Source organism: Cricetulus griseus, chromosome 3 (genome assembly GCF_003668045.3).
Source record: "Cricetulus griseus strain 17A/GY chromosome 3, alternate assembly CriGri-PICRH-1.0, whole genome shotgun sequence".
NCBI lineage: Eukaryota > Metazoa > Chordata > Mammalia > Rodentia > Cricetidae > Cricetulus > Cricetulus griseus.
In genome coordinates, this window is record NC_048596.1 from 73,470,245 (window position 1) to 73,608,930 (window position 138,686).

At 45.5% G+C, this 138,686-nt stretch overlaps 6 protein-coding genes, 3 long non-coding RNA genes and 1 other non-coding gene across 16 annotated transcripts in view; 6 read left to right on the top strand and 4 right to left on the bottom strand.

Annotated features, from left to right (window-relative positions):
- The window catches only part of Znf48 (zinc finger protein 48), a 5,014-nt gene extending 646 nt beyond the window's left edge, over positions 1-4,368 (bottom strand). Inside the window, exons 1-2 of one of the 2 annotated variants that reach the window (XM_027404571.2) lie at positions 3,927-4,368; positions 1-1,994 (exon numbers count right to left, since the gene is read on the bottom strand). The exon at positions 1-1,994 is cut by the window's left edge and continues 646 nt beyond it. In XM_027404571.2, the coding sequence (XP_027260372.1) occupies positions 193-1,977 (1,785 nt within the window). In that variant the 5' untranslated portion in view covers positions 1,978-1,994; positions 3,927-4,368 and the 3' untranslated portion in view covers positions 1-192. Of the gene's footprint in view, positions 1,995-3,895 lie in introns of both variants that reach the window. The other variant, XM_027404570.2, reaches the window with a different exon arrangement.
- A 43,770-nt stretch (positions 4,369-48,138) lies between these two features.
- LOC118238547 lies at positions 48,139-52,313 on the bottom strand. 2 transcript variants are annotated; one of them, XR_004769079.1, is made up of 3 exons: positions 52,235-52,313; positions 49,968-50,546; positions 48,139-48,414 (listed from the first exon to the last, which is right to left on the bottom strand). It is a non-coding gene; the product is annotated as an uncharacterized LOC118238547 (long non-coding RNA). The 2 variants fall into 2 exon arrangements; XR_004769078.1 differs by lacking the exon at positions 48,139-48,414 and having other exon boundaries at positions 49,712-50,546.
- On the top strand, positions 50,325-57,187 carry LOC100758638. Its single transcript, XR_004769077.1, has 4 exons — positions 50,325-50,374; positions 56,308-56,437; positions 56,627-56,794; positions 56,907-57,187. It is a non-coding gene; the product is annotated as a phosphatidylinositide phosphatase SAC2 (transcript).
- Positions 57,188-60,354: 3,167 nt separating this feature from the next.
- LOC118238548 lies at positions 60,355-61,452 on the top strand. The gene is made up of 2 exons (XR_004769080.1): positions 60,355-60,570; positions 61,201-61,452. It is a non-coding gene; the product is annotated as an uncharacterized LOC118238548 (long non-coding RNA).
- On the bottom strand, positions 60,463-64,870 carry LOC118238549. The gene is made up of 3 exons (XR_004769081.1): positions 64,672-64,870; positions 61,736-61,858; positions 60,463-60,702 (listed from the first exon to the last, which is right to left on the bottom strand). It is a non-coding gene; the product is annotated as an uncharacterized LOC118238549 (long non-coding RNA).
- On the top strand, positions 64,446-85,975 carry LOC107977589 (phosphatidylinositide phosphatase SAC2-like). Its single transcript, XM_027404572.2, has 5 exons — positions 64,446-64,768; positions 67,939-68,056; positions 71,018-71,216; positions 80,052-80,123; positions 85,830-85,975. The coding sequence occupies exons 1-5, from the start codon at positions 64,634-64,636 to the stop codon at positions 85,924-85,926; spliced, it is 621 nt and encodes a 206-aa protein (XP_027260373.2). The 5' UTR covers positions 64,446-64,633; the 3' UTR covers positions 85,927-85,975.
- A 403-nt stretch (positions 85,976-86,378) lies between these two features.
- On the top strand, positions 86,379-90,475 carry Septin1 (septin 1). 2 transcript variants are annotated; one of them, XM_027404576.2, is made up of 11 exons: positions 86,392-86,747; positions 86,921-87,011; positions 87,112-87,198; positions 87,462-87,585; positions 88,152-88,286; positions 88,382-88,499; positions 89,034-89,135; positions 89,244-89,343; positions 89,548-89,713; positions 89,945-90,035; positions 90,128-90,475. In XM_027404576.2, the coding sequence occupies exons 1-11, from the start codon at positions 86,745-86,747 to the stop codon at positions 90,212-90,214; spliced, it is 1,104 nt and encodes a 367-aa protein (XP_027260377.1). In that variant the 5' UTR covers positions 86,392-86,744; the 3' UTR covers positions 90,215-90,475. The 2 variants fall into 2 exon arrangements, with proteins under 2 accessions (XP_035298092.1, XP_027260377.1); XM_035442201.1 differs by lacking the exon at positions 89,945-90,035 and having other exon boundaries at positions 86,379-86,747; positions 90,068-90,475.
- Positions 90,476-90,633: 158 nt separating this feature from the next.
- Positions 90,634-96,252, bottom strand: Mylpf (myosin light chain, phosphorylatable, fast skeletal muscle). Of its 2 annotated transcripts, none has more exons than XM_027404581.2 (7): positions 95,835-96,252; positions 91,989-92,081; positions 91,711-91,786; positions 91,432-91,536; positions 91,263-91,341; positions 90,925-90,973; positions 90,634-90,830 (listed from the first exon to the last, which is right to left on the bottom strand). In XM_027404581.2, the coding sequence occupies exons 2-7, from the start codon at positions 92,022-92,024 to the stop codon at positions 90,726-90,728; spliced, it is 450 nt and encodes a 149-aa protein (XP_027260382.1). In that variant the 5' UTR covers positions 92,025-92,081; positions 95,835-96,252; the 3' UTR covers positions 90,634-90,725. The 2 variants fall into 2 exon arrangements, with proteins under 2 accessions (XP_027260382.1, XP_027260381.1); XM_027404580.2 differs by lacking the exon at positions 95,835-96,252 and adding an exon at positions 93,360-94,235.
- Positions 96,253-96,399: 147 nt separating this feature from the next.
- Tbc1d10b (TBC1 domain family member 10B) lies at positions 96,400-107,670 on the top strand. Its single transcript, XM_027404574.1, has 9 exons — positions 96,400-97,265; positions 100,364-100,463; positions 100,745-100,852; positions 100,944-101,050; positions 104,968-105,082; positions 105,209-105,274; positions 105,464-105,653; positions 105,960-106,114; positions 106,201-107,670. The coding sequence occupies exons 1-9, from the start codon at positions 96,400-96,402 to the stop codon at positions 106,822-106,824; spliced, it is 2,331 nt and encodes a 776-aa protein (XP_027260375.1). The 3' UTR covers positions 106,825-107,670.
- A 1,721-nt stretch (positions 107,671-109,391) lies between these two features.
- Positions 109,392-113,391, top strand: Cd2bp2 (CD2 cytoplasmic tail binding protein 2). 3 transcript variants are annotated; one of them, XM_027404577.2, is made up of 7 exons: positions 109,392-109,546; positions 110,006-110,106; positions 110,302-110,437; positions 110,554-110,711; positions 110,814-111,249; positions 111,328-111,434; positions 111,513-113,391. In XM_027404577.2, exons 2-7 carry the CDS (start codon positions 110,029-110,031, stop codon positions 111,621-111,623), a joined length of 1,026 nt encoding a protein of 341 aa, XP_027260378.1. In that variant the 5' UTR covers positions 109,392-109,546; positions 110,006-110,028; the 3' UTR covers positions 111,624-113,391. The 3 variants fall into 3 exon arrangements, with proteins under 3 accessions (XP_027260378.1, XP_027260380.1, XP_027260379.1); XM_027404579.2 differs by having other exon boundaries at positions 111,331-111,434; XM_027404578.2 differs by having other exon boundaries at positions 109,400-109,546; positions 110,000-110,106.
- Positions 113,392-138,686: the final 25,295 nt, after the last annotated feature.

The following is a 138,686-nucleotide window of genomic DNA, read 5'->3' on the forward strand; positions in this document are numbered from 1 at the left end:
GGTACAACTCATACTGGCAAGGTTCCCAACACCTAGCTGGGTTTCCTGAGTATGAACATTATGGTCTTCAGTCTGTTTCTATCTGTTCTCATCCTCCTCATCCCTCCCACCATTTCCCAGGCCTTTCTCTGCCTTCAGCAGCAAATACCCCCCCTCAGGTACTCTGGGCCTCTACCCTCCCTGGACTGTCCATCACTCCATTCCAGCTGGTGACCCCTCCTGGAGGAGGGGCCTTGACCGACCATCCCCTATTCCAAAGGGCCTTAAGACCAGGTGCCCACGCTGGTGCTTGATTCGAGCAGAGCTATCGCTGAAGCCCTTGCCGCACTCTGCACATTTGTATGGCTTCTCCCCAGTATGTGTACGCCTGTGTTTCACTAGATCTGAGCTCCGGGGGGACTCTTTTCCACAGAAACCACACACATGAAGCTGGCTGGGTGTAGAGGCCTGGCCCCGCCCTCGAGACTGAGGGACTATGGGTACTGGACCGGGTGGGTTATGTGGCCGCAGGAGAGTAGATGGTGGTGGTCTGGTGCGCTCACCCTGATGGGTGCGGAGGTGCTTGACTCGGGCAGAACTGTCAGCAAAACCCTTGCCACATTCAGGACAAAGGTAGGGTTTCTCCCCTGTATGCACACGATGGTGTTTGACCAGATCAGAGCTTCGGCGGAAGCCTTTGCCACACTCAGGACACTTGTGAGGCTTGTCACCTGCCAGTGGTGGGGGTGGTTCCCCAGCCTGTGGGCCCACAGGCTCTGGTTCTAAGCCAGGCAGGCCAAAGGGCCCATCACTGGAATGTGAAGGGCTTCGAGGGGTCAGTGAGGGGCTAGTGCCAAGAGGAGGTGGTGGGCTGGGGATGAGGGGAGCTACAGGGTAGGCTGAGAAACTAAAGCCCTGGGGCTCCACATGGGTAAGGCGGTGACGAAGAAGGGTAGAGCTGAGGCTAAAGGTACGGTTACATTCTGGGCAGGCATGAGGTCTCTGGCCACTGTGGGTGCGGAGGTGCTTCACCCGGGCAGAGCTGTCGGCAAAGCCCTTGCCACACTCAGGGCACAGGTAGGGCTTCTCGCCTGTGTGCACCCGCAGGTGCTTCACCAGGTCAGAGCCCCGGGCAAACTCCTTTCTACACACATCACAAGCGAAGGGTTTGGGTCCCAGGTGACTGCGTTGGTGGCTCAGTAGGCTGCAGCTTAGTACAAACCTTTTGCCACAGTCAGTGCAGATATATGGCTTGTCCTGGGCCTTGGGTCTTTGTGTAGCTGCTGGAGCTGCCTGAGATGGCTGCCGCTGGGGAACCACAGGCCGGGGGAGCTGCTCTCCTCTGTGTGTCCGCTGGTGCTTTATTCGGGCAGAACTGTCACCAAAGCCCTTGCCACAGACACCACACTTGTAGGGCTTCTCTCCTGTGTGTGTCCGCTGGTGCTTCACCAGGTCAGAGCTCTGGCGGAAGCTCTTACCACACTCACCACAGATAGTGGGGCGCTCACCAGCAGGAATCCGAGACCGAGGCATCTTGGGAGGACCCGAGGCTGGTGGCCGGACTCGATAGGGCTTCTCACCAGTGTGAGTTCGTTGGTGTTTGATTCGGGCTGAGCTATCCCCAAAGCCCTTGCCACAGACCCCACACTTGTAGGGCTTCTCTCCTGTATGAGTCCTCTGGTGTTTCACCAAATCTGACATCTGCCGGAAGCTCTTACCACACTCGCCACACACTGCAGCTCGGTCATTACTAGCTTGTCCCCATCGGGGTTCTCCCAGGAACCGGGGGGCTGGGTCTCGAGGGGGGGCTGGGTCTCGAGGTTGACGCTTTCCAATTCCCTCTCGGTGAACCCATAAGTCATCCCAGCTCTGAATGTTCTCAAGTTTGATAGGAGCATGGCCTACTTCATGGACTGGGACTAACTGTTCCTCTTCCTTGAACTTTAAGCCATCCTCCTGTGGACTATGCTCAAACTCATCCACCGGAGAGGCCTCCATGTTCTCACTCCCTAGAACTGGGCAAAGAAAACAGAATTAGAAATCTCACCCTTTGGCTCAACCTCGTTTATTCTTTTAGTGTTTCTGAAGTGGTACCCAAAGCCTCTGCCACTAGTGTTAACTTCCCCTGTAAGACTGAACAATGCATGATCTGAATTTTTTCCCTCTCTACAGAGCTTAGGGAACACAAATTATCTGTCTCTCAATAATTATAAGTTCCACCGTGCTGCATCCCTAGCTCTTTTTGTTTTGAGACAGAGGTTTCGATAACTTGCCCAGGCTGGCCTTAAACTTTCAATCCTGCCGGGCATGGTGGCACATGCTTTTAACCACAGCACTGGGGAGGCAGAGGCACGTGGATCTGACTTAAAGGCCAGCCAAGAAGGCTACATGGTAAGAACTTGTTTCAAACCAAACACCATTCTCAGCCTACCAAGTTCTGGGATTACAGGTATGAACCACCATCCTGGGTTACTATGCTTTTAATCAACAATCACTAAACTAAACAATATGGGACCCTCAAAATCCTATTAATAATATTATCTTTCTTTTACACTCATGGAAACAAAGAGAATTAAAGTAATTTTTCCTTTTCCTTTCTAGCAGGCCTTCTCTTTAGTTTCCAAACAGCTCCCAAATCATGACATGGAAGCTTGTCACACTACCTCTTATAACTTAAATTAACCTATTTCTCTTCATCTATATCTTGCCTCAGGGCTTTTTACCTTTCTTTCTGCACGCCCTAATCCATGTCTTGGCTGGCAACTGCCTGGCTGGCCGGTCTTGGGAGTCTCACTCTTTCTCTTTACTCTCTCCTCCTTATTCTTCACCCCACCTATCCCTCTATGGCCTAACTGTTGGCATTTCATCTTTTTATTAGACCAGTCAGGTGACTTAGGCAAGCAAAGCAACACAACTTTACATAATTAAACAAACGAATAAATAAACAAATACTCCACGACATTTTTTTCCTTTTTTTTTTTTTTTTTGATTTTTGTTTTACAAGACTTTACAAGGCTGTCCTGGAACTATGCAGACCAGGCTGGTCTTGAACTCACAGAGATCGCCTGCTTCTGTCTCTGCTCCCCAAGTACTGGAACTAATGGCGTGTGCCACCACTCCCAGCTAAAGTAATTTTCTTAAGGTTCCAAAGTTACAGAACAGCCAAGTTTCTAATTCTCGTCTACCCAAGTCTGTGTTAAATTACAGCATCTCTATTTAGAAAACCTTGTATGTGGTCTTGCTATTGAATCTCTCTTTTTTTTTTTTTTCCTTCAGTTTTTGAAACATTCTTTGAATTCTCTATCATCCTGGGATTGCAGGTATGTGTCACTACCACTGTTCTGTTCCTTGCAACTTCAGTGATCCTGTATACACTCACTTCCCAACAGATACTCTGGGGTGGCAGAAGAGAAACGACAAAGTAGTAATAACTGTAACTGTGGGTTCCTAACAACTCTGTCGAAACAAGAGAGACAGGCGATACATAAGAAGTAAAAAGAGAACTATGGGAAGGAATGGCGTTATTTTGGAAAAGAATACGGAGACCAGTCTGAGTAAGCAAGGTTTGTAGTTAACACTGGGTTCACTAAGGTTCACTTAATAGAAATAAGGAAGGTGAGGAAGGTTTTGAGAAGGGAGCCAGGATTAGTGCTGGATTTATACCAGAATGGCTGCAGAAGGCATGCAGCAGAGCAAAGAGCAGGGGAGGTTATCACAATTGAGCCCGGAGGCCTGCAGTAGAGCCAAGACACTAAGATGAGTAAGGCCCACGGGGGAGGGGAGAGCGTTGTGGAGGATGCCCGCTGCTCGGCCTGGCACACAGTAGGTGCTCAGAAACGCTGGCTCCTTGCCCTCGGATTTTGCTCCCGCGCCTCTTCACCCACGTCCGACTTTCCCGGGTCCCCAAGAAGATTACCTGTCCGTGCGGGGCGGCCCGGCGCCCTCACCTGTGCCGACGGCTCTCAGCCACTCCCAGTCCGCGGAGCTCGGTGCCCCACGGCTCGACCGAGTCCTGCACCGTCGGCCCACGAGCGGGGCGCGGCTCCGGTGACTCCGCGGGCACCCGGTGCCCCCCTCCCCGCGACGCAGCAGGGAGCCTTGCAGCCAGCGGCTCCCGTGCGAGCTCCGCGCCACACAGGGAGGGGGCTCGGCCCACGTCCCGGGCGCCGCGGGGCGGGACGGGAAGCGGAAGCACGGGCCACGGCGAAACGCTCTAGGACCCGGAGGAGCCGTGGGCTCGGCGGCGGCGGCGGCGGCGGCGGCGAGGACGACTGTGGCGGTGCCCTGCGGCGGTAGCGGCGTGCCTCCCCGGCTCGTCTGACTGGCGCGACGGGGCCCGCTGCCCGCTCGGGACAACGAGGAAAGAGGGATGGGTGGAGAGACTGTCAGACAAAGGGCTACGGAGACCCGGCGGGCGGGCAGGGCGGGCGGGGCGGGGCGCTGGGGCGGGGGAAACAAAGCCCAGCTCGGGGTGGGGGCTGGGCTGGGGCTCGACACCCAAGCCGCGCTGCAGACTGCCAGGTCCCAGCCTAAAAGCCAGTCAGGGCTCTGTCGGAGAGAGATGATGCAGTGGCCCGAGCTAGAGACCGGGTACCAGAGACAAAGAGATGTAGAAACAGATAAGAGGCGTCGGGGTCACCCAAGCGGAGGAGTCAGGCCCTAAGATGCGTAGAGCTTGCAGAGAAACAGGCGGGAGGCAGAACAAAGGACCAAAGGCAGAGACAAAGGTTGAGAAACAAAGGCTGCCAGGTTTGCAAAGGCCAAGCCCAGGGAGAGACTGAAGACTCAAACCCTGCCTCCATCTTGGTGGGGCCGAGTTCCCTGGGACCCAGGCCCTAGAAGCCATCCCAGGATTTTGTGTTGTAGGCAGCCTTTCTTTTGTAGCGGTGAGTGCTTAGAGTCTTCGATCCTGCCACAAAAAGAGAGTGATAGCGGGTTTTTTTTTTTTAATGTGTATTAGCATCTTACATTAAAGCAGACGTTTGAGATAAAGTTTCTATAAGCATTATCTGTCCCTTGAGTGCTACCAGTTTTAAAGAAAAGCATACAAATCATTAGACATGGAGAATGGATTGGTGCCAATGGGATGGCTCAGTGGGTAAAGGTGATTGTCACCAAGCTTGATAGTCTTGAGTTCTATCCAGGAAACCCTCTTAGTGGAAGGAGAGCGTAAGTTGTCTTCTGACCTCCACATGCTCTTGCGCAAGGCGCCCCCCCCCCCATTATTCTAAATTTAAGAAATTCTAACTTAAAAAAAAGTAAGCTAAAATTTTCTGGGTGTTGGTAATCCCAAAGAGGAGAGAGAGAAAGACCACCAACACTAATTATCATGGCCAAATTAATTAAAGCAAGCTTTTTTATTCATGTAGATGGGCTGCCATCCCCTCAGGCAGGTTTCATAAGTCAGCATTGACCTGGGAAGGTGAGGTTTTAATAGCTCCAGGGTAGGGGGTTTCCAAACGGAGATTTGGCAGGCAAATAGATGGGTTCCAGAAGCAGAACTAAACAGCAGGTGGTTATAATAACCTTTTAAAACAAGTAGGGTTGCAAGATGGTCATAACTTTGAAACAAAAACATAGCTGCTATGGAACAGGCAATACAGAACCATTTGTAGTTAAAATGGCTCAATCCTTGAGAAACAGCTTTAATAACAAACAGGAAGAATCCTAGTTTGTTTTTACTATAAGACAGCCTTCAAGCCTAACATGGAGGCAGGCTGGTTGGTTCATCAGTGTCTTTAATATCAGCATTCAATGTAAAGGCAGGCAGATTTCTGTGAGTGCAAAGCCAGCCTGACCTACGTAGTGTGTTAAATTTCTTCAGAAACTATCAGCATCCAGGCCAGCCAGGCTATAGTCTTGAAAAAGAAAAACAAGGAAGACAATCTAACAAAAAACACATTTAGAAAATAATAGAGCCAAGCCATGGTGGCATACACCTTTAATCCCAGTGTTTGAGAGGCAGAGGCAGGTGGACCTCTGTGAGTTCAAGGCCAATCTGGACTACAGAGTTCCAGGACAGCCAGGGGTTCACAGAGAAACCATCTCGAAAAACCAAATAAATAAATAAGAGAATCAGGGCTGGGGAGGAGTTACACAAGCATGATGACCAGGGTTCAAATCCTTGGCAATCATAAATGCCCAGATAGTGTTGGGCCCAAAAGGGAGTCCAACTTCGGGAGACACAATAGCCTCCAACTAGGGGACGGCTCTGGATGGGATGGAGCAGGTTTCCAGTGTGATGCATGGATCCAGGCAGCGATCCCATAGAATTCCAGGCTAGTAGGCTTCAGTCACCCGAGACCAAAGGGTCCTTTTGCACCAGCTGCAATCCTTGTAACCTGGCATGTAAGTCAGAGTCAGTACTGGGAATCATATCAAGAGGAAGTCCCAGCTTAGCTAGCAGAGGTGGGACCCCATAGAGTATTTTGAATGGGGTTAGCCCCAACTTAGTAGCAGTGTTCCGGGCCCTAAAAAGAGCCGAGGGAAGGAGCACTATCCAGTCTGTTCCGACAGTCTCAAAATGGACAATTTGGTAAAGGTCTCTTTTAGAGTTTTATTTATTCTTTCTACCTGTCCTGAACTTTGGAGTCTGTATATACAATGCAACTTTCAATCAATCCCCAAGTAGTTGGCCACCCCCTGACTTACCTGGTGTCTCGAGCCCTTACCAGGTTTTGACCTGGGAGGAATGACAAACTCAGTGAGTTGGTTTTGAGTATATAAGTTTTACTTCACACTTACTTCAAGGCAACACACAAGCAAAAGCAAACAATCCTAAGAACTATAGACAATAGGCTCACAGCAGGGGGTACCTCTCCTGCAGTGGCCCGCAGGTTCTGGCTGGGGACTTCCACGCCTCTGGATTCAGGCCTGCCAGTCTCCTGAGGTGTCGTGGAGTCGGGCTCAGAACAGGCGGTACTCAGCTTGATGGACTGGTTGTCAGGTTAGCCCAGGAGAGCTCCAGGACATAGAGTCGTGGGACACTCTAAAATTCCTAGTTCTGAGCTGATCATTAAATAATTTGCTAAATCGTGCTAATCACACTTTGCCATACTTCACACATTTTCACTCTTATCTACAAGGGCTGGGCTGAGTAGTGGGTCTATGCACCTTTTCCTTTAATCTTTCTTCAGCCAGGCCTTTGCCTGCCTGGTTACAAGGCTCCTTACACCTGGGCAACAAATGCTGGTCCGTTGTTGGAAACTGTTATCTTGGGGACACGCCATACCTGGGGAAGATTTCTTCCAGGATCTTCGACACAATCTGGGCTGTTTCATTCCTGGTAGGAAAAGCCTCTACCCATCCAGAAAAAGTGTCAACAAAAACCAAGAGGTATCTGTTTCCATATCTGGCTGGCTTAATTTTCCCAGTGTGCTCCTAGCCTATTTTCCCTTAGTCTTTTTCCTAGTTGGTTTGAGGTGTGGGCTGCATTGACTTGTTGGCAGGCCTGGCATCCCGAAACCATGGATTCTGCTAAGGAGGCCAGTTTGAGGACGTGATAATCAGTCTTTAATATTGTGGCTATTAATTTCTTGGCTCCCATATGAGTCCAGTGGTGCATCTGTTACATCGTTTTCTTGGCCTCATTTTGGGGCAATATGAGTGGGATACCCAGCCCACATCAAGGTCCACTGTCCTTCGGGTAGTCCATGAATATTATTTCCAGTGGCCCCTTGCACACAGGACCTCTTGTGTAGTGGCCCAGCATGTCTCAGCCCCAAACCACGGAAGCCACAAGGTTCAGCCTGAGTAGGGGAGCGTGGACTTGGAAACTCCTAGCAACCCAACAGCGATAAAAACCAGACACAGGCATCTTGTCATCTTTAGAGAGCTCTCAGTTCCATGATGCAAAACTGGAGTCTCTCCTTTATTCAGCATCTTCCTGGCTGTTTTCTAAGCGTTCCTCCCTGACCCTTAGACCGTTTTTTCTTCTTAGACCCTATCAGCAGATCTCACTACCTTCTCTCCTAACTCTCTGTCCTCACTTGTCACACACACCTAGCCCTCCACCCTGGTGCAGGCCTATTCAAATGCTTAGTTCTGTAGAGATGCAAACTAGGGGACATTCTCCACTGAGGCTATGCCCATTCAACAGCAAATCAGCTAGCATCTGCAATACAATTATAGACTGGAGCTCCCGGTTACTGGAACCTGAGGTCTTTTGGACCCCAAGACACTTTCTAATAGAATCGTTCTTGGCTCCCGACACTCTTGCCAGACCTGGATCCTCCATCTGATAATAAAACAGAATGTTGTGTGCCTGTGTCAACTAAGAACTGGACAGTTTTCCCCTCCACAGTAGCAGTTACCCTGGGCTCGGGGAGGGGCTCCAAACGCCATCTCCCCTATTCACTGTCTTTGTCCAGGGTTAGAACCTTAGTTCTGAAGGGACTAGCTTCCCATTTCTGCAGCCATAACAGCCTAACACGTGCTTGCCTGACCTTGCCTTGGTCACTAGGAGGTCAGATGCCTGCCTCGTGGCAAGGAACCAATCAGAAGTTAGCTGGTAGTGCTATGCTTTATGGCTCTGGGTGTGCTTTACCGACAAGTGCACAGCAATGATGGGCAGAGCATAGCAACCGCCTTGGGGGGGACCTATGGATCATAACAACCAGTTGACCAATCAACACAGGGCAAGCCCTCTAAGCCTGGAGGCACACCAATCCTGAGCCTGTGCGTACCCCTAGACACTCCCCTTACACTGACCTATAAGATCTCTATCCTCTGGCTACTCGGCGCCTTTTCCAGTCATCTGCAGTGGTGGATGGATGAAAGGCCCAAGCTAACATGGGGTTAGCTCATTAAATAACTGCGATAAAACCTCTTGCTGTTTGCATCAAGTTTTTGCCTCTGACTGGTGATTGGGGTCATTGCGGTCCTGGGCCCCCGAACTTGTTCACTGGTGGAGTCTGAGGGATGTGTCGATTCCCAGTCAGGAAACCATATGTTGGGCCCAAAACGGGGGTTCAACTTCGGGAGACACTCTCCACAGCATCACTCACAGGACACAAGTTCGATGCAAAAACAAAAGGATTTTATTCCAACTCCTTGGAGTCTTTCCCTGAGAAGAGATGGACCCCGAGTTTCCAAAGCAAGCAGTTTTTATATCTTTTTGGTCACTTGCCAGGAAGGTGACAATGTATTGATTCACTATAACATACATGGGTCTTTTACTGATTGGTTGGGAACTGAATTTATAATTTTGCCCACTAGGGGTTTGGGATGATATTTTGGTTTTTACACCTTCAAGGCCATGGGACAGCTAGTGGTTTTTCTGGGAACAAAGTGACTTATACTTATTTTCAAAACTTGGGTGCTCTGGAGCAGGGTAACCCATAACAATTTTTAGAAACCAGACAGTTGTTGAGGATAATAACATTCCTTGGAAACTAGTAATAATAACAATTTCCAGAGACTGGTCATCATGACCGACCGTTTCATGTGTTCTTGTTCCCAGAGCTGTGTGTGTGTGGCTAGAGTGATTTTCAAATACATGCTGGTGGGTATCAGGCTGGGTTTGAGTTGGGGGTCTTTCAATAGTGACTTACCTGTAATCTCAGCATTCAACAGCAGGAGAAAAAGATCCCCCAGAAAGAGCTGGCTATCTAAACTTAACGGAATTGGGAAACTAGCAAGTGCAAGCACGTCCACGAATACACACATCACACAAATAGAGGCTTAGGGGTATATCGTTCAGGGATAGCGTGCACGCTGAGTGTGCTGGAGGTCCTGGGATGGATTCTGTCAAGTGAGAGTGTGAGGAGGCATAGAAAACTGTAAGAGAGACACTCAAAAGTTCCTCTGCAAGGCAACCTTAAGGGTGGTAGTGGTGGTGTGTGTAGCTATAACTGTTATTGGACAGATTTCTATAGTTATATTTTGATATATACATGTGTAAAATTTCCAAGTTACTTTTTTTTTTTTTTTTTAGGAATTGGATGGGGACACAGATTAGAGGTAGAGAGACAGAGACAGTTTTATTAGAGGTCCTCTGAAGAACACACTTTATGGTGCAGGCTCTGTGCTTGGCTTTGTCAGATTTGCTGCTTTGAGTATTTTGGGTATTTTCAGTTTTCCTTTCTGCCAGCTGGTTTCTTTCATATGCTAATTTTGACCTCTCTCTACCTCACCATCCTGCAGTACTCCTGGGGCTTAGGGCAGGAAGATCCCAAATTTGAGGCTATCCTGGGCTACGTCTATATCTCATTAAACGAATTAATTTTTGTTTGTTTGGTTTTTTTTTTTTTTTTTTTTTTTTTTTTTTTTTTTTTTTTTTTTTTTTTTGAGACAAGGTTTCTCTGTAGCTTTGGAGCCTGTCCTGGAACTTGATCGGTAGTTTTTTTAATGACAGGGTTTCTCTGGGTAACAGAACCCTGACTGTCCTGGAACTCACTTTCTAGACCAGTCTGGCCTGAACTCACAGAGACCTGCCTAACCTCTGCCTCCTGAGTGATGGGGTTAAAGGCGTGAGCCACCACACCCAGCACAAATTAATAATTTTAAAGTTTAAAACTTAATGTAAGAGACCACAGGAATTTTAACGCATGGGAATGAATCTGCTTAGCTCTGGTACCTGATATTTGTGGATTTTCCACTCTGGTCCGAAAGATGTAAGCATAATCCCATCATCTTAGTTGTTGAAATCCCACAAGCTAGGGTGAGGATGTATGTCTTGAAGGTGGTGGCATGGGTGTTGGGTTCACTTGGGTTCATCCTGTTAGACGCCCCCCCCCAAAAAAAAAACTCAGGTCTTCGGGGTCTCAGCCCAGGACCTCGGTCACACCAATCACCAGGCAGATTCGAAAGCTTGCTGCAAACTGCATGAGGCTTTATTGTTGTTTAAATTAGCTTGGGTCTTTCACTGCCCCCCCCCCCACATGGCGGATGGCTAGCAAAGACAGCTCGAAGGGGCTGCATAGAGATCTTGTAGGGCAGCGTAAGGGGAGTGTCTAGGGGCATGCACAGGCCCAGGATTGGTGTGCCTCCAGGCTTGGAGGGCTTGCCCTGTGTTGATTGGCCAACTGGTTGTTATGGCCCATAGGCCCTTCCAGGGTGGTTGCTATGCTCTGCCAGTCATTGCTGTGCACTTGTCGGTAAAGCACACCCAGAGCCATAAAGCATACCACTACCAGCTAATTTCTGATTGGTTCCTTGCCACCAGGCAGGCACCTAACCTCTAGTGACCAAGGCAAGGTCAGAAAAGCACATGTTAGGCTGTTATAGCTGCCGAAAGGGGCAGGCATCTGACATTAGTGACTAAGACAAGGTCAGACAAGCATGTGTTCAGCTGTTATGGCTTCGGAAATGGGGAGCTGGTCCCTTCAGTCCAAAGAAAACACAGAGACACTTTAAAAATGAACTTAGCCTTTTGAGGCTGCAGGGGTCTTCAGCCTCAATAGACTGAAGCACTTTCCACCTCCCTGGGATGTTTTTATTTTTCTCAGTATTTACACTTTAGCCAGCTGATTACCATATGCTCAGAACAACTTGAATGGGCCTTCTAAAAAGACAATGCCAAGTGCAAAGTCTCCATTCATGATGTACCACAGTTTTCCTGGTTTCCAGAACCAAATTTATATAGGCTTTTGTATCCTTGGGAAAGTCCCAAACAAGGTTCACATAGGGGGACAAAAGGATGGATTGAGGCTAGGTGCTATCTCTCCGGAGCTAGGCCAGGTGTAGTCCTGTGGGGATTAAGGCTACTTGCTAACACTTTGGCGCCAGGCAGGAATTCTGCCACAGATGAAGGTTAGTGACAGAATGTTTGCCTAGTGTGCATTGCAAGAACAACAGGAAATCCTGAAAGATAAAATCTTCAGTACTGAAATCATGTCCCAGTATTGATCGGAGTGAAGCAGAGGGGATTGAGAGTTCAAGACCAACTTCATTAATACTCCACAAACAAAAACAAAAAGCAAGGTGTGCCTTTAATCCCAGGATTTGGGAGGCAGAAGCAAGGGGATCTCTATGAGTCTGAGGCCATCCTAGTCTACATATGGAATTCCAGGCCAGATAAGGTTATAGAGTAAGACCCTGTCTCAAAGTAGAAACAAAACAAACAACCCCACCGACCCAAAACCTTAGTACTGAGTGTGTGGCTCACTCTGTAATCTGAGTACTCAGGAGGCTGAGGCAAGAGATTACCTCCTCTAAGGCCAGTTTGGGCTACAAAGTGAGTTCAAGGCCAGCCTCAACATTAAAGTGAGACCTTGTCAAACACATGGGCCTGGGGTGGAGAAAGAGTGATCTCTTAATTGCTGTGTCAGGCTGGCCTTGAAGAGAGCCCTGTAGATCTGATCCTCCTATTTCTTCGTACTTAGGAGCTGGGACTACAGGTGTGCACTGCTGCATCTATTAGGACTTTTTGTTTGTTTGGTTTTTGGTTTTTGGTTTTTGGAGACAGGGTTTCTCTGTGTAGCTTTGGAGCCTATTCTGGCACTCACTCTGGAGACCAGGCTGGCCTCAAACTCGCAGAGATCTGCTTGCAGGACTTTTTGTTTAGTTGTTTGTTTGAGACAGGGTTTCTCTGTGTAACAGCTCTGGGTGTTCTGGAACTGGCTCTGTAGACCAGGCTGGCCTTGAACTCACAGAGATCTGCCTGCCTCTGACTCCCGAATGCTGGGACTAACGGTGTGCACCATCACAAAACCTGTGCCAATCCGGTTGAATCCCCAAACTATAAAGACAGATTTGGAATTGGGTGTGGTCAAAGCTTTGAAAAATAAGTTTCAAAATGTTATCCTAGGATTGAGGAGATAGTTCCGTGGGTAAAGTGCCTGCTGCTCAAACATTAAGACCTGAGTTAAGAGCCCCACAGCCACATAAAAGCCAGGAGTGGAAGCAGGTCTGTAACCTAAGTGCTGGTAGGAGAGTCACTGACCATGCTTTGATGTTGGGGGCTTACTGACCAGCCAGCGTAATCAAAACAGCCTAATCCAGCTTCAGTGAGAGACCATGTCTCAAAGACTAGGGTGAGAATGATCAGGGAAGAGGCTGGAGGAGGCTTAGCTCTGCTCTCTTCCAAAGGATCCAGGTTCAATACCCAGCACTCACATGGCAGCTCACAACTGTCTATAACTCCAGTTCCAGGGGATCCAATACCCTCACACAGACATACACAAAATCAGAACACCAATGCACATAAAATAAAATAAAGACTTTCCATCATCGTTATCTCTGGCTTCCTCGGGTGAGTGCAATCATGTGTACACAAACACATGCACATGTAAGAGGTCACCACTGAGCTTTGTCTTTCTTTGGGCCCAAAGCATTTGGTAGGAAGTACAAATAATACAGCAATTGTTGTGCCCAGACTCTGAACCCCCAAAACTACCAAGAGCCCAGATATGATGCAAAAGCAAAGAGTCTTTTTATTTACCAGTTAACTGCTGTCCATCTGACACAGCAGGTGGAGTAGGAGGTACCCAGAGAAGCAGTGGGGTAGGGAATATATTTCGGGTAGAGCAAGTGGGTATCTAGGGGTCTGCTAGTTGCATAGTGACAGTCTCAGGATTGGTGCAACTCTGGGATGGGGGAACCTGTCCTGAGTTGATTAGGCAGCTGTAGCTGCAGAAAAGTTGCTGTGCTTGGAGGCCATCTGAGGGCCATGGCTACCTACTGCATCCTACTATTACCAGTAAAGCATATCCAAAGCCCACCAGCTAACTTCTGATTGATTCCTTACCACATGGAGGGTATCTGACAGTTTATTCCCAGTAATTTGGGCAAGGTTGGGGGTCAGGAGGCTCAGCACACCCTGCTGAGTCAGGGACCTACATCTTGCTGAGTCTTTTCTGCAGCCTGTCATGGCTGCCAAAGCAGGGGACTGGGTGGGCCCTTCAGCAATAAAGAAAACTTCACCTTAAAAAGCATCGTTGGGGGCAGCAAGATGAGTCGGAGGGTACTTGTTACCAAATATGACAATCTGAATTTGATCCCTGGGACTCCCACAGGGTGGCAGCAGAGAGCTGGTTGTGGCACCTTGTTTCTTAACCTCCATACTTGCGGTATGACATGCACACACCACCACAATAATTTTTTTAAAAAAAGAAATAAGACAGTCCTGGTAGTCCTTTCCTTTAATGTCAGAGAAGCAGCAGCAGAGAGAGCTCTGTGAGTTCTAGACCATCCTGATCTATTCAGAGCAAGCTCCAGGCCCCTCAGGGATATATGGTGAGACCCTGTCTCACCCTCAGGATTGGTGCAACTCTGGGATGGGGGAACCTGTCCTGAGTTGATTAGGCAGCTGTAGCTGCAGAAAAGTTGCAGAAAAGTTGGATGAGTGTGGGACACACCTTTAGTCCCAGCAGGCAGATCACTGTGAGTTCGAGGTCAGTCTGATCTACAGATCGAGTTCTATGACAGGCTCCAAAACAGTACAGAGAAACCCTGGAAAAAGAAAAAAAAAAGAAAAAAAAAAACAACAAAAAATTAAAAATGTACATAAATACCTATGTATAGGCAAAGAAGAAAATCTAGAGGAATATATATTAAACTGGTGCTATATTAATGCAGAGATATTAGATTGAAAGTTTCTAATTGACATAAAAATTTTAATTAGCATATAAAATAACAGGTTTCCTAATGGTATTTTTGTTTGTTTTTGTTTTTTGAGACAGGGTTTCTCTGTGAAGCTCTGGCTGTCCTAGAACTTGCTCTGTATACCAGGTCAGTCTCGTCATGAGTGCTGGGATTAAAGCCATACACCACCTCTCCAGACCCCAGCTCCTTTCTTTCTTTTGTTAGACCCCAGGAAAACTCAGGCCTCCAGGGTCTAAGCCCAGGATTCGAAAGCTTGCTGCAAACTGCATGAGGCTTTATTGTTGTTTAACGAGCTAACCCCATGTTAGCTCGGGTCTTTCACCCACTTGACATGGCAGATGGCCAGCAAAGACAGCTCGAAGGGGCTGCTTAGAGATCTTGTAGGGTAGTGTAAGGGGAGTGTCTAGGGGCATGCACAGGCTCAGGATTGGTGTGCCTCCAGGCTTGGAGGACTTGCCTTGTGTTGATTGGCCAACTGGTTGTTACGGCCCATAGGCCCTTCCAGGGTGGTTGCTATGCTCTGCCCGTCATTGCTGTGCACTTGTCCATAAAGCACACCCAGAGCCATAAAGCATACCACCACCAGCTAATTTCTGATTGGTTCCTTGCCACGAGGCAGGCACCTAACCTCTAGTGACCAAGGCAAGGTCAGAAAAGCACGTGTTTGACTGTTATGGCTGCCGAAAGGGGCAGGCATCTGACATTATTGACTAAGACAAGATCATGGCAAGCACGTGTTACTGTCATGGCTGCCGAAATGGAGAGCTGGTCCCTTCACTTTCTTTCTTTCTTTTTTTTTTTTTTTTTTTTTTTGAGATAGGGTTTCTCTGTGGCTTTGGAGGGTGTCCTGGAACTAGCTCTTCTAATTAACAATTAGAAAATGGGATCTGCCTAGGCAAGAACATAGGGTGTTTGTCTTTCTAAGCCTGGTTTGCCTCATGTAATGTAACGTTTTCCAGTTCTATCCCACTTTCCTGAAATTTTCATAATTACATTTTCTTTAGAGCAGAATGAAACCCCATGGTGTATAAGTACCGTGCTTCATTATGCATTCACTGTGTGATTTTATTTCCCGGCTGTTGTGAAAGATATGCCCTGTGGTTAGATTACATCTTCTGAGTATACAGCCAGAATGGTACAGCTGGGTCATGTGGTAGTGAAGGGACCAGCTCCCCTTTCGGCAGCCATAACGGCCGAACACGTGCTTGTCTGACCTTGTCCTCGACACTAGAAAGTCAGATGCGTGCCTCCTGACAAGGAACCAATCAGAAGTTAGCTGGTGGTGCTATGCTTTACGACCCTGGCTGTACTTTACGGACATTGCACACAGCAATGACAAACAGAGCATAGCAACCACCCCAGGAGGGCCTATGGGCCTTAACCAGCTGGCCAATCAATACAGGGCAAGCCCTCCAAGCCTGGAGGCACACCAATCCTGAGCCTGTGCGTAACCCTAGACACTCCCCTTACGCTGCCCTACAAGATCTCTCCGGAGCCCCTTGGAGTTGTCTTTTGTGAGCCATCCGCCATCTCGGATGGGTGAAAGACCCGAGCTAACATGGGGTTAGCTCATTAAAAAAAACAATAAAGCCTCATGCAGTTTGCAGCAAGCTCTCAAATCTGCCTGGTGATTGGGGTGACCGAGGTCATGGCCTGGGACCCTGGATACCTGAGTTTTCCGGGGGGTCTAACATTTTGGGAGCTCGTCTGTTATTTGTGACCACCCCTCACCTAAGTGGATTTGATCTTGGAGGTAAGATGATTCGAGCTCGAAACTTATATGTTTAATGTTATATGTTTGCTTGTTATGGCTCTTGCTGTTTTGTTGGTTTGGTGCCACTTGAATTTGCTGTTTTGTTGGTTTGGTGACTTGAATTTGATCTGAGCCTGCACAGGACTCGTGACTCGTATTTGTAATTTGTACTGGTATTTGGAATTTGTAATTTGGACCATAGGGAAAGCAGACGTGCCCAGAAAACAGAGGTGTTTCTGGTACCCTTGGTTCCGCCCTGGACGAAAGTCCAAGGGTTGTTTGTAATTTTGATTTGGGGCACCATTTCTTTGCTGCGCGGTTTGTCCTGTCTGATGTCTGTCCTGTTTTTGCTGTTTGTGACTGTCTCCATACTAACCACCCTCATCCCCGGATTCCACCTCAACAGTGATCCGAAGATGTGTTCGAAGGATCTCAGACTGCTGCCCTGAGGACACCCAGGACCCAGGAGGTACGGACGGGGGCCAAGGACACTTGGACCTGCCTCAGTTAGCAGCGATTGTAGCCGCCTGGTTCTGACGCCAGTCTTCCCGGCACCATTGCCTTATAAGCGGCACTGGTGGATTGGGTTGGCGTCTGTTTCCTGTTTCCTGTTTTCAATTCAGGATCCATCACACCACCCCCTTTCTATCCCCACCTGCGGGTCTGTGAGGCATGTCAAGTGGGGCTGTTTCTGCCCCAGCTGTCATCCTGCCATGGGTCCTGGCTTGAGGCAGGGGTTTCCCTGCTCTGAGGGAACATGGCTGCAGGGCCGCCATCTGCCTAGCTGCCCGGCCTTCTCTGTGCTCCACACACATGGTATGCAGGGAAACCTCGGGGGTTTTTTCTTTTTTTCTTCCCCACACCTGCATTGGCCGAGGGTCTGGGGTTACCAGCAGCATCCTCCCCCACCCCAGGTCTCTTCCCTGAGCACGTGGAGCTCGAGCAGGTGAACTATCTAGTTTGATTTAGATGTTCTAAAAAAAAAAATAAAAAAAAAGGCCTTAAAGTTATTAAAATCTATGAAAGGGACTTGGATAAAAATTTTTATGTTGACCGAGAAATGAGGGAAAATGTAGGAGACTTAAGTAATGAAGAGAGAAAGGGAAAGAGAAATTTGTCTAAGAATGTCTAAGAAAATCAGAGGGATGAACTAAAGGTATAAAAAAGTTATAGAGAGTTAAAGCAAGTCGTAGAAGGTCAGAGAAAAGGTTGTTAAAAGAGAAAAATGTAAACTGTTTGCCATAGTTTCTCATGTCTACAAATAGTAAATTTTAAAAATGGTAATATAAGTTAAAATTTTAACCATATTAAGCTAACTCTGTTTAAAAAGTCCTGTTTATTTCTCAAGTAATTTATATATACTTGTTTTAAAATGTTCTGTTTCCTGGTATAACCTAAGTTCTGTTATAAGCATGTAGCTAAACAAATGGTGTAAGCTGCCGCCATTTTGTTGCCAGCCACATGGCAAACTGGTCACATGGCTAACTGGTAGCCATTTTGCTGAAGTTGAAAAAAAAAATACTTAAACCGCCATCTTGACTAAAGGTGACCACATGGAAATTAGAGGTACCTTAGAAACAAGTTTTTCAGTTAAGATTTAAAATATTAATGCTTCTATATATTACAGAAAGACAATAAGGGAATTCAAAATTTCTTTTTAAAACCAGTTTTTTTAATGTTTGTTTTTATTAATGTTTGTACTTAAAGAGCTTCAATTTAGAATCATTTTTAAGCAAGACTGACAATGTAAAGTTCTTGTTTTATAAAAGCTGCTAATCTATTATAAGATGTTACAGTTTATGTTTTCAGAAGTTTAGTTTAGGACGTTGTTGGCACACACCTTTAAGTTTAGGGCATTGGTGGCATACGCCTTTAATCCCAGCACTCGGGAGGCAGAGGCAGATGGATCTTTGTGAGTTCAAGGCCTGCCTAATCTGGCAGATCGAATTCCAGGACAGGGTCCAAAGCCACAGAAAAACCCTGTCTCATTTGAGCAAGCAGCTAAAATATGTACATGTAGCTACAGTTTAAGGACTATAAGGTAACTCTATGCAGTCTTAAATTCAGCTGTGCTAAGTTTCAAATATTTTACTAAGTTAAAACCAGTTACAGTCAGGCTGAAAATCAATTACAGAAGTAAGACCTTACCTAGCCACCTGAATGTTTCTTGTGTGCTTAAGGCAAGAAACCAAACAGACCTCTAATGCTTCAGAGATCTTCAGAATATGGCATTTAAATTGTTATCTTCAAAATTTATAATATCAGACAGCCTGCCAGATCCTGACAGTGACCCAAGGTCTCCACAGAAGATTATGAGGCACCTCAGTTCCTGCACCTGGACCAGTGGGCGAGATGCTCAGATGTGATACCTGCCACATGCCAGGACCTGGCCAAGACTGTGGACAAAGCTGCTGGACACTGGAAAATTGATTGCACCCTTTTGCCTAGACAAAACAAGGTCAGTCTTTTCCATGTCACTCTTCCACAGAGAGAGAAAAAAAAAAAAACCTCTCACCTTATAGGCCTGGCAAAGACTGCTGGTCTTTGAGACACCTGCCTCCAGCGGTAATGGAGAAACTTGGGTATGGCTAACTGTATATGGACTGGCTTCTGTCACTTTTTAGTAGATTCGGATAAAATATACCCTTCTCAGATCTCTGAAATACTAATGGTTTTCAACTTGGCAGCATCAGACAGTCAGATCCACTATAGACTATAGTCAGCATGCTAGTTGGTAAAATAATGACTATCTACTGTTCAGGCACAAGCTCAAGGTTTTTAGGTTTATTTTGGTTGTCATCTAAGTACAAACTTAAAGGGCTTTTCATCAGGTCAAAGGCACCTCTGTTCAATCCATACCTGGCTCTCTGGACAGAAGAAAAATGTACATGCTTATAGCCCAAATCTGTAGTTTTTGCTAGGACTCAAAGTTATAAATATGTTCCTGCTGTTTGAATAGATATCCAGATATCTGCGTTTTCTGCACTGTGGGCTTCAATAAATAAGTTTTAACCTCTGTTCCTAGTTTAAACATATCTTAAACAGGTTTCTGCTTCTGGCAGACATCTGAGTATCAGTTGCTGACCACAGGCTGTTCTAAGTAGACTGCGAGCCCTTGACTTGCTGTGGATGTGAACCAGTCCAGCTGATGTGGACACCCCGTGTCTCTGCAACAAAGTCTGCCAACAGCCCCTGATGGATTTCCCATTGCCTAAATTCCTTTTTTTGCTTTTGACTAGCATTTCAACCTTCTAGGGTCCCTAACTTCGTCCCAAAGTCAGAAGAAAGTAGCTTGGGAAAGAATTCGCTGCCCATTTTCCCTGGTTAAAATGCTAAGTCAGGAAGGACTCCCTTGCATGGGGATGCCAATATCTCACTCCCTGATGGGGTCGCTAGAGAGACAGCAATTCCATGATTGGAATTTCCAAAAAAGAAAATGGGGGAATGAAGGGACCAGCTCCCCATTTCGGCATCCATGACAGAAACACGTGCGCGCTATGACCTTGTCTTAGTCACTAGAGGTTAGGTGCCTGCCTCGTGACACGGAACCAATCAGAAGTTAGCTAGCGGTGCTATGCTTTACGACCCTGGTTGTACTTTACGGACATTGCACACAGCAATGACAAACAGAGCATAACAACTACCCCAGGAGGGCCTATGGGCCATAACAACCAGTTGACCAATCAACACAGGGCAAGCCCTCCAAGCCTGGAGGTACACCAATCCTGAGCCTGTGCGTACCCCTAGACACTCCCCTTACGCTGCCCTACAAGATCTCTCGGGAGCCCCTAGGAGTTGTCTTTTGTGAGCCATCTGCCATGTCAAGTGGGTGAAAGACCCGAGCTAACATGGGGTTTGCTCGTTAAAAAAACAATAAAGCCTCATGCAGTTTGCAGCAAGCTCTCGAATCTGCCTGGTGATTGGGGTGACGGTGGTCGTGGCCTGGGACCCCGGATACCTGAGTTTTCCGGGGGTCTAATAGTACCTTAGACCAGCTTTTATGTCAACTCACTATATTAGGTAATATCTGTGAGGTTTGATCTTTACAATTTTCATGTATTACATGCACCACGTATCATTCGTGAGTCAAATGTATAGAGTAATACTAAGCTATTTAAATGGATTCTTCCCAGGGATCTATAAACGCTTAGGCAAGATGATTCTAAACCTGCCTATATGTCAGAATCGCCTAGGGGAATTCAAAGTTGTATCTATGCTGGGCCCCCACCTTGTCCAGTTACATCTGTAAGAGGTGAGCCCAGACATCAGTAGTTTATAAGGCAACTAGATGATATTAATGAGCTGCCTGGGTTGATATCCATTGAGCTTGGTTTTACACTGGGAAATCACCAGCTGCTGGAACTTCTGAAGTGGATGGGTTCTTCAGCTTGCTGCCTGGTAGAGAAATAGTTACCATTGTGGAGGTGGTGGAAATGTGGATCAAACTCTGAACTTAAAGACGGTATCTGAATGAAGTTATTACTTAACCTGTTTTCCTGCCTCATTAAGTTCTGAGAATTAAAGCATGACATGCTAACAATTGGAGCTTTCAGTTCCTCACCCGAAAGCTCTTTTCTTTGTCGGTTTGACTTTGGTTTGGTGATTGTCAGAGGAATAATAGCCTTTGTCTTTGGCAGGAAGTGAAACTGGGGTCTGATTAGATATGCATAAACTATCTGCCCCCTTTTAAAGACACAGATGAAACTTGCCTTTAAGCTGTGTAAAACCTATGGGCTCTTGGTTTGAGGGCGTGCCTTCACTCTGGGATTTTGGAATGAATGACTCATGCTCTCCACAGGCACACAGTGTTTAACCACTTGTTTTTTGTGTACCAGGAAGAGAAGGGCATATGAAAATAGAAGCTGTGTGCTACTGCCAGATGGACCTGGAATACATGAAAATTGTAAAGATCAAACCTCACAGATATTACCTAATATAGTGAGTTGACATAAAAGCTGGTCTAAGGTACTATTTGGCATTATTTCTAAAATGCTATACATGTGTAGTTTGTAAACAGCTCGTCTTATGTAACTTTGCAGTATTAAATTTTAAAACTTATTTGTGAATTTCAAATGCTTCTCTTTGTATTTGTTTGCCACTAGCTGAAGGACAGGTTAAAAAATGGAGCGCCAGGTGTTGGTGGCGCACGCCTTTAATCCCAGCACTCGGGAGGCAGAGGCAAGTGGATCTCTGTGCGTTGGAGGCCAGCCTGGTCTACAGAGTGAGTTCCAGGACAACCTCCAAAGCAATACAGAGAAACCCTGCCTCGAAACTCCCCGCCCCCAAAAATGGTTGGAGCAGTTCAGCTACATGGGTGTTCTTTGTGGTGGGATGGCATAAGGCACAGCCCCTTTCTCTGCCATTCTAATCCTTTCTGTTGCCAGAATAGCCATTAAAAATGTTGACAGTGTCAACTCCTTAGTTGTTGCATGTGCCCAGACTAATACATCTGCACACATTATACACTAGGCTCTGCTAATGCCAGCTTGTTTTATTTCTTGAGTGAAGAATAAGATTACAATATATTTCATGTTTACATGATATGTACACATGTGTGCATACATTCACACACTTACATTTTGTCCATTGTGTACTGTACTAAACATTAAATGCCAGCATGACTTATTGGTGGATTGACACCATTTTTTCTTTGAAACACTGCATCAAAAAAACATATGTAGTTGTGGGGAGATGGTGCTGCAGTTGAGGGTGTTTTGCTTTTGTAGAGGAACTGGGTTCAGTTTCCAGCACTCACATTGGGTGGCTTACAACCTCCTGTAACTCCATATTCAGAGGATCCAGTGCTCTCTTCTGGTCCCAGTAGGCACCCTTATGCATATATATATATATATATAATATATATATATTATATATATTAAGCAATTACATCTTTCCATAACTGCTTGTTCTGTAGGATTGTGTGGTATACCTGTAATATGCTTTGTGTTCAACATGCAAAAAGGGTTTCATTTTACTAGAGAGATATGCTGGAGCATTATCAGTCTTAGTTTGTGTGGGTATTCCCATAATGGCTATAACTTCTATATGTATAATTATAATTATAAATGTATAATTAAAGAATCAGCCTTTTCAGAATGTCAAAGCAGTTGCCCATTGAAATCCTGAATATGTATCCATGGTATGGTGCACATACTTTAATTTTCCAAACTCCACAAAATGAAACATATCCATTTGCCAAATTTCATTTTTCTTTTTTTTTTTCTTTTTCTTTTTTTTTTTTTTTTTGGTTTTTCAAGACAGGGTTTCTCTGTGTAGCTTTGGAGCCTATCCTGGCACTCGCTCTGGAGACCAGGCTGGCCTCGAACTCACAGAGATCCACCTGCCTCTGCCTCCCGAGTGCTGGGATTACAGGCGTGTGCCACCAACACCCAGCCAAATTTCATTTCTTTAAGTACCCTTTGGGTTACTTCCTACAGGTAGTAGAATTTGGTTATACAAAGAACAAGTAGGACATTTCCTTATAATTTCCTTGGCTTGTTGCCAAGTGACAGAAAAATCTTTCTTCAAATCTTTTGCTATTAATATGGTGTTTTTTATGAAATTCTAAGGCTTCTAGCACATTTTCTGGCAACAGCTGATCAATTTCATCATTACCTTGTGCTAGAGGGCCTGGTAGATTTGTATGGGATCTGATATATGTTATATACAAGGCATAATTTCTATTTCCGATTATTTCTTGTAATTGAATAAATAACAAAGTTAATTCTGAATCATCTGAAATAAGTTCAGCAGTTTCAATATGTAAAACAACTCTTTCTGATTATTGAGAGTCAGTAACTATATTTAGAGGTTCTGGAAAATCTAGTAATACCATTGGAATAGCATGTAATTCTGACTTTTGAGCAGAATCATAAGGGCTTTGAGCCACTGAACTTAAATTTCCTGACTTTTAACTGTCTTTCCTGATTATTTGCATCAGTATAGAATGTAGGAGTTCTAGAAGTTCATGTTCCCTGTACAGTGTGAGGAAGAATCCAATTAGTTCTCTTTTTAAACTGAAGTCTCTTGTTTTGGGATACTTGTTGCTAATCTCTCCCAAGAAGTTACTGCAGGTTCTTTGCCAGCATTCATTTTCTGACCATAATGAGACAATTTCAGAATTAGTGAAAGGTATCATACACCAATTTCTGTTGGGTTTATTCCCGTTAACTGATGAAGTCTCAATTTTCCTTTCAGAATCAATTCAGAAACCTTTTCTATATAGGCCTTTAATTTTTTACTCTTTTTGTGTGGTAAAAATATCCATTCTTAGATAATTCTAAGATGTTATCTTCTCTCTGCATAAGAATTCCTGTAGGGCAATGTATAGATTGTGGTATGACCAGGATACAATCAAGCTCTAGATCCAAGTGATCCCCATGTGCATACTGTAATTTCTCTTCTACCAAAGCCAATTCTCTTTCAGCCTCAACTGATAATTTTTGGGGACTATTTAAGTTCTTATCACCTTGTAAGGTTTGAAATAAATTACTTAGTTTTTGAGTAATTAATCTGATTGTGAGTCATAGCCAATTAATGTCTCCCAGAAACTTTTGAAAATCACTAAGAGTTCATAATTGATCTCTCCTGACTTATACTTTTTGTGGCTGAATTTTCTGTAAACCTATCTTATATCCAGATAATTAATGGAATCTCCTCTTTGTATTTTTTTTTCAGGAACAATTTGTTTTTTGTTTTTGCTTTTGTTTTTTTTGTTTTTTTATTTATTATGTACACAACATTCTGCTTCCATGTATATCTGCACATCAGAAGAGGGCACCATATCTCATAACGGATGGTTGTGAGCCACCATGTGGTTGCTGGGAATTGAACTCAGGACCTCTGGAAGAGTAGTCGGTGCTCTTAACCTCTGAGCCATCTCTCCAGCCCCAGGAGCAATTTGTAATCCCCAACAAGGCAAACTTCTGCATAACCTTGGGGATTCCTATCTTCTGCTGGTCATTCTTTAATAGTAATTGGATAATCTAGGGTTGGTGCTCTAATAACCTTGGGCCACTCCTTTTCAATTTCTTCATGTGACAGTACAGTGGTACAGTAGGTCTTTCTAAAGGTTGTAACATCAATGTTTATATTTGGCACAAATAGCAAACCAAGTTTTTAAGGATAAAATATGAATTACCAAACTAGTAATAATTATAATTGGCCTGTCAATCCCAGCTAAGTTGGATATCCCTTTATTTAATTTGTCCATTTTCAAACCATCCGCTGTAGAGCGATATCTATCTATCTATCTATCTATCTATCTATCTATCTATCTATCTATGGCTAATTCCCCCTTTAAGGATTCCCAGGTCTGTTGACTTTTCAGTTTTTTCCGAGCAGCACTGTGGTGCTGGGGTGGGGAGATGGGTAGCCAGCTACAGTGGCAGAGCTCGGCTATGGGGGTGGGGGCAGCCAGACTAACTCTGCTCATCCCAAGTGCCAGGACTGAAAGGGGCAGGCCAGTGAGATGAGCTGGGCCAGCAGCTGTGCTGCTCACAGCCAGGCCTAGGGCACCTGCAGTTGTTCATGCACAGCTCGGGGCTGAGGATCCAGTGAGGGAGGGCATGGGTCCACCAGGATGACTCTGCTGGCTGTAAAGCAGGCAGTAAATGGCTGTGACTGAGGCCCAGAGAGTGTCAGCCTAGGGAGTACAGGAGACAGCAGTGGGAAAAGTCAGCGACCTGCATGGGGTGGACAAGTGGTGGCTTTACTACCACATTTTCACCACACATTGGATGCCAGATGCTTCATTTATCTAAGTGATTCTAATATCAGTAAAACTCAATAGTCAGATATTGGGGTAAAAACCTGGCAGATCCTAAGAGCTGTGGAGGAACAGTCAGCCAAACCTTACACTCAGTGCTTCCCAGATCAAAAAGAAAGTGAATCTCTCCAAGTCCCTCCCTGTATCTTTCTGTGCACCCCCTATCTGGGTCCTCCAAAACCCCTGTGGCTAATTCCAGTCATCCAGTCACTGACTCTGTCTTTTTATTTATTTATTATGTATACAGTCTTGTGCCTGCAGGCCAGCAGAGGGCACAAGATCTTGTTCAAGGTGGTTGTGAGCCACCATGTGATTGCTGGGAATTGAACTCAGGACATCTGGAAGAACAGTCAGTGCTCTTAACCACTGAGCCATCTCTCCAACCTGTGATTCTGCCTTCTAATTCAAGGTAATTGCTAGTCTTGGAATATCAGTGTGAACAAATATCCCACAACATATATATATATATATATATACATATATATATATATATATATATGTTTGTGTATACACGCACACACGCGCGCGTGCGCACACACACACACACACACACACACACACATATATATATACACACACATATATGTGTGTATATGGGGTAAGATTTAAAATAAGCTCTTAAATATGTTTTTGGTAGAAATCTAATGTGATGTAACATTAATAGAAGTAATTTGATAATGCTTGAGAGCCTTAATGTTTTAAATGTTGTGACTACTAGTTTCTTTCCTAGGAATCTATCCTAAAGTTAAGAATGGAGACAAATGAAATATTTATATTAAACTCATCATTTATATCACAGTATTTTTATGATAGAAAAAAAAACTTGATGTTTAAATAAGGAAGTACTTCCTTAAGTGGAAAATTATGCCACCATGAAGTCATGATTTTAAGGATATTTTCTTTAAAAAAGATTTTTTATAAGATTCATTTTTAGTTTTTGTATCTAAATGTTTTGCTTGCATGCATGTAAGTAAGTTCACCACATCGTGCAGTGTCCATGAAGGTCAGATGAGGCGTCAGATGCCCTGGAACTGGAGTTACAGATGGCTGTCAGCCATCTTGAGGGTTCTGGGAACTGAACCCTGGTCCTCTGTAAGAGCAGCAAGTACTCTTAGCGGTTGCGTCGTTGGCCTGGACCAACAGCTGGGTACTAATCAAACAATGTGGCACAAAGGGAACACAGGACAACTCAAGTTTGTCACAGACCAAGCATACAGTGTCTATAACCTTTTAGGTCAGTGGTTCTCAACATTGTGACCCCTTTGGGGGGTGTAATGACACTTTCATAGGGGTCACCTAAGACAGTAGAAAGCACAAATTTTATATTACAATTCATAACAGTTGCAAAATTACAGTTATGAAGTAGCAAGGAAACTAATCTTATGGTTGGGGGTTATCACAACATGAGGAACTTTATTAAAGGGTCACAGCTTTCAGAAGTTTGAGAATCACTGCTTTTGGGGGAAGAATTGGGTTCTTAAGCTAACCCAGGGTCCTGGCCCCAGGCCATTACTGGCCTTCCCAGCAGGTTCCTTTTTCATGCATCAGGGCCTCTGTGAAAGCTAGAGATTAATCTGGCTCCCACAACATCTCTCCAGCCTAGAAAAAGAAAAAGACTTTAAACAAAAAATTTTGTCCCCAGGAAATGTTGCTCTTAAGAGTAGGTGGTTCTGTGTGGCACAGGGTAAATGTACAGGCAGAGGCCTGGTGTAAAACAGAGCAACCTTACTCTGTGGCCAGTTTCCCCCTCAGCTTTGTAGTGTTGCTTTGTAATCATATGTGGCATTTAAAACTTCTGTTTCAGTAGCTCCCTGTATAGTTTCTGAGGGAGGTGTTACAGCAGGTTGCTGTGGTGTTCAGATTGGAAGACCTCTTTGGTTATCTTTTGAGATGCAGGCTCACCATTAGCCTAGGCTGGCCTCAAATTAACTGTGTATCCCAGGTTGGCCTGGAACTCAAGACTCTCTTGCCTTAGCCTGAATGCCTAATTACAGGCATGCACCACCATTCCTGGCTCTAGACTTTTATTTACTTTTTTTTTTTTTTAAATTTTGAGACAGGATCTCAAAACTGTTTCTGGGTGGCCTGGAATAGCTCTGTAGACCAGGCTGGCCTTGAACTCACAGAGATCCTCCTGCCTCTGCTTCCCAAGAGATGATTAAAGGTGTGTGCCACTACACCTGGGTTTTTTTTGTTGTTGTTGTTGTTGTTTGTTTTTTGTTTTCCCAGACAGGTTTTCTCTGTAATAGCCCTGGCTGTCCTGGAACTCACTTTGTAGACCAGGCTAGCCTCAAACTCACACCTCTTTTTGATTTAATATAAGTTTTTGAGTGAGAGCTTTACTGGATTTCTCTTGATTGCAGCCATGCCTCCTGTCCTGTGGGTGATTTGACCATGTTACTTTTTAAAATGGGACTCCTGATGTCGGCCTCATAATGTTGTCAAGATTAGAAATGAGGGCTGGCAAGATGGCTCAGTGGGTAAAGGCGCTTTCCTCAAAAGCCTTGCCGCCTGAGTTTAATCCCTGGAGCCCACATGGTGGAGGAGAGAACTGACTCCCACAAGTTATTTTCTGGCCTCCACATGAGCACCTTGGCTTACATGTGCCCCACTTTCACACGCACACAAAAAAGAACAGAAAAGATTAGAAATGATAATGTGTGTAGGAGCCTTTAAAATCGTTTTTCCCATTAATTCTTACAATAAAAACAATGAAGGTGGGTAAATATAGCTGGGAGGCAGCACCTTGCCCAGCACCCATGAATCTGTGGGTTCTAGCCCCAGCACTGCAAAATAGCCACAACCAACCAAAGGAATCTATTGTTTTTGCTTTCTAGTGAAAATGTAACAGTAAAGACGTTCAAGAAATAACAGTCCGGGCCCGGCGTTGGTGGTGCACCCCTTTAATCCGAGCACTCGGGAGGCAGAGGCAGGTGGATCTCTGAGAGTTGGAGGCCAGCCTGGTCTCCAGAGTGAGTGCCAGGATAGGCTCCAAAGCTACACAGAGAAACCCTGTCTCGAAAAACCAAAAAAAAAAAAAAAAAAAAAAGAAAGAAAGAAAGAAAGAAAGAAAGAAAGAAAGAAATAACAGTCCGGCTTCGGGGGGGCTGAAGCTGGACTATCAGCACCATGAGTTCAAGGCTAACCATGGCTACATAGCTCAAAATGCAAATGAATTTGAAAACTAAACTATTAGTGTATAATTACCCTGCATGTAACAGATAATTTTTTCAGTAAAATAAAATTCAAGTGGTAATAAGTAAAATGAAATTTTGTCAGCAGAAACATTTAAAATTTTAACTTATGTATGCCTGAGCACACATGTGAGGTCAGAGAGCAGCTTTTGGGAGTTGGCTCTGTCCTTCTACCATTGGTTCTGGGCATAAACTCTGCTTACACGGTAAGTGCTTCCACCCTCTCAGCCGTCTTGCTGGCCTGAACCAGCAGGAATATTAATTCTTGCTAATCTTTTTCAGCTGTTGAACTATCAGAAACATCACTATGTGTGTAACAATCTTTGTAACCCTGGTTGGAGAAGAGTCAAATTATAACCTCTGTCCTTAGACATGTTTTGTATGTAATTTGCTTCTCTTTTGGATGTCTAGAATGGTATTAGTTTACACGCAAATCACCGTAGCCTGTTGTGTGGTTCAGATGAGGGGCACACAAGCAGTGACACTCAGTAAATGAGCAGTTCCTGTTGGTTTTGTCCTAAAGTCATGTATAAGGAAAGTGGCTTTCTGGATTCCTTTGCCCAGTGTATGACCCTTTGGGGAAAGGTGTTTTTCAGAGTATGATCAGAAAGTGGACAGCTCCATGGCCATTTTCAGGCCTCTTTGGGTCTGGAGCCCCTGGGTGGGTCCTTCCATTTACCCTCTTTGTGGTGGGCAGCTTGTTTTCTCCACTGTAGGAGCTCCCATCAGCCAGCCCTCCCTCCTCTCTTAGCCCGTAACTGCCCTGATAGCCAGGTCTTCCTGAGGCCTCAGAGTTACTGCTCTACCACAAAGTCCTTTAGGGTAATATGTTCTGTGGGGGATGCTTGTAACTGCTTCTTTTTTGGGGGGGGGGTGTTGATCCTTTTAAAATATTCTGCAAAAGATAGTTTAAAATGTTTTCTGGTAAATGCATTCTCATGATTGCTTCTTACTTTATTTTAGCCACTGATCTGCTCCTTGCCTGGAACCCCATTTGTTTGGGACTGGTAGAAGGAGTTATCGGGAAAATTCACCTTCATTCAGGTATGTTTTTATAAACTCCTTATACTTGTAAAATTTAACATGACATTACATTTCTGTGACATTGTCCTTTTCAAGGTTGCATGTAGATTCTATTATGATATTTCCTTTGCCCTAATTTTGGGTCTTCTTAAAGCAAATATATTTCTATTTAAGTTTAATGAAATAAGAATGAAGCTTTTGAGAAAAGAAGACACAATATTACAATTGTTTTACTCTTTTGTTAAAAACAATTCTCACAAAATCCCTACTTGGTACCAGGGATTGTGCTAACTGGCTTAACACAATTGTGAGCCCACACTGACCCCTTCCTACCCTTCCAGAGCTTACAGTTAGAAGAAAAGACAGAATTCATGGCCACTCGGTACAAGTGTAGCCCCTGGGCATGTGTGTTTGTTCTGTTAAGGAATGGTACAGCAAGTTCACAGAGATGAGGGAAGTAGTGAGAACAAAGCCGCAAAGGTGGGCAGCTGACAACATGATTGGCTGGCTTTGGGTCAGTGTCTAGTGCTGAGTCAGTCTCCTCTGCCAGGGAAGGGACTTTTAGTGTGTGGTGTGGTACTTTCTGGGACCTCTGTCCAAGGCAAGAAAATGGATGGAAAGTCTAAGTCATTCACCTGGACCCCACCTGGGAGAGCAGATACCTCTTCTCCCGGGTATGTGAGTATGCATGCTGCATGTATGCCGGTACTCCAGGTGGCCAGAAGAGAGTGTTGATCCCCTGTAACTGGAGTTACAGGCAGCTGTAAGCAGGCCCATGTGGTGCCAGGAACCAGAAGACCAGGAAGTATTCTTAACCACCAGCTATCTTTCTAACTCCTTCATTTGATTTTCAGAGACAGGGTCTCACTCTAATCCAGGCTGGCCTGGAGCTTGCAGTATAACCCAGCTTGGCCTGTGCCTGCTGAATGATGGGTTTACAATTATACCTGCATCCTTTGATGATAACCTGAGTATTAATTATGAACTATAGGAGACTTTGGCCTCTGAAGTCAGTTACATCTCTGTAGTATGCCTGTTGTGACTTTTGTTCCTTTGTTCTCTTTCGTTTCTTTTATGGTTATTGTGTGTGTACATTTGTGTGTGGTGTGTGTGTATGTGTGTGTGACTGTTGGTACGTGTGTGCCACAGTGCACTTGTGGAGGTCAAGAACAACTTTTGGGGGTTGGTTTCCTCTTTTCACTGTGGGTTCAGGGGTTGGAACTCTGCTCTTCAGATTTGTGTTTACCCACTGAGCCATCTCGCTGGCCTTGTTCTTCTTTCTTTGTGTGACAGGGCCTCACTTTGTAGGTTTATTTTGAACTCATGGTGATTCTCTTGCCATAGCCTTCCAAGTGCTGGGAGTATAGGGATGAGCCACTGTTTTTAAGTTTAAAATAAGATTATTGAGCACGATTTTTGTATATTACATAAACACATTGCTAGGGACAATTTTTTAATTTTCTTTTGCTATATTCTTTGATTATATTTTAAATAGTGTTCTTATTATGAAAAAATATATAATACGGCTTATCACATACAAATAGCATAGGGTGTTCTGAAGTGTACATATTCATCTCCTGTTCAGATTAAGAAGTGAAAATGACCAGTGCCTTCAGAGCTATCTTTGCCATTTTCTCCAAGCTTGTCCTTTCTTTGAAGGGAAATTACTGCTTTTCTTGGACATATATTCCTAAACAGTATGTTGCTAAGATTTATATTTTGGAGATTTATATGTAAATTCCATTATTTGTGTTCTCTCTCTCCTGTGTGTGTGTGTGTGTGTGTGTGTGTGTGTGTGTAATGTATGTATGTGTTTATGTGGGTGTGTGTGCACACATGTGCATGGGTGTTTGTGGAGACCAGAGGTCAATGTTGGGTATCTCCCTTGTGTTTTTCACTTTATTTTCTGAGATAAGGTCTCACTGAACCTGGAGATCCTCTTGTTTCTGTCCTCCCAGAACTGGTGTTATAGATACAGCAGCCCTAACTCTTGTGTGAATGCTGGGAATTTGAATTCAGGCACATAACCTCTGAACCGTCTCCCTAGCCCTGTTCTGTGGTGATACATTATTTTGAAAATGTTTCATACATTCTTTTGGCCTTTTTTTTTCTTGTTGTAACTCTTGAATAGTTAATCTCTTTTTTAAGTCTTTTCTTCTTGAGACATGGTCTTAAAATGTATCCTTGGCTGGTCTAGAACTTGCTATGTAGATCAGACTGGTCTAGAACTCAGAGATAGGCCTGGCTCTGCATCCTGAGTACTGGGATTAAAGGCGTGCGACTCTATACTTGACCTTTTTCTTCTTTTTATCTTATCTATTAATTATTCTTATTTGAGACAGGGTCTAACTATGTAATCCTTGCTGGTCTAGAATTCACTGTGTATAACAGGCTAGGCTGGCCTAGAATTTACAGAGACCCACCTACTTTGCCTTTCAAGTGCTGAGATTAAAGACATGCACTACCATGCCTGGCAATTTTATTTATTATTTATTATTTAGTTTTTAAAATGAGGTCTCATGTATCCCAGGTGGGCCTCACACTTACTATGTGTGGATGAGCTGGAACTTCTGTTCTCCCTGCCTCTGCCTCCTGAGTGCCAGGGTTACATGCCTGTCCCCCTTCTTTTTGTTGTTGATGTTTTGAGACTTACCTATGCAGAGAGATGAAACTAGAGTTTTTTTGTTCTTCCTGTATTTGAATATTTCATGATTTGTCTGTCTTTCCCTTACTGGGTTATTTATTTTAGTTGTTTCTCTTTTTTCTGTTGTTGTGTATTCTGCTTTTGCTAGACTTTAACATTTCCTTCAGCATAGAGGAGAAAAAAAAAACATCTAGTCATTGTGTAACCATGCTCAGCATTTTAATAACACTCTCCTACCTGTCCACATTTACATACATATATCTCTAATTCATTTGCATGCCGACAAGATAATTTCACAGCTGGTAGTCCTGAAGTAAAATTCATTTTCTATTATGTAAATGACATGTATGAAACTTCTGAATTATTTTTCTCCAATTTCAGTCACATCTTAGAGCAGTGAATAAATTACTGAAATCAGTCAGGAGACTGAGTCAAGCTCCATTTGTTAATATTTATTATTATTATTTATTAGAGAACTCTAGCGTCTGCTTCACTATCTGTTGTGTAATCAGCCATCCTAAAGACAGGCTGATTGGCATGAGACAGCAACAGTGAGCAATGCTCCCAGGATCCTGTGGGCTAATGATACTCAGCCCTCTGTTGCTCTCATCTGCGTGCTGGGCAGACCAGCAGCGGTATTCATCCGAGTTTGCCTGGGTTGCCACACTGCCTTCATGTAGCCTTTCTACGTCTCCCCATGGCTCTCATCTTACAGGGCCTCTCTTCTGGGATCTTTCTTTCTATTCTGGTGTCTTCTTCTTTCTCCTGAATAGTAGGGACATCTTTTCAGGGAGTGCCTGGAAGCCAAGAAGACAAATCCCCAGGTCAAGGACCTTACTTCTTAAGCTGTAAAGCAAGAGCCAGAGTTATTTGCCTCATTATGTGTTTGGGTATTGTGAGTCCCAAATGAGATAGTGCACCTGAAGGTTCTTACTAAATTACCAGGCTCTTCTACTTATACAAATCTATCAGCTTCAGTTAAAGGGAAAAATCTATCCGCTTGTGCAAAAAACACTTTTTATAAGAACTCATGGTTCTGAAATGGAAAGTGGATGCTGTGTGGGATTTGAGATCTCTCATCAACATTTCTCTTTGCATATCTCTTTCACCTATTTCTCTTTGATTTTTTCCTCTTGAGGTGGAGGTCTCATGTAGCCTAGGCTGGCCTCAAACTTCCTATGTAGCCAAGGATGACCTTAAACTGCCTCCCTCCTGAGAGATGAGATGACAGGTGTGCACCACCATACCAAGTTTGAGTGGTGCTGGGGAGGAGTTCAGGTGGGGCTGGGGAGGAATTTGGATGGGGCTAGGGATTGAACCCAGAGCCTCATGTGTCTTAGCAAGCACTCTACCAGCCACGCTCCCGCCCTAGACCCTGTTTATATTAGAAAAAGAATTCTGCTCAAAAGATGACATTCTCGTCCCTCAAGCCTACTATGTAATTAGTGGGGCCTGACCAGCAACCAAAAAAGATTGGCCAGGGATTCTGCTTCACACGTCTAGAGAAGAGGCTTATTGGTCCTGCTTGGCCAAGGACCTTCCAAGTCACCTAGTTCAATGTGCATCACAGGGCCATTTTCCTAGATGGGGGGGAGGCAGTCAGAGAAGCAGGGAGAGGCCTTGGCAGACAGCACCAAGTTCTTTTTTTAATATTTTTTAAAGATTTTATTTGTTTATTATGTATACAACATTCTGCTTCCATGTATATCTGCACACCAGAAGAGGGAACCAGGTCTCATAACGGATGGTTGTGAGCCACCATGTGGTTGCTGGGAATTGAACTCAGGACCTCTGGAAGAGCAGTTGGTGTTCTAAACCACTGAGTCATCTCTCCAGCCCAGCACCAAGTTCTTTTATCAGCACTGGCCACTGCTGCTCAACTTTTCTCCTCCATGCTGAAGATACACATGTTAGATCCCCGGAAATCTCAGGTATCCGGGGTCCCAGGCCACCACCACGGTCACCCCAATCACCAGGGGGATTTGAGAGCTTGCTGCAAACTGCATGAGGCTTTATTGTAATTTAACGAGCTAACCCCATGTTAGCTCGGGTCTTTCACCAACCTGCCATGGCGGATGGCTGGCAAAGACTCTGAGAAGCCACAGGACCGAGATCTTATAGGACAGCGTAAGGGGAGTGTCTAGGGGTACGCAGATGCTCAGGATTGGTGTGCCTCCAGGCTTGGAGGGCTTGCCCTGTGTTGATTGGCCAACTGGTTGTTATGGCTCACAGGCCCTCCCAGGGTGGTTGCTATGCTCTGCGAGTCATTACTGTGTTCTTGTCCATAAAGTACAGCCAGGGTCGTAAAGCATAGCGCCACCAGCTAACTTCTGATTGGTTCCTTGTCACGAGGCAGGCATCTGACTTTCTAGTGTCCAAGACAAGGTCAGACAAGCACGTGTTCGGCTGCTATGACTGCCGAAAGGGGAGCTGGTCCCTTCACACACTCTGTGGTTGCCTTGCTTATGTGTAGGCAGTGTGGGGAGGACAGTGAACAGGGGAAGAAAACACACAAAAAAAAAAAAAAAAAAAAGAAGGGCAGAGAAAGTCTCTTAATTGTCCTTATCCTTGCCCTTGTCACGGTCACCTAACAGGTTTGGTTTTGTGTGAAGGGAGGCAGGAGCGAAGCCGCTGGGGACCTTCGGGGGCCTCTGTTGCCCCCACAGCCTCCTCTCTTCACTCACAAGATCCATCTTTCACTCCTCTTCCCTTTTACCCGCTGCCCTCCAGGCCTCACCCCTTCTCCCCACCACCCGTGTGTAGCTGCAGCTCTTGCTCAGAGTTAGACTGGCCGGAAGGAGCTGTGTTCCCGTGTGTCAGAATGGAACTGATACTTGGGGGCATTTTCCCATGGGAACATCCTATCATTTGGGGTAGGAGATGAGGGAAGAAAGCGTCTGTACTTAAGCTCGCTCTCCCTCCTGTTCCTCCTACTGGTTTCCTACATATTAACGCATGCGTTTTTGTTCTTGCCTAGTGTGACGGGAGCATGGTTTTATTCAAACAGATGTCATTGTCAGTCTAAAAGCGGCGTGGGTGAGCTATGCTGCTGTTCGTGATTGTCACTGAACTCTGGACTCTGAAGATTAGAGCAGGCTTTCGTGACTTTTAGAACCATACTTGTTTGTTAGGGCAGTCAGAGCAGAACATCACAGGTTGGGGGAAGCAGTAAACACAGAATTTCATTTTCCTGTAATGCTGGAGACCAGAGTGTGGGCAGGACTCGTTTCTTCCAAGCCCTCTTCCCTTGGCTTATAGATGGCTGAGATCTGTTGGAACCCAGCCCCCAAGGGGTCTCTAAGAGTTGTTTTCCAGCATAACCACAGGTACCTCCTATTTTCCTGACCTCACCCCACTGGGATCACTATCCTGTTGTGAACCCTTTGACCTGGGGTTTTTGTAAGTTTGTATATAAGGCTACTCCACAATAAAGGTGGGAGACATTCTCTCAGAAGTGGACCAGGAGTCTTGTGGTTCATCCAAATATCCAGGCTTTCACCCAATACTCGAACTTAGTGGCCAAGAGCAGCCACAGCGATCTCTAGGGGTCTTGGGCTTCCCTTAGTAAATTTTCTTATAATAAAACTAGTTATAGGGCTTAGCAGTTGAGAGCACACACTGCTCTTGCAGAGGGCCTGAGTTAGACCAGCACCCATGTCAGGGGGCTCACAACAACCTGTAACTCCGGCTCCAGGGAAACCAGTGTTTCTGGCCTTTTGTGGCATTGGCATCCATTCATATGTATATACACACAGCTCACATAATTATGCATAGATAAAAATAACAAAGTAAATCTTTAAAGATAATAAGTTAAATCAGTTACACTGGATTAAAACCTACCCTAATGAATTCATTTTAATGTGATTCCTCTTTAGAGATTGTCTCCAAATATGGTCACATTCCAAGGTCAAGACTTCAATGAAAGAGATGGCTCAGCCCACAGCTAGAGCCTAATGTTCCATTGAAACACTTGTTACGATGCATTGCAGAGAATTCTTTCCAGTCCCAACAGTCTCTATTGCATGGTGACATGTTTTCTGAACATGACTGACTAAGCAGTGTGGATGTAGACTAGACATGAAAGATGGAATGACGACCTTGGGTCAGGCCTCTTCATGAATCTCAGCTGCCAGATGGCCATGCCTCCAGAGCAGTTGGGCTGGCTAAGTGAGTTCTTGATCATGGAAAGCACTAAGTATAACTAATATTTCTCATTTCCTTTTGTCCTTCCTTCCTCCCTCCTCTTCCCCTTCGTTTGTGTGTGTGGTGCTTGTGATTCTCCTGCCTCAGCCTCCTGAGTGCTGGGATGGTGTAAACACATGCTGCCCTGTCCACTTTGTTTGTATTTCTTTTTGTTTTCCCTTTAAAGAACCTAGGAGATAGCCTACCACAGAACCACTCAATTTCTACGTACATAGTTTTGAAAAAGAAAAGAAAAGAAAAGAAAAGAAAAAGGTTAACTTGGACTGTTTTTCTTAAGCTAATATTTACTGAAACTATAGTAACATTAATAAATTGCCAGAAACTCCACTGTGAGACTGGAAAAAAATTAATAGTAAAATATGAGAAAATTGAAAGTATGTTCAGTTGTGCTTCCCCCCCCCCTTGGACAAGGTCTCATTATGCATCCCTGGGTGGCCTAGAACTTACCATATAAGTTACCATATAACTTCATATATGAGTTCAGACTGGCTTTGAATTCGTAGAGATCTACCTACTCCTGACTCTTGAGCACCAGGGACTGGAGAGATGGTTTAGTGGTTAAGAACACAGTCTACTCCTCCAGAGGTCCTGGATTCAATTCCCAGGACTCACATGGCAGCTCACACCATATGGCAGCTCACAACTGTCTGTAACTCCAGTTCCAGCGGAACTGGCATCCTTACACACATATGCAGGCAAAACACCAATGCCCATTCCAAAAAAAGGAAGTGTGTCCCACCAAGCTCAGCTGTTCACTCACTTTTATAAGGTCTTCCAAAAATTGCCCTATTAGCCTTGGTGGCAAGAAAATACCAGTGTAGAGTTGTTCATTTTTCATTTGACTGCTCTTCTGATACTCACAGGCAAGTGTACCTTCAGGGTTTAGTGTACTGTATCTCTGACAGTTTGAATGCCTGGCTTTGGGTTGACTGGTTGAGATTTACCAATATGAGGAATAGCAAGTAGAGAGAAGGAACGTGTATGTGCCTGACAAATGGAAGAAAAGTAAAGCACCATGAAAACTGTTTCTATTTGGGGCTGAAGAGATGGCTTAGCTGCTGCTCTTGCAGAGGTCTTGAATTCCCAGCACCCACATCAGGCAGCTCACCACTGCCTACAACTCCAGCTCTAGAGGATTTGATGCCCTCCTCTGGCCTCTCAGGCCACTGTCGCACAAAGGGTATACACTCACACAGATAAACAAACATACACATCAGTAAAAATTTAAAAACAAATCTTAAGAACAAAATACTTTTATTCATGGTAGTGTTCAGGTGAAAATAAAAACTGTAGTGAAATTCTTACTGTAATTATATGTTAACTTGTTTTCTTTTCATTTATTTACATATTTCTTTGTCTGCTACCTTTCTGTATGATAAACTCCAAAAGGATAAGGGCTGGATTGTTGTGATTTTACTGGTATATCTCTGTGTGCTGGCTCATAGTAGGGGCTATTCAAATTATTCAGTGAGTGCTTATTGATTTTACAGATATTTATGGTGTGCCTACTGTGTTCCAAGGACCGGAGTTGACATTGAAGGCTGTAGAATGAACAAAACTTAAAACTTTTAGGATAATAGACTTTAACAAATGGCATATATTAGTTACCTAGTCATACAGTTTTGTCCTTACAGACACAAGCTTCTGAAATATGGATGCTATGTACCTGACTGGATGGTGTTGGGGTCCCAGGATGGAAGGCAGCTTTGAGGAAGTAACGTATGACTTAGCATGAGAAAAATGAATGTATAAGACATAGGCTAATGGAAAAGGCATGGGAGGGTACGAGGAAGGTATGAGAGGAGAGATGGTGTGTTACAGTGTAGACAATTGTGCAAAAATGTATATGATGATGTTTCTATCATTTATTCTCTGTACAATATCTGGGGTACAGTTATATCTTCATGCAAGTGTCTATGAAAAGGTTAATTTAAGTTGGAGATTTAAAATGGGTCACAAAAGCTCTTCAAGCTAAAATACACATTGAAGACCAAGAAGATAAACCCAATTAAGGTAAGAATTATCTAAATATAAAAAGTACAAAGATTCATTAGCAAAGATATATATCCCATGAAATATCAGAAATATTTTGAAAATTGTCTTAATTTGGCAAGTCTGTTTGTTGAGTAACTGACTGAATTACCCCTCATAGTACTGAACAATCATAGACAGAATTCACTTACGGAGATCTCATTCATTAAAATAGTCCTCACCATCTGCTCTTCCCTAGTTTGGAAATGGTGAATATATCTCAATCATTAAGAAGGTAAAATATAATGCAGATGATTTTAAAACTGACTGTCATCTTTATATGGAGGGCTTCCTTGCTATGGGACTAATGACAAGAAATATTTCAAATGCTTTAGCATTTGAATAAATTGAGTGTCATTAGCATTGCTTTAGTACTTACCTATGAAGCCACTGAAAACCCTATCCTCAAGGGCTTTAGAGACCGGCACCTATGCAGAGCTCTCAGCTCCATGGAAGCTGGGCTCCTAGGACAGCACTTTAGATAGTGCTTATCTTATTTTTTTTTTTTAAGATTTTATTTATTCTGTATACAACATTCTGGTCCATGTATACCTGCACACCAGAAGAGGGCACCAGATCTCATTACAGATGGTTGTGAGCCACCATGTGGTTGCTGGGAACTGAACTCAGGACCTCTGGAAGAGCAGTCGGTGCTCTTAACCTCTGAGCCATCTCTCCAGCCCCCGATATTGCTTATCTTAGCCCGTGTTCTATTGCTGTGAAGAGACACCGTGACCACAGCAACTTAAAGAAAGTGTTTAATTGCATCTTGTTTGCAGTTCAGAGGTTTACTCCATTTTCATCGTGGTGAGGGGCATTTCGGTAGGCAGGCAGACACCGTGTGGAGAAGTAACTAAGAGTTCTATATCCGGATGCACAGGCAGCAGGAAGAGAGAGACACTGGGCGTGGCTTGGGCTTTTGAAACCCCTGCCCCCCAGTGACACACTTCTTCCAATATGGCCACACCTTCTCCAATAATCTAATCTCTCTCAAGTATTGCCACTGCCTAATGACCAAATACTATGTAGACCAAACTGTCCTTGAACTCACGGAGATGGGCCTGCCTCTGCCTCCTGTGTACTGGGATTAAAGGTGTGAGCCACCAGCACGATGCTATAGGGACTGTTTTTATTCAAACCACCATAGTTTCTCCAATTTAAATGTGTTTCATGTCTGTGTACGTTGTACCAAATGAGAATAAATTCTTTATTGTCAGTTAACATTATGAAAAGCCTGTAGAAAAACTGGCTGTGGTGGCCCATACCTGTGATCTCAGCGCTGGGGAGAGGAAGGTCAGAAATTCAGTGTCATCTACAAAGTTGAATGTGGCTCAGTCAAGGCTGGTCTGGACTACATAAGACCTAGTCTCAAAGACAAGCAAACCAAATAATAATAATAGCAACAAACAAAAATCTAGATAGAGATTGTGATAAAAACTTCAAAACTATGAATTTGTTAAGATCATTGAGTTGTATATTGACAAGCAGCTGGTTTTGTTTGTTGCTTGAGACTAGGCCTCCCTATGTGTCCCTGGTTAGCCTGAAACTCAATGTGTAGATGAGGCTTGCATCAAACTCAGAGATCCACCAGCTCCTGTCTTTGGAGTGCTGCATTTTTAAAAATTTCTTTTACATTCATTTTCATTTTTTAAATTTAAAAGATTTTGCTTTTATTTTAAAATTTATTTTTACACTTAGTAATTAGTTAATTTAATGCATATGTGAAGAGATCGATCTGCAGTCCGTAAGGCTAAGGTCTCTTTATTCAGATAAACACCAGCCAAGCTCAAGCCAGAGCGTGCCAGGGGCAGCAAAGCAGCCAGGCCAGAGAGAGGAGAAGGGAGAAGGGTCTATCCACATGTCTGCTGTCCCTTAAGAATCCTCCCTGAGTCACCTTTAGACTTCTCACCACGCCCTCACGGGCATGTCCCGGCACACCTGTCTGGGCTACTAGGAGGCGGGGCTACAGTGTCTTCCCTACACATATGTTTTTGCTTGTGTGTGCTTGCATGTGCCTATGTTTGCATGCAAGTGTGCCAGAGCACAAGTATAGATGTCAGAGGACAGATTTCAGGTGTGGGTTCTCTCCTTCCACCATGTAAATGGGGTCTGGGACTCATGTTGTCTGCCTTGGTAGCAGGTGCCTTAATCTGTTGAGCCATCTCACTGTTCCCTAAATGGGGGCATTTTATGGTGTATAATATGTACCTCAACAAAAGGCCTCAGAGTCATTAAAGCTGGGTGTTATGGCATAAATCTGTACTTCCAGCAACTGGGGTACAGTGGCAGGAGGATCATGAATTCAAGGCTAGCCTGTGCTCCGAAATGAGTGAGTTCCAGGCCAGTGAGGGCTACACAGAGAACATGACTCAAAACAAAACAATCCTTCCCCTGTTTTGTGGGCATTTGAACTATGGGGAAGTCAGAGGACCACCTGTGGGAAGCTGGTACTTCCATTCCACCATGAGGGTCCTAGGGTATTGAACTTAGGTTATCAGGTTTGGTGGCAAGTCCTTCCCATCCCCTGGTTTATTTTAACTAAAAATAAAAACAAGGGCCAGTGGGTGGTGATGCACATTTTAATTTTAGCACCCAGGAGGCAGAGGTAGGTAATCTCTGTTAGTTAGAGGCCAGCTTAGTCTATATATTAAGTTCCAAGACAGCAAGGGCCACATAGTGAGACCCTTTCTCAAAAGCAAACAGCAGCAACAACTCAAGGGCCTGGGGATACAGCTCATTGGTTAAGAGTATTTGGTTCTCTTTCAGAGAACCCAGGTTCAGTTCCTATCACCAACATGGCGGTTCACAACCATCCGTAACTCCAATTCCAGGGGATCTGATGCCCTCTCGGGCCTCTTCAGGCACTGCATGCGCGTGGTGCACAGATACACCTGCAGGCAAGACACTCTTACATATTTAAAAGAAAAACTCACCAAAAAAATAAAGGAAGAAAGACCGACAGACAGACAGAAAGAGAAGGGAAGGAAGGAAGGAAGGAAGGAAGGAAGAAAGGAAGGAAGGAAGGAAGCTCATGTCAGTCATTGGTGACACACGCCTTTAATCTCAGCACTCAGGAGGCAGAGACAGGCTGATTTCTGTGAGTTCCAGGCCAGCCTGGTCTACAGAGCGAGTTTGAGGACAGGCTCCAAAGCTACACAGAGAAACCCTGTCTCAAAAAAAACAAGAGAAAGAGAAAGAAAAAAAGAACTGTTTAAAAATAAAAACAATAGTGCTGATGAGATGGCTCAGAGGGTAAAGGAGCCTGCCACCAAGCCTGACAATCTGAATTTGATTCTTGGGGACCAGATGGTAGAAGGCAAGAGCTGACTTTCACAAGTTGTTCTCTGACCTTCACACACATATTGCAACAGGAATGCACGCCCCCCCAACACACAAGAGAGAGAGAGAGAGAGAGAGAGAGAGAGAGAGAGAGAGAGAGAGAGAGAAGATATCTTGGGCCATTGAGATGGTTCAGTGGGTAAAGGTACTTGCCACTATGCCTGACAGCCAGAGTTTGATTCCTGGGCCCTCCATGGTGGAGAGTGAGAACTGACACCTGCTAGTTGTCCTCTGACCTCCACATGTGTGCCATAACATGAGTGTCCACACCACACACACGCCACACACACAATGAAATGTAAAATACGTTTAAAATGACAACTCTAATAATCAAGTTCCACTGAGGTGGAGGCCCTGCCCCAGCTCTCCTCCTCAGGAAGGACTGTGGCCCTGGGTGCTGGGTGTCCCTGTTCACCTGGTTTTCATAAAGGCCACCTGGTCTGGTGCAAGTGAGTCAGTCATGGTCTTTCTTTTTGAAACTGAAGAGACGTCTTACGATGTCAGAACCAGGCTTTGAAGAAGAGTGTACATTCTCACCAAATGTCTGTGTTTGCTCTATGAAATCCCAAAAGTAAGCAGCCATTTTTATCTGCTCCTCCCTCATGCTGGTGGTTTTCCTGCCAGGATAGCCAGGTCTAATCACCTATAGTAATTTCTTTATCAAACAGACACTGGACCTCAGCATTTTCTCCAGAATGCCTTTGCCTTTCTCACAGTTTGCAGCATAGACAGGCTGATAAATGTTCAACTCTTTTAAAGTTTTGCTTTTGCTTTGTTTTCTTTCTCTCTCTCTTTTTTTCTTTTTTTGCTTAACAATTATTCCCTTGAGTCATATTTGTCTTCTTAAATTTTACCATAATCAGTCAGGAGGAGTTTAGCAATGACATTTTACTTAGAAATAGCTTCCACTAAATATCCAGTTTAATTATTCTTCAATTCGCCCACTACAAAACAGTAGAATGTGAATACACTTCAACCAAGGTCTTTTCCCGCTTGGTAACATAGCTGGCCTCCTCTCCATTGTTCAGTAACATGTTCCTTATTTCCATCTAGCTCTCCCTAGGACTGCCCTTGTGTTTTTCCTTCTGTTACACCGTTAGGATCCCCTGAGAAGACTGAGGTTTTCTCTTCAGGGTTTTAGTTTCTCAGTTGTCAGTGGAATCACCTTTAAGGGTTCATTCATGATAGAGTTGGCTTTTACTGGCATGTACCTCAAACTCTAGCAACTGCCATTACCCAATCCTCCAGAGGTTTAGGTGTTTGCTATAGTAGCCTCTACTTACTTGTCTACCATCCATATGAACTAGGACTCTAAAGAAACAAAACAGGGGTGGGAGGTGAAGGGAGAAGAAAGATTGGCTATGATGTGAACTGGAGACCATCCCAAACCCACCATCAGCAAGTTTAAGAACCAGCAAATCCTGTGGGGTGGTTCCAGTCCAGGCCCAAATACCGGGAAACTGGAGAAATCAGTAAGACCTGGTCCAGACCCAAAGGTTCAAGAACCACAATACCAATCTCTCAGGGCAGGAAATCAACCAGGGGGTGCATTAGCCTTTCTTCTTTCTTTTGTTCTCTTCCAGTCCTCGGCAGACCGGGTGGTGCTCACCCAATTAGTGAGGGCACTGGTCTGCCGCTTTAAATACAGATCCCTTCTTGAGACAGCCATGTACACACAGCCAGAAATGTACCAGTGCAGTGCACCTTTCTCTGTCCGGCTAGCCAGGTCCCAAATAATGACACAGAGACATTATTAATTATGAAAGCTTGTTCTGTTAGTTCTTATAACTCTCCTTAACCCATTTGTATTAATCTAGATTTTGCCTTGTGGCTTTTTAACCTTTCTTTCATCTTGTACTCCTGGTTCTTCTCTGGCTGGCTGGAGACTCTGCCTTTCTTCTTTCATGGCTTCTGAAGTAATGTTTGGAAGAGTTGTTTGTAGCAAGAAAAATAAAAGACCCAGAGACTGATATTGGGGTTCAGTCTTCAAGCTGAAGATCTGGAAAGCAAAGTAGCCAGTCACCAGCTTTTACCTTTACCTCAGGCTAAAAGGACTGATCCTGGCTCCACCAAACCTCAGACTGTAACCTCTCCTCAGTGTGGCTGGAGAATGCTGAGACTTCAGTGTTTTCCTCTCCTCAGTGTGGCTGAAGAATGCTGAGACTTCAGTGTCTTCTTATCCTCAGTGTGACTGGAGAATGAATGCCTTGCTCCTGTCGTATATACCTCCCTAATGCTGGGATTGAAGGCATGTGATCCTAGGTGCTGAGATCATCTTTGTGTGAGCTGTTTCTCTTAGGACTAGATCAATCTCGTGTAGATCTGGGTGGCCTTGGACTCACAGAGATCCATCTACCTCTTAATCCTGAGTACTGGGGTTAAAGGTGTGTACCACCACCTCCTAGTTTCTGGCTGCTGGGATTCAAGGTGTGTACCTGACTTCTATGGCTTGTAGCTGACTTTGCTTTCTGAATCCTCAGGCAAGCTTTAATAAATCATATGACCTGCCGTGTCCCGGTCTGTATTAGCCTCACATTGCAGAGGCCATTTATTATGGACTGATGTCTTTGGGGCTGAGATCGGAACCAACCGAAAAGCCCCGGGTCTGACCCTGAGTGGAGGTGTGTGGCCATGGGGAAACTACCCAATGGTGGTAAAGACTAGACAGAGACATCAGTCATAACAGAGGGGCTCCTAGTAAATACTGAAGGCCATGGTTTATTGAAGCATCATCTTAAGTAACCATCCAAAAGTGGGGGTAATGACAGAAGACATCCATTATCACGTATAAGAGGCTGATAGCAAATATTTCCTTTAATCCTAGAGACACTCCTTAGTAGCATGTACTCAGACCTCAGGTACCCTATACCAGCACATCTCACTAACCCTCAGGGTGGGTGTAGACTCACCCAAGTCTGCCCCAAGTCTTTTGTTATTCAGAATAGGAGCTATTCCCCACTGAGGCAAGGCATCTGGTGTTAATCAGCCAACATCTAAAAGACAATAGAAGTTTGAGCTCTTAGAACTCCTGGCCGGTGGAACATATTTCCAAAATATTACATGGCCCCAACAATCACCACAGTTGCTAAGGGTTATTTTCTTTTCAGTCTAATGCACTTTAGATGGGGTCACAGCTGATAAGGTAAATCCTAGGCTACAGGGATGTGGAGAAATTAAGGTGTCTACTGTACAGGTAGGTTCACAAGGTTCAGATTCATTTGTGAAGTTCCCTCAAAATGTCTAGGAAAGGAGAAAGGCCATGCTTGAGATACATCTAGGCTTAGGACTTCAAGCATGGTTCATTACTGTTTTAACACTCTCTTTTTGTATTACTGTTATTACTGTGTGCAAGAGACGCAGACATGTACGTACACATGCACTACAGACACCAAAAAGGAATAAATGAATAAGTAAATAAATAATTAAATAAATAGATGCAGTTTTGTCTCTGTCAGCAGCCTTCACAGCAAATGTTGATAATTGTTCTGGGATTCTTGTTTCTCAGCTGGCCAGAGGCTTTGGCCAGACTTCTTCCCCCTAGTATATCCTGTTGATTTCCCTGCTTTACTGTCCTGCCTTTACCATACCCTCCTATTTTAGAAAAGAAAGACATCGTGGAATAGAAAAAAAAAAAAAGATATGTGTCATTAATATGTCTCTGTACTGAAAGAAATGGTAGAGTTCTTCAGTGTCTGGAAGTATAACTCAGGGCTGGAGAGCTCGCCTAGCATGTCCAAGGCCATGGGTTCACTCCCCAGCAATATAGGAAAACGTTCTCTAGTCAAAAGAAAAATGATTGCTCCTGGAAGTATGGGGACATAGGAAGGAGTGAAGGTCCGTGGGAAGGGAAATAAGTTGGTAAATGTAAATGAATTTGGCTTTATATGGAGTTTAAATTTAATGAAGAATTGAAACAGCAGTAGCAGCAACATTAGAGAATTTAACAAGGAAAAAGAAGAAGAGGAGGAGGAGGAAGACAAAACACAAAAAGGATTTTAAAGGTTACTACTCCAAGATCCTTTTATTCTCTAGGAATTGGCAAAGACTCTAATTTACATTTAGGTTTAATAGGTTAAGGTTCATTTCCTACTATACAAGGACAAAAAGTACTAAAAAGACTGTAAAAACTACAGGAGTAGGAGAATGAAATAACAGTTAGAGACTTAATTCAAAAGTAGTCAGGAAAGTAAAGGATGCTGGGAATGGCTGAGAAAAGTAGCAAACGATAGACTTAGTCTAGACATTAGAAGTGGCATTTCATATAAAAACCAGAGATTTTCACACCGGGAAACCACAATCCATTTACATGCTGCTTTCAAGATAAATACCTTACATAGCATGTATTACATGTACAGAAAGGCAGAAAGTAAAGAGTTGTGAAAAAGAAACCGCCAGGACCATATGGTGGTACACACCTTTCATTCTAGCACCCAGTAAGCAGAGGCAGAGGTGGGCAGATCTTGAGTTCTAGGCTAGCCTGGTCTACATAGGGTTAGAGACAAATGACAGCTTCAGTGTTGCACAGAGGAGCACATGAACAAAACAGTAGTGCGGCAAGGCCATTCTTTTAGGAAAAAGGTGCACCAAGACCCACACTTAGCCAAGATGCATTCTGTCTTGTGTATCTGACGTAGGTAGGTGTTCTTTGTCTCATCTGTTGCTGGGGATGTAACTTCACTATTTGACTTGGTTGTCTGGTCAGCACGAAGGGGAAGAGGAAGGCTCAGGAAATAGGAGTCCTTGCCAGACTAACCACCTTTAATAGAAAAGTTTTTTCTCACAATAGTGAGTTTTAGGCAGGCCAGGACTGCATGGTGAGACCATGACTCAAAGAAGGGCAAAATTGCAAAAATTAACCTAATGAAAACTGATATAGCTGTGTTATATCAAAGTAGGTTTAAGGCAAAAAGTGTAACACGAAAAATAAAAGACCCAGAGACTGATATTGGGGTTCAAGCTGAAGATCAGAGAAACAAAGCAGCCAAGCCAGTAGATCTCACCTCTACCCAGCAGAAATGGCAGTCCTGTCTCCATGAATCATCGGAGGCAATAGGCTCCAAATTTCTGTCTCCTCCTCCTTTTATTCCTTTTTCTACCCAGCTATATCAGTCCTGTCTCCACCTCCCTAGTGCTGGGATTAAAGGCGGGTGATCCCAAGCACTGGGATCACCTTTGTGTGAGCTGTTTCTTTTAGGACTGGATCAATTTCGTGTAGTCAGTGTGGCCTTGAACTAACAGAGATCCGTCCATCCGTCTACCTCTTAATTCTGAGTCCTGGGATTAAAGTGTGTGCCACCACTGCCTAGCTCAATAGCTAACTAGTGTGGCTGCTTTGCTATTTTGATCTCCAGTGGCTTTAATAAATCATGAACAATATATCACCACAAAACAGCATAGAAAACTTTTCAAAATCCATAGGATGTTCCAGTCATCAGAAAGATAATTAGAAGCTGCAGCTGGGTTGGGGGCTGTAGCTCAGTGGCAGACACTTGCTTTGCATGCACAAGGTCATGGGTTTGGTCTTCAGCACTGGGGGAAAATGTGCGTCTGAGTACAGCCTTCAAGTATATTCAGAGCAATTAGTTCACATGTCTTACTTAGATGTCAGTTTGAAATGCCAGAGACACGTGTAAATGTTCTTATTCTTAACTTCATGGAGAACAAAGGAAAGGTGAATAGATCTTAATCTTTTTTTTTTTTCTTTACCAGAGCATTTCATCCTCTGAAATCACTGGTACAATGTAGAGACCTTTCTGAGGTATAAACTGCAGAAGCCTTTCAAGAGTTGGAGACTTTGGGCTGGCTGTGGTGGCTTTTGCCCCTCTCTACCCCATTTCTACTTTCCTTCTTATCATTAACCAATCACATTAACTTCTGGCTTAGTTCTCCTCTTGGTTTTGTATAAATGAATCTACATATGTCTATGATCTTATCACACTTTCCTTCTTTTTTTTTTTTTTTTTTTTTTTGGTTTTGTTTTTTGAGACAGGTTTCTCTGTCTCAAAAGTAGCCATGGCTGTTCTGGAACTCAACCAAGCTGGCCTTGAACTCACAGAGATCCACCTGCCTCAGCCTCCCGAGTGCAGGGATTAAAGGCATAGGCCAGTCACACCTTCTTTCTTATATGGAAGGTAAAGCAACATAGGTTCAATATCTCCTTTTCTTTCTGGAAGGGTATGCTCCCATCCCCAGTGGACGCCTGCAATAGCAGATAGTACCTCATAGGGGCGGAGTCATGTGCTGTCAACAGTAAGAAGCCACAGTGGTCCAATAAGAGCATGATCTATGGGTATCATGGCTGTCTTAGTTTGGAAGTATATCCCATAATGTTCTCACAGTGATGGAATCACTTAACGTCATACTTCTTAGGATGTATCCCTATCATAAACAGCTCATGGCTATACTATAGTTTTCCCAATTGTACATACCTTGATAAGGTTTAATTTGCAAATTAGGCTAGATAAGAGATTAAAAGTAATGAGATCAAGTGGGGTTAATGACACTGTAACAGCATCAGAATGCTATGCAGGGCTGCATGAACAGTGCTGTGATACTACAGCCGTCAGTCTGATAACCTAGCTGAGTAGAAATGGGCGGGTAACATACACAGCATGGATACACTGGACAGAGGGGTGGTTCAGTGGTAAGACAGTGGAATGTCATGTGATTTCAGTACACTATTCGGAATGGCGTGCACTTTATTTACTTTTGAAGTGCTAGAGATTCGACCTGGGATCTTGTACTTGCTGGGCAAGCACTCCTCCACTGAGCTCTATTCCAGTCTCTCCTTACCTTTTATTTTAAAATGTATTTATTATTTTGCGTGTGCGTGTGGAAGTTAGCTGACAACATTCAAGGATCAGTTCCTTCTTCCACCATGGAGTCTAGAAATCAAGCAGGCTCTCCAACTTCGTGACAAGTACTTTAGCCACTGGTCCTTATTTAAATACAAAGAAACAAGATTTATGTTATTTTTATTTTACATGTGTGGTGTGTCTTGCCTGCATGCTTGTCTGTTCACCCTGTGCATGCAGTGACCATGAGGCCAGAAGACGGCTTGGATCACTTGAAAGTGGAGTTAGGGATTGTCTTAGGGGCCATGCAGATGCTGGGAACTGGTTCCTTAACTGCCGAGCAGTCTCTCCAGTCCTCCCGGCCCTACTTTTTATTTTGATACAAGAGTATTTCTGATGCTCAGGCTAGCCTCGAACTCACAATCCCCTTGCCTCAGCCTCCCGAGCAGCTGGAATTACAGACCACCACCATGCCCACCTTGATGACGTAGAAATGAAAACATTCTAATTATTTATTCCTCAAATTTTCCTTTTGGTGCCTTTAGACTAGAGTTGACCACAAGGGACTAAAACTGTAGAAAGTAAACCCTTTTTTGTACTTTGATTTAATAAAATATATCTTATATTATCATAATGCAGTGTGTGTTTCTTCTTTTTTGTGGTTTTTTTGAGACAGGGTTTCTCTGTAACAGCCCTGGCTGCTCTGGAACTCGCTCTGTAGACCAGGCTGGGCCTCAAACTCACAGAGATCCTCCTGCCGCTGCCTCCTGAATTCTGGGATTAAAGGCGTGTACCACCACTGCCTGGCACAGTATGTATTTCTTAGTGACTGGGATATGTTCTGTAAGCAGGTTGTAAAACAACCTAATCATTTTAGGACATCATTAAGTCACAAAGTTGATATAGATCAAATCACTTGACATAGCCTCCTGATTCAGTCCAGAATTGTGATAAAAATTAAATATTACATAAGAGGCTGCTTCCAGCGTTATCTTGATATGATATTTTATAGAAAACTTAAAAACAGTTTTGTTTTGGTTTTGTTGTTGTTTTCAGATTATTTTGTTTTATGCATGTAGGTGTTTTGCCTGCCCATTTGTTTATGTACCAGATACATGTCTGGTGCCTGTGGAGGTCAGAAGGGATATCAGATCCCCTGGAACTAGAGTTAGGTTGTGTAAGCTGCCATGTGGGTTCTGGGAACTAAACTTGGGTCCTCTGCAAGAGAAATAAGTGTGAGTATAAAATTAAAATGATGGTAGGACTGGTGGCACAGCTCAGTAGGAGTGTGCCCGATGTACAGAGCCCTGGACTCAGTCCTCAGTGCTGTGCCCCTAAAGCAAGTACTCGGTAATAAACTGATGGCGAATGTAACACACTGTATATATTCAAGTAAGTCTTGTGTTCTGTCTATAATTGTGTGCTATGCTTTCACACCACTGCCAGCACAGTAAGTTTATTTACATCGGGATTCCTCATCACTACAAACATGATATAGATCCAATCAACATGAATGACACGCTGAACTTTGCCCTTGTATCACCAGGCAGTGGGGGTTTCCTGGCTCCATTATAATTTTATGGAACCATGTCATTGGATGCATTTCATAGTGTGCCACATGACTGCACAGCTACATTACATACATTAGTAACACACCCAAGCTTTTCATTTCATACATGCGAGAGTCATTGCTTACCATGGAATACTTTGATGTTTTACAGGCACCGTGCATTATTTTTTCAGTTAGGCTATGTCCTTTGGTACCCTGCCAGCACTGCTTGTGAGAGTCCTTGTTTCCCCATAGCCTAGCCACAAGAGTTAGCTGTGTAATTCACATTTCTGTTTAAGGGGCTTTTTTGATGTCTTTGTTGTGTATTTTACATTCTGTTACCTTTAGGTCATCCACTCCCAGGCCACCAGCACTCTCCGAATATCATCCGTTCATTATCTTTTTTCTTTCAGATCTTCCCTGGTGGCTTATTTTAATTCGGCAGAAAGCATTGGTGGGCAAACTCCCGGGAGGGAGACCATGAGGTCTGTAAAGTTATCAAAATTGCCGTATCGTCACTTTCTGAACTGGAACCTCAAGAGCTTGAGCTGGAGGTAAAGTGGCACCAAGGGACTGTCACAGAGATGATAAGACGAGATAGCAGATGCAAGGATCTGGTTCAGTAGACTCTGGATGCTTGTATTCAGAACTGCATGTTAGAATAACTGATATAGTCTTCAGACCCTGTGTTAGCAGCGGACTCCTTCAGAATCCGGGAAAAGCAGCCTGTAAGACAGAAGCACAGACCTTTGTTTGAGGTGGTGTTGAGGGAAAGATACCTTCAAATAACATGAAAATGGAGCTTCCATCACATGGCTTTTCCACGTACACGTCTGTGGAAGAGGGGCGTGTATGTCTGTGTGTATATGTGGTGGGGGGTGCTTGTGTGTGCACATATGGAAGACAGGTCAACATCATGTATCTTCCTCTAGCACTTACTTTCTTTTTTTTTTTTCTGGTGGGGTGTAGAGGGTTTGAGACAGGGTCTCAGTATGTAGCCCTGGCTGTCCTGGAATTTCCTGTAAGACCAGGCTGGCCTGGAAATCACAGAGATCCTCCTGCCTCTGCCTCCTGAGTGCTGGCTGAGATTAAAGGTGTGCACCCCATGACCTTTTTAGCTCTTGTTTTTTGAGACAGTCTTTTACTGAACTTGGTGCTCACCGGTTGGCTAGACTGCTGTCTGGCCAGCATATCTACCCTTTCTGTCTCCCTGAGGAGGGGTTACAGGCACGTGCCTCCTTGCCTGGTGTCTTACATGGATGCTAGGGATCCAAATCCAGGTCCTCAGGCTTTCCTCACCAGCCATCTCCCCAGCATAACAAGATACTTTTAGAATGATCAGGTTGTTTGAAATATAGTGCTTATTAGGGTCACTGAAGATTATGGTTCAAGTTAGGAATGGAATATATGTTATTACTTGTGCTAATTAGGGGAAAGGCTAACACTTATCTGTTGCTGTCCTAAAATACCATGACCAAGGCAACCGTGGAACAAAGTTTATTTGAACTTATATTTCCAGAGGGATCAGAGTCCAGAATAGCAGTGAGTGCAAATTTGTCACCTCTGAAGGTGTGAGTGTAAGGATTTCACTAGATTCAAGATAAATGATAAGTGGGTGTTTATTGGAGAACACTCACACAGATAATAATAAAAAAACCTCGGGAGTGCTTCTCTGCCCTTCCTATCGGATTTGCTGACCCGGGGGTTGTGCATGTAAGAGAAGCCACGCCTCACGCTTCCTTCTTTCTGCTTCTGTGCACCTGAAACCATGGCCAAAGGGGGGTGTGGCCACTGTTACAGGTTCACAGGCAAGACACTGCTACACACCTCCTCCTTTCTGTTCATATAAACTCCATTAAAAAGAGCTTTTAAAGCCAGGAGAGGTGGTATATGCTGTAGAGTGGAGGCAGGATGAGAAGTTCAGGATTCTACACAGTGAGTTTGAGACCAAGCTAGGATCCACAAGATCCTGTCCCAAAAATTTAAGTTAAATAAACAAAACAAGCTTTTAGAAGCTTATTTTTTTTGTATGATTGTAAAGGAGGAGGAAAAAAATCACTTAGAAATAATAATGGTTAGGAACTGGAGAGATAGCTATTAAAAGCACATACTGCTCTTTTAGAGGACCTGAGTTCAGTTCCCAGCATGTGTGTCGTAAGGCTCACAATTTCTTATAACTCCAGCTCCAAGGCATCCGATGGTCTCTGTGACGCCAGCACACACATGGCACACACATGTGGAAGGAAGTTTCTGTTCTGCCTGGTCCACAGACATTTAGTCCCAAATGAACACACAGCGGCTTATATTAATTATGAACTGTTTGGCCAACGGCTCAGGCTTCTTATTGGCTAGCTCTCTCTTAATTATTAACCCATTTCTATTAAAGTATGTATTGCCATGAGGCTGCGGTTTACCTGTAATGCTCCAGCATGTTACTCCTTCAGTGGCAACATGGTGTCTCCACCGAGACCCACTCTCTGTGTCCCTCTTCCCATAATTCTCCTAGTCTGGTAGCCCCACCTATACTTCCTGCCAGGCACATTTTGCCTGTCCGTTGGCCAAAACAGCTTTATTTATCAACCAGTAAGAGAAACATATATTCACAGCATACAGAAGGACATCCCCCATAACACACACACACACACACACACACACACACACACACAAATAAAATCTTAAGAAGGATAGAATATTGGATAATGGTAATCACTCTGACTACATTTCCCGGTAGAGACTTTTCAGGAGAAGCCTCCTCATATTTTGCACACTTTCTCCCTCCCCTTCTCTGTCTTTTCTGGGTGACGCTGCTCCTGTCTTCTCCTGCAGCATCCTTTCTGATTTGAAGTCTGTTTACTGCTCTGCGTGACTCACTACTGCCACCCTTCCCGGTAGAGTCCTCCAGCTGCTTAGTGGGTCAGCTTCCGCAGACTTGTTCAGGCCCCGTTTGTCTTCTGTAATTGGAGCAGAAACAGTTTTATTGCAGACTCTAATATTAGAATTTGTAGTTTCTGCCTCAGTTGTGGTTTTAACTGAGGTGGGTGTGTGGCTTATTTGCCTGCCAATTTATATGCCGTAGCATTTATTAATACTTTAATCCTTATTATTATCAAATAATATTTCATTGTGTGAGTCTACTTTTTTGTTTAACTTACCATCAGTTGATGAACATTTGAGCTGTTCCCATTTTAAACTACTAGGAATAATGCTGCTGTGAACAGTTTGTACCATACAAGGTTTTAGTATGCATAGGTTTTCATTTCCCTTGAGTATAGAGTTCCTGGACATTTTAGTAATTCTGCTTAACCTTTTTAGGAATTGCCACACTGTTTTCCAATGTATAGTATCACATACATACATACATACATACATACATACATACATACATACATACATGCATATGTATATGGCTGTGGGTGGAACTTTAGGACTCAAACAAAAGACATGCATTATACATTATGAAAAGATACCCTTGAAGCATCAAAGGCTCGAGTTCCATGCCTGCATGTCTTGTGTGCTGTTATCTCACTGCTGCAATAGAGAACAGCATCATTTTCCATGCTTAGTTTCCCATCAGAAAGCTGTTTAAAATTTTATCTCAGGATGGACATAGGTAACAAATTTGAAAGTAAAACCATTTGTTTTCCTTTTCTTCAGCAATATCAACTTTCAATCTTGGTTGTGAAATATAAGTTGCAAGAATAGAAAAAAAATGAGGGAGTTTATAGCGCAATGGGTATTTTTTAAAATCAAAATTGTAATAAGGGCCTATCATACACTTTAGAGGATTCCCAGACCTTCAGAAAAGGGAAGATGACCCTGCTGTCAGTGCTGTGTGTTACCTAGGGTTGTGTCCAAACAAAATATTTTATAATTGGAAGGGTTCCTAAGAAATAATTTTTCTTATCATTGTTTCCCAAAAGGGCTGACTTTTAACCCTTTTGGAGAAAAAGTGGTCTACACTTATCTTTTCTAAAAGTAATTATGTAGAAGATTCTAGAGTATTCATTGGAATGACTTTTGGTTAAGGTGGTTCAGTGAGTTTATGCTTTGTTACATAGATATGTAATTCTTATCAAAATTCTTTGAAGACACATGTGTCTTACAGTTAAGTTTTTGTTTGGAGCCGGGTGTCGGTGGCACATGCCTTTAATCCCAGCACTTGGGAGGCAGAGGCAGGTGGATCTCTCTGAGTTTGAGACCAGCCTGGTCTACAAGAGCTAGTTCCAGGACAGGCTTCAAAGCTACACAGGCAAACCCTATCTCGAATCCCCCCCCCCAAATAAATAAATAAATAAATAAATAAATAGTTTTTGTTTGGTTTTGTGTGCACAATTGTAAATTATTTCAAATGAGTTTTAGAAAAAAAGTGTATTAGTTAACCAGGCATGGTGGCACACACCTTTAATCCCAGCATTTGAGATCAGAGGCATGTGAATTTCTTTGAGTTCAAGTCTAGCTTAATCTATATAGCAAGTTCCAGGCCATCCAGGCTACATAGTGAGTCTGTCAGCCTGTCTGTCTGTCACCCAACCCCAGAATGCGCACACGTGCACGCGTGCACACACACACACACACACACACACACAGACACACACACACACACACACACACACACACACACACACACACACACACACACACACACACACACACACTGTATTAGTTGTTTATTAGTTGTCTTATGTTTGCTAAGGTTCCAGAGGGCATAGTCCACGGTGTGGGGAGGGTGTGGCAACAGGCAGGCGAAGCATTTCAGGAGGATCAAGGAAGCCGACTGCTCACGTTTTCATCTTCACCCAGGAGAGTGGGGAGGGAGATGAGGAAGGGATGGGCGAGGCTGTAAACCCTCAAAGCCCACGCCCAGTGGCATGCTTCATCCATTAGTCTTCACCTCCCAAAGTTTCATAACCTTCCCCAACAGTGCCACCAGCTGGGGACTAAGTATTCAAATGCATGAGCTTATGGAGGGTGTTTCTCATTCAAAGCACATCAAAAAGTTTATTCTATGTATTACTTATGCCCCCAACTGACTCTGAAGCCATATCCCACAAAACAAGACACTAATATTTCCTAAAGAATCATGAGTATTTGTGCTAAATACTCATAAATAAGCATTTATGCTAAATAGTGAATGATGAATGGCATGTATTTTCAGGGCATAGTTTATAAATGCACTCTTAATTAAACTTTTTATGTATATGGTTGTTTTGCCTGCTTGTATGTCTGCATTCCGTATGCATGTTTGGTGCCCTTGGAGACCAGAAGAGGGTACTGGATCTCCTGGGACTAGAGTTCCCAACAGCCATGTGGGTGCTGGGAATTGAACCTGGGTCCTTTGGAAGTGCTCTTAACTGTTGAACCATTTCTCCAGCCCCTATTAAATGAAGTTTTAATAAAGTTTAAAAATAAATGCTCAGTTCTCAGAGTTCTTGGATTTTCTCATAAGAAGCTAAGGGATAGTAGGCCCAAGTGAATGCTCCTCCAAGCTGAGGTAAAAGCAGATGAAGGAAATAAAAACAAAGATAGTTGTCTTAGTTACTGTTCTATTGACCTGTTGGTCACCATGACCAAGGCAGCTAATAAAGTAAAGCATCTAATTGACTCTCACCAGCCTTCTTCCTTTGTGGGCGCAGTCTGTCCCGTTCCTGTCTCACACATCCATATTCAAGTCCCGTCCTCTTACCTTTGCCAGTTGGATTGCACTTTTTTTTAATAACCCCTAATTACTGCTCTTTAAATTAACTAATCTCTGGACCCAAATCATGTTATTTGCTGATTTCATTATTTTTTTAATGATAAATGGAGAGTTTTGAAAGGTTCAGCTTTTAAGAGTCCCTGTAGAGCCCACTCAGGGCAGTTTTTCAACCAAAGCACTCATGTAATTAGCATAAATGGATATTTAACTCAGAAGTTTGTAATGACCTTGAGGCATAGCAAATCTGTATTTTGCAATATTCTTAGATGCCAGTTTTCAACGTATTAATAACCTCAACCAGATCATTGTATCCTTTGGCCATGTCAGATAAAAGTAAACTGTGCTCTGAACCTGGATTTGTTGCCTTAAAATCCTAAGTACATCCTTACCTGTATTCTTTTTTTAAAGATTTTATTTGTTTATTTATTATGTATACAGTTATCTGCATGCATGCTTGCACACCAGAAGAGGGCACCAGATCTCATTGCAGATGGTTGTGAGCCACCATGTGGTTGCTGAGAATTGAACTCAGGACCTTTGGAAGAGCAGTCAGTGCTCTTAACCTCTGAGCCATCTCTCTAGCTCCCTTTCCTGTATTCGTATATTTTATTTGCAGTGTGGCCTCTAATTACTGAAACCATAGCTGTATTCTATCTGCTTGGTTCTTTCACTAACTCTTGGGGTCTACTTTTAGCCCAAGTGTGTGAGCAGTTGCATTTACTTCCAGACTTATACTTGAACATCTAAAGCAGATAATCATTAATAGTGAGTCATCCTTTTAAAAGTATTCAGCTCTGTAAGAAGCATCATTTTGGAATTAACAAGCCAGAGAAGATTATACCATCCCCTGATGACTCCAAGTTTCTACTGAAGACATTTACACATATCAAATCCAACGTCTCTGTTCCCAACAAAAAAAAAAGTAGGAGTTTGATTGACATGGGCTTTGAATCCATCTTTGATTAGCTGTAAATAGAGAGTAATTAAATTAATCTGGAAGGTTTTTGTTTGTTTGTTTGTTTTGTATCAGAAGACTGCCATGTTTGGGGGTTGTCCTCCCTTGAAGTCTTGCATTATCTATAAACTTTACATCTGACTCCTGTACTTACAGGTTAAGGAAAGTAAAGAGAAGGAGAAGCTGGAGAGACGACTACTTGAGGAGCTGCTGAAGATGTTCATGGACTCAGAGTCCTTTTATTATAGCTTGACCTATGACCTGACCAACTCAGTGCAGAGGCAGAGCACCGGGGAGAGGGATGGCCGTCCCCTCTGGCAGAAGGTACCGCTCACAGCATACAGCAGTGCTGACTCCTGGGACGCTGCCTGTTTGCCTTTTATAGGAAACTGAAGTAATGTATCCTGAGCTGATTCTTCCCCTCCACTTTCTCTAGGTCGATGACCGATTTTTTTGGAATAAGTACATGATCCAGGATCTCACTGAGATTGGTGTGAGTAGATGCTTCTAAGACCCCCGTTAGTGCTGTTGTTAAGCAAATGTCACTCACATTACGGTGAATTTTGAGATCTTATTAGGATGTTTCCCCTCACTGAAGAGAATCATTTAGCTAAGAAAAATGAAGGCATTGCTTCTAGGAATTTCACCAATTCTTCAACAGCCTGTCTCTTCAACAGTTATTTAGTTGAATGTGATGTCACATACCTGTAATCCCAGCACTTGGAGGCTAAGGCAGGAAACTTGTCACAAGTTTGAGGTCCTCTGGCTCTATAGGTATGTTCAACTCCATACTAGGCTATATAACAAATCCTATCTCCAGAAAAAGAGGGGTGGGGGGAATACTAAGCCCAGGGATCTAATGATGTCCACAGAGTTCCTGTAAAAATGAATTCAATTGTTTGTTTGTTTTCACATCCATTGGGAGTGCAGAAGCCTACTTCTCTGTAATGATTCCACTCTGGTTTACCTTCTGGGGTGTGGAGTGGGTGGATCTTTAAGGCCTCACCAGTACTCCCAGTGCTTATTGGAAGAGGCATTTAGGGCAAACTACAGGGTGTAGTGAGATGATTGCATGGAGCTCTCTCTGGTTTAATTTTTTACATGATTTTTATTGTGTGTGTGTGTTGTGTGTGTGTGTGTGTGTGTGTGTGTGTGTGTGCGCGCGCACACACACACATATGTGTAGAGATCAGAGAATAGCTATTTGGAGTTGGGTCTACCTTTTCACAGTGGGATCCTGGGATTGAACTCAGGTCATTGGACTTTTGCTTGACCGTGTTTTACCCTCTGAGCCATCTTGCCAGTTCTCTTTCTGATCTGATGGTTCCATTCTTCCTTTTTCTCCCCTTGTGCAGAAATGCTTGAGCAAAGTTCCTCTTTGTCACTGTGATAAGGATGTGTGACATGGCAGATGGAGGGAGGAAGGGTTGCTTCTGGCTGATGATTTCAGAGAATTAAGCGCATCACCATGTCAGGGAAAGCATCTCGTGGTCATGGTGGGCCAGGAAGTAGAGACAGAGGAATACTGACATCCACGTTCCCCTTCTTCCTGTCTGGGCCTCACCCCGTGGGATGATTGCCTCCCACACACAAGGTACATTTTTCCTTTGCAGTTAGTTCTTTATAGAAACACATCCAAAGATGCAGCCAGAGGTATATGACTCATCTCCCAGATGAGTCAGTCCAGTCAAATTGACGGAAGACTAACCATTAGATCCTATCACATATATTGGAGGATTATGCCTTAGGGCTGCTGTGTGCTGTGTTTTGGATACTAAGCTATAGATAAAAGTAATGGAATATGGTCATCTGTTGTTTTCTTTCTTCCCATTTCCTCTTTACTGGTGATTCATAACAGTTACTGACATTTTATCCAGTGGCATCTTCAGATAGATACCTAGCATGTGTCTACTGAGGTTGAGGCATGGGTTGTTCTGAGCTCTCTGATACTGATCATACTGTGACCCCCAAAATATAGTGATGGGATGAATAGGGTGTTTATGGTGAGCATTTGACTTTATGCTGGCAGTGTGGAACCCAGTGTTTGGGGAGCTTCCATCACATTATTTAAAGCTGAGGGGTTTAGGATAAAGATGACATTTGATAACAAGTGTTTCCATGTTCCTGTCAAGAATCTTGGATTGATTGCTAGACCAAAAGTACAGGTAGTGAGAATAGTGGTAAAAATGAACACAGTTTGATGCCGGCCAAACCTTTACCTCATTGTTTCCAACCCTAACCTTCCAAGGATCCAATAAAGAGGACACAAAACAAAATGAAGCTGTGAAATGAATGGGCTCTGAAGAGCACAGTGACAAAAGGAAGGGTAGATTTGAAACTGATGCTGAAAATGGGGATGATAGGGCATGTCTGTAATGCCAGCACTCTGGAAGTCCAGACAGGAGGATTGTGAGTTCCAGGCCGGCTGGGCTACACAGGGAGACCCTATCTCAAAACAAACAATATTTTGAGTATCCATTTTATTTTATTATGATTTTGGCTTTGTGTATATATGTGTACATGTGGATGTCCTCTCTCAAGCACCTGCTTTATTTAGAGACAAGGCCTCTCACTAGCCTGAGTGCACCAAGTAGTGCACTCCAGTGAGCTCTAGGATTCCAAGCATGTGCCCCATGCCTGACTTTACTTTAACCAGAAACTCCTTGTTGACTGGGTATCTTGGTCTTATTCTGGTTTTCTGAGGCCCGATCTCATGGAGCCCAGACTGGCTTCAAACTTAATCTGTAGCTGAGGATGGCTCTGAGCTTCTGGCCACGTTTCTACCTCCCAGTCCTCGGTTTAAAATCTGAGTGTGTTTAGTTTGAAAGCCACAGGAGAAAGACTCTCTGACTTTGAACAGGACTCTCCTAATTAAGTTAGAGGACATTTTAGATGAGACACTTATGGAAATATTTTTTGGATTTTAGGCTGGTGAAGCAAGGGCTTCTCTAAAGTGGGATGTGAAGTGAAGCTGAGGCTGAGGGAAAGCCCAGGGCAGAGTGTCTGGGCACTCATGAGGCTCTGGTTTCATTCCCACAAGTGACAACGACGAAACAGAGCGTGGCGGTACATGCCTGCCCTTCTGGTACTTGGCCTGATTGAGCTGCAGAGAGAAACTCTACCTCAAAAATAAAAGTTGTAGGGATCTGGAGAGATGACTCAGTGGGTAAAAGCACTGTGCCCTCTTAAGAGGATAAGGCTTTGGTTCCTAGCCCCTCAAGATGGCTCCTTGTCCCCTGTAACTCCAATCTCAGGGGACCTGACACCCTCTTTTGGCCTTTGCAGGCACTGTAAGCACCTGGTGTACACAGAGACAAGCAGGCACATACACTTAGAAATAAACAAGTAGGTTTTTATTTTTTAAAGAGTAAACTGTGTTTTGTAATGAAATGATCAGGACTGATTTCATTTTGTTATAGGCTAATACAATTGAGGATTGAAAATCAGCTTTAAGGCTTTGCTTTCTTATGCCAAGAGGAACTCTTTATAAGAGCTACATTTGTTAACTACCCTTGCCAGGCACTGTGCTTCACTTTACATGTACTGTTCATTACTCAAAACAGGCAGTAGTAGTCCCATTTCACAGAGGAGGACACTGAGGCCTAGTGAGGTGAGTGAGCTTCTGTCAGTGAGTTTGTGGGTGGTGGAGCTTGGATTTGTATGGAACATTCTGGCACCTGTGCTGTGTGCCCTGTCGGTCAGCTCTTAGGAAGATCCCTGTAGAGAAAAAGGCAGGCCCATTTGCTCTCACCCTCCCCTAGTGTTCAGTAAGTAGACAGGGGGTTGGGAAAGGGCTTATGCTGGCAGCAAGCTGACGGCAGTATGTGCTGACTGATACTGGGTTAGGCTTGTAGCAGTGCTGTGCAGTACGTGGACAGCATGCCGTTCATTTCCATTCTAGACCCCGGATGTGGACTTCTGGATCATCCCCATTATCCAGGGTTTTGTGCAGATTGAAGAGCTTGTGGTTAATTACAACGAGTCATCTGACGAGGAGAAGAGCAGCCCAGAGCCCCCCCCTCAGGAGTCCACCTGTGTAGATGACATTCACCCACGGTTTCTAGTGGCTCTCATATCTCGCAGAAGTAGGCACAGAGCTGGTGAGTGCGGGACCATACGAGCATGCAAATTAAATTCAGGCGAGAAGTGTTGAAATGCAAATGGCAATCATGGACTTGAAAGCACAGTGAGCTCCAAACTCCAAAGACTGTGATGCAATTAGAGACCGATTTCTGCAGCAGAGGAGGGGCAAGTTAACAAATCAGACAGAACAGCACGTGCGTGCATACACAAGATAAGAAAGTCACTTGGATGTGTCTGAGTACAGGGCTCCAACCAAAAGCCTGTGTCACAGTGATAAAGCCTTCCAGAGCGAACCCCTTTAGGGAAACCATTGTCTTTCATTCAGAGGATTCAACTTAGCAGTGATGGCCACAGCTGTGATCTCAGATATGTTGTTGTTTACCTGTGGGTTACATATAGGCTTCCAAGACTTTCCTGAAGACATTTAATTAGGAAGCGTTTTTTGAGTCAGACTAAGTGCAGGGTTCTTTCATTTTGAGAGTTTTGCTATATATGCACTGTGCATATATGGGCTGGCCTCGAACTTGCAATTCTTTTGCCTCAGCCTCCAGAGCACTGAAATATCAAGCATGTGCCACAGCTTGGCACCAAGCCAAGCAAAGCATGTTTTTATAACTGTTCCTGCTTTCTGTTTAATTTTCCTTCAGGAATGCGCTATAAACGAAGAGGCATGGATAAAAACGGAAATGTTGCAAATCATGTGGAGACTGAGCAGTTAATTCATGTTCATAATCACACCCTGTCATTTATTCAAACTCGAGGCTCTGTGCCCGTCTTTTGGAGTCAGGTTGGGTATCACTATAATCCAAGACCTCGGCTAGACAAAAGTAAGCACATCAATTATTTGGTTTGCATATGAAGATTTCTATAAGAATTTTTAAAATAAAAATCAGGTGCCAGATAGGTGTGAGTTTGTTTCATTTCAAAACCGTAATTCTCAGGGCTGGGATGTGGCTGAGGTATGGTTTCCTCGATGAGCCTGCTGGAGGCCCTGTTCAGTCCCCTGTGCTAAAAACAACAGGGACAAAAGCCACACCTCTCACGGGTGTTGTGCCCTCACAGGTGACAGAGGTGAAGCAGTGGACACAGGACTAAGTCCTTACTGGATGCTGCCATTTCTCTAGCTATGCAGGAGAGCTTCTCACCTCACAGATTCTGACCTGCTATTGCCTTGACGCTTACCTTTGAGAGCAGTTAACTTTGGGAAAGGATGACTGTAGCCAGTGTTTGCAGAGGGGCGCATGGAGTGTGCTAACTAAATGGAAGTCAGTGAGACATGCCTCCTCAGGTGGCTCTTCTGAACACCTTTAAAAAAAAAAAAAAAGATTGAAACATTTAAGATTTAATTTCTTAGAATATTTTAACTTGAGTACTAAATATCATCTTTATTTATTTATTTTTTTATGTCACATGAAACCCTCACTGGAAGGTAGGGTGTACGTGAGTCCATGTATGGCCCTGTATGTGTGTGTTTATAATTTCACAGATGCTACTTTCTGATATATTTTATCTCAGTCTAACAGGGAAAAAAACAAATTTTAGTTTAAAATGATGATTAGACAGTCTTACATTTAAACTGTCGATAAATTATTAAAACGTAAGAATAAAGATGGGGCAAGCATTCATCTGCCTCAGCACCGGAAGGAGAAATAGCTCTCATATTGCTTCTTTGCAGGCGAGAAGGTAACGGTTGACTGTTTCTGTGCCCATTTTGAAGAACAACTGAAAATTTACAAAAAACAGGTGGGCTTTGATATGTAGTAAGAAAATTTTCTTTATATGTAGAATTACATGAAAAAAGCAATTATGTGCTGTTCATAATTAAACAGTCATGTTTAACATGAAGGTTAAGCACACTAAGCTAAGAATACTCTCAATATTCCTAGGAATAAAGGAGGGGCTGTTACGTTAGGTTGTTTGGAGGATGTAGATTCGATGCTGTCATCTGTTGCAGACTAAGATGGCCATCTCAGTGTTATACGCTGCTGCCAGGAGGAGACAATTTGACATGTGTCTTTCAGTATTCCTTTTCTGGAAATGCGATCAAAGCAGGATGGATTGAAAACTACTAGGTGGAAAACAAGTTCAATTATTTTGATACAAGATTAACATATGAAAACCAGTAATTCTCTTGTCTATTAGGAATGTCCAATCTGACTGGGGAATGACCTGAGAGTCATTTTTAAAGGCCAAACTGGTCTACGTAGAGAGTTCTAGGTTAGCTATCCAGGCAATCTAGTAAGACCTTATCTCAAAGGGGGAAAAAAAGGAAGGCAGAATACCATATGAAAGGAGAGAAAGTACTGAGTTCCTGGTTTGTGGATGGAAAGACTCAGTGGTGAATGACTTCAGTGTTTCCCAAATTAGTATGTAGATTTCATGTGATTTCAACCTTAGTCCCATAGAGAATAGGAAGAAAAAAATGGAAAGAACAAACAATTATTACATAATAATCATATTAAAACTTAGAAATGTTGTTTTTAAAGGTTTTATTCATTTATTATGTATACAGTCTTCTGCCTGCATGCCAGCAGAGGGTACCAGATCTCATTCAAGGTGGTTGTGAGCCACCATGTAGTTGCCAGGAATTGAACTCAGGACCTCTGGAAGAACAGTCAGTGCTCTTAACCGCTGAGCCATCTCTCCAGCCCTAGAAAGTTTATAATAGTTAAAGGCAGGCATTTGTCATTAAAAATGGAAACTCGAATATTATTAGCAGCAGCATAAGTTGGTACAAGCATTTTGAATGTTATTGTCAATTAAAATGAAACATGTTAATATGTAACTGTACTTTTCTTCTTGATACCCACTATCCATTTAGCATATATAAAGATAACTTTGAGAAAGATTCTGGATCAGAATGTGAAAGGTTAAACACTGAAGATTTCAGAGAACAGCATAGTGTGTCATTGACTGTGAATTATAACCGGGGTTTATAAAGGCCATTACCTTAGCTTCCTGTGTTTCAAATGCACGATTGTCTATCGCATTCTATTAGTCATTTAATAAGGGACAATGCCCATCTAGGCAATAGTTATTTGGGGTTGGAGAGATGTCTCAGTGATTAAGAGTGTGTACTGCTCCGCAGAGGACCTGAGCGTGGGTCCCAGCACCCACACCAGGTGGATCATGACTCTGTGACTCCAGTTCCAAGAGTGGTCTGACATCTCTGGCCTCCTTGTGCAGTTGCACTCACACATGATCGAGAGAGAGAGACAGAGAGAGACAGAGACAGAGAGAGACAGAGACAGAGAGAGACAGAGACAGAGAGAGAGAGAGAGAGAGAGGAATGAAGTGAGGTAGATTATGACTTTAATTCCAGCACTCAAGAGCCAGAGGCAGGAGGATCTCAGTGAGTTTGAGGCCAATCTAGTCCACATAGAGTTCCATGACTAAATAGAGAAACCCTGTCTCAATAAACAAAACAAAAAAGAAACAATTATTTAAAAAATGAAAGTGTTGGGCGTTGGTGGCACACGCCTTTAATCGCAGCACTCGGGAGGCAGAGGCAGGCGGATCTCTGTGAGTTCAAGGCCAGCATGGTCTCCAGAGCAAGTGCCAGGATAGGCTCCAAAGCTACACAGAGAAACCCTGTCTTGAAAAACAAACAAACAAAAAAACAAAAAAAGTAATGACTAAGGAGATGGCTCTATGGGTAAATTACAGGATGCCGAGGTATGACATGGCCCTGGGTGTGACCCCCAGAGCTCACGTGCAGCCAGGCACAGTGCCATGTGTCTGCAATCTCTGTAATAGCTGTGAGATATGCATAAATCTTTAATAATTAGAATTTGGTCTTATATCTTACAGTGTGTTTAAGTGTCTTCTAAACCCATTAAAAACAATGTGCAGTCCAAAAGAAAGCTGGACAAAAGAATTGAACAGATTCTTTATGTAAAAGGATAGTTTATAAAGTAAAAAAACATGTGAAAAGGTGCGTCATCCCGCTAGTCATCAGGGAAACTGAAATTAAAGCCATGACTCACACACTGGGGTGGCTGATGGAAAAACGATGAGAGACATCAAATTTGGGAAAGGATGGAGAGCAATTAGCAATTAAATAGGAAAACAAGTCTACAAATGTGTTCAGTCAAGGGTACTTATGCAATAACACTCACCACAGCAGCAGACAAAGCAGCTGTTCAGGCAGGCGTGTGGGATCAGATGTGGTCAGGAATGATTTGGTCTTATTCTGCATTTGAATTCCTTAATAACGTGAGTTGATTCATGCATTAATCTTATTCCTGATTATAAGTAGCATTAAAAAGAATAAGCCATATTTCAATGTATTACAAAATTGTAAAAAGGAGAAATACTGAGGTCTTCCGGCTCTCGTCCCGCTCCCGCTGACTCTCACATCAGTCTCTAGGTGTACGCACTGAGCAGGCACTTCCTGGTTTCCAGCAGTAGCCTGGCGGCGGCGTTCATTTATCTGTGTCCTTCTCCGGGGTGATTGCTTTCTGGGGTGAGGGGCCCGTGGTCAGTGTGACTCAGCCGCGGTGGCAGTGTTGCTCTCGCCTGTAACTGGTTTGGGCTGGGGCTGTTTGACAGCTGATGTATGATATGGGAGAAGCTTCCTGCTCTAACCAGAGCCAACAATGCCCCTGCGGTTGTTGTGTCTGGATTTGATGGAGGACTTTTGCAGCTATCTCAGGACTGTAAATGAAGCAGGGTGCTTATCCAGTATGCCGCTAGGGGAAAAATAATGGAGGGAAAGGCAGATTAGAAGGGTGGAAAGAACCTGTGTCTGGTGGCTTCTGGGGTCACTGAATTCAGCCCTGCTACGTCCAGACTCATTCTGAGATTTGAGTTAGTGATTTGCTTTTGTAGCAAGAATTACAGACATCAGTACATTCACAGTGGAAATGCAAGGCACAAGGAACTGTGTGCATACTGTCCCGCAGTAGCTTTGTTTTATTTAAGACTCTGGCTGCTAGCCTTTTCCCCACTGATGGACCGTTAGGACTTGCCAAGCTGGGAATGGTGGGGCATGTCCATAGTCCCAGAACTTGGGAGGTTGTGGAGGGGATTGCAAGTTTCAGTCCAGCGTAGGCTACTCAGTAAATTCAAGGTCTGGGTTCCATAAACACTCAGTTTAAAAAAATAATAAGTTGGGTGTGGTGCCACACCCCTTTAATTCAGCACTTGGGAGGTAGAGACATGCTCCACGTAGTGAGACCCTCCCTCAAAAAAGTAAAACAATTAAGCCAGAGTGGAAAGCTGGCAAGATGGCCCAGCAAGTCAAGACTTGTTGAGCAAGCCTGTCCATCACATGTAGTTTGATCCCTGGAGCCCACATGGTGGTGGTTGGGGGGCAGCGGAGCAGCCCACAAAGCTATTCTCTTACCCACCCCCTGCACCCTGGCATGTGCATGCCACCCTCTCTCCCAATAGTAAATACAGTTTTAAAAGTCCAAGAAAACATCTTTCATGTATATATAGGGTACTTGTTTATGCACAATAAATTTGTGAAAGCAAACCTGTTTGATTAAGCAGTATATACATTTAAAGTTGATATTTGCCATTCAGTTGCTTTCAGAGACACCACACCAGGGCCAGTGAAACTGCACAAAGTTGCCTTCTGATCTCTACCACGTGCTCCACCCAGCCAGCATAAACAATAGTAATTTAAAAACATTTTATAAGAGATCACACAATTTATACTCCCAGAAACAGTGGGAACCTGTTTTCACCTGTTCCCCAATGCTTTCCATGCTTAGTGTTCCAATTTACCTGTATGTAGTTGAAAACATTATTATCTTAACATTTGCATTTGACCAGTAACAGGACTGTTGTATCAAGTTTCCTGATTTGTTTACTGAGTTTACCCATTTTTCTTATTCTATTTATGGTACTCTATAACTTGTTGATTTTGTGTGGCAGGTATGTTCTCATGAGAGTTCCTTGGTTTTTTGTTTGTTTAACCCTTGCTTATAATGTTACTTGTACACAGATTGAAAATTTTCTGTTTTCACATCTGTCTGTCATTTCCTTTGTCTTCTGAATTTTATATGATGCTTAGAAGGTCATGCTCCCACCTACAGCTGAGAAAAAAATTACTCTCAAGTTTTCTTGGGGCTCTTTTTTTTTTTAACTTGAAGAAAAACATTTAGGTCATTGATGCATCTAGGATTTACTTTGTGTTTCACTAAAGAGGTGCGGGAACTACTGTAAGTCCCTCTTCCTTGTGGACAGACAGTTCTCTCAGTGCCCCTGACATAGTCACAGATGCTTGCCCACAGAGGTGTGCTTAGCATACCCTTCTCCTCCCAGGGGACTCAGGTCTTTGACCCACCAGCCTTGTTCTCTTGAGTCAGTTGCCCCTTTCTTGCCTACTATGTAGAATGTATAGAACTGCTCCAATGGGGAAAATTCCTGCGTTTACTGCTTTCCAAATTTCCCCACACATTTACTCTTCCAGGTGAACTTTAGAATTAACTTGTCTTGCCCACGAAGAGATCCTGGTTGAGTTTTGATTGGGATTGTTGAGTGTATACATTAATTTGGGGAAACTTGACAACTTTATAATGTTGGACCTTGAGATTCAGCAACATGGTACATATTTCCATCTCTTCAGATTTTCTTTTTACATATTTCAGTAGTTTTACAATGTTAGCTTTGTGGTTTGCTTGTTTTTTAAGTTATTCTACCTACTTAAAATACCGTTTGGGCTGGAGAGATGACTCAGCAGTCAAGACCATGGAGGTCTAAAGGATCCAAGGTCAGTCCCCAGCATCCAAATAAGGCAGCTCACAACAGCCCCCACCCCAGTTCCAGGAGCTCTGATGCTTTTGGCCCCTGGGGTACAAGCACACACATATACACATGATTAACAATATAAAAAAGACACTTGCTACTAAAAAGAAGCACGTTTTACTTTGTGTTTTTGTTGGCTATTGCAAATATATGAAACTATCTCCACTGATGTCAAAAGTTCTCATAAAGCTAATTTCACATAACGAATAATTTTATGGGAAAATTGATGCTTGTGTGGATTGGTTTCTAAGCACGGCTGTAGATATTTCTAAAATGTAATTCCGCGTGACGATTCTGAGGTCTACCTGTCTTAGCCTTTTCTTGCTCTTCATTCTCACAGGTTATTATTAACTTGGTAGACCAGGCTGGAAGGGAGAAGGTTATTGGCGATGCTTACCTGAAGCAGGTGCTGCTCGTCAACAGCTCAAAGTATATATATAGTTATTTGGCATGCTTAGGTCAGAGTCAATTACTAATACATATTTTAATTTAACTACGATATTTGGGAGTTTTTAGAATTGTAATTTGGAAGCCTGTGGAGCTCTTGTCTTGAATGGAAAGCCCTAAATGCATTTTGAGAACATTCTTACATGTGAATAAATTTCCACAGATTGCTTTTTCTTTGATAGGGTGACTTTACAAGAACAGGAGAAAGGAAGCTGGCAGGAGTTATGAAAGATGGAGTTAACTCGGCAAATAGGTACTACCTCAGTCGCTTCAAGGATGCTTATAGGCAAGCCGTCATAGGTAAGAGCAGAAAGGTCCTCTTTCCTTAGGACTGCAGCTCCTTTGGGGAGTGGAACTTCACAGAATTCAGGTTCTTGCATTTATCGTGTTTTAATGTGTTTGTTTTGTGTTTCCGTATTGAGCACCTTACCTAATATATCAAATTCAAATTTTCATAGGCTTAGCACCTGACAAATGTTTTTAGCTGGAACAACAAAGGAAACATATAATTCCAGAGGTACTAGTCAGTTCGTTACTCGAGTAATAGAAAAACAGGATTGAAGATCCCAGTGTGTGGGATGCTGCACCGCAAAACCTCAGCACGTAGAATCTTCATAATGCATTTGTTTTCCTGTTGCTCAAGCCACGTAAACAGATGGTTTTCTTTTCCTGTTGGTCTTTTATCATACAAATACATCATCATTTTCCATAAGCATGATTTAATAAATCTGTCTGTTATTCTGCCAATCACAACAAGCACTGCTCCCCTGAATTCTACTGTCCTGAGGAATGAGAAAATGGAGAGTCAAATAAGAGCCAGACTCTTTAGTTGGCATCCACCTTCAAATGTCTCCCATGGTCCTCAGGGCAAAGTTAAAGATTGCACAGAAAAGTATGCTGTGTTTTAAATCTATGAAGGTCCTTGTAAAAAATCTGTGTGATGGATATAGTCACTATAGTTTGTAAAAATTTAGAACCTGGAGCCACACTGAACTCTAGACCAATCTTTAGGGGTTGGAATACTTTGAATTTTCAGCTTCATAGTTTCCTGAGATTCTTGGCCAGCTATCTGCTTGTGGAGAATTTTCTTCAGCTTCAGTTAATAAATCTATACTCACTTTGAATTGAAAAAAATATATATATGAACCTCATTTACAGGTTATCTCAACCAACTTGCTACTTCATGGAAGAGAAAATGGGAAAGTAGATTACCCATAAAATTCCTGAATTAACATGTTAATTTAATTTTCACAAAAATATTATTTTACAGGATTGAAGTGAAAGTAGGGTGTTCTGAATTAGAAACAAATATAACATGGTTGATCCATGGTCTCTAAGAATATTTTTTAAATTTTAAATTTCTTTCATGTGATTATTTTAGCACACATAAAATAACCCAATATAAATACCAGGTAGGAATTGGGGAATCTACTATAAAGACGCTGGATTCAGAACTGGGTTGTAACTCAGTTTTGGAGTACTTACCTACCAAATAGGAGGTTCTGGGTTTAATCTCCATAAACTAAACGAAAAAGTTTGACTTATTTTCCAGAAATGAGAAGTACATGGTGCGATTGGAGACTTGGATCCTTTAAGACAAGGTCTCACCCTGTAATGCTGGCTGTCCTGGAATTCATTCTATAGACCAGGCTGGTCTCAAACTCAGAGATCCACCTGCCTGTCTCTGAGTGCTGGGATTGAAGGCGTGCGCCATATCTAGCTGAGATTTGGATTTTAGTAGTATATTCAAAGGGGGAAAAAGAGGTGTCTTCCTTTCTTTGGTTAATGTACATATTTATTATGTCACTAGAATCTGGGCTCTGTGGCAGCCTCAGTTTAGCTGTCTATCTTAGTCTCCTCACAATTGAGAGAGGCCAGTAGCAATAGAAGCTTATTGGGTTCTTGGGTGAGGCCAGTGGCTGGCAGGTCTTCCTTCCCATAAGCTGCCTTAGATGTATCTTCACAGGGAATGGACTTTTTTTAAAATTTATTTATTAGTTCTAGTTAGGGAACAAGCTTGTTTCAAGTGGGAATGGACTCTTAAGGTTTATTAAAGCTTTAGCTGCATACCCCATCAGGAGGAAGTTAGCTCATCTGTTAAGATTTTTGCTGGTTTTAAAGTTGGATTGGTGTTGTACTGCTGAGTAGTTAGGAGGTCTTTGTGTATTAAGTATGCAAACCCCCCACAAGATGAATGAGTTGTAAATATTCTCATGTGTTTGTGGACTTTTTTACTTTTTTGATGATGCATTTTCAAATGAAATTTGTTCTTGATTTGAAAAAGCTCAAATTTTATTGAAAAAGAAAACCACATTCACAAAATAACTTGTGATTCATTTTAAGATCTCTCCCACTGAGCCTTACCCTACACTCAGTTTCCATTGAGTCCACACTAAAGATGCACCCACTCCAGGCAGAGAGCTAGCCCCTCATCAGCAGGTGGGCAGCAGCTTCCACTCAGGGTTGGGGGATGCCCATGACTTCAACAACCAAACTGGCTTCTCATGAGCCCACAAGGCCAGGCCCATCGTCATCAGGCACACCCTAGGAGCTGCATCAGGACCATGCTGACTGTTGGCCTCACCTACACTTCGTGAACAGCACCCTCCTCCACAGGATGTGTAAGCCGAGGGGCTGCTGGGTCAGAAGACAGACACTTAGTCTTCCTTAGTCCCACATACTCTCCACACATTATCTGTGCCAGCCGGTCTGTGTGCTGTGGGATTATGTTCCCTGTCACCCAGAGTACCATCTTCCAGTTAGGTACTAGCCGATCACCCAAGTCTATAGGATGAGTAATGTTCACATCTGAGATGAGATGCATTAGAGATACTCACAGGGGCTGGGGAGAAGTAAATAAGGCAGAGCCTGTGAGAAAAGTGTCTACAGTACTGCACACAACACAGAGTAGGAAGTGGGTGAGTAGCAGGATACCCAGGAGTTTGCCAGCACCATGGCTAAGGTCACCAGGCACCAGGGAGGACATGTATGAAGCTAGGGAAAGCTCAGTCTTTTCACCCATGAAATGTTTCCAGAAACACAAAAAACTTTGTAATTTCGATGACATCCAATTTTTTTTCTTTTGTTGCTCATACTTTTGGTGTCCAGTCTAAAATAATTGAACCTACTTTAAGGTGGGAAAGATGTATGCTTATGTTTTCTTTTATGGTATCTGTTGTTTTAGGTCATAGATTCTCTTTTGTTTTTTAAAAGATACGTTAATAGAGCTAAGATGATGATATATTAACCCTTCTACCCTAGATTTGATGCAAGGCATTCAAGTGACAGAAGACCTTTATTCCATATTTACCAAGGAGAAAGAGCATGAAGCTTTACATAAAGAAAACCAGAGAAGCCACAAGGAACTCATCAGCCAGCTCTTACAGAGCTACATGAAGTTGCTGCTGCCTGGTGATGAGAAGTTCCATGGGGGCTGGGCCCTAATTAACTGTGACCCCAGGTGAGCTGGAGGCGTGGTCTAAGGATTCAACTTGCTTAATGTTCTTGGGTTGATGGGTTGTTGGGGCTGGAGAGATAGCTCAGTGGTTAAGAGCACTGACTGTTCCTCCAGAGGTCCTGAGTTCCTAGCAACCACATGGTGACTCACAACCATCTACAGTGGAATCTGATACAAATAAAAATACGTACTTCTTTATGGTTTTGTTTCTTATATTTTGATTGTGAGCCTAGCCTCTAAAAGACTGAGCCGTCTCTCCAGCCCAATGTTTTTGTTTCTTGAAATCAGAATTTTTCTGTGTAGCCCTGACTGTCCTGGAATTTTCTCTCTAGATCAGGCTGGCCTCAAACTCACAGAGATCCTTCCTGTGCTGGTATTAAAGGTGTGTGCCACCACACCAGGCCAAATGTATATCTTTTCTTCTTGTCCATTAGGGCATCTTCAAGTGTGGACCTCTGGTGGGGTCTCCTGGCCAGATTCTAGTTCATTATTAGATTCACTTCTCTTCCTGATATATTGTTTGGTCTTCTATTTCTTCCATGGTTGGTCAGTCACTGAAAATGGTTATGGGAGTGTGCTTTTCCTGTTTCACTGGCCAGAGCTCCCAGTTACCCTTTTCTTCCTCTAGGACATTAGTGTAAGCCAGAGTGGTTGTGTTTGTCAGCTGTTTAACACAAGGAATCTTCCTCAGGTCTAAAGTGGAAGTGTATTGGGGAGTTCCATTGCTACCCAGGGCAAAAAGGTTACCTGAAAGAACTGTACTGCTGCTCAAGGGGTGGCCATGGAGCCAGGTGTCAGAGGAGCCAGGTTGGCTCGTCTGTGAAACCCACAGTTGTCAAGGCTTAGCAGTCTTCACTTAGGTCCGGGAAGGTTCCCCTCCAGGTTGACCATGTTAGACTGGCTGCATTTCATAGGTGGCTGAGGTGTGTGACCATTTCCCAGCCTTTTTTCTTGTCCTGCTGTTTCTGCTTTGTTAAAAACTGCTTTCTTTGAAGCTCTGGGATAGAAAGATTGAAGGAAGGCATGGTGGGGCTGATGTTTTAGAGCCAGTAGATTAGGTCACATTTTGACTGTTGGCTTAAGTGGGGGTGGTTGTTTGCTTTTTTCTTTTTTCATATAGGAGGACCCTATGTACCTCAAGTTGGTCTCCAACTCACTTTATAGCAGATGACTGAATTTCTGACCCTCCTGCCTCCCATTTCGCAGGTACTGGGATTATAAGCATGCACAACCTAAATACACTGAACTAAGGGCTTCATGAATGTTAGGCAAGCCTTTGCCACCTGAGCTAGTTACAGCCCCACGCACTCCCTCCTGGATCGCTCTTTCCTAGACAGGGTCTTTCTGTGTAGCCCTGGCAGTCTCAGAGATTCACTTCCGGCTGCCCCTCTCCTTCCTCCCCCACCCCCAGTGCTGGGATTAAAGGTGTCTGCCACCGCAGCACAGCCTGTTTCTGTTTTTATGGGAGGTGTTTAATCACCCTGTTGCTTATCTCAGTAAGGGCTTCTTTGTACCGTTTTCCAAGTGGGTGTGGGTTAGGAAGGAGTCCCAGAATGGTTTCCAGTGCTCTCTTCTGCCTCTTCTTCTGGTGGCACTTTTTCATTTGGGCCGTTAACACCTTCACATCTTATTCTGGTGGGTCACTCTCCATGGAGATGCCAGCTGGAGGGTTCAGTTGCCATTATCTTATTAGACGAGTCTTACTATGTCTCTTCACAGCTGTCTTGTAACTGTCACTCACTGATTTTGGGGTTATTTATGCCAGTGGTATTTTTCTTTCATCTGTAAGTGTGTGTGTGTGTGTGTGTGTGTGTGTGTGTGTGTGTGTGTGTGTGTGGTTTCCCCTTTCTCTCCACGAGAAACATCCTCTGGGCATGTAAGTTCTCTATAGAATCACTGTATGTTTGTTAACTGAATACAGAAAGGGACGCAAAACGGTTGGGCGCCTGGTGGAAGACAAAGTAGCTTTGGGCAAGCTGGCACAATGCTTTAATCACAGCGCTGAGAGACAGAGGCTGGCAGATCTCAGTGATTTTGAGACCAGCCTGGTTCCTAACGAGTTTGTTACACAGTGTGACGCCACCAAAAAAGTATTTGGGGGGGGGGTAAGGAGCGAGAGCGCCCAAACACGACTGTTCTGCGTGAAAGAGTAGGTTTAGATGGAACTCGGGGCTCCGGGCTTGTATAGCAAGTGCCTCTTCCGTGAACTCACCGCCTTGAGCTATATCAGATTTTTCTCAAGACGTAAGATTCTGTCCGGGGAATAAGGTAGGATCAGGACGTTGTTCTGAAGACTGTTTGGGCAGAGCCTCAGATTTTGCCACATTCACTGCAGTATTGGCGTAAACTGTTGTGGAAAGCAGTTTACCAGAGGCTTACGTAGGGGAGGCCAGAAGTGGCCGTGGGAATTGTCCAGCGCGGCGGCATCAGCTGCTGCGCACCGCATCTGGTGTGTGCGCAGTGCGGCGGCAGCGCGGCGCTCAGCGGGCCTCACACTCCGTCCCTGCAGACACCGGATAGGAGCAGCTCTCCTGCCTTCGCCTGGCTGCCCCAGTTGCTGCCAAACAGCCGGACTTCAGAGACTGCAGAGAGGAGACTTAGATTCGGAAGGAACTAGGAGAGGGGCGCTGAACACCTGCGGAACTGCAGAGGCTGCCGGCTCTCCCCTGCGCTCTGCTCCGCTGCCCTTCGGCCGGGTGTTGCTGTTGGACAAGGGCGCGCCGCAACAGTAGGAAAGCTCTGCTATCAGGTCGCACCGAGGTACAAGCCGAAAGCCCTCCTATCCCCACTTCTACGGGCCGGGGTCTGTGCTCTCCACCGAGGGTACAAGATGCGCAAGATGCGCAAGATGCAGTGCGCACGCGCAGTGGTAGTCCGCCGCAGCGGAAATGGGCGTGACTGGCGAAGGCTTCGCAGCAGCGCCATTCTTTGCAAGCGCGAGGTGCGGTGCAGAGAGAGGATGCCACGCTCTCATCGGCCACCGCCCCCAGCGCCTCGTGCACCATCTGCCAACGCTGCAGAGCCCAAGTCCGATGGCGTTCTAGCCATGACTTTTAAGATTTTCCTCCTCTTTGCTGGACTTATGGTTAAAGTACCTGTGGGGCTGTATTTTTCTTGTAAATTGCTTCTTTTCCAAAGCTTGATGTTAATGTCCCCAGAAGACAGCGCCTTTTATGCTACCATTGTCTCCGTGGTCGGGCTGCATGTGGTTTTGGCAATTTTTATTTTTATAATGTGGAAGGAGGGTTTGCCACAGTGGCGGGAAAACAAAAATGATTAGGGTAGCAGTGAGAAGCTGCAATGCTGGGGGTGGGGGGAGTTATAAATAAGGGGTTTTTCTTGTTCGGGTTTTTCTTGTCTTTTTTTTTTCTTTTTTTTTTTTTTTTTTTTAAGGGTAGGGGGTGGGTGTATGGGCAGGGGGATTATATACTGCACCTAAGATTGCAGTAAAAATGGGGCGGGAGGGGAAACCAGGCCGACAACATTCGACCGCTTGTTTCGCGCCAAATGCTTCTAGATAAGGACATACCGTTTTTGACTCATGTAAATACTAACTCTAGAATAGGCAGCCAGGATGGAAGTAACACTGTAATTAGTTTTTTTTCGTATAAAAATTGTGTCGTGATGTAATTTTTGTGACGTGGCGTGGCATGGCTCGGCTCAAGCAGCAGTTTTCACAATGCAGTAAGTATCCATGTGAAAAGCACCATCCCTTTCACTGTATCTGAGTCATTTTGTGTGAAGCTGCGGGATTGCTTAATTTAATGTTCTCTTACTCAGATATTGGCTGCCAGAATCAGTCTGTGTTTTATCAGTTGCTTCTGTGCTAGCTCATTCATTGAGGTCTTACGTGTAGGCGAAAATTGAGGATTTTCATTTAAAATTAAAACTGTTGGATTTAGACTGCAACAAGGTGATACTGCCCAGAAAACCGAAGTGAAGGTTTTCATAAATCCATGTAGTAGTACCTCTAACAATGACCTCATTCTTGGCAAATTAATTAGTGGCTTCAGTTCCATCTACAATAGGTATTTCCTATTTGGCGTTTTGTTTTGTTTTTTTGCTTGTTCTTTGATAATCCTAAAGCAAGATATTCTGGCGGAATCTAAAAATCAGCCATCAGAATGTAGTTTTATCGATCTGGCTGGGAAGACTTCTCAAGCCAGATTAGATTTAGGTTAAAATTTCCGTTTGAATTTGGATTATACCTGCTTGTTGACTTCTTAATCTATTTTAATCCTTGGCTGTTTTCTTATTAGAAAAATTTCAAAGATGTGCATCTTACTGATGTCCTCAATGGTTTAATAGTGGTTCAATGGTTCACTCAACTGAATTATAGTCTAATCTGTTTCCGTTTTGAAGTGGGGAAATGCGACAAAATGGCCTTGGGCAGTGTTTACTGATTCCTTGAAAACCAAGTGAAATCTATATTGAGAAAATGGGAGAGTGGTTTGCCTTACTCCATGTTCACATCTGTTTCATTTATCTAAGGCTCTTTCAAAATAGCTGTTTTCTAGTAGTGCAAAAATACCCTTGGTGTCTAGCATGCTATTTTGAACAATGACGAATGTGAATTAACATGATTTCTCCTTCTGGTGTTGTGCCCAGATTGCGGAACCCCAAAAGAACACGCCAACAAGGAGACGACTCACCGAATGCAAGGACAAAGGTTTCTTTATTGATTCGAAGATACAAGCTACAGCAAGGACCCCATTCGTTCAGGAACAAATGGAGTCCCCACTTTCAACTGAGGGGTGTTTTTATAAGGCAAAATTGCAAGGCTGGAAGCCCCAAGATTACAAAACTTGCGTGGTTACACAGTATGGGACAATGATTGTATACTTCAGGCAAGGTGCAATTACAATTAATCAGGATGCTGCAGAGGAAATGAGTTTGTTAACTATCTCCTGGGCTGGGGACTTCTACAATTGATAACTATGATTCTCTTTGGACCAGAGGAATGTGAACACCATTCTAGGGTGTGATATCTGGTCTAAGGGCTTGAGTCCTGTGGACCTTTGTTTAACCTTGTCTGCTGGGCTGCCTGAGTTTTCTATTTGGGAACTCAGAGTTTTCTATTTGGGCTTTGGAGTCCGGGTTTTAGACTTCTATTAATTTTCCCCTTTCATTTCCCCCTTCGACTTTGCGTCAAAAAGCCAATCCCTTAGTTTCTGGCAGGGAGTTAACAATATTGGGCACAAATGTTAGCAGGCCCTATAAGCTACTAGCTGACAGATTTTTCTGAGGGAGTGACAATGGCATCCCTGATGTAAGGGAGTTTCCTTTTGACTTAGCATCTCAACCAGGAAATATGGGCAATGGATTCTTTCCCATGCTACTTCCTGCTGACTTTGGGATGCAGTTAGGGACCCAAGAAAGCTGAAATGCTAGTCAAAAGCAAAAAGGTAATTCAGGCAAAGAGGTATCCATCAGAAGCAGCTGGTTGGCAGACTCTGTTGAAGAGATAGGGGGTGTCCACGTCAGCTGGACTGGTTCACATCTACAGAACATCCTGGGCTCGCAGTCCTTAGGAGCAAGCTGTAGTCAGCAACTGATACTCAGATTTGTCTGCCAGAAGCAGAAACCTGTTTAAGATGTGTTTAAACTGGGAACAGAAGTTAAAACTTCGAGTCCTAACAAAAACTGTAAATTTGGCCTAGAAGCATGTACATTTTTCTTCTGTCTAGAGAGCCAGGTATGGATTGGACAGAGGTGCTTTAGGCCTGATGAAAAAACTCTTTAAGTTCATACTTAGACGACAACCAAAATAAACTTAAAAACCTTGAGCTTGTGACTGAACAGCAGGTAGTCATTACTCTATTAACTTAGATCCTTATTGAGGAGCCATATTAAGGCTTGATTTAAAACAAGCTACAAAGCTGACTATAGTCTTATGGATCTGACTGCCTGATGCTGCCAAGCTGACAACCAGTAATAGTTCAGAGATCTGAGAAGGAAAAATTTCATACAGTTTCCGAATCTATTAAAAAGTGACAGCTACCAGTCCATATACAGTTAGCCATCATACCCAAGTCTCTCCATTAGTGTTGGAGGCAGAAATATCAAAGAACAGCAATCTTCGCCAGGCCTATAAGGTGAGAGTTTTGTTTCTCTCTGTGGAAGAGGGACATGGAAAAGACTGGCCTTGTTTTGTCTAGGCAAAGGGGGTGCAATCAATTTTCCAGTGTCCAGCAGCTTTGTCCACAATCTGGGCCAGGTCCTGGTAGGCAGCAGGTGTTGCATCTGAGCTTCTTGTTCACAGGTCAGCATCGTCATCATCCAGGTGCAGGAACTGGGGTGCCTCATCATCTTCTTTGGAGACTTTGGGTCACTGTCAGGATCTGGCAGTCTGTCTGATGTTATAAACTTTTAAATGAACATTTTAACTGTCATATTCTGCAGGTCTCTGAAGCATTAGAGGTTTGTATACTTAAAGATACAGAGTGGTGTTAAAACTGTCTGTGACAAGAGAGCAGATCCGGCAGGGTTTTTGTGTGAAACAGGGCCCTGGAAGGGCACACCATTCCACAAACAAGCCATGCACAGCAGAGCCAGTGAAAGAAGACGTTAGAAACAAAGAAATAAAAGGCAAAAGTAAATGTATTATCTGGCAGAAGCTGGCTAGACTGTCTCTCTGGGTAAATTTCTGAAAAGGCAACTTTGTTTTTTGTTACTTGCTAACAAAACTTGGATTATGCCAGAAAACACAGAACTTTTTTTTTTTGACAAAACAAGCATATATAATTTTTTGAGAAATAAACAGAACTTTTTAAAACAGAATTAACTTAATATGGTTAAAATTTTAATTTATATTACCAATTTTTAAAATTTAGTATCTATAGATATGAAAAACCATAGCAAATAGTTCACATTTCCCTTTTGTAGTTTTTAATATCTTTAAGGCCATTCTGTTTTGGCTTACCTGCCCTGTGCTTCGTGCTCAGGGCAGAGGCCTGGGGGTGGGCTGCCCATAAGACCAGACCCTCTGCCCATGCAGGGGCAGGAAAGAGACACCCCCCCCCGTGGCTTCCCTGCCCCAACATTCTGCACACCATGTGGGGGCACAGAAAAGGCTGGGGAAATGGTGGCCTTGCAAGCCATGTGCTCAGGGCAGGGAAACTCCCACCTCCGAGCCAGGACCCGTGGCAGGATGGCAGTCGGGGCAGAGGGAGCCCCACTTTGCATGCCTCACAGACAGGCAGGTGAGGATGGAGAGATAGACTCACCTGCACTGGCCAGGCTCATCTGTGAGGGCCGCAGGAATGGTTGAAGTTCAGAGCAGCCGCCATGTGCTTGGAGACAGGACTCTGCCCATGGCACATGGCAGAGGAACTCCTGTCCTGCACGCCACGTGCTCAGGGCAGCAAGAAAAGACCCCTGACCCACGCATGCCACGTGTGTGGGTGGTAAGGACACACACACACACACACACACACACACACACACACACACACACACAGAGAGAGAGAGAGAGAGAGAGAGAGAGAGACCACTGGAGTCCAGAGCGGCAGTTGTTCTGAAAGATCTCCAGAGTCAGGATAAAGACAGTCTTGACAAACACACAGCACAAACGTGAAACTTGGACATACAGCACAGTCACACAGAATAGACAGACTAGGGCCCCTATAACTTGAAAGAACCTTCAGATGGCTGGCCAAATGTCCCTTTCCTTCAGCCTGGGAGACCTTGGGCCCCTGACCCCCTTTTTACAAATTGCAAAAGCTGCTGCCTGAACCTCCACCCTAAACGAGGGATTGTGGCGTCCCCTCAATCCTCCATCCCCTAAATCCTTGTAGGTCTACTTACAGATTTCGCCCCAGATTTCTCCTTACAGATCTTGTTAGCGTACCAAACAGAACGTTTACATTTACACAGTTAACAAACACAACAGACACAAAAAGACACCAACTGGTTGAAAAATGAAACCTTTGGTAGGGGGGGTCCTGGGGGAGGAGTTGGGGGTTCCTGGACAATTCACCAGATGTTGTGCCCAGATTGCAGAACCCCAAAGGAACCCACCAACAAGGAGACGACTCACCAAATGCAAGGACAAAGGTTTCTTTATTGATTCGAAGATACAAGCTACAGCAAGGACCCCATTCGTTCAGGAACAAATGGAGTCCCCACTTTCAACTGAGGGGTGTTTTTATAAGGCAAAATTGCAAGGCTGGAAGCCCCAAGATTACAAACTTGCGTGGTTACACAGGACAGGACAGTGATTGTACACTTCAGGCAAGGTACAATTAAGCAGGATGCTGCAGAGGAAATGAGTTTGTTAATTGTCTCCTGGGCTGGGAAATTCTACAATTGATAACTATCTGATTCTCTTTGGACCAGAGGAATGTTGACACCACTCTAGGTTATGATATCTGGTCTAAGGGCTTGAGTCCTGTGGACCTTTGTTTAACCTTGTCTTCTGGGCTGCCTTTGGGGATCTCAAGAGTTTTCTATTTGGGCTTTGGAGTCCGGGTTTTAGACTTTTATTAATTTTCCCATTTCATTGGGTGTCACGTTTTCTTTTCTTCTTCCCAGTAACCACCTCTATTACTGTCCAATTCTGCTCTTACATTGTCCTTTTCTTTGAAGACTGCGCCCCCTTCTGGCCATGTCCAGGAACAGGCCTCCCTTTAGCTCGGGCTCTTCTATTCTTCCTTACCCAGATCCACCCCCACCTCCTCAAAGGTGGGGGTGGGGAGAGATTTGTTTTAAGATTTTTTCTTTTCCCCAAATGGATAGATGTTTTAGTATTAAATTTAACTTTAGAAGTATAACTAAGTAGGGATATGCTTGCAAAAAAAAAATGTGGATGAGAATAATTTGGGTATCATGTCTGTTCAGCCTCACCGATGCTGCTCACAGAGATGTGGATGTGCTCCTCCTGCTTTCCAACTCTGCCTACTACGTGGCCTAGTAAGTTGTCACTGATTTAAAGCTTTTAGTTTTGTTTTTTGGCAAATAATTTGCTTTGAGAATTCCTAATGTTTTTGGTTGTTTTCATGTCTATATGAAATTCCATTGAGCCCTTTAAATCATGTTTGAAAATGGAGTTATCACTGTTTCCGCTTAGTATCACTTGGTGTTCATCAAAACCTGGACCCTGCGCACATCTCTTATCATGGGCGGCCGTGCATCGTGGCTGGTCTTACTGTACTTTCCCCGTTGTTAGACAGCGAATTCTTCGCAGCTTTTTGCCATCCAGTGATGCAGCTCTGCAGAGACACGGCTTGTGTGTGCGCACGCGCACGCCAGTATCTCCATGGTTACAAGCATACGATTATGCGACTTTCAGTGTCTCCTTGGTTACAAGCATATGATCAATTATGTGACTTTGGTGGTCTGTTAGCGCCATCTCCAAAAAGACAGTTAACCATGTCACTACCAAAGCTGAAGTGCCTATTTCTGGTGCTGTCCGGGATACAGGTTTAACGTGTATATCCTAATTAAATGGTACCTTTCCTTTCAGCTTGGTTTGAGCGGCCATTTTCCTGTCATTCCACAAGCCTTTTAGCACTGGCCAAGACCCTTTTCTTTCTTAATTCAGGTATCAGACCCATTAGTCATTATTATTCCTTAACTATGAAAGACTCCTGAAGGCTCAAGCCCCCGGGATCTCAGCCCAGGACTTCGGTGACCCCAATCACCAAGTGGAGGCAAAAACTTGCTGCAAACTGCATGAGGCTTTATTGTTGTTTAACGAGCTAACCCCATGTTAGCTCCTGCCTTTCACCCACCCGCCATGGCGGATGGCTAGAAAGACCCTACGAAACGTCTGCATAGAGATCTTGTAGGACAGCGTAAGGGGAGTGTCTAGGGGTATGCACAGGCTTACGCACAGGCTCAGGATTGGTGTGCCTCCAGGCTTGGAGGGTTTGCCCTGTATTGATTGGTCAACTGGTTGTTATGGCCCATAGGCTCTCCCAGGGTGGTTGCTATGCTCTGTGAGTCATTGCTGTGCACTTGTCCGTAAAGCACACCCAGAGCCATAAAGCATAGCACCACCAGCTAACTTCTGATTGGTTCCTTGCCACGAGGCAGGCATCTGACCTCCTAGTGACCAAGACAAGGTCAGGCAAGTTCCAGTTGGGCTGTTATGGCTGCCAAAATTCGGAGCTGGTCCCTTAACTAGGGTGTTCCAAACCAATTTTAACTAAGTTTGTTTTCATTTTGTTAATAAAAACGAAATTATTTATTACCTTGTAATTGGTTTCCTTTTTGTATGTAAAATTCTCCATTAGTTGCTAAACTGCATGTGTTAGCCACATAAGAGAAAAGAAAGGAACCCCAATTGAAAGGTTCAGGCATTATGCTGGCCTGCCCCTGTTACCTGGTGGAATCCACTCAGGCAATACCCTGGTCAGCCCAAGGTTCCATGGGAAAGAAGTCTGCACACAGGTGCAGAGGACCCCTTTAAAAGATAGGCCCCTGCCCTCTCTCTCTCTCTCTCTCCCCTGTTCCTGCTCTCTGTCCCCTCTCTCTGTTTCCCCGCTCTGTCTCTCTATGGCGACCGGCCATGGCGGTCAGCCATTGCCCTGTTCCTCTTCTTAGTCTACCCATTCTGCCTTATAATAAACTTATAGTCAATATGTCCATCTCAATATTTCTCTTTTCTTCTTTTTAAACAAAAGAATAACATTTGGCGCCTGGACGTGGAAAGGCTCTGCCCTTATACCTTCTCGAGACCCGCTGGTGGGCGCGTGTTAGGCAAGGGCAACCTTACAACCCACTTTCATCTCCGCTTTTCCTGGTACTCCCTCCTGCCTGCAGCAGCCTGAGATGCCGGAATTCAACTTGCCGATTTTCCAACTAAGTATTTCTGGAACTCACTGATCTGCCTATTCGCTACAATCCGGTAAGAAACCCAAACCGTTCCCATGGGGCAGACCCAGCGCTGTTCAATCTGGGTCCATTTTTCAGTTTCGGGCCGGGTGCTCTCAGACAGGGCAATCTATGCATTTTTCGGCCTTGCCCACGGGAAATACACTTTTACGGGATCTTTCGGTTACTGGCAGCAAATAGGTAAATGAGCGGAGTTCTGCCTCCCAGTGGGAACTTTCTTTCACCTGGGAATGTCCCTCATTGTTCTGTTTGTTCTTTCTCTGACTGGTTCTTCTTGGTTGGCAATGTCTACTTGAGAAAACTTTTCTGGCAATTGAAAATGTGCTTACGGGGGTCGCCATCGGCCACGTGTGCTAACCTGGGGGCCGCCATCTTGGTCATAACCAGGTGACCTGGCTTAGGCCTACCCACTCAGTTCAATGACTTCCACCGGCAAGCACTGCCACCTGACATCTTACTTTTTATTTCTTTCACTTGTTGGGTGCATTTCCTAAAGGTCAGGCATGGGATCCCGCTCCAGGAGCGGTGCTTTTTTGCTTTTTTCAGTTCGGTTTCGGGACAGCTGTGTCCCCTTCGGGGCCAGGCCCCTGGCAACTCCCACGGGCAGACGTGCATCCGTAGAGGAGCTTTTTGCCGGTTCTCCACCTGCCTCACCCATGGGAAATGCACAGAGGAACCTTTCTGGTTTCATCCAACAAGCAGGTAAACAGACAAAAGCGGCTTACAGTTGCCGCCGTTTTGGTCATGTGACCTACCTGTAGGCACGCACAGCTCCAGCGGCCTATCGAGCAAACCTGTCTGCCAGATTTTTGATTTCTGCCAGATCTTTTTGCTTTTTATTTTATTTTTGTCTTTTTCTTCTTATTTTATTTTTTGTCTTTTTCTTCTTTCACTGGCTCTGTTGTTCATGGCTTGTTTACTAAATACTGTGCCTTTCCAGGGCCCTCTGTTTAAATCTACTCTGTCTCTTTAAATCTCCTGTCTGTTTGCTACAATGTACGGATCAGAGATTGCATCCTAGTTCCCCTTTACTGTTATCCAATGCTGCTTGTCTCTGTACTTGTAATTTAATTTTATACTTATCTAACTCTATATACAACTTAAATTAAACTGTTAAGTCTCATATTTCTATATTGCTATATATCTTTAAATGATGGTAAACATTTAAAGTCATAAAGTTCTAATCTACCTTTACTTAAAATATAAGCCAAGTCTATACAACTTAAATTTAACTTATGTATCTTTAAATGATAGTAAAAATTTAAAATCAAAAAGGTCTATTTCAAATTAACAAAATATTTATACCACTCAGTCTATCCTATAAGCCGTTTACAAAGGTACAGCTTTTATTACAAAAAGGGATTTTTCTCTAACTAAAGACAAACTTAACTGCTAAGATCCTAAACAGACAGCCCTCAAATGCTCAGAGATCTAGAGAATATGGCATTTAAAATGTTTTGTTAAAAAGCTTTTTATAACAAAGAGATAGGCCAGTTGCTGGTCCCACCCCATTTCCTCCGAGAAGACTGATGGGCACTGAATAAGCTTCATCTCGAGTCAGTGACAACGCTGGTCACTGAGCAACCCTGCCCTTCACCTCAACTGGTACAAAGTATTCCAGACCATGGACAAGAGGACAACGGAATCGACTTTCCCGGCGTTGCTTGGGCCAACAGTAGGCGAGTCTTCCCAAAGTCTCTAATCCACAGGTCGCAAGTTATCAGCAAGAAGGCAGGTGTCCTGCAGCCCACTACTATGGATGGAGCACCTTGGGGATGGCTGTCCATGCAGCCTGCTGGCAAGTCTCTGTTATTCTTTAATCATTGATTCAGGTAAAATCTTATCCTTCTCAAGAACTCTGATGCTTTTGACGACTGATAGTCTTGCCGGCTTAAAGCAAAACAGATTCCAGTAACAGGTATTTTGGGGTTTAACTATGTGAAGATAGGAAAGTCTAAGATGTATAAAGGTCTGAGAATGTAGTTACAAAGGCCTAAGGATATAAAGGCTTAAGTGATGATAAAATAAGTCGAGACATTAAGAGAATAAAATATGTTCCTGACTTCTCTATTTCTCATGCTACTGTTCATAATAAAGTTCACCAATATCACTATATGATCATAACTACAAGGTCAAGATTAAGATGCTTTTCATTGTCCAAAAAAAAAAATCTGTCTGTTTTTAAAATGGTAATACTTTCAGCCAAGTTGCTTCTAACATGAATATGCTACTAATGTGTCTAATACTTATGTTTCCACAAACTCTAAGGATTCTTGTAAGTTCCAGGGAGCTGAATCAGATCCAAACAGGTCAGATTCACTCCAGGTAATATTCAATCTTTCCCTGGTCCCAAATTCCCTTCACTCATCTTGGGACACCTCGGGAACCCCTCCCTCATCTTACAATCTTCCCCTCAAGTGACAGGACCTAAGAAAATTTTTTTTTCTAATCTCAACCTTGTCTTCTGCTCTGTCAACATCTTGCCAGGTCTAAGAGGCACCAGGGAGTTCCATACAGCCTGGACTACAATGAAGCAACCAGCTTCCCCAGGACGTGGCAGCAACCCAACCTTCTCGGGTCCCCCAAAGATGGTCAACGCCCCCCATGTCAGCAGGAAGCAGTCTTAAGAATTCGACGCCCTTATTCCTTAACCTGCCATGTCTAAACACCCCACCTTTTTTTAATAATAAGTAGAGGTGGGAATGAAAGGTTCAGGCATTATGCTGGCCTGCCCCTGTTACCTGGTGGAATCCACTCAGGCAATACCCTGGTCAGCCCAAGGTTCCATGGGAAAGAAGTCTGCACACAGGTGCAGAGGACCCCTTTAAAAGATAGGCCCCTGCACCTTTCTCTCTCTCTCTCTGCCCTCTCTCTCTCTCTCTCTCCCTGTTCCTGCTCTCTGTCCCCTCTCTCTGTTTCCCCGCTCTGTCTCTCTATGGCGACCGGCCATGGCGGTCAGCCATTACCCTGTTCCTCTTCTTAGTCTACCCATTCTGCCTTATAATAAACTTATAGTCAATATGTCTGTCTCAATATTTCTCTTTTCTTCTTTTTAAACAAAAGAATAACACCAATCATCAGGAGGAGGCCGAAACTTGATGCAAACAGCAAGAGGCTTTAATAAAAGGTGGACGTTTGTACAAACGGGCTCTCTCAGCATGCAGGCTAGAGAGCAGCCCCGTCCCCCAGGCACAGGCGTTTTTAAAGGCAAAAACCATAAGCTTAGGGAGGGGCCTCGACTCTCTGTCCGTTGAATATGTGACCAGAGTCATGGGTTCCTAGGAAGCCCTTTGTCTTGAGGGGAGGCCTGGGAATCAGATAGCTTCCTGACCCACCAGTTGTAAAACCTGCAGACCTCAGGATGTGCTAACTAATGGTAGCTATCTCTTTGTTTCATAGGGACCCTTAATTGTTAATGATTGACACATTGGCCAGTGGGGCAATCCGTTTCCTTCATGAGCCCCTCGGGGAGGTTGGCCATCTGGGAATTCTTGGTACCCAGTTATCTTATGGCCTTGTAAGGGAGTAATTGCTGGTGGCTGGTAAATTCCAGGCACTAAGTCATAGTAGTAGCCTTGGTCAGTTTCTGGGCTATATTTCTTTCCTAACTTTTAAGTTTTTCAGCTGTCTTGTCTGGAACTCACACAGATCCACCTGCTAGAATGCATGCTGGGAAGATTTTATTTTAATTATATGTAGCTTGTTATATAGTACCTCAGCTTTGGAGTCAAAGCCAAACAAACATTTGCTTTTAACTCTCTTTTTATTCCCTTTCCCTAGTTATGATGATGAAGTTGATAAAGTAAACCAGTATCAACCGCTAAGCCTAGAAGACCTGGAAAAGATAGAAATAGGTAAACGCAAACACATTAACTAACTCACACAAAAGGATACACCAAGCCACCTGTGGTGATGGACTTCCCTTTTCTTCTTCAGGCTAGTGATGTGTATGGCTGCTTTCATATTGTGCCTTGTGAAGGTAACACCAGTGCAAAAAGCCTAAGCAGTTACTACTGAAGAAGTGTTCTCATGGCCTCATTAAGTCACATTTGTGACAGAACAGAGGGCAGAACAGGGGTGCCTTGTTAGGGCTGGAAGACATGTACAAGCATGAAATCTAATAATGAAACCCATGATCAATACATGCTATAAAAACTTTTTTTTTTTTTTTTAAATGAGGGCTGAGGTTGAGAGCACTGGCTGCTCTTCCAGAGGACCTGATTTCTATTCCCAGACACCACATGAGATCTGGCGCCCTCTTCTGGCCTGCAGGCACATATACATATGTCTATATCTCTTCACACACATATCTATATCTATATACATGGAGATAAGAAAAAAGATGCATTGGGACTGTAGGGGTAGCTCAATCAATGAGAGCATGCGCTGCTCTTACGGAGAACCTCAATTCACTTCCCATTATCTATGCCAGGCAGTTCACAACCACCTCTGACCCCCGGGTCCAGGCCGGTGACTCTGGCCTCCTCTCATATGCAACTATCCCCGATGCCCAAATAATTAAAAGTAAAATCTTTGAATTGAAAGAGAATGTAGCGTCTCTTTGAGCCGCGCAGCTTCCTGAACTGCCCCTCCAGCCCCTGCCTTCCCCACCCCGCTAGTCTTGATACATTCAACTTCCTGCCCCACCAGAGGAAGTGGGGAGCAACACCAGGTGCAGAGACGACCAGCAGAGCCATGGTGAGTTCTTGGGCCCAGGAATCTAGGCAACTGGGGCCCAGTCCTCTCCCCTGAGGGTCCCCAAATCAAAGTCAACCCATAGTAAGCTGACTTCCTAGCTTTGGGGCTCAGGTGGTACCGGGCACTCCTTGCCATGTCCAGGAGCCTCTTGCTATCTACATTTACACCCACAGGACAAAGAGTATGTGGGTTTTGCTGCCCTCCCCAATCAGCTGCACCGCAAGTCTGTCAAGAAGGGATTTGACTTCACACTCATGGTGGCAGGTCCGTGTGTTTTGGAGAGAGACTGGGGTGGGGGGTAGTGATGTACTCCGGGGATCCTGGCTGCCCTCTCATCTGACTAGTAGGCCTGACCCGTTCTCAGGGGAGTCAGGCCTCGGGAAATCCACCCTCATCAACAGCTTGTTCCTCACCAACCTCTACGAAGATCGGCAGGTGCCAGATGCCAGTGGTAAGATCTGCCCCCACCTTCACCCCTGCGGACTCCCCACCCTTGCTGCTGGTCTGTCTTCTCTCTTCCTGTGTGATGAGGCTACATACTTTCTTTCTGTCTGGGGACTTGGATGGTCACTGGTTTTCTCTGAGACTGTTTCCTCCCGTGAAATACACACTGAGGATGTGGGGTGGGGGTGGGGGTGGGGGATGAGATGCAGCTGCGTCGCTAGGAATGGGGTCCCCCTCAGAGCCTTCGCAGCAGCTTCTCTGTATCCACAGCGCGCACCACACAAACTCTGACCATTGAGCGCCGGGCTGTGGAGATCGAGGAGGGGGGAATCAAGGTGAAGCTGACCTTGGTGGACACCCCTGGCTTTGGGGACTCTGTGGACTGCTCAGACTGGTGAGGCGGGGGACAGATAAGAGCTAGGCTTCTCTTCCACTATGGAAGACCAGGGTTCATTTGTGAGCTAGTTTGCCATGGCTCCTTGACCTAAAGCCACCTGTTTCTAGAAGCAAACAATTTGGCCCAAAGGGTCCAGTGTTTCTTCCTCTGAGAAAAGGGTTCTCTCTGTAGCTCAGGGGCCTCAAATTCACCATGTAGCCCTAACTGGCTTCAAACTGGAAGTTCTTCTAGGATTGCAGACATATGCCATGACTGGTTCAGTGCTCCACTCCAACCCCCAGCTTTTGCAGATGGTGTCACATTAGCCCAGGCTGGCCTGGAACTCATTGTGTAGGCCATGCTGGCCCCAAATGTGGCAATCCTCCTGCCTCAGCTTCCTGAGTGCTGGGCTTATAGTGTGGAGCCACTTTGCTTCTGGAAGTCTAATCCCAAGCCCTTACCAGTTGCCCCTGATGGCTTTGGTTGGAATTAAAGAAATTACTTTCCACCCAACAGGCCTGGCTAGCTTCATTCTGTCCCCTGCCCTGTGATCTTAGACTATACATCTTCTCCCCACATGCCAGCTGGCTGCCTGTGGTCCGATTCATTGAGGAACAATTTGAGCAATACCTCAGGGATGAGAGTGGCCTCAACAGGAAGAACATCCAGGACTCCAGAGTCCACTGCTGCCTCTACTTCATCTCACCGTTTGGCAGAGGGTCTGGAGGGCACCCTGGGGGGGGGGCAAGTGACCGGGGTGGGGGAGTATAAACCTCTGCACTCAGGAGCTGAGCCTGATAAATCCCTGCTGCAGGCTTCGGCCCCTGGATGTGGCTTTCCTCCGGGCAGTACATGAAAAGGTCAACATTATCCCAGTCATCGCCAAAGCAGATGCCCTGATGCCTAGGGAGACTCAGGTCCTCAAGCAGAAGGTATGGGTGAGACCTGACCTTTAGCACTAAGTGAAAACAAAAGCTGTGACTTTTTTTTATCTTGGGGTGGCCTTTTCAGAGCAGGAGCTATTAGGCTAGACTAGGGGAGGGGAGTATAGGGGTGTATGAGCCTGTCACAAGCAGCCATGTCTCTAACAGCTCTGTACAGAATAAACTATACAACCTTGGAACTAGATGCTTGGCTAGGGACAGTCTGAGGAAAAAAGGGGTGGCCATCACAACTCCTGGCAACTTCTTGGTCCTGTGATAGTGATAACTCCCTGCCCGCTGTCTTTAAGAGTGCTTTCTCCTGTTCCACCTCCGGATATTTTGATGTCTGTCCTGACTTTCTGAATTCCTCCCCATTATGTCTCAGATGATTTGGTTTTGGTCATCTTGTGTGGCCACCTCTCACCATCTGTTGTTCACACCTTTCTTCCTCTCTGACTACCCAGTATCTCTCTGTCCCTCACTATCTCTGCCCTTGCCATGTCGGTTCGTCACACCTCAGTTTCTCCCTCTCTCCGCCCTGAGATCCGGGACCAGTTGAAGGAGGAGGAGATCAACATATACCAGTTCCCAGAATGTGACTCTGATGAGGATGAAGAATTCAAGAAGCAGAATGAAGAGATGAAGGTTTGAGAGGTGGACGTGGAAGGGGCAGGGAAGCACAGAGCGGAAGCGGAGGTGAATGCTTTGAGAAAAAGGTTTATGCCCAAGTGACTCGTAACTCTTGCCCGGTAGGGAAGCATTCCTTTCGCTGTCGTTGGTTCATGTGAGGTGGTGAGGGATGGCGGAACCCGACCAGTGAGGGGACGCCGCTACTCCTGGGGTACCGTGGAGGGTAAGGCCAGGGATGCATTGAGAGCTGCAAGGAGCGCAGTCTGCATCCATTTGTGAAACTGGAGGTGGGGTCTAGTCCTGGGAGTTCCTAGAAGCCTGGGAGGGTGGAGCGGGGGCGGTCCCTCGGGCTGTAACAGCGAGGTACTTCCCGAGGGCAGGTCCTGAGGGTGGAGTTTGATGGAAAGCTACCTGGTCCGCCCTCTAGTGGAGAACCCACATCACTGCGATTTCCTAAACCTGAGGCGGATGCTGGTACAGACCCACCTTCAGGACTTGAAAGAGGTGACCCACGATCTGCTCTACGAGGGCTATCGGGCTCGCTGCCTACAGAATCTGGCTCGACCTGGGGCCCGGGATCGAGCCAGCCGCAGGTGAGAGCCGGGCTACTTTAGTGCTTCCATGGCGTCATCCTTTGGGCAAGCCTTCCTGACTGGTCCTGCTACCAGGCTTAACCCCACCTCCCAGGTCCAACTAACCCTCTCCCACTCCGTTCCTAACTTCAGGGACGAGGCCCCACCTCCTACACCCAGGTTTGTCCCATGGCTAGACCCATAACTTCAGACCCCGTCCCTGTCCTCCCCCCACCCCCGCCCCGTTTCTAGCAAGCTTTCACGGCAGAGTGCCACAGAGATCCCGCTGCCCATGCTGCCTCTGGCTGACACTGAGAAGTTGATTCGCGAGAAAGACGAAGAGGTGAGCAAGCACATCTCTTTCCCTCTAAGCAGCTCCTTAGATCCCATTCCGGCCTTGCCGGGTCCCACTGCTTGCAATCTTGCTCCGCACAGCTGCGCCGCATGCAAGAAATGCTGGAGAAGATGCAAGCTCAGATGCAGCAGAACCAGGCTCAGGGCGAGCAGTCAGATTCTCTGTGAGATCCTCACGGCCGCCTAACCTAGCATCTGCTCTCCGCCAATCTCCGGTCCCATCCCGGTTTTAGACTGCCCAGCGCCCAATCCGGAGACTCAGAGGGTCTGGAAACAAGTTCCTCCAATCCGGAAGTTTGTTGCTTCGCCCCACTCCCCCTTCCTTGCTGTTCTGAAAGGACCGCTCTCCGGCTCCCGATGGCGGGTTCCCCTAAGGATACCCTGTTTCTCTAAATACTCCATCTAATAAAAACTGCTTCCCCCACATCACCCCGAGCCTCCCGAGTCTTCTTCCCAGCAGGAATGGAGCTGCCCGCTGCGGGCCTCCTGGCCACTAGTCATTCCATTGTTAGCCACTCCTGTCTTGCTGGGCGGTGCTTCAGCCTCCCGCCTGAGTTCGCGCATAAACATACTGAAGTTGCCACCAATAAGAAACAAAGACCAGTTGAGTTTTATTGAGGGTCGGGTGAGAGTTGGAGAGACTAGATGCCTATCTAGGTCTCCTGAGGCCTTGGGTCCCCTATTCCTGGTCCTTAGCGTCACCGTGTGTGATGACATAGCAGATGTTCTTGTAGTCTACGTTACCGCCCACATCTGGAGGGAAGGCTGCCCACATGTTCTTGATCTGTGGGAAGATAAAGGAGTAGCTCTAGGACCGACCGGTCCTGGGACTCCCACTGCCCGAGTCCTTTCCCTTCCCCAGACCCTCCCCAACTCACCTCCTCCTGGGAAAATCTGTCACACTGTGTAGTAAGCAGCTCCTCCAGGCTGAGAAGGTGACATTTGGGGAGGTGAGATTGGGTTCATGAGTCCTGTCCTCTCTCATTTCATTCCTGTTGCCACCAACCCCCCATTCTACCCTGAAACCCAGGGTGGCTCTTTTTAGTCTGGCTCAATTCCCAAATGCTGTGGCCTCCCGTCTCAAGTTTCTCCCCCTACTTGCTGTGAAAATGTAACCCTGTCGCTGAGTCCTTATTGCTCACTCATTCTGCCAACCTCAAACCCTTACACGGGAACTTAAGGAGCCTCTAGTGGAACTACTGGAGGGGACACTCACAACTGCTTCTTGATGGTGCCCTTCCCCTCTGGGTCCAGGACCTTGAAGGCTCCAGTGATCACGTCCTCAGGGTCTGCACCTGTAGGGTCAGAGGACACATGAATCTAGCAAGCCCCTGAAGGTCTAGGAAGAGGCAGCTAGGGTCTTGGACAGAGAACCTTTTACTCACCCTTAAGCTTTTCTCCAAACATGGTCAGGAAGACAGTGAAGTTGATGGGCCCACTGGCTTCCTTCATCATTGCATCGAGTTCCTCGTTCTTCACATTGAGGCGGCCTGAACAAGGTGAGCAGCAGGGGTTGGAGTTGGGTGCTGGGGACCAGAGTTGTGCTCCCCATAAACATATATCAACTCATTCACTTTTCATGTGGGCAGATTGAAGCCGGAAGCCGCTGGATCCCCCCAGCTTCCGCAGCTTTCACTGTTTATGGATGGGAATATGGGGCTCACCCATGGCAGCAAAGGTATCCCGGAGATCCTCCTTGTCAATAATGCCATCCCGGTTCTGGTCAATTACAGTAAAAGCCTGTGGGGGAAGGGTGGGGGCAGGTGAAGCCAGGAATGGGCCTACAGCTTTAGCTTTACTGCCCCAGGCAGATCAGATTCTGGTTCTCACCAGCTGACCCCTCCACCCTTCACAAGGAGGGGAGGAATTCTAAACCCTCCTCCTCCCCTCAACAGGTGCACTTTCAGGGGGAGGGGGGCTTTCCTTGGCTTCCCTCACTCACCTCCTTGAACTCCTGGATCTGAGTCTGGTCAAACATGGAGAAGACATTGGAGCTCCCTTCTGCTGCTGCCCTTCTCTTGGCCTTCTTGGGTGCCTGTGAGGGTAAAGGTTGAGAAGGAGCATCCACAGGCTGTCCTGTACCTCCCTCCCCAGAGGAGACCCAGGAGACTTTTGTTGTTAAAAACAAGGTCTCATGTAGCCCCCAGACTTGCTACTCAGTTGAGGGTGCCCTTGGTCCTCTGATCTCCTGTCCCCATCTCTACCTCCAAGTGCAGTTACCAGGGTCCTCAGCTTATGCTGCCACATCTGATTTTATTTGGTTGCTTGTGCATGCTAGGCAAGCACTACCAGTCAACTGAGTTACATCCCCAAATCCTCTTTTTTTTTTTTTTTCCTATTAAGACATGGTCTCACAGATAGGCATGGGCTAATCCCAGCACTTGGAAGGCAGAGGCAGGCAGATTGAAGTGAGTTTGAGGCCAGCTTGGTCTATAAAGTGAGTTCCAGAACAGCCAGAACTGTTACACTGAGAAACCCTGTCTCAAAAAACCACAAATTAAAAAAAATAAATAAAATAAAAAAGATATGGTCTCACTAGTTAGCTCTGGAATTCATCCTGTAGACCTTGGCTTTCCTTGAACCCCAGGAAAGGTACCTAATCCCCCTCCTGAGTGCTGGGATTAAAGACCACACCCAGCTCCTCCTCCACCTTTTTTTTTTTTCCCCTTTTGAGACTGGGTCTCCTTTATGTTGCTCAGGCTGGTCTTGAACTCCTGGGCTCCAGTGATCCTACACCCTCAGCCCTGAAAGCAGTTGAAGTTATGGCCATATCCTACCATGCCTGGTTAGATTCAGTCTTTTGTGTTCCTTCTTCTAAAGTAACTTTTTTTGGACACTTCTTGGCTAAGGGGACTTGTTTTGTCTGCATCTCTTACATCCCAGCTATAGCTTCTGGGTCCCTTCATCCTGTCTGACAAGTGCCCTTCTCAGGACACTTGGCATGCAAATTTGGCACCCATACCTGCTAGTTTATCCACTCCTTGACCCTATCTGAACCTCTAATTCTCACTTACAAAATGAGAGTTCAATCATCTCACTGGTCCAAGGTCTTTAGAGAGATGGAGTACAGAAAGGGATGAATAGACTTTGAGCAGGTCTAATCTTCCTCCCCATGGGTGACCATCAAAGCATCCTATCCTTCACTGAGTCCTTTAGCCCACCACTCTATCCTCTGGCCCCATCCTGGTGCTGAGAGAGGATTCATATCTTACCTGTAGTTGGCCTGAGAAGCACCAACTTATTTATTATTTTTTTAAGGGTGAGGCTACCCTGAGCTAATGGATTTGGACTGAAGCTGGGGATCCTCACTCACCATGTCTTAGATCTCCTGGGGGAAAGGCAGTGGCTCCAGCTGGAAAAGGCAGGGAATCTGCTTGGAGCAGCTCTTCTGGGGTTATATAGTCCTGTCCCTACAGTCCTTAGCATACCATGGTAACCTTAGCCCTGCAGATACCCACCCCAGATACTAAAATAGCCCGGCTCAGGGGCCTCTCCTTTCTTGGAGGCTTGCAGCTGCTGGAGCCCAGAAAGGGAGGAGGGAGTAAGTCTTGGGATGCAAGTCTCATTAGGATAGGCAGGAAGGGGTTTTCTTTCTCCCAAAAGGGTACTGGATTTTGCCAGAAATCAGAGGGGCCCCAGCCAGCCCATAGTTCTGGGTGAGATGAACCAGATCTTTGAGCCTCTAAGTGGGGTGGCTCAGATCTAAATCAAGCATTTATTGCACACCTACAATGTGCTTGGTTTTGTGGGTTTGCTGTAGCAAGTAGACAAATGATGACAATAACAATAAAACTCAACAAAGAGATAAGAAAGTGATTCAGGTGAGGGATGATGAGCAGACATGCAAGACAGATGGACAGCACATGGGCAAAGGCAGGATAGTGAAAGGTCAGCTGTTAGGTTTGCCAGAATTGTGATGGGGCTAGATGTTAAGGGTTGATAGCCAGATACAGTGGGAGTGTCAATGACAAGCAGAGATGTTGGTGACCTTGGGAAGGGTTGAAGCAAGAGAAGTCTAGTGTGCCTTGAGGCTGGACCTCAGAAGAGAAGAGACAAAGGCAAGAGGAAAGTGTTAGCTGTCGCCTTCTCCTAGGTAGCAGAGCCAGTGTCTTCTTCCTGTGGAAGAAATGGCTTCGCTGACTCTGTGACTTTGAGGTACCCTCTCATAATGTTCTGGGCCTCAGTGTCCACATTCTCCTCCATACAGTGGAAGCCTAGGGAAATAGCCGTAGAGAAAACCCAAGGTTGGCAGTGACACCCATACCCTCTTGTTCCCTTTAGGACCTGATGTCCTGAAGAATGTGTCTCCTCCCTTCCCCTCCTCCAGTCCATGCCAATGCCACTAAGACATTTTCTTTTCTGGGCACTGGGGCCCAGCCACCTGTTGTCTCTAAGAAGAGAGAAGGAGCCACCCTAAACTTAGCAGCTGCCCTTGGCCTCCTGCACAGCCCCTCCCTGCTTTAGTTGGCAGCTGTTTTGCCTTATATGGGTACCATGGGGGGGTCTACGTCATGGAGGAGCCCACTCATTAGTGGGTTCTGGGAGGTGAGAAAGACTCCAAAAAGGGAATGGGATTGAGGGGATGCCCAGTAAACTTGAATCATATGGAAGTCGAGCAGAAGATCTGACAGGTCATTACAGGGCCTGGGTTTGAGTTGGGAGTGGGGCAGTGAACCAACAAGACTGGGGAGCTTCAAAACTCAAAAGCCAGTGGGGAACTGGGAAGTTGAGAGCTAGGTCTCACTAGAATTTGAGAGTGGTAGATGCTGTATGATTTTGGGGCCCACTAATCCTGGGCCTCAAGAGAACAGAGAACAGAGCAAGCGGTGTTTAGAAGCTAGGTTAATGCTCTTAAGGTCTGGTCTTTATGATTTTGGGCTAAGGGCAGCCTTGAGGGCTTATGAAATTGGACCCTAGGTTAGCAGATAATGAGCACTAAAGAGACGTGATAACGATAGGGCTTGGTTCTTGAATCCTCTAATAGGAATACAGATATGGAGTGTTCGTGGTACTGGGGATTCATAGATTTGCGTTCTGAGATGGAACCCCTCTGCCCCGAGAATGAACTAGCACTCAGAGAAATCTCAGCGTTCGGGGGAGAAGCTCGATTTACATATGAGAACTTAGAGAAACCTGGTGTGAGATTCCTGCCTGGGATAGGGAATGCAGAGAAGTTCGCCTTTTAGAAGACTCCTGCTGTAGTCTAATTAGAGGCACCGAGGTGAAGAGTACTGTTCGAGGGCACTGGGTTTGTGGTGCAGCTCAGGAGCTGAATGAATGGGAGCCCTTTTGGAAACCCAAGAAGGCCAGCACGGAACTCTTATTGGCTAGGAGCCGCACCGAAGCTCCAGGCCCCTTCGCAGTGATGTCCCCAGCTGTCACCTCCTCTCGCGCTTGTCTCTGGTTGTCACTGACTATTCTTGCTCTGGCACCGCCTGCTGGCAGCATCCCTGCTCCATTTGCTGAGAGAGTTATCTATCTCCCTACCCTTTTGCAAAGTGAAGAAAGACAGTCATTGGCTGATAAGTTAAGGACAAGTTCAGCCCGCCTCTCTCTAGCTGTCATTCCTTCCTGACCATCTCAGGAAGTCTAAGAATTCTTCAGCTCTTTCTATTGACTGTTGATACTGTCATCCCATGAATAGACATGACCACAGGTCAAGCTGACCGTCTAGCCCCTTTTTCATTGGTTCCCTTTTCTCCATTTTTATTGGCTAAGAGGTCCTAGGCCCGGCCTCTTACTGCCCAGCACCAGCCTCCTTCCCCGCCCTTCCGTCGCGATCACTCACGCTTCAGCTGTGTTTATTGGCCAGGAGGCTCAGGGTCCCTCTTCTCTATTGCTTATTTTCTTCGTCCTGTCTCCGCCTTCTTCATTTCCTCTTCCTAGGCTGCCCGCCCTCCTCCCGCCTCCAACTCCACCCATCCTTCCATCGATTGGCAGGAGCCCAGCTTTCTCTCTCCTATTATCTGTCTAGGTTCTCTGGAGGGGGCGGGAGGGAAAAAAAAAAAGGGGCGCGAGAGGGCCTTCGCTCGCGCAGGCGTAGTCCGCCGAGACTCTGGCGGCTCCTCGGCGTCTGCGCAGGCGCGACGTCGGCAGCCGGCCCCTCGCTGGGAGGGGGCGGCGCGAGCGCGCGAGCAGGGTGAGAGGCCGGGAGACCCGGCGCGAGCGCCCCCGACCCCTGCCCCGCCTGCGCGCGCCGCCCGCCGCCTGCCGCGGTCCCCCCCGCCCCCGGCGCGCGCCGAGCCGCGCCCTTCGCCCTCTCTGCAGCCCGAGTGGGCTGCTCCGGGCGGCCTGAGGGGCGGCGCCTTCTGCGGCCTCCGCGGCGGGGGGGATGTGAGGGGCGGCCCACGGCCATGGAGACGGGCCCGGCGCCCCTGGTGGCCCCGCCGCGCCGTCACGGCGCCTCCGCTGCCCCTTCGCCCCCGCCCCGGGGTTCCCGGGCCGGGCCGGTAGTGGTGGTGGCGCCAGGACCGCCAGTGACTACGGCCACTTCTATCCCCGTTGACCTGGTGGTCCCCGGGGAGGCTCGGCCCGCCTGGGTTCCAGGATCGGCACAGACCTCAGCCACGACGGCTACGGGCAGCACGGTGGTGGTGCTAACCCTGGAGGAGGCCTCACCCGAAGCCGCGAAGACGCAAGAGTCCGCTGCACCGGCGGCAGAGGCGGGAGCAGAGACTCCGAAGACGGAAGAGGTTCCAGCCTCGCCTGTCCCAGGACCAGGGACCCCCACGCGGACCCCTTCCAGAACGGCGCCTGAAGCCCTGACTGCCAAACCCCCGCTTGCCCCCAAGCCGGGAACCACAGTGGCTTCAGGAGTGACTGCACGGGGTGGAGCAGGACAGGTGACAGGTGGACATGGAGCTGCTTCATCAGCACCAGCAGGGCCGGCGCCTGAGGACCCCTCGGGGCCTGTCACAGGCCCTCCCGGGACGTGTGAGGCTCCGGTGGCTGTGGTGACGGTGACCCCAGCACCGGAGCCTGTTGAAAACTTTCAAGACCTGGGCTCCACGTCCAGCCTAGGACCTGGCATCTCGGGGCCTCGAGGGCAGGCCCCGGACACCCTGAGCTACTTGGATTCCGTGAGTCTCATGTCCGGGACCTTGGAGTCCTTGGCGGATGATGTGAGCTCCATGGGTTCAGACTCGGAGATAAATGGGCTGGCTCTGCGCAAGACGGACAAGTATGGTTTCCTTGGGGGCAGCCAGTACTCAGGCAGCCTGTGAGTACACAGTGGGCACCCCGTGGGGCTGCCTGTGGAAGCTGGGGTGGGGGAAAGCGTAATGATGCACCTGGCCAGTCCTGACCCAGGGAGTCATTAGCAGGAACTGTAGTGCCCAGAGCATCCTGGTGTTTCTGTGGCTTCAGAGTTGGGGATCAGGGATCTTGCCTAGGCCTGTGTCCTTGAGCTAGTGGTGTCCCTGTTCCTGTGCCTCAGTTTCCCCTGTGAATTGAAGGGTTAAATGAGATGATAACCTGGTAAGCAGCCATGATATCAGCTGCTTGGTATGAAACTTAACAAACGCCAGATATTCTGGAAGGTTGGTTGGTCAGAGTTCTGATAGAGACCTTGGGTCCCCGAGGGCGAGAAGGATGCTGGCACTTTCAGAATAGCAGTAGGCAGAAAGGTAGGGTGAGGAAGTCTGGTGGATGGAGGGGAGACCCTGAAGGCAGGGCTTCTGAGAGAGGGCAGGATTGTAGTTTCACTGAAGGAAAGGGGTGGGGGTGGCCTCTTCCCCATTTCCTCATCTCCCCTGCCCTAGTCGAGCTTTCCTAGTTCCTTCCAGGGAGGGGCCTGAGTCACTCCTAAGGTGGGGGTGTGATTGCTCTGACTTCTTCCTTCCCCCTCTCTGGATCCTGACCATTGTTCCTGTGCTCCCTTAACCTGCTGGCTATAGCGTCAGTAACCTGGTTAGATCTACAGCCTAGAGCGTTGCCTGTGGACACTGCAGCCAGGCCTGTGCTGAGCAGACTGAAGCAGTACTTTCAAGACGCTCATCTGGAGGGAATGCCTAAACAGTTGGTTTCAATATAGTTGGTTGGGTTTAGCCTAGAGATCAGAGGGTTTTGTGAGCACCTGGATGTGAGAATTCCGATGAAGAGGCTGTCAGTCAGGAAGATGGGTGGGAGCAATACAGGCAAGGCTCATAAGCTGACATTCACAGTCTGAACTCTAACTGAAGCTTGACCTTGATCCTTTCTCCTGCACTTTTTTCTCTCGTATAAGAAACAAAACAGCCGGGCGTTGGTGGTGCACGCCTTTAATCCCAGCACTCGGGAGGCAGAGGTGGGTGAATCTCTGTGAGTTCGAGGCCAGCATGGTCTACAGAGTGAGTGCCAGGATAGGCTCCAAAGCTACACAGAAACCCTGTCTCAACCGAAAAGAAAAGAAAACTACCACAGTTGAGTTGTCTCCCTCAAATAACGTGGATCTGAGTGACTATGGATCTGTTTGTCTAGTGGACATTCCTCATTACTAGTCTGAGTAACTTGGGTCATATTCAGTTTTAGAATCTCTCTCCTGTGTCAGGCGCTATGCTGGATGCTATTTCTCTTTTTGTAACTTTGTTGCTTCAGAATCTATCTTCCATGCCAGAGAATTACCTCTGAGGTAAGGCTGATACTAGCACGAACACTTTTCTCTTACAGGGTAAAGTCCAAGCTCTTTAGCCTGTACACTGGCTCCATTCTGCCCAGCCAAGCCGGCCTCTTTGGTCTCAGCACCAGTCTGCCAGGCTCTGTACCGAGTTAGTAGGGGATTATTCAGGCCTGTCTACCTGCAGGAGCACCCTTTTCCCTTTTCCCTTTCCCTCTGACTTCTAGTTTCTCTTCACTCCTTTTGGTACACTTCTGATATCCTTTCCTGATACCTACTGTCCTCTTGTGTGAGTTTTTGTCATTGCATTTCTCACATCATAGTGGACGTACCTTCCCTTTCTGGTTTTAAGATTTGTCAAGGTTTTTATGTCCATGGGTGTTTTGCCTGTACTCATGCCTGTACACCATGTGCAGTGTACATGGAGTGCCCAGGGAGGCAAAAGAGCTCATATCCTCTGGTGCTGTTATTTTTTCCAGACCTTTGTTAGCTGCCATGTGGGTGCTGGGAACCGAACCCTGGTTCTCTATAAGAAGAGCTGGGCAATCTCTCCACCCTCCTTCCCTTTGTAAGCTATCATGTTCCTCTGGGCAGGAAAGGCACCTCAATCTTCCCAGCTCTGAGAGTGTGGAACCAATTTTTGACAGAAGTGAGAGATGTCCCTTTAGGGAGCTCCTAGCACAAAATAAATTAATATCTGATGAGCTCCTATTTAACAGTCTGTTTATGCTTTTTGTTTTTCCGAGATGGTTTCTCTGTATAACAGCTCTGGCTGCCCTGGAACTCTCATTGTAGACCAGGCTGGCCTCGAACTCACAGAGATCCACCTGCCTTTGCCTTCCGAGTGCACCACCCATGTTATGCATTTTTCTTACTTGCCCTCATAACTGTAGGTAGTGGCATCCCATTTATAGCCGAGGAAGACACCCAGATTACTCACAAGTCAGGACTTCCTAGCTTGTAAGGGCAGAACTTGGTTTTGAATTAGTCTGTGGAATTCCTAAAACCCATGCTTGCTCTTCCATTTTGGAACTGGTTCCTGTAAATAACCAGCCATTGCTAGGCAGATGGAGCTGACAAAACAGTATCAGGGCAGGAGAATCCATTTGTTTGGGAATCTGGGAAGGTTGCAAAGAGGAGGAGAGGAAGTCACAGATGGTCCAAGAAATCTCACGGCTCATAGGCTAAAATGAAACATCTAAGGTAGCCCCCTCCTATAGGCAATTTATAAGTCCTTTCAGGTAGATATTGTCATTCTTTACCTTACAAGTGAGGAAACTGAGGCTCAGAAAAATTAAATGACTTGTTCAAGGTCACACAATGGATGAATGGTAAAACTAGGACTTAGAAACAGATTTAATACAAAAGGTGGCTTATAGTTAATTATTATTATTTTTGCAGTGCTGAGACTGAATTCAAGGTCCTTCACATGCAAGACAAGCACAGTACCACTGAGCTGCATCCCAACCCTAACAAGAATGTATCTTTTCAGTATTACCAAAATTGGGTGTGTCAGAATTCTCTGTGTAGAGATCCAGTAGAGAAGGAAGCCTTTAAAGTGTGGTAGACAAGGCCTTGGATAGCCCAATATTCACATATTTTGATCTCACTCGATTTCTAGTTTCTCAGTTGAGCCTGAGGGAACTGGCTGGCTCAGTTTCCCCGGCAGCCTGGGCTCTGAACCCCTGACACTGACCTCTTCCATACTTACCCTGATTCTGCAGAGAGAGCTCTATTCCTGTGGATGTGGCTCGGCAGCGGGAGCTCAAATGGCTGGAAATGTTCAGTAACTGGGATAAGTGGTTGTCACGGCGTTTCCAGAAGGTTTGAGGGCTGTATGGTGGGTTGGGCAATGGGCAAGGGTGGAGGAGGGGCAGTGCTGCTGGAAAGCCCAGGAAACTAATAATATCTACCCTCCTAAGACATTGATGATCAGTGATGCTTAGGCCTTGGGAGGAGGAGCTTTAAATTGTAGCCAAGCCAGGTCCAGCTTTGTCACATCTGGCATGTGGGAGGAATGTCTGTGGGAGCCTGATGGCTGGTGGGGAAAGCTTGGAGAATGTTCCAGTCCTGAAGCTGTCACCCTCAATGCTACTCTGCCTTAGGTAAAACTGCGCTGCCGGAAAGGGATCCCCTCCTCTCTCAGAGCCAAGGCCTGGCAGTACCTGTCTAATAGCAAGGAACTCCTGGAGCAGAACCCGGGCAAGTTTGAGGTTTGTGGAACTCCACTGTGTGGGGACACATGGCACTGTCTCTGAGGAGGTTCTCCCAGACCCTGAGGTAACCCCTGATATCCCACTGTAGGAGCTGGAACGGGCCTCTGGGGACCCCAAGTGGCTGGATGTGATTGAGAAGGACCTGCATCGCCAGTTCCCTTTCCATGAAATGTTTGCTGCTCGAGGAGGGCATGGGTAAGAGCCTGACTTTGTGGGTTAGTTAACAAGCATCTGTTGAAGGTTCTGGGTAGATTCAAGGCTTGGTCCAAGCAATTCTTGCCCTCTAGGGCTCTTAGAAGAGTGACTGTTAATCAGTTGAGTGTCAAGTAGTGTTAAAAGAAGAGTATGGTGAGGGAAATTCCAGTTTGGGTGTAGGCACATCCAGGACTATTGAGGTTGGATTGTGCTGGGTTTTAAAAGATAGTTGGGGCTGCAGCAGGGCAGGTATTTTCTTTCATGGGAGGCTCTTTTTTTAAAATTTTATATGTGTTGGTGTTTTGCCTGCCTACATCAGATCCCCTGGAACTGGAGTTATAGACAGTTGTGAGCTGCCATGTGGGTGCTGGGAATTGAACCCAGGTCCTCTGGAAGAGCATCCAGTACTCTTAACCTCTGAGCTATCTTTCCAGCCCTCATGGGAGGTTCTATAAGTAGTGTCTGGACAGTTTGGGCCAGATCACTAAGAGCCAAGACACTTGGAGTTTTGTTCTGTAAATTAAGTTTCCTCAGGATGAAATATAAGTACCACTCCTTATTAGTATACAAGGTGATCTGAGGTAGTTATGTGGCCTTTCTGTTGTGTTGGAGCTCATACCTAGGGCCTCTCACATGGTAGGCAAGTGTTTTACCACTGAACTATGTTCTTGGCCCTAGACAAACAATTGTTTTTTCTGTTATGTACTATAAAATGTGTATATTTGCATATATTGTTTGTTTGTTTTCTTTGGGACAGGGTTTGACTATATAGACCATACTGTCCTCAAAATCAGATGTGTCTCTGCCTTCCAAGTGGGATTAAAGGTTATGCCACCACTGCCATAGCCATAGATGACAGTGGGGTGTTTTTTGTTGTTATTTTTTAATTTTTTTTTATTTTTTGGAGAATGACCTTGAACTTTCTGGGTAGCCCATAGTGGTCTGGAACCTATTCTGCTGCTGCAGTCTCCTAAGTGCTAGGATCATAGATATGTACTACCATGCCTAACTTGAATGGTCATCTTTTAACAAATAATAATTGAGCACCTACTTCTGTCGGGCACTATTCCAGTCACAGATGGCAACAATGAACCAAAACCCCCAAATTGTGTCGTGGGACTAGACAGTCCCAGATGAAGGAAAGTGTGCTGTGTGTGAAGTTATAGAGAGGAGTGTAAAGCACTAAAGGAGAATGGAGAGCATTGGGAACAGGGCTCCGAGAACAGAAAGTATGAGGGACTGGTTACTCTAGTGAAGACCAGAGAGCTGAGGGGAAAGATAGGTTTGGGGTTATGTCAGAAGTTTTAGAGTCAGACTTGGTAGCTCATGCCTGTAGTCTCAGGTACTTAGGTGGACTTTTGTGTGTTGGGGCAGGGACTGGGTATCAAATCAGCACTTAGGAAGCTGAGGCAGGAGGATTGCTATGAGTTTAAGGCCAGCCTAAGATACATCTTGAGTTCTAGGACAGTTTGGCTAGAGTAAGACTCTGACTCAAACTAAGAGAGGGGTTGCTTATTAGACATTCAGGGGATGTAGGCAGGTTGGGTACCCAAAAGTATAAGTCTGGATTTCAGGAAAATAATATAAATTGGCAATAAATTGGGAATTGAAAGCATGCTTATGGAGGGATTAGACTCACCCATGGGATGGATAAGGTCTCAAAGCAGCAAATATAGACTCAAAAGGAGATGTGACTTGGTGTGGTAGTGCACACCTCTTAATCCCAGTACTGGTAGGCAGAGGAGGGTGGATCCCTGTGAGTTTTAGGCCAATCCAGTCTACAACATACTGAGTTTTAGGCCAGCCAGGCATGCATAGTGACACCTGTCACCAAAAAAAAAAAAAAAAAAAAAAAAAAAAGGGGGTGGGCGAAGCTAGGCAAGCAAGGCTTGAGCCTTGAAATACCAATGTTTAGGGAATGAGACGATTAAAGTAAAAATTTACAGAGCACTATAGGACCAGAAGCTGGAGAGGTAGGAGGAGAGTCTGACTTCTGAAAGCAGCATGAAGAAGAGCCTCAGGGATCCGCTTCAGGAAATGGTGATGAGGGACAGTATATCGATCACTAAGTAAAACATAACACTAAGTCGTTAGTGACTCTTTTGAGACAGTCTTGCATTTATAGCTCAGCTGGCCTAAGAGTTCCAGAAATCTTCCCACCTCAGCCTTTCAAGTCCAGGAGTTAAAGGTGTGAGCCACTACAGCTGGCTTAGTAATGACTTGATAAAGGCAGTTTTGTGGGGAGCAGTAGGAAGGACATAAAAGACAGTAAGTATATTTTCTAGAGCAACTTGGGCTGACTAGGTAAGGAAAGAAAGTATGTTCTTTGGAGGGGAGAGTAGTAGGATTAAGGGACACAACAAGAGTAAGGGCCAGTGAGGTGGCTCAGTGGATAAAGGGACTTGATTTGTAAGCCTGACCACCTCAGTAAGAAAGAAAAGAAACAGCAGGCCTGGGCATGTAGCTCAGTGGTAGAGTGCTTGCTTAGCATGCACAAGGCCCTGGGTTCAAACCTAGCACTGCAGAAGAAATAAAATTTAAAAAGCAGATTGTTAGAATACTGATGGGAATGATTTAATAGAGAAAAACTGATGAAGCAGAAAAGATGGCACACTCAGCAGAAAGGAAGGCTGGGATCTGGTCATAGGCAGAGGGGTAGCTATGGTAGAGGCTAAATTTTTGTATGTCTGGTGCCAGAGGGTGTCAGAAGAGGTGTGGGGTCATCTGGAACTGGGGTTATGGATAGTTGAGTCACCATGTATGTGGGTACTGGGCACTGAACTTGGGTCCTCTGCAAGAACAAAAAGTGCTCTTAACTACTGAGCTAACTCTCCAGCCCTCAGTATTTTGTCAGTGTTAGTTCAGTATGGATTATTTTATTATGTATTAGGTAAATTAATTAGCATCGTCAAACATGTTATTTCATTAGTACTTTTTCAAAGTAAATAGCAAATAAGTAAATAGCAGAGTACTTGTCTAGCATGCTTGAAGCTCTGAGTAATTTTCAGCACCACAGAAAACTAAGTGTGATGGTGCATACCTTTAATCCTGGTACTGGAGAAATGGAGGCAGGAGGATCAGAAATTCAGGGTCATTTTTGGGTATAGAGGGTTAGAACCCAGCAAGAGCTACATGAAACCCCACCTCAAAATTTTTTTAAAGTAATAACAATGTGGTTGCAGATAAGACATAAATGATCACATATAAATGCGTCAGTCGATTTAGGGCGCTGCTAATATAAGCAGTATTAGCAGTATGACTGGAAGCAGCAAGATCTGGGAGGTTGATAGATACTTTGGGACAAGAGATAGAGGTGAGAGAAGTAAGTAGCTGTGGAGGGGGAAGAAAGAACAGGTGTCAGTGAAGTTCAGGATACAGTGTGGCTCAGACTTGGTGGCTATCCTCTGGGAAGCTGTTTTGGAAGAGGTGGAAATATCAGGTAAGACCAGGGTTAGGACACAGATCTGGTTTGATGCAAAGAGAAGAGAGAGATGTGAGGCACAGCTGATTTCCTGGCCTTCACCTAGAACCTGGACTACTGGACATGCTGGGAAGTCTGATGAAATCTAGTGAAACAGATAACACTACAAGGTTGCCTGCCCTGGGATATAAAAACATGTGATTCCAGAGAAGGGCTGATACTGTGGTTATTACAAGTTCCTGGAGAAAATGATTGTGATTGCTTTGGGGGTGGTTGCAGATAAAGAAGGGAATGGGTAGGAGGTTTATGGGGTATGCAGCCAAGGGTGAAAGGCTAGGACCTAAAATGCTCTGACTGCTGAACCTCTGGTAGGCAGGGCTGGGAAGGCAGATGGCTAAGTGGTAGCAAAGCTGGAGATTAGCTTGGAACTTGTAAGGGAATTCTGGTCCAGGGTTAGGGGCAGGTTTGTGATTGCCATTTTCTGCACTCCCCTTAGGCAACAGGACCTGTACCGAATCCTGAAGGCCTATACCATCTACAGGCCTGACGAGGGCTACTGTCAGGCCCAGGCCCCAGTGGCTGCAGTGCTGCTCATGCACATGCCTGCTGAGGTCAGCATATGTGGACCTGGTTGGGGGGAGGGGTGAGAAGACCTTGGCATACCGTGGAGATGGGAGAGCTGTCTACTCCCTGCTTCTCAGACCCCACCCCTGCCCCCTTGTTCTTGTCCTTCTTAGCAAGCCTTTTGGTGCCTGGTACAGATCTGCGACAAGTACCTCCCAGGTTACTACAGTGCAGGGCTGGTGAGTGTCTGGAGCTGGGTGCACCGGGGCTGTGACTTTCCCCAGGGCTGCCATAGGTCCTTGCCTTGCTTCATTTGTCTTTCTGTTCCTCTACCATTGAGGTTAAGATACCCTCTTAGGTTTGATTGTACCCTGAGGGGAACATAGCAAGCCAGACCCATTTCTCATGGCTCTTCCCACCACTTCTAGGAGGCCATTCAGTTGGATGGAGAAATCTTTTTTGCGCTCCTGCGTCGGGCTTCCCCTCTGGCGCATCGGCACCTTCGGCGGCAGCGCATTGACCCCGTGCTCTACATGACAGAATGGTTCATGTGCATCTTTGCCCGCACCCTCCCCTGGGCTTCAGTGCTGCGTGTCTGGGACATGTTTTTCTGTGAAGGTATTTCAGTGGCTGCCTAAACTGACAGGGGGCTAGGATTTGTCACTTTACTGGTAGCCCATGGACAAAAATATTGTTGGGCCTAGGCTTCATAATAAGCTGTCTGAAGGCAGGAAAAACAGGACCCATCTTGATTCAAGCCACCACCTAGAGTCTGCTTGCCCTCTAAAACAAACCCTGCAACCTATAGCAACTTTCTTCACCTGTGAGGCAAGCAGTAAACAGCAACAGGGACTGTCTTTCCTACATGAGACAGGTTGAGATCCTGGACCTGATCTCTCTCTTCACCCCTCTCTGACCCTGTAGGAGTTAAGATCATCTTCCGAGTGGCTCTGGTCTTGCTGCGACACACGTTGGGTTCTGTGGAAAAGCTGCGCTCCTGTCAAGGCATGTATGAAACCATGGAGCAGCTTCGAAACCTACCACAACAGTGTATGCAGGAGGACTTCCTGGTGCATGAGGTAGGCCTTGAGCCTCAGCACACCTTGATCCACTTCAGCCCATGCTCAAATCCATCTATACTCTGGCTCCCGTGTCTTCTGTCTAGGTAACCAACCTCCCAGTGACAGAAGCATTGATTGAGAGGGAGAATGCAACCCAGCTAAAGAAGTGGCGGGAAACTAGGGGAGAGCTGCAGTATCGGCCCTCACGGCGACTACATGGCTCCCGAGCTATCCATGAGGAGCGCAGGCGGCAGCAGCCACCCCTGGGCCCGTCCTCCAGCCTTCTCAGCCTCCCTAGTCTTAAGAGCAGAGGCCCTCGGGCAGCTGGAAGCGCTCCTTCCCCACCACCTCCTGTTCGCAGGGCTAGTGCTGGCCCTGTTGTCCCTGGAGCTGTAGTCACTGCTGAGGGACTGCATCCATCCCTTCCTTCACCTACTGGCAACAGCACCCCACTAGGCACCAGCAAGGAGACCCGGAGACAGGAGAAAGAGCGGCAGAAACAGGAGAAAGAGCGAGAGAAGGAGCGGCAGAGACAGGAGAAGGAACGGCAAAAATGGGAAAAAGAGCAAGAGAAGGAGCAGCAGAAGCAGGAGAAGGAGCGACAGAAGCAGGAGAAAAAGGGCCAAGGCCGGAAACTTTCCTTGCGTCGAAAGGCAGATGGGCCTCCAGCACCCCATGATGGCGAGGACAGGTCAGCTGCTGAAGCCCGGCAAGATGCTTACTTCTGACCTCTTGCTGGGTCTAGATGACATGGCCCTCTTCCTTTTCCCTCAGTCAGGAGCAGGCCTGGCAGGGGTATTCTTCCCAGCTCCCTTGGCAGGCTTCCCTTTTCTGAGGAAAGTGGCTTGATTCCCCTGACTCCTTGCCAGCTGCTGATCCCTACATGGCCAGGACAGCCACAGTGCATGGGACAGCTGTATTTCCTAGGGTAGCAGTGACCAAGTCTGGAGACTCTTTTGTCCAATTAGGCCCAGCTTGGGTCTCTGTCACTCCTACGAATTCCTTCTGGGGTGCTGTCTTAATTTGCCTTTTGTCACAGGGTGACTCTTGGCAATGGCAGTTAGCAGTTACAGATTCTTACACTCCAGTGGGCTTCCCTTAGATGGTGGAGCTAGGTTCCTTTTCTTGTCTTGGGGCCCTGCCTGTCACCCCACTGTCTTTCTGGGGGCCAAGGCTGTTTTTTTCTCTCCTGGATATCCTTGTGTTGTAATTATGTACAGAAGGTCAGGTTGGCCTGGGTGGGGTGCTCTGTTCTGTGTTTCACAGTGCTCCTGTACTCCAGTTTATTTAAGGGGACATGCAAGGAAATGCCCTCCATTTCCTTCCCATCTATGTCCTGCTCTCCCTCCTAACACACTTGCTTTGTATGCTCAGGCCTCTCTGCTGCCTCATCAGGAAGCCTGTCTTTCATTTTGTTCCTTTCCAGCCATCAAGCCCCTCTCTGAGTAAGGGTCTTCCCTTGAGTCCGGGGGGTGGAACCCAATGTTTACATTCTCTTCTGTCATGGTCCCATCCCAGTGGTGGTTTTTTGGCGCTTTGAGGAACCAGAAAAAGAACCTGCTGTTATATCTGGATCTGTCTCCTGCCTTGTTATTTAAAGAGGGCTTTGGGGTAAGGGAGTGGGAAGGGGGCAGGAAGAAAGTCTTAAGTCCCAATAGGTGCAGTCTGCTGATCTTGGCAGGTATATCCAGACCCTTGCTACATCTCTCATCAACAAGCATAGTGGTCCAGCTCCTGCTGCAGCTTTGCTTGGGGCCTCCTGGGACCCTCTGCACAGCTCAGAGTACTGAGAACATTCCAACTTGCTTGTGTACTCCTAGAAGCTAAAGGGAGGCTAAGCAGGGCTGTAAAGCCAGTCTTCAGATTGAGCTACTTGGTCAGCAGCTTGGTGCAGTTCCTGGTACTGGGCTTCTAGGGTGGACTGGCTGCCTTCAGTTCATCTCAGCAGGTGCACACAATCAATCATCCAGTTCTTGTTTTCTATGGCTAGCTTGTAGCCCCCCAGCCCTCCCCCTTGCTTTCTCCCCAGGGATCAGGATAGTAAAGGCATGGGGTTTGTGGTCCTAAGGTGGAGCTCCTCATGGCAGTTCAGCAGGATGAGGCTCAGGGGTGTGTGGTCTCCAGGTAGAAGAGGAAGTTCCCTCTGGGATGCACCATAGTGCCCAGAGCTGGTGTTTCAGGCATTCTGTAGCAAGATGCCCTCCTGGGCTAGGACCTGTGTTCTGTGCCCGTGGAAGAAACTGAGGACACAATTCCAAGTTTCATGGTGATTCAGAATGGAGAAAATCCTGCAAGAGAAAGGTGTGGTCCATCTGGCCGCCCTCATCCAGCTCTTGCAGGATCACCTGAGCTATCTAGCCTGGGGGGGAGGTGTTCTGGCTTTGAGTTGTTCTCAAGAGCTCCAGATCTAGACTTCACTAGACAGGAAGATCTCACCTGGCTCCACCTCTGCAGGAGCGGGATTCCATCACCTTAGCATTTTGCTGAGGGGTGGGGTAGACTTCACCTTGCAACTGGATGTACCCCAGAGTAGGGCATTATGGGCTTCTGGCTGGGTACTGCTCGGATGCCAATGCTACTTCCTGTTATAGTTCCCCTGCAGAAAGAAGGAATTGAATGGGAACAGACATGGGGCTGGGTCCTAAAAGGAGCTAGATTTGGAAAGTGCCTAAGTATTGACAGCCAGAAACAGGACTCAGGAAAAGCAAGAATTTTTTTTTTTTTTTTTAAAGAGACATCTCACGTTGTATCCCCGATTGGCCTCAATCTCGCGACAATCAGTCCTGCTTATTTCCCGAGCGCTGGGACTGTGTCAAGCTTGGAAAGCAGGGTTTCTATTGAATTCCGTTGGGCGCAAAGAGCCCTATATAGAGAGTCAGACTGGAGCCCACAGCTTCTGCTCGGCCTTTGTCCCTCCATCCAGGACTTGGGAACCTCTTTTTTTTTTTGGTTTTTGAGGCAAGGTTTCTCTTTGTGACTTTGGAGGCTGTCCTGGAACTAGCTCTGTAGACCAGGCTGGTTTCGAACTCACAGAGATCTGCCTGCCTCTGTCTCCCGAGTGCTGGGATTAAAGGCGTGCGCCACCACCGCCCGGCCTTCAGCACCTCTTTAAGCAGACAGAGCGTCACGTCCTCACCTGAGTCTCCATTTCAGAGGAATAACAAACACTTGCCGCCATCCTCAAGCTAAGTAAGGCTGGGGCTGGTATAGGAGTTCACGCGAGTCTTTTGGGGTCTTACGTCACTTCCTGCGGAGACTGTCTTGACCAAATGTACACATCCGCCCGTTCCGACAGTCTTTTGGATGGGAGTGAAGCAGCTTCCGGCCTTATGGAGGTCTCCACAGTCTCCTTCCGGGTTATGGAGGCGAGTGCCCCGGATGTAATACTGGCGAAAGCATCTTTCCTTTCTTTCCCCGCCTGACCCCGGGCTCCTCGGTGAGCGCCAGCCGGTAAGACTGTTCGAATCCCTGCGAATTTGCTTCCTCTCTAATTTGTGCGCCGACTCTGACATGGTCTAGCAGCTCGCTGCGTGGAACTGGGGGTCCTAAGCAACCAGGGCGCCAGCTCTTGGGTCCGACCGGCCTCTGTGGGCACTCGGGTGGGAGCTGGGGGAGCCCTGTAGCTCCGCACTGGTAGGGGAGTGGTGACGTAGGGGAGCCTGGCTTTTTTTCCTGCGTGGGAGTACGCACAGGGTCCGCGCGGGGGCGGAGATCCGCCCGTCAGGGCCTCTGAATGAATTGCCAAACCAATTCCCGACGACCCGCCTGCTAGCGCTTGAGATGGTTCAGTGACCCTTCCTCGCTCAAACGGGACCTGGCGCTTACCAAGGAAAATGTGGTGCCACAGCGCTCTCGCGGCCGGCTCTCCTTACCTAATTTTCTTACTCCGTATCCTTTTCCGAGGTCCAGCTGGAGGAAGTGTTCTGCCAGTCATGCCAAAGAGGAAAGTGACTTTTCAAGGTGTGGGAGATGAGGATGATGAAGATGAAATCAGTGTCCCCAAAAAGAAGGTGAGATGGTCAGACTCCTAATGTCTGTGGAGGACTGAGGAGAAATAAAAGGAAGGAAAGCTGAGAAGCGAAAGAAAGGGTTAGTTTGCCCCGGTGCGCTGGGTTTGGTAGGTTTTCAGTTTGGATACAGATCCTGGAATATTTGGGAAGCTCGCCAGTAGGTTGCCTTTCTCATTTGCTGGTTTCTACTCACAGCTGGTGGACCCTGTGGCTGGAGCAGGGGGTCCTGGGAGCCGCTTCAAAGGCAAACACTCTTTAGACAGTGATGAGGAGGATGATGATGATGAAGGGTCCAGCAAGTATGATATCCTGGCCTCAGAGGATGTAGAAGGTGAGTTATTCCCAAAACATTAGCTGTGTTGGAGGGCAAGTCTGATTATGGAGGTGGGAAGTGTGCCTGTCTCTTTTTTGCATGCCTAGCATGGGGCCCCCATGTCTTTGGTGCAGGTCAGGAAGCAGCTACTCTCCCTAGTGAGGGGGGTGTGAGGATCACACCCTTCAACCTGCAGGAAGAGATGGAGGAAGGCCACTTTGATGCTGATGGCAACTACTTCCTGAACCAGGATGCACAGATCCGAGACAGCTGGCTGGACAACATTGACTGGGTGTGGCCCAGGAGCTGTCCTGGCTGAGGCCTGGGAATGCAGGTGCTGGGCCTGGGCCCTGGTGGAAGTTTGTAGGAAATAATAATTATCTTTCCCTTATAGGTGAAGATCAAGGAGCGGCCACCTGATAAGCACCAGGTTTCAGACTCAGAGGAGGAAGACAGCCTGGGTCAGACTCCGATGAGTGCCCAAGCCCTCCTGGAGGGACTTTTGGAGCTGCTGTTGCCAAGAGAGACAGTGGCTGGGGCACTTAGGCGTTTGGGGGCCCGAGGAGGAGGCAAAGGGGACAGCAAGGGGACTGGACGGCCCAATTCCCCACAGCGCCTAGACCGGCTCTCTGGGTTGGCTGATCAAATGGTGGCTCGAGGCAACCTTGGTGTATACCAGGAAACAAGGGAACGATTGGCTATGTGTCTGAAGGGTTTGGGGTGTCGGACTCAGGGATCCCATGACCCCACACCTCCACCCTCCCTGGACATGTTTGCTGACGAAGTGACAGAGGGAGAACTGGAAACCCCGACCCCTGCGCATAAAGGAGGTAAGCTTTTAGGACACAGGAGAGGCAATGCCAGTGGGAGACTGGGCACTTAAGGCCGATACGTCTTTGTTGTCTTAGAAGCAGAGTCAGCGGGAGATGGTCTAATGGATGTGATGTGGGAATATAAGTGGGAGAACACGGGGGATGCTGAGCTGTATGGACCATTCACCAGTGCCCAGATGCAGGTCAGTGGCTTCCTCCTGTCTTGTCTGTCCATCCCGACTTCTGTCATCTTTCCTAAGTTTTGTCCTCTCTTCTTACAGACCTGGGTGACTGAAGGCTACTTCCCGGATGGTGTTTATTGCCGGAAGCTGGACCCTCCAGGTGGTCAGTTCTACAATTCCAAGCGCATTGATTTTGATCTCTACACGTGAACCTGCTAAGGGCCCAGTGTGGTAGCCCCTTTTTCTTGGACTTGGCAGAGGAGGCCCCAGCTGCCCTGGGCAGTGAGGATCTTGGAAGCTACTCTTCAGCCACTTTCCCTTTCCCAATAAAAGCCTTGAGTGTGCATCAGGGCCTTGATGTGCTGGTAGCCAGAAGCCAGGGCTCCTCCGTAGCTCCTGTTGGCTTACCTGGCCCTTGAGTGTCTCCTCCTTCCTTAGATGCTTCTCTCTGGTGTCTTGGACCACCTCGGTTTGTTTTCCGCCCTTGGTGGCAGTAGTAGGGCCCGTCAGGTGTCCTGTGACTTGCCATGTCAAATTCCCTTCAATCACTCTATTCTCCTATCTCCCCTGCAAGTCCTTGTTTTGCTGATCTTCAGCTTTTAGGACCTCAGATTCTCTGGCCTAGTAACCCCTTTGCAGCTGGGACATTTGGAAAAGTTTGAGATCCTATTGAGAACACTCAGGAGGCCTCTTAAACATGGGTTCTCCTCTTCTCCCTAGTCTGATTTTTCCTTCCCTTGCAGTAGCTCCCATAGCTCTTAGGTGAAGCATGAACTTAGTAGCTCTTCAAAGCTACTTGGGCCACCATGCATTATACAGGCACAGAGATGGGCAGTGACTTCCTGGAGGTCACACAGTAAATTAGAGAGCTGGCCCAGAACCAGTGAGCTGCTTCCCCTGACCTTTCTTGGCATAAAGCCTTTTCTTCCTTGGCCATTCAGGCCCTGCAGCTTAACATTTCCCAGGCTCCCACATCTCTGGCATAGGGATGGTGCCTTGAGGGAACATTGCTGGACTGGTCTTCCAGGAGCCCCAAGTGCAGTGGCAGACAGACACGTAAAAGCAGTGCCTCACTCGTACCAGTGCTGCCCTGCGCCCATGCCACCTGCACATGACGGGTACCCTGTGCCAGGCTAGGAACTTACATAGGGGCCCTGGCTTGGTTGGGGGTGTTTGATCAGACACCTTCAACCCAGTTTATTGCCAGCCGAGACCACAGTTTCTTTGACTTTGAGAAGCCTTTTAGTGGTAAGACATTTACTTAATGTTAGTTGTAAGGTGGTATTGGATGGACTTGCTTTCAGAAATACTTAGAAGTGAAAAGTTGGTGTCTAGAGATGAGTGAAATCCAGTCATGTCCGTAGCCTGGGTGAGTGTTCACAATGTTTGGTGAGACAGACACGGAGGACTTCCCCGAGGTGTTCTTTGGGTTCCTCAGATTTGACCCATCTAGAGCTGATCCCCCCCCCCACACACACTTTCTGAGTGTACCTTACTGAGGACATCCAGGAGGGGGCAGAATATCAGTCCCTGAACCCCAGACCCTATGAATATTACTTTATGCTTTATGTGGCACAGGAAAGCACATTGCGCAGATGTCGTGAAGTTGAGATTTTTTTTTTCTTTTTTTAATTTTTTGAGATGGGGTCTCACTGTGATCCCTGACTGGCCTCAAACTTCCAGGAGGTTGGGATTAAAGGTGTAAGCCACAAAGCTGAGCAAAATTGAGAATTTTTGAAACTGGGAGATTACCTTTGATTGTTGGGTTGAGACCATTGTAATCACTGGGTTATGCTGGAAAAGGAACTGAGACTCCCAGCACGAGAGCACAGGACTCCATCTGAAAGATGGAAGAGAGGAGTGTGTGTCAGGGCTGCATGTAGCCAGACAAGTGCAGTGCAACAGTGATAACCCAGTGAAATCAACTTTGGACTTGTAACCTCTAGACTTATGAGCTAATAAATCTGTGTTAAGCCACTTCAGTTTGGTCATTTGATAAAGGAAATGAGTATACACCTACTCTGGGGAACAACTACCACTTTGGAGCCCCTTTAGACCTTCTCCAGAGTTCTTTGTAGTTCTCCCATCCAGGCACTAACCAGGCCCAGCCCTGCTTAGGTTGGATACAGCATTCAGGGTGGTATGACCATGGAATGTATACCCTTTTTTAAAAATACAGTTTCTCTGTGTATCCCTGGCTGGCCTGGAACTTACTGTGTAAAAAACCAGGCTGACCTCAAATCTAGAGATCTGCCTGCTTCTGCTTGGAGTTCTGGGATTAAAGGTGTGCACCACCACAACAACCCAAGTACTTACTTCCATCTTTGTTTGTATTTTGGATGGATGGTATGTTACTATTACCTAGGCTTCATATTTTATTTGGATTTTACTGGTTTTCTCCTACTGTCCTTTATTTTTTATTTTTGAATGCGATGAAAGGGATGGAACCTAGGACTTAAAAAAATTATTGAGAATTTCATACAATGCATTTTAATTATATTCATTTCCCTTGCCCAATGCCTCTCATGTCCAACCTTATTCCCTACCCACCCAAATATGAGGGTTTTGTTGGTTGTCTCCTCCCCCGCCCCCATCAAGTCTACCTTGTTTAGCCTGGCTATTCTTGGAGTGGAATGGAATTTGCATCTGCTGGGTAAACGCTCATTCCACCACTGAGGGCTAGCCCAACCCAATTCTGGCATTTGTCTTTTTTGGTGTGGGAGAATCATATTCAAACCTTTTTGTTAAGCAACTGCTTTACCACTGAGCTGCATCCCTAACCTTTAAAGGTTTTTTAAAAATTACGTTTATTTGTGTGTGGGTGCACTCGCACATGTCATATTGTACATGAGAAGGACAGAGGATGGGAGTCATGCCGATCCTGGGGGTTGACTGTGTTGTTTGACTTGACCGAAAATACCTTGACCGAAAACACTGACCCCTTTAAAAAATGTTTATTTCTCAGTGCCCAAGCTGTCTCGACCCCTTGACTGCTGGAGCTATAAGTTGTGCCATGCTTTTCTTTAGCACTGTTAATGTCTTACGAAGTCCTAAGCTGGAAGCCATTTGGGAAGGTCTTGTGCTGCCTGACTCCAGCTCTGCTGCCATTTCCCCTTCATTATGTACTCGCCCCGGACCCAAACCTGGCCCCAGACACTGTTTCCCTCTTTCCCCTGTCCCCCCCCCCCCCATTTAAGGAAAGATTCTCGTGTTATGTTTTGAGGGTTGAGCGCACGGTTGCTGTGGGCCTGCGGTGAGGCTGAGCATCGTGGTTCAGGAGACTGCAAGAAAGTAGCTTGCCTGGCCGGGCGGTGGTGTCGGTGGCGCACACCTTTAAGCCCAGCACTCGGGTGGCAGAGGCAGGCAGATCTCTGTGAGTTCGAGGCCAGTCTGGTCTACAGAGGACAGGCTCCAAAACATTACAGAGAAACCTTGTCAAACAAAAAAAAAAAAAGGAAAGAAAGTCGCTTGCCCGGGGAGCCCTTTCTCTCTAACTACCAGAGAAAGACCAACCCAAAGGGACTTTAACGTTGGGTAACATTACTTTAAGATGTGTTACATTCATTTATGCTGTGGAATATGTGTTTAATTATGTAAAGATGTGTTGCATTCTTTTATGTTGCATTGGTTTAACTCTGTAAAGCCATGTTACTTTGCCTAAAACACTTGATTGTTCTAATAATTGAATGGCCAATAGCTGGCCAGGAGAAAAGATATGTGGGGTGTCAGGCAGGGAGAATAAACAGGAGAAATCTAGGGAAGAGAGGGAGGAGTGAGAAGAGGAGAGGAGGACTTCAGGAGCCAGCCATCCAGCAACACAGCCAGCCACAGACTAAGAAGGAAAGAAAGATATTTAGAATAAAGAAAGGTAAAAAGCCCAGAGGCAAAACATAGTTGAAGAGAAACAGGATAAATTAAGTTAGAAAAGCTGGCTAGAAAAAAGCCAAGCTAAGGCCAGGCATTCATAAGTAAGAATAAGTCTTAATGTATTTGTTTGGTAACTAGGTTGCTGGCACCCCAAGAATTAAAAGACAAAAACAGCTGCATCTTAGCTCTGGGCTTCCTAGGTTCCCACTCCTCACTTGATAGCTTGGTAGTTGTTTCTTCCACTGGGTCTGTAACTCAGATGTGTGATTCATCACCTAAGCCACCTTTCCCACAGTGTCTCCACTAGTTAGCCTTAGAGAGAGGCAGAGGTGCTGATGACAGGACATGAGCCAGCTTTTCCTTGTCCCTGTTTCCAGAGGCAGCCCTCTCTAGGCAGACCAAAGTGAGGATGAATGGTTAGGTGTGGCTCATGCCTGTAATTCCAGCCCTTGTGAGGCTGAGGCAGGAGGATCAGAAGCTGTAGTTCTTGTGGGGCTGTTTCTTTTGCTAACTAAGAAGGTTAGGATTAGTTTGGATGATGGCATATAGATGTCTGAACCCAGAGGGTACTGGTGGGTGTTTAGTCAGTGTTTTCCTTGCTGTGATAAAACATGACCTAAACCAGGCCGTGGTGGCACACACCTTTAATCCCTGCATTCAGGATGCAGAATCAGATAGGTCTCTGAGTGCCTGGTCTACAGAGCAAGTTCCAAGACAGCCAGGGCTACACAGAGAAGCCCTATCTCGAAGAAAACATAACAAAAAACAACAACAAGACATCATGACCAAGCAACTTCTGGAGGAAAAGGTTTTTTTCATTGTTTATCTCTTCCCTCCATCACTGAGGGATGTTAGGGCAGGAACCAGGAGGCAGGAGCTGAAGCAGAGGCCATGGAGGAGTGCTGCTTACTAGCTTGCTCTCCTTAGCTTGCTAAGGCTGCTTTCTTATGGCATCTAGGACCTCCAGCCCAGGGGTGGTATGGCCCTACAGTGAGCTTGGCCCTTCCTGTCAATCAATCAAGAAAATGCACTACAGACTTGCCTACCTGTATATCTGATTGCAGCATCTTCTCAGCTGGGAGCTCCTCTTCCTAAGTCACCCTACCTTGTGTTGAGGTGATACAAAGCTAACATAGTGAGTAAAACTTACTCCAGGGAGTGTGTAGTTCATGAGCAAATTTGCAAGAAAGGCTTAAGGTCAAAGCTGTAGGTACACAATAACATTGAATACACCTGACTCAACGGCTGCTACTTTAACAAGAGCCAGGTGAGGCATGAGGTCTGAATCCTCTGGGTGAGATCCAGGGTGTTGGATTCTGTCCTGGAATCTGGGAAACTCATGGAGACAAGGAATAGAGTGGAGGTGTCCAAAAGTGGCTAAAATAAACGGAATGGGGTGTAGTGGGCCATACCTGTGATTCCAGCACTCAGAGACTGAGACAGATTGTCAAGTTTCAGGAAAGCCTGAGCGATATAGCCCCCAAGTCAAACAACCAAGTGTGGTGGCCCATGCTTGCAATCCCAGCACTTGGGAGGTGGAGGCAGGAGGATCATGTATTCAAATCATCCTTCGTTTATGTAGCAAGTTTAAGGCTAGCCTAGGCTACATGAGATCTGTCTAAACACCCCCCCCCAAAAAAAAAAAAACTAAGCAAAAATGGTTTTGTTCTACAAGCCAAGCAGGTTGGAGGGGTCTTAATGCCAATGTCTTTGATACAGGCACCACTCCTTCCCACATCAGCCATCTGCTGGGTTTTGGTTTATTGTATATGTGTGTGTGGGGGGGGAAGGGTTGTTGTTGTTTAAGATCTTACTTGTTTTCATGTGTATGCATGTTTGCCTGCATGTATGTCTGCACCATGAGTGGCCTGCACCTTGGAGGGCAGAAGAGAGTGTTGGAGCCCTGGAAAGTGGAGTTATAGATGTTGTGAGCCACCTGTGGGTGCTGGGAATGAACCTGGGCCCTCCGAAAGAGCAGTAAAGAGCTCTTTACTGCTGAGTCAGTTCTTCAGCATCTGCTTTTCATTTGTTAAAGTCGGTGTCGTGTGTGTGTGTGTGTGTGTGTGTGTGTGTGTGTGTGTGTGTGTGTGTGTCCGTCTGTCCGTCCTTCTGTCCCTCTCAGCCTTCACCTGGACTCTCTCCCTGCTGGGAAACCCAGAGCCTTGAGCATGCTGAGGTGCTAGGCAAGTTACACCTGCAGCCTTGTCCAGTTTTATATTCATGTGCTGCTTAAGAATTGGGTGTTATCAGGGGGCTGGAGAGATGGCTCAGAGGTTAAGAGCACCAGCTGTTCTTCCAGAGGTCCTGAGTTCAATTCCCGGCAACCACATGGTGGCTCACAACCATGTGAGATCTAGTGCCCTCTTCTGGTGTGCAGATTACATGGAAGCAGAATGTTTTATACAAATAAATAAATAAACAAAATAAATAAATAAATAAAATCTTAAAAAAAAATTGGGGGTATCAGACTAGAGAGTTTGTGCAGTGGTTAGGAGCACTACCTGTGCCAGGCAGTGGTGGCCCACACCTTTAGTCCCTTCAGTTCCAGCACTCAGGAGACAGAGGCAGGAAGGCAGATCTCTGTGAGTTCAAGGCCAGCCAGCCTGGTCTACAGAGTGAGTTCCAGGACAGCCAGGGCTCTTTCACAGAGAAACCTCAAAAAAAAAAAAAAAAAACAGCGGATGCTTTTTACAGAGGTCCTGAGTTAAATTCCCAGCACTCACAACCATCTGTAACTCTGGCTCTAGGGTACTTTATTCTCAGCCTGTGGGTGGTGACCCTTTGGGAGCTGATTGACCCTTTCACAGGGGTCACCTAGGACCATCAGAAAATACAGATATTCACATTACAATTCATAACTGTAGCAAAATTATAGTTATGAAGTAGCAATGAAATAATGTTATGGTTGGGGGTCACCACAACATGAGGAACTGTATTAAAGGATCACAATATTAGTAAGGTTGAGGACCACTGTCCTAGTGAATCAGAGGTCCCCTTCTGGCATGCACTGGCAGTAGGATACAGGTAGAGCACAGGCACACATACAGACAAAACACCTGCACACAAAACATGGAAAGAGTGGGTGCCACCATCTGAGTAACAATTCATTAGGCCATTGCTTTTATTTTTTATACAATTGCATCGTTGTGCCAACATTATAGAGTGTTACTTACTACACAAACGTAAATGGTGTAGCCTGTCACGTACCTGCCAGTTGGATCCTATGCTGCAACCCTTTAAGTGTGAGTATACTAAATGTCATGGGCAAGTGTAAGGCGGTGGTAATACGGATGCCTAAACTCAGAATAAGACCAGTAAAGATGCTGCAGCACCATCTGATCCAAACCCATCCTGCAGGCTGTATGCCTCCAGAGGGACCAGGGAGGGGCCACAGTCCCACCTCTGTGTGGATGGACCCACCCACTGCTGACAGGAGGGCTGTAGAGAACTTCATCACTGCCAGTCTCCCAGAGCCACCCTTCTCCCCACAGGGATGGAAATTATTCACTCCTTCATGTTTCTTTCCTTCTCTTTTCCTCTCCCTCCTTCCTTCCTTCCTTCCTTCTTCTTCTTCTTTTTTTTTTTTTTTATAGTCCAGGTTTTGAATTCCTGCTCCTCTTGCCACAGCCCTACAAGTCTAGAATGGCAGCTTTGTATCACCACGTATCTCTCCCTCTCTTTCAGATTTTAATTTTTCTGAGACAAGGTTTCTCTGTGTAGCCCTGGCTGTCCTGGAACTCACTCTGTAGACCAGGCTGGCCTTGAACTCAGAGAGATCCACCTGCTCTGCCTTCCAAGTGCTGGGATTAAAGGCGCGTGCCACCACTGCCCGGCTTGTTTTTATTTTTTATACTCTTTGGTGCCCAAACCCATCCCCTCTTTATGTCCCCAGACAGCAGCAGAGGGGGATGGGTTTGGGAGGAGCCTTAGTTTCCCACTGACATTAGTGAAGTTTTCTGTGGAGGTCAGCAGGGGGCTCCATTCTCTGTGTTTGTTAATGTCCTGCAGCGATGATAGATAGATACAGGTGTTGGGAGAAAGGCGGTTGTGGGGGACTGGCTGTGACCACCATGGTAAGTCTGCCAGAAGCCCTCCTGTCACCAACCCATCTGGCTCCATGTAGAGATGGAGTGTTTGACTTCTTCCTCTGGAGGTCTAAAGCCTATGGAATGGTCTTTAGACCCTGGAGATTGAGCTGCTGTGTAAGTACTGGGAATCGAACCTGGGTCCTCTGAAAGATCAAGAACTCTTAACCACTGAGCCAACTCTCTTGATAGGATTGTTCTTGGAAGTGCCCTAGTGATCAAGTATTTAGACCTAGTAGTGTGCACTTACATGTGTCTGCACACATCTCATGCATGTCTGCTCTTGTAATAAGGAGGGATTGATAGACAAATGTCACCCTCCTGGTAGCTGGAATGTGGGGCATTCAGGGGCCCTTTCTGAAAGAATGGCCAGGGTAACTGAAGAAGGGGGAAACAAGGGTTTCTTGGGCCCAACAGCTATGCAGCAAGAGACATAAATCTATTTCAGTTTTTCTGTTGTTTGAGACATGTTCTGCCTGCAATTACAGGCAGATGTCATCATACCAGCCTGAATCAGGAAGCTCCAGCTGCCCCACCTGCCACTCTTTCGTCAGTGCCAAAGGTGGAGCCCAAGGCCTTGTCCATGCTTGACAAACTGTACCCTCAACCTGGAAGTCTATCCTTCCTTCATTTTTTTTTTCTTCAGTTTTTTGAGACAGGATTTCTCTGTGTAGCCCTGGCTGTCCTGGAACTGCATCTGTGGACCAGGCTGGCCTCAGAGACTCAGAGATCCTCTTGCTTCTGCTTCCCAAGCGCTGGAATTAAAGTCATGCACCGCCACTGCCTGTCCTGAAGTGTTTGTTTGTTTGTTTGTTTGGTTTTTTTTTTTTTTTTTTTGTTCTTTTGACCCCCAGGTTTGGGTAGGTCCTCCATAACCCTTGTACTTTCAGACTAATGGTCATAATCGGCTCGCTGAGAACTGGGGATCCCTGGGACTGAGTACTCTCCCAGCACTGTGATAGGTGGTCAGTAAACATTTGCTGACAAGGACACTTAGAAGGGGATGTTATGAGTGGGTGCTGTGGGATGGAGTCCAGACATGTATTGGTCCATAGTGTCAGCAGATCCGTACTGGCCAAGTGGACCAGAACAAACTGAGAACTGAGGTGGTGGTTCAGGTGTGACCTCAGCACACGGGAGGCTGAGGCAGAAGGATAGCTCTGAGGTCAGGCCAGCCTGGGGCCCAGAGTAAGATTCTGTCTCAGACAAGAAACACCGAGTAAAGGTCTCAGAAAACTTCTGTTCCAAATGCAGTGAGCATTTAGCCCAGCCTGTCCTTCAGCTGTTCTTCCTTATTCCAGGCTCCAGCTGGCATTTTTATGACCTTTTCTTTTTTTATTCATTCCAAGTTTTTCTAACCATCCAAATGTACGTCAAAGCAAGCCAGTCTTTATCTTTCCTTTTATTTTAAGCAATTTCGTCTCAAATCTGAAGAGTCAGAGGGGATGCATACTAGGGACACCTTTGCTGCATGGCTCAGGAGCCACAGCCAGGCATGAAGAAGGCTGTTTTCCAGTGAGTATTCATGACCGACCATAGTAAAGATACCATCATCTATCAACAAAAAAGTGAGCTGGCCTATTTAGAAATAGCAAACATTCCATAGAGCCCTGTCAACCCTCATCAGGAAGGATCAATAAAAATGCAAGATAAAAGAAATAGGAGGAGACCAGTCTACTTTTTGTGATTTAGTATTTTCCCCTTGATTTGTAGCAAATAAATTAAGATTCCTGATGGGCAGTGGTGGCACACACCTTTAATCCCAGCACTTAGGAGGCAGAGACAGGCGGATCTCTGTGAGTTCAAGACCAGCCTGGTCTGCAGAGAGTTCCAGCACAGCCAGGGCTACTCAAAAACCCTGTCTCAAAAAAAAAAAAAAAAAAAGGAAATAAATAAATTTAAGATTCCTGTTTTTCTCTTTTTTTCTGCAAAGAGCCCTGGGGCTCTTTGAGAAGATAGGGATGTGGCCTTGTTTCTGAGGAAGATGATGAGATTAAAGGGGTTTTCCATGGTGTTCCTCCCACTCCCCTGACTGCAAAAGTCCTTTGTTCAGGAAGTATTAATAACATAAAATACTAACACTGAGTTATTTTTTCACCTTTTTTTAATATTACAATGTAATTACATCATTTCTCCTTTCCATTTCCTTCCTCCAAATTCCCCCATAAACCTCTCCTTGCTCTCTTTCAAGTGCATGGCCTCTTTTTTTTTCAATAATTGTTGTAACATGCATATATGTATGTAACAGATATTCCTAAGTACGTAGATACAGCCTGCTCAGTCTATACAAAGTTACTTGTATGTATGTTTTCAGGGCTGACCATTTGGTATTAGATAAACAATTGGTGTCCTCTACCCTGGGGAAAACTAGTCCTCTTTGTGGTGGTTTGAAAGAAAATGGCCCCCAAAGGGAGTGGCACTATTAGGAGCAGTGGCCTTGTTAGAGGAAGTGTATCACTGTGGGAGCAGACTTTGAAGTCTCTTTTGCTCAAGCTTCCCTCAGTATGACAGCCACCTGATTTCCTGTTGCCTCTGAGTCAAGATGCAGAACTCTGAACTCCAGCACCATGTCTGCCCCCATGCTGCCATGCTCCCTGCTATGACTGACCCGTGAAACTGTAAGCTGCCACCACTATTAAATGTTGTCCTTTATAAGAGTTGCCTTAACTGGGGCTGGAGAGATGGCTCAGTGGCCTCCTCAAGCACTACACAAATGCAGCACATGGACATACAAGCAGGCAAAACACCCATACACATAAAATGTGGAGGAAAAATCCTGGTAGCAGACATCTTCAGCTCTAGCACTAAAGGAAGGGGCGATGTGGAAGGTGGGATCTTTTGCCCCTTAAACAGCCCACCCTTGCCCACCTCTGTGTCAGATCTAACACCCTGTAATAGAGAAAGCCTTTTGGAATCTATTAACCTAGCAGACCACCTCTCCACCAACCCAGAAGCTAAGAATGTCATCAGATAGCATCTTGGGCCTATGATAAGGCTTCCCCCATCTTGCTTTTCCTGCCCCTCTGATGTACCCACCCATGTATGTTAAAATGAATCTGCTTCCACTGGGAACATGGAATCTGAGGTAAACTGCCTCCATGTTTCTCAGGCTACAGCCACTCAGCGTGGCTGGAGAATCCTGAGACCGAATGTGTTTCTATCCTCAATGTGGCTGGAGGATGAATCCCTCCTCTCAGTGTGGCTGGAGGATGAATGCCAGCTCTGAGACCCTGTTCCTGTCTTCAATACCTCTCATGAGTCCTGGGATTAAAGGTGTGTGATCCCAAGTGCTGAGATCATCTTTGTGTGAGCTGTTTCTTTTAGCACTGGGTCAATTTCATGTTGTCAGTGTGGCCTTGAACTAACAGAGACCAGTCTACCTCTTAATCCTGAGTCCTGAGATTAAAGGTGTGTGCCTGGCTTCTATGGCTTGTGGCTGACTTTGCTTTCTGAATCCTCAGGCAAGCTTTAGTAAATAATACATCACCACAGAAATGAGTGACAGTTGTCTTCAGGTCAGTTTGTTCAACTCCGTGCCTGGGTATCACCAAGACCCAGCAATGATCTCTGCTAGCATAAGGTATGTTCTCACCTGAAAATGGAGTACAGAGTCCTGCATGGTTGCTCACAGCTGTAATCCTAGAACTTGGGAGGCTGAGACAGGAGGATATCTACAGGTTTGAGGCCAGTCTGGACTATATGGTGAGTTCCAGGACAGCTTGGGCTACAGGGAGACTCTGTCTCAAAAAACCAACAGACAAAAATTGAGTACTAAGAACACTGTACTACGGTTTCTTCTTTTCCTCCTCCTCCTGTTTTTTGTTTGTTTGTTTGGTTGGTTGGTTTTTGTTTTGTTTTAGAGACAGTGTTTGTGTAGATCTGCCTGCCTCTGTCTCCCGAATGCTGGGATTCTGGGGTTAAAGGTGTGAACCTCTACCACTCAGCCAGTTTCTTCATTTTTGACTTGAGAACTCACAGCAGTTTCCCTTCTGAGGCCAGGCCCAGGAAATGGGGGGTCAAGCATAGACCTAATGACCTGCCAGTGCTTTCTCAGGCTTGGGTGTGTATCTGTGAATGTGTGTTCTTGTTTATGTCTACTCTGTCACCAGCTGCTTCCTGTGGATGTTAAATTACAAATGACACTTTCGTGGTTTTTGTTGGGCTTCTTTGGGGTGTGGTTCTGAAGATGGAGGAACCTCAGCATAGTGAGGATATCTCTGCTGGTTTTCTTCTTCCATGTCTCTCTGTCTCTGTGTCTCTGTCTCTGTCTCTCTGTCTCTGTCTCTGTCTCTCTCTCTCTCTCTCTCTCTCTCTCTCTCTCTCTCTCACACACACACACACACACACACACACACACACACACACACACTTATGGATTGGCTCCTGGGCTGACCTGTTGTATCTCCATAGAGAAGATGGTGTTGATGTCAGAGGAGGAATTTCAGTGATAGATTCTCTCCTTCCACTGTGGAAGCCTGGGATGCAACTCAGGGTTTCAGGCTTTTGTGACTTCCAGGCTTTGGCCTTAAGAGATTGGGCCACCCTTAAACTCACATTTCCCTTTCTGCTAGGTAGAACTCCAGACAACATATTCAAGTACACATGTCGGGTGTTCTGGGTTGTGTGAGTTGGTCAAAGAAAGAGGCCACTCCAAGATGAATTTTTTAGGCCTGTGTGGCAGCAGGAAGGTCCAGCCTCTGATGAACTGAGCCTCGAACAGCCTTTCAAAGGCTTATTTATTGATTGTTACACAAAGTTGTTTTGGGTGGTAAATATGTTCCTCATACCAAAGTCCCTGTTCTAATCTGTGTGTTTATCTGAAGGAAAGCATCACACCCCTGTCATGTTAGTCTTTACTGCATACCATTTAGACTGCCCAGTAATCCAGGAGCTCCAGGTGTGCCGGGAATGTCCTGTGACTTAAGTCGTGCAAAGGCTGTAAAGCTGCTTCAGAAAATCAACTCTATAAGTCACAGAAAACAATCTCTGTGAGTTCAAGGCCAGCCTGGTCTACAGAATGAGTTCCAGGATGGCTAGGGATACACAGAGAAACCCTGTCTTAAAAAACAAAAACAAAACAAACAAACAAAAAAGTGTCAATAATGAAAGCTGATGACAGTGTGATCTAAGGGGTCAGGCACCATCCCACGTTGGCAGCCGCACTCGGCAGTGTTGTTCATGTGGTTCTAACTTTAGCATCATGAGAATACAGAGCAAAGGGGCTGTAGAATTGTCCTCCACAGTTAAGGGCAGGTGCTGGGGCTAGACACATGTCAGGGAGTTCCTGCATGGAGGCCCTGAGAAGCCCTTTCGTGAACCTGTGAAAGTGAAGCCTGGATTGCATTAGAGACTGCAAGATGTTAGGGGTGCCAGAGCCTAGGGCTGTCTGTCTGTCAAGGAGAGCTGCACACAGGGATTGGAACCAGCCCAAGAGAGAAGTATGCTTTAGGTAGTGAGCCATCCAATCCCCTGACTTCAAACACAGAACTGCAGGATCTGGAGTTTTCCCTGCTCAGCTTCCATCTTGCTTTGGTTCAGTATTTCCTTACTAAGAGCCCATCCCTCCCTTTTGTAATGATGGTGTATATTCTGTGCCACTGTATATTGGAAGTCTGTAATTTGATTTTACAGGGAGTTACAGTTAACAGTTTGAGTCTCAGAAGAGACCTTGGACTTTGGACTTTTAAACATTGTTGAGACTGAAAGACTACAGTGACTTTAGAGTTGAATGCACTTTGCATTCTGATATGGCTACAAGCCTAAGGGAGCCAGAGAGTAGAACATGGTTGTTTGAATGTGAATGGCCCTCATAGGCCCATATGTTTCAATACTTGGTCCCTGGTTGATAGAACTGTTTGGGAAGGACTAGAAGGTGTGGCTTTGTTGGAGGAGTTGTATCACTTGGGGCAGGCTGTGAGGTTTTGAAAGAATTGTGTCATTTCCAGCACTGTCTGTTTCCTGCTTGAGGATCAGTATCTGATTCCTGCCCCCATGCATTTGTCCTGCCTCTGAAATGATAAGCCAAATTAAATGCTTTGCTTTATAGGTTGCCTTGGCCATGTGTTTTGTCACGCAATAGAAAAGTAACTAAGACAGAAGTCAACCTTGAGTATTATTCCAGGGGCCACCCTCTTGCTTTTTAAAAATATAGTATTATTTTTAAAATACTATATTTTTATTAATTCTATAAAAATTTCATACATGTATACAATGTATTTTTTAAAATATTTGTTTATTTTTATTTTGTTATGAATGCCTGCATAGATGTCTGTGCACCATGTGCATGCAGTGCCCATGGGGGCCAGAAGAGGGCACTGTAGCCTCTGTAAATGGAGCTACAGAGGGATGGATGGTTATTAGCCACCATATAAATGTTAGGAATTGAACCCAGATCCTTTGGAGGAACAGTAAGTACCCTTCACCCCCAAACCATCTCCCCAGCTCCCCACAATGTATTTCGACCATATTTAACCTCACCCCCCCACCAGTTTCTCTAAGACCCACACCCAGCCTCTCCCAACTTCATGTCTCATTTTTGTTGCCCGTATTCTCGTGGGCATGGGGCCATTCACGGGTGCATGGCCACCTTGTTTGTTGAGGTGGAGTCCCTCACCACCTTGGAATGCGCTGAGTGGGCTCGGCTGGCTGGCCAGAGTGCCTCCTGTCAGTCTCCCCACTGCTGTGATTGCAAGTGTGCCACCACGTCCTGATTTCTTATGTGAGTTCCAGAGTAAAACTCATGTCCTCGTGCCTGTGTGGGAAGCGCCTGGCCTGCTGCACTGTGTCCCCTGCCCCATAGCACCTGCTTTTACCATGGAAAGAGCAACTTCACAAAGTTCTCTAAAAATACCAGAAATTTTCTACTTTTCCCTTTATTTGACTTCTTCTGGGTCTTTTTTTTTTTTTTTTTTTTGGACTTAGGATGTTTTTGGCTACATATAATTTTTTTTAAAAAAGATTTTATTTACTTATTATGTATACAACATTCTGCTTCCGTGTATATCTGCACGCCAGGAGAGGGCACCGGATCTCATGATGGATGGTTGTGAGCCACCATGTGGTTGCTGGGAATTGAACTCAGGACCTCTGGAAGAGCAGGCAGTGCTCTTAACCTCTGAGCCATCTCTCCAGCCTGGCTACATGTAATTTTAAAAATTCCATTAAAGGCATTGGTGATGCACACCTTTAATCCCAGCACTTGGGAGGCATAAGCAGGCAGATCGCTGTGAGTTCAAAGCCAAGCCTGGTCAACAGAGCAAGTTCCAGGACAGGCTCCAAAGCAATACAGAGAAACCGTGTCTAAAAAACAAAACAAAAATTCTATTTCTAGGAAGCCATAGAAGGAGATGGATGGAGTTGAGGCAATGTCTCAGTGTGTCTATGCTCTGTATCTCCCTGCTATGCCGCCTACAATGCACTCTGGGGCCAGTCCTTCTTGAGTTTCAGGATGTGGCTTTAATCATGTCTGGTGGGAGAAGACATCACTCTCTTGTTCTAGTCAAAGTAAAGAGAAACTTGGCAAGAGTGTTTCTTCCTCTGTCCCCAGCTGGAGCTGGGGACTGTCCCGGGGGGATGTGCTCCCGTGTCAGATGCTTGCCTCACTGCTGTGACAGACATAGTCAACCTCAATCTGGACATAGTGGTGCTTATCTGCTATCTGTCCCAGCTCTTGTGATGTGGAGCCAGAAGGCTCAGGAGTTCAAGGGTAGCCTCTGCAACATTGCAAGTTTGAAGTCAGCCTAGGTTATATGTGTTATGTTTTTGAAGAAAAAGAGAAAAAGAGGTGGATGAGTCATATTGACTAGTTTATTATATGGGCCCGGCAGAGTAGGGAGACTAAGAGAGAAGAGGAACAGGGGTAATGGCTGACCGCCATGGCCGGTCACCATAGAGAGGCAGAGAGAGCGCGTAGGTGGGAGAAAAGCAGAGTGAAGAAGCAGCAGAGAGAGTAAAGAGAGTGAGCAGATGGAAATTGCAACTTTTAAAGGGAAGACTGCGCATGCTCACTGAGGTTCCACGCATGCCCAGAGTCCTCAGCAGGCCATAATGCGTGGTGGGTGACATGGTGATGATATGGCACATTTTCCTGTGCGTGCCCTGACTGTTGTCAGGGGCCAGGGTCTGTCTCTTAAAGAGATATTGCCGATCAGTATTAAAGACTGAACCTTTCAATTTTCCAAGGGGAAAAAAACAAAAGACTCTTTAAAATGTAAAAGACAAAGTATTTATTTGGCTCATTGTTTTAGCCTGTGGTTTCTTGGTCTTGTTGCTTTGGGCCTGAGGTGAGGCTAACTATTGTGGATGCTATGGCGGGAGGGGTGTGGCAGAGCAGAGTTTCACCCCACAGTAGTCAGAAAACAGAAGGAGCCCATGAGTAACTGGAGACAGTACTCATGTCCGAAAGAGACATCTAGTGACCTGTTTCCTTCAATCAGGCCTCACTCCAGGGTCAGCGGCCTCACACCCAGGAAAGGCATTGTGTTGGCTGCTTTCATGTCACTGTGATGGGAATCCTGGACAAAACAACTCAAGGGGGAAGGAAAGCATTTTGGCTCATGGTTCATCCCATCATGTCAGGGAAGGCATGGCAGAAAAATCCATCCCTGGCAGCAAGAGCAGAGGGCGAGACTGCTCACATGGTGGTAGAGCCGGGAGGCAGTCAGCTGGGCCAGAGCAAGGGGCTGAATTAAAACCTTCAACCTAGTGATCTACTTCTGTCATTTGGGCCTCCTGTCCTAAATATTCCACAGCCTCGAAAATTATCATCACCATCTGGAGAACAATTTCCAAACATGAACCAGTGGAAGACTGAAGGGACCAGACCCTCACCCAGCCCCCTACTTTGGCAGTCATGACAGGCTGCAGAAAAGACCCAACAAGACAAAGGCCCCTGACTCAGCAACATGTGCTGAGTTCCTGATCTTGCCCAATCTTCTAGTCACTAAGAAGCCAGATACCTACCATGTGGCAAGGAACCAATCAGAAATCAGCTCTGGATGTGCTTTAGGTAACAGTGGATTGCAGAGCATAGCAACCGCCCTGGGAGGGCCTATAGGCCATAGCAACCTTCCTGCAGCTGCAGTTGGCCAATCAACACAGGACAGGTTGCCCAAGCCTGGAAGTGCACCAGTCCAGACACTCCCCTTGCTCTTACCCTTAGTGAGATATCCACCCCCCCACCCCCCACCCCCGACCCCAGACACTCATAGCACTCTGTTCTTATCTTTACAGGAAAACAGAAAACACCCATCTTCCAAGAAGCCAAAAGACACCGAACATGTAGATGCCTAAAGAAGAGAGGATAGCTATCCAGAAAGAACCATCAAATAAAGAAGACTCTGATGTACTCATGGTAAAATTCTTATACTAAACTCATATCCTCTTACTTCCCAGTACAGTCTTAGTCCCTATTCACATAAAAATCAAAGCTGGCTTTGGAGTTGGATTTGGCCCTCCTTCTCCAAATTCAAATACGTTGTTTAAATAAAATTCAGAGTTTCTGTCTCATATCAAAAGGCCATTGACGTTAGATAGAAGAAAACAAAATCTGGGACTACTATTTTGTCTTAACTCTGTTTTCTCTCAAAAATCCTATTCCCTCAGACTTATTTTCATCCTTATTGTTACCTTTTCCTGTATGCATACCTATTAAAGTTAAACTTTCTGTGCTGATATTACTGTTTATGTCTTCCACAGTGAACAAAAAAATTCCTAGCAGTAATCTTTGAACTCTCTGGAAAGAAGATGGGGTCCCATTTCATCGATTCCACTTGATTCAACTTGATGTCTTTGAACTTGCAAACACCACCCTAAAACTGGTTTGGGGCTATACTGCCCTAGACAACTCCAGAGTAGCTAGCTGATATGGTGCACCTTCTTATTACACCCTGGCCAGAGCTTCAGGTAAGAACTTCAGCCAAGCATCTCCTGCCACACAGAGACTAGGCGCAAATGTTACAGCTAGTCCTCTCGAGACTTTTGTTGCCCTGCAGGATCCCATGGAGTCATCATCCCATTTCAACAGGAAGTAATCCTAAGAAAACAACGCCTCCTTTCCCTACTGTTGGCATTAAGGGTATTTTGTTTGTTTTTTTTTTTTCTCTCTCTTTTCTCTAGTGGCTAAGAAAGAGATAATTCACCTGCTTAGGATTGGTTTTTAGCTGTTTAGTGTTGGGTATGGAATGTGATGCTCAGACTCGGGTATGTCTTTTAGATAAGTTTAAGGGTACGGATGGGACAGGTATGGTTAATCTGGGATATTGTTAGATTAACATATCTTCTTGTGAACTAATTTTAGCAACTATTAGCCATAGATAACCTAAATTGTTAGATCCTTGTATGTTGACTGTATAGGGTCTTCTTTCATTTACAATGTTTTGCACACAAACATAAAACTATCTTGATGTATACACACTTTGTATATTGATACCACTTAGGATTTCTTACCATTTTGCACTTTACAGTCCTACCTCTAGGCAAGACATTTCAGTTCTGTTATTGAGAATCACATATATGTATATAGTAACATTTTTTAAGTCATTGTCCTTGCTAAATTATTTTGGGAAGCTTCAGCCATTGAACAATCATGTTTCTGAGAATTACAAACTATTATCACCCATGTTTCTTACCTATGAGATTAATCAGACATTGATATTTGATCTTCAAACACTTCATAGACCTGCCTGCAGAATATGGCCTTTAAATATTTTAATATTAGTACTCCATTGACATGAGACACAGTTGCTCCAAGCTATTCCCAAGTGTATGCTGGGCACTGATGACTCTCCATCTGGAATTCAGTCTCACCTCGGTTAATGGCCTCTTGGGCAAAGAACTGTCCCCACCTTGACCACTGACTTTGGACATACTGTCCTAACTGAGCTTGCAGGAAATAAACTTAAACAAGACTGCTAAACCTTGCCAAGTCAGGGTAAGACAGCCTTTCAACCTCCCCGCTTCTGTGTTGGTCAGTCAGATACTCCAGGCCTTAGCCAAAGCTAGTTGCTCCTATCCTGCTGTGAGACTTGGGGTGACTGTCCAGGTACCCTGCTGTTTCTGTCTTCACTAAACCTTTGGAAGTTGCTCGACTGCACTTCCTACCTACCCTAGCGTTATTATCTTCCTTCTCAGGTCTTTGATGAGGTTGAAGCTTAGACTGTCACAACTATTGTTCTCTCTTCCTAGACAGAAATATTAGGTATAAGACTTAAACTTTCCAGCTTACGACAACTCTATAGCCATCTCTGCTATGTCTTTACCCTAGGACTGGATTTGTAGTTCTTGCCATTTGCTCTTGTTGCTTCACTGGCAATAACTCTTAAGGGTGTATGTTCTTACATTTCCTTCTCCTAGAGCATACTTGATATTTGCTATCTTTGTATATAGTTTTGTATCAAGCCGAAATCTTTTTCTTTAGACTAAAAGGGGAATTGTAGTGAGATATTCACCTCTCTCCCCTGCCCCCCCTGCTCCCTGCACCTGTAGCACTGACCATGCCTGTTTGGGCATGGTCACAGCTGTGGACTTGACTGAGAGAAGGATTAGGTCTGGGGTTGAGACTGTGCTCGCTCTCTTGGTTCCAGTTGGGTTGCAGACAGAAGCCTGTGTGGATCCTTGGAGCAGGAACTTGTGGCGATCCTCTGTTTCTTGTGTCAGTGCCTTCTCCCCAAATACAATTATATTAACCTATATTGAGCCTAGTTAGTCCAGTGAATCCTAATCCATGCATCCATACTACTCCAATAAATTCTGGGCGCCACAGTCCTTCTGGTTCCTTCTCCCTCCACCCTCTGTGTCAGATGGATGGAGGACCCGAGTTAATACAGTTAACTCTTTAGTTAATTAAAGACTCTTTGCTTTTGCATCAGATAGAGTCTCTTGCTGATTTTGGAGTTTAGAATTTGGGCACAACAAGACTTCATATTTAAACCTGCAACAAGCTCAAGTTTGGACTCCATCAACAAACTCACCTGTCAGTGCAGGGACAGGAGACTGAACTCCATCAGTGCAGGGACAGGAGACTGAACTCCATCAGTGCAGGGACAGGAGACTGAACTAACCAACAGAGCACTTGATCACTCCTAGTGCTACAGGAGGGTGCACAAACTGGGCATTCTGGTAAGGATGAGAGAGACAGAATGGTGGTGAGATTGGCTTGTTTTGGTTCACATTGCAGGGTTTCTCTGAATCCCTGCACCTCTGCTTTTAGATGGCTGTGCTGTGTCATCATTGGCTTTTGGTTTCTTGAGATAGAGCTTGTAATATAACCCAGGCTAGCTTCATGGACCAATTACAGGCATGTGCTAGAACTCACATTCCAAAGGGAGCCACGGAAAGGCTAACTTCTACATTTAGACAGTCTGGGACTTACTGAATTTATTCTTTTCGTTTCTGATTCCTTTTTTCTTATAGAACAATCCTGACTGGCAACATGCTTTTCACCAGCCAAACCACGTGTGTCCAGATCTTAGAGGAAAATGAAATAATGCCTCTAGGTTTGGAGGAACTGCTCGATTAGCCTAGACTTCTCTATCAAATAGTGGTGAAAATAAAATGAAGGCAGGTACGAAAGAATTTCCCTGGGATGCTCACCAGCTTCTTAGGAAGTACCTTGGGGATACATGCTGTAGCAAAACTCTGGAAGTGCTCCCTGAAAGAGGAAGGTGCAGAGCACAGGAGACGCGATCTCATTCGGGGGATGAGTAGTAGTTGTCTGGCCCGAGATGACTCTGTCAGTGATCCCAGCACCTGGAAAGCAACTGGTGGACAAAGGCACGGAAGAGGAGCCGTTAGCCTAAATCTCCTTTTGTACCCCAGATTCGTGTTCACTATGACTTTTGTTTTGTTTTTAAGATTTACTTTTGTTATTTAAAATGTGTCATATTTGTATTATATGCATCTGTGTAAGGGAATGGGCACGTGAGTGCTGATATTCATCGGAGGCTAGAGGCAGTGAGTCCCCCTGGGCTGGAGTTACAGTGGCTGTAACCACCTGACATGGGTGGTGGGAACTGGACATGAGTCCCCCTGGGCTGGAGTTACAGTGGCCGTAACCACCTGACATGGGTGGTGGGAACTGGACATGAGTCCCCCTGGGCTGGAGTTACAGTGGCTGTAACCACCTGACATGGGTGGTGGGAACTGGACTTGAGTCCCCCTGGGATGGAGTTACAGTGGCTGTGACCACCTGACATAGGTGTATTGCGTGACCACAATAGACGATCTGTAGTCTGTATGGTCAAGATATCTTTATTGAGATAAATACCAGCCAAACGCAAGCCAGAGCTTGCCAGGGCAGCCAAGCAGCGAGGCCAGAGAGAAGGGGCTTCCTATGTGCTCTGGGCCCATCCTGCTTCATCCTGAAGCAGGGGAGATGGCTTAGTTGCTAAATTGCTAGATGCACAAGCATGAAGATCTGAGTTCAATCCCCAGAACCCAAACAAGAAAAAATGAGTATGGAGGCTGGAGCGATGGCTTGCTGGTTAAGAGCACTTGGGGCCAGAGTTCATTTTTTTTTTTTTTTTGAGACAGGGTTTCTCTGTAGGTTTTGGAGACTATCCAGGAACTCTCTTTGAAGACCAGGCTGGCCTCAAACTCACAGAGATCCACCTGCCTCTGACTCCTGAGTGCTGGGATTAAAGGCGTGTGCCACCACCCCTGGCCAGAGTTCATTTCTTAGCACCCACATCGAGTGCCTCACTGCTGCCTATAACTTGAGCTCCAAGAGATCTTATGCCATTTTCTATCCTCCACAGACATCTGTACTCAAGTGACACACACACACACACACACATAGATCAGATGTACACACACACACAAACACAGACATAGACATACACAGACCCACAAATACACACAGACAGAAACAGAAACACACAGATATACACAAGCACACACTTGACATAGACTTGACACTTGACAGGCCAGCAGAGGCCACTGCCCCTTCCCTACCCTGAGCAGGAGATTCCACCAGGGAAAGACACCGTGAAGGATGTTGCCTGCCCTCATGGCTTGTCTCTTGGCCTCCTTTCCCAGGCATTAGATAGGATTCCAAAGTGTAAGGAAAAATCTCTGTGCTGTGACCTGGAGCACTGGGCCACCTGCAGCACACAAGGTGGTGTCCTCAGTGATGACTTCACAGGGACTACTCGGGCTGGCCAACTGCAGGGACCCTGGATGCCAAACTCAATCAGGAAAAATGCTTTGCGAGTTTGTTTTTTGTTTGAAACAGGATTTCACTATGCAGCCTTCCTGCCCTGAAACTTGCTATGTGGACCAGGAAGATTTTTTAGTTTTGATTTGTTTGTTTGTTTGGTTTTTTTTTTTTTTTTTTTTTTTTTTTTTTGAGACAGAATTTCTCTGTAGCCCTAGCTGTCCTGAAACTTACTCTGTAGACCAGGCTGGCTTGGCACTCACAGAGATCTGTCTGCCTCTGCCTCCCGAGTGCTGGGATTAAAGGTGTGCACCACCACACCTGCTGTGGTATTTTATGCAAACAGAAACTTCATAGATCAGTTTTCCTTTTGTGGAATATGAGCAACTGGCAAGTAGATTTCCAAGAGCTTTAGCATATGGACAAATGCATGGAAATACTCCCAGTATGCCACCAGGCAGAGCTGCGGTGTTGCTGGTTAGGTTTCTATTTCTGTGATAGACACCATGACAAAAACTTCTTGGGCAGGAAAGGGTTTGTTTCATGTCACAGCTCTCAGGTCACATCCATCACTGAGGGAAGTCAGGGCAAGAACTGAATTAGAGGTCAGGGAGGAATGCTGCTTGCTGGCTTGCTCTCCATGGCTTGCTCTACCTTGCTTTCTTCTACAGCCCAGACTCACGTGTGTAGGGGTGGCACTGCCCACGTTGGGATGGACCCTCCCTTATCAATCTTTTATCAAGATATGCCGACAGACAATTTGATGGAGGCATTTTCTCAGTTGAGGTTCCTCTTCCCAGATAACTCTAGCCTGTGTCAAGTTGACATAAAACCAACCAGGGACTCAAGGCCACTAGGTATTTGGAGGAGGCAAATGCCCCTCTTCTCAGACAGTGTCAGAGTGCAGATAGCTCTCGGACACAGGCTTCCTTCCCTGTAGATTTACTCACTAACTGGATTGCTGGAGAAAATGGTGTCGGAAGATATTTGATTACACTGTATAAAGGTGTGTCACTGTGATTGGTTTAATAAAAAGAGAAATGGCCAATAGCTTGGCAGGAGGTATAGGCAGGACTTCCAGAGCAAGCTCTGGGAGAAGAAAGGGGAGTCGCCAGCCAGATGCAGAGGGTGCAGGACATGCAGGAGAAGAGGAAAAAGTCACGTGATAACACATTGATTAGTAGAAATGGGCTAGTTTAAGTTATAACAAGCCTAAGCTAAGGCTGAACTTTCATAATTAATAAGTCTCGGTGTCATTATTTGGGAGCTAGTTGGCAGGACAGAGAAAGACTCATTATGTTTGAATAGGTTTAGGTGCCGAAGGGGGAAAAAAAAAGAAAATGGGTATAGACAATCATAGAAAAAAAATCCCTTAAATAAAAAATAAAGTAATATAAAAAGACTAAGCCACATAAAGATGGGAAATACACAGGGTGTCTGGATCCTGTATGTTACTTTGTCGACTTTGAATTTTTTGAATGCTGATGCGCAAATGACAGCTGCTAAACCACATTGGATTATGGACGGGATTTCTGAATTAAACCAGCCTATATACTTTAGAGATGTCTTGGCTTCAGAATGGAAGGTGAAAAATGTGTTTTGTTGGGGTGAGGTGCAGTTGGTTGTTTTTTACACTTTTACTCTTTTGGCTCTTTGGAGGGCCTGTCTCACTGTGGAGTCATGGCTGAACTAGAATTATTAGAGTAGACCAGACCAAGCTGGCCTTGAACTTCCTCCTGCATCTGCTCCCAGTGCTGGGATTACAGGTGTGAGCCACTGTGCCTGGCTTTTATTTCTAGTGCTCTGTGCTGAGCATCGTCAAATGATAGTTATCTTTTTCTAGGGATTAAGCCCTCTTACAGAAGGCAAACCCTCGGCCACTCAGCTACTTCCCAGCCCTGCGTGTTTAGCATTTTGAGGAAGCTTTGTACTATTTTCCATAATGGTTATACTAATTTGCATTCTCACCAAGAATGTTATGAATATGCCCTTTTACCTCATCCTCTTTTTTTGTTCGTTTGCTTTTGTTTTTTTTTCGAGACAGGGTTTCTCTGTGGCTTTGGAGGCTGTGATTGACTTAATAGCTCTTGTAGACCAGGCTGGTCTCGAACTCACAGAGATCCGCCTACCTCTGCCTCCCGAGTGCTGGGATTAAAGGCGTGCTCCACCACCGCCCAGCTTTTCCTCATCCTCTTAAGCATTTGTTTTGTGAGCTTTTATTTTTTGAGGGACAGGATCTTGCTTTATAGTGCCAGGCTGGCCCCGAATTAATGGGCAGTCCTCTTATCTCAGCCTCTTGGGTGATAGGATTACAAGTATGAGCCACCAAACCTAAATCATTTCTAAAGATTTTTTTTTATTTGTGTATGTGGGCAGTGTGCATATATGTATATGCCCATGAATGGAGGCAAAAGTCAACTTTGAGTGCTGTTTCTCAGAATATGTTCAGTTTGTGTTAGACAGGGTCTCTCACTGGGACTTGGGCCTGGGTGATTCAGTTAGACTGGCTGTTGCATGAGCTGTAGGGATCCCCCTGTGATCAGCTCCCCAGCAATGGGGTTACAAGCACCACCACCACCACTCCCAGATCTTTCTTGGGTCCTCATGCTTCGGTGACTTTTTTTGCCTGAGCCATCTCTCAGCCATGTGCCTGTCTCCTTTGGAGAAATGTCCACTCAGGTAGGTTGCTTGCTTTCTCCTCTTAAATTGTTTGAGTTTCTTATATTCTATTTATCTCTTCAATTTGATGGATAGTTTGTTTTGTTTTTTAGGCAGGGTCTCACTTTGTAACCCAGCCTAACATGGACCTTCCTACGTAGCCCAGGCTGGCTTCAAACTCTTGATTCCCCTGCTTCACCCTCTCAATGCTGGATTATATGTATGTGCCACTGTGCTCAGTATTTTCTCCACTATCTTTGTTCTAAACACTAAACATGGGGCTTCTGTAAGGGCTAAAGTTAACCTGTAAGCCCTACTTGCCTAAGGTCAGATAACTTCCTGGAATGCTGGGGGCTGTTGTTCATGTAAAATAACAAGTCACGTGTTTTACTTCAATAAACAAGGTTGTCTGCCCCACCTGCACATACAGGGTATGCTTGATCACATGTAGGTAGGAGATATGTAGGCAGGAAATATGTCAGGATGTATGCTTGCCTCCATTGGAAGAAGGAAGAAAGTACATAGCCTTGTGGGTTTGACCTTTATAGGCACATGACTGACCTAATTCAGTGCCATTCCTTGGGAGTCTCAGGTATGGACCTGGTCAATGTCCACCTTCCTGGCCAGTACTAAATAAATCTTGCTTTAATTGGACAATCCATGGATTTGATCTTTCTCTTCACAATTTTCAGGCATAACACTTCCTTCATGCTAACATGTGCCTAGTGACATAGCCTCTGGGCTTGTTTCTCACTTTCTTTTGCAACTTGCTGTTGGTATAGAAATGTTTCTGATTTGTTCATGCTGGTTTGGTGCCTGCTACGTTACTACATTCATTTATGAGTCATAACTTTTTTTGGTGGTGTCTTTATGTTTTTCTATAGATATCCTGTCATTTGCATGCAAAATATGCTTCTTCCTTTCCCGTTTGGGTGCCTTTTATTTCTTTCTCTTGCCTAACTGGTCTGGCTAGAACACCCAGTGCTGTGCTGAGTTAAACTGGTAGAAGTAGACAGGTTTTTTTGTTTTTTGTTTTTTTTAAAGATTTTATTTATTATGTATACAACATTCTGCTTCCATGTATATCTGCACACCAGAAGAGGGCACCAGATCTCATAATGGATGGTTGTGAGCCACCATGTGGTTGCTGGGAATTGAACTCAGGACCTCTGGAAGAGCAGTCAGTGCTCTTAACCTCTGAGCCATCTCTCCAGCCCTTGTTTTTTTTTTTTTTTTTTTTTTTTTTTTTTTTTTTTTTTTTTTTTTCTTTTTTTTCTTTTTTCTTTTATTAGTTCAAATTAGGAACAAGCCTGTTTCACATATCAATCCCTTCTCCCTTTCCCTCCCCTCCCCCCCATCCCACCTGCCCCTAGCCATCCCCCCTCCACTCCCCAGGCAGGGTAAGGCCCTCAAAAGGGGCTCCCCAAAGGTAGACAGTTTTTTCATTCCAGATCTCAGGGATTCCCCCTCATGCCCTCATTTTGTATGCTCCCTGTGAGTTTGAACTGTGCCAAAGTTCATCCTTCCTCTACCCAATTTGCTTTTATCAAGGCAGTGTCTTTTGACACAATTGTAGTGAGATAATCTTTTTGGACACTGTGAAGATGTGTCTGTTTTAAGTCATCTGCTTAAGGCACCTTCTGATTGGTTTAATAAGGAGCCAAACAGCCAATAGGTAGGCAGGAGAGGATAGGCGGGACTTCTGGGCAGAGCAGAGATAGGAACTCTGGGAAGAATCCGAGAGGCAGGGGATTTGCTAGCTAGATATGGAGGAAGTCAGATGTACGGTACTGAGGAGAGGCAATGAGCCATGTGGCAGAGTGTAGATTAATATAATTGGATTAATTTAAGTTTTAAGAGCTAGTTGGGAATAAACCTAAGCTAGATCCAAGCTTTCATAATTAAAGAAAAACAACAACAAAAAACATCTGAAATCCTCCACATCTAGCTGGCAAATCTCCCACCTCTCAGATTAGTTATGTTATATTATGTTACATTATATTATGTTATGTTAATCTCACTGGATCAGAATAAGACCACGAGTACAATTTTGAGCCAAACTTGAAGCAATCTTTATTAAATACTGGCCAGGATGATGGACACTGGCCAGGTCCACACCCCGGACTTCCAGAGAATGGCTTCGAATTATGTTAGTCAGGTCCTTTAAAGGCAAACCCCACAAGGCTATGGACTTTCTGCCTTTCTCGAATTGGGGCAAGCACACATCCTGACATACTTCCTGCCTGCGTCTCTCTGATCACGCACATCCTCTGCAGTTGGGGCAACCAACCTTTGTTTTCAGAGGTAAAAATTTGTGGCTTGTTATCTAACATGAACAACAGCCCAGCATTCTAGGAAGTTATCTGTCCTTGGGCAAATGGGGCTTGCAGGTTAGAGGCTTTTTGTTTTATAGAGTCTTAAAGCACAGTAATTTAAATTTAAGACATAACCTTAGCCCTCACAGTTTGAAGACTTCCTGGGTGAGCTAAGCACTAGCAGCCACCAATCCCT

Excerpts from the sequence above, each read along its gene's own strand:
- LOC107977589 (XM_027404572.2), top strand. The coding sequence starts at position 64,634 with ATGTGTTCAGTCAAGGGTACTTATGCAATAACACTCACCACAGCAGCA. Across the intron at positions 68,057-71,017 it reads TTATAGGCAAGCCGTCATAG|ATTTGATGCAAGGCATTCAA; the intron begins GTAAGAGCAGAA and ends CTTCTACCCTAG. Across the intron at positions 71,217-80,051 it reads CTAATTAACTGTGACCCCAG|CCTCACCGATGCTGCTCACA; the intron begins GTGAGCTGGAGG and ends ATGTCTGTTCAG.
- Septin1 (XM_027404576.2), top strand. Across the intron at positions 87,012-87,111 it reads CTTCACACTCATGGTGGCAG|GGGAGTCAGGCCTCGGGAAA; the intron begins GTCCGTGTGTTT and ends ACCCGTTCTCAG. Across the intron at positions 89,344-89,547 it reads CTCCTGGGGTACCGTGGAGG|TGGAGAACCCACATCACTGC; the intron begins GTAAGGCCAGGG and ends TCCGCCCTCTAG.
- Mylpf (XM_027404580.2), bottom strand. Across the intron at positions 91,342-91,431 it reads GTTTGGAGAAAAGCTTAAGG|GTGCAGACCCTGAGGACGTG; the intron begins GTGAGTAAAAGG and ends CTGACCCTACAG. Across the intron at positions 90,831-90,924 it reads ACAGATTTTCCCAGGAGGAG|ATCAAGAACATGTGGGCAGC; the intron begins GTGAGTTGGGGA and ends ATCTTCCCACAG.
- Tbc1d10b (XM_027404574.1), top strand. The coding sequence starts at position 96,400 with ATGGAGACGGGCCCGGCGCCCCTGGTGGCCCCGCCGCGCCGTCACGGC. Across the intron at positions 100,853-100,943 it reads AGAACCCGGGCAAGTTTGAG|GAGCTGGAACGGGCCTCTGG; the intron begins GTTTGTGGAACT and ends ATCCCACTGTAG. Across the intron at positions 105,083-105,208 it reads TCATGCACATGCCTGCTGAG|CAAGCCTTTTGGTGCCTGGT; the intron begins GTCAGCATATGT and ends TGTCCTTCTTAG.
- Cd2bp2 (XM_027404577.2), top strand. The coding sequence starts at position 110,029 with ATGCCAAAGAGGAAAGTGACTTTTCAAGGTGTGGGAGATGAGGATGAT. Across the intron at positions 110,438-110,553 it reads GGCCTCAGAGGATGTAGAAG|GTCAGGAAGCAGCTACTCTC; the intron begins GTGAGTTATTCC and ends TCTTTGGTGCAG. Across the intron at positions 111,435-111,512 it reads TCACCAGTGCCCAGATGCAG|ACCTGGGTGACTGAAGGCTA; the intron begins GTCAGTGGCTTC and ends CTCTTCTTACAG.